At 40.1% G+C, this 144,179-nt stretch overlaps 1 protein-coding gene across 1 annotated transcript; it reads left to right on the forward strand.

Moving 5' to 3' along the window:
* Positions 1–3,742: 3,742 nt before the first annotated feature.
* Positions 3,743–119,011, forward strand: COL12A1 (collagen type XII alpha 1 chain). Its single transcript, XM_079716122.1, has 66 exons — positions 3,743–3,992; positions 6,923–7,030; positions 14,170–14,286; positions 16,103–16,246; positions 16,677–16,736; positions 18,676–18,939; positions 19,114–19,278; positions 20,134–20,307; positions 22,098–22,388; positions 22,803–23,405; positions 24,574–24,846; positions 27,855–28,127; positions 29,781–30,053; positions 38,847–39,119; positions 45,275–45,541; positions 46,004–46,196; positions 47,275–47,396; positions 49,201–49,350; positions 49,432–49,551; positions 49,652–49,816; positions 50,384–50,530; positions 52,785–52,924; positions 53,440–53,569; positions 55,271–55,413; positions 55,726–55,855; positions 57,676–57,812; positions 58,904–59,033; positions 61,566–61,705; positions 61,957–62,089; positions 62,189–62,215; positions 62,906–63,048; positions 65,460–65,589; positions 65,986–66,125; positions 66,553–66,682; positions 67,888–68,030; positions 69,125–69,254; positions 69,884–70,026; positions 71,903–72,032; positions 73,787–73,906; positions 75,228–75,374; positions 76,605–76,721; positions 76,871–77,017; positions 77,549–77,623; positions 82,035–82,174; positions 84,106–84,229; positions 84,395–84,538; positions 86,292–86,456; positions 88,690–88,728; positions 88,824–88,962; positions 92,168–92,310; positions 92,641–92,750; positions 96,550–96,699; positions 98,114–98,191; positions 99,506–99,592; positions 101,112–101,165; positions 102,199–102,294; positions 103,396–103,449; positions 103,816–103,869; positions 108,258–108,311; positions 109,635–109,706; positions 112,876–112,911; positions 113,021–113,087; positions 114,226–114,414; positions 115,367–115,435; positions 116,423–116,593; positions 118,821–119,011. Exons 2-66 carry the CDS (start codon positions 6,958–6,960, stop codon positions 118,994–118,996), a joined length of 9,363 nt encoding a protein of 3,120 aa, XP_079572248.1. The 5' UTR covers positions 3,743–3,992; positions 6,923–6,957; the 3' UTR covers positions 118,997–119,011.
* Positions 119,012–144,179: the final 25,168 nt, after the last annotated feature.

The following is a 144,179-nucleotide window of genomic DNA, read 5'->3' on the forward strand; positions in this document are numbered from 1 at the left end:
ACCTTTATACCCACCGCCCTGAGCTTGGCTCTGTCCAGACACATGGAAGGTTCTGGTAAGTGTGATTTAACTTGCCTAGAGAACGGGGATCTAAAGAACAGGATACCAGATACCTTGTCCCTCGCTCCTGCTGTCACTGCGTCTCTGCCTCCCTCCTTCACACGTTTATCTCAAAGGGATTGTGAGGGCTATCTTCACCAAGACCCTGAAAGCTCACTCTGGGGGCGGCCCGCGCGCAGCCCTAAGAGCTGGACCGTCCGTGCTCGCTGAGCCCAGGTTTCTCTTTCCCACAAAGGAAATCAGCAAGAACTTGCGATGGAAACAATACTATCCTGTCGCCAGGAACGCTGGCTGTCCTAACGCCAAGCAAATCAACGAAGAGGCCGCTTTTGCCCTTTGAGAAGTTAAGGGCGGTGCTGTAAGCTGCACTTCTTCCTGAAATTAGCACCTCTTCCTTTGTCTACCCCTAACCAGAACCTCGCAGCAGCCTTGGGGCAGGCATAGCTACGGGCGGCTCATGGATGGGCACACAGAAAGTTTATGTCACCTCCACACTCGTTCCTCCATCCCGTCGCTTCTCAGCCAATCCTGGGAGTCAGATACATAGATGACACATCTTCCAAAAATGCAACCTAAACCCGTCAACTTCCAGCCTCTACGTTCTGTAACTTTGACCTCCGACGCCAGGGACCGAGCTGACCGCTAGATGGCGCTGTCGGACAAGAAATCCCGAAGCTCCGGACCCGCCGGGAACCCAGGAGTCGGAGGGAGAAGAGGTGGGAGAAGTGGTCCGGGAGAGTGAGGTGAGGGAGATCCCGGGATGGAGCCCGAGGAGTAAAAGCCGCCGAAAAACCCCCCAACTGAGTAAGTCCAACCAGCTCTGCCTCAGTCGATAAATACCATCAATTTGTTGTAAATACTAACGGGTTCCAGGGTCATGAAGAGTTGGACGCTCTACTGAAGGGCACAGATTGGAAGACTGTTTACACTCTTTTTTAAAAAAATCTTTTTAAATGTATTTTTTATACAGCAGGTTCTTATTAGTTATCTATTTTATACATATTAGTGCATTTTTACTCGTTTGTCCGCGTACCAAACTGGGAGCCCAGCGGAAGGGTCCCCGGAGGCCAAACAGTGCAGACCGCACGCTGGGAGGAACCCCGCCCACGCCGGCGCACCTTTGGATACGTTTGAGTTGCACTCGTGTCCCCTGGGATGTGCATGTGTTTGTGGATGTGCGTTTGTGTACTTCCCGACGGCGGTGTCCCCTCCCTTCCCCTCTCGCCATACTCTGGAAGTTTTCCGTATGATCTTTTTTCCGAGTGAGGGAGTGCTTTGGGGACCGGTGGTTTAACGTTACCTACACTTCTTCGCAGCAACTATTTTCAAATGCATTAAATCTAAGCGTGCGGACGAGAATGCTTTGAGCCAAAGAGGCTGGCCACGCGGGTCCCCGGCCGCCGCGCGGGGTTGGAGAGCGGCGCGGTGCGCGTCCTCTGGGGGCGGACGCCTCTCCCACCCAGTCTCTGCGGCCTCCAGCCTCGGGAAGGGGAAGCCCGCCTCTGCCCTCTGCTCCCCGGAGGGTGGCCGACAGCTGGACTCCCGCCCGGACTGACAGATGCATTTGCGGCTCTGAATCAAATCAGCAGGGGAGAACTCTTTTTTAAACCAAGAATATCAACACCCCGAGTTAAGTTGCTTCCTAGTCAACACCGCCATCACAATTTTTTTTTAAGTACATAAAAAGCGCGCGCGCGCACGCACACACACACACACACACACACGCCCACCTGGGCGAAATGCAAACTCCAGCCAGCTTGGGCTGACGTGCAAGCAGTTTTCCTTTTCTAGACGGGAGTGTGGATTTCCCTGGGGAGTCCGTATTTCCCAGGGGAGTCCGTGGCGGTTCCAGGCCGCGGCGCAGCACTGCTGGGTGCCCGGACGGCGGCTGCCGGGACTTGTTTGCTGCACGCTCTGTCCCCGAGGCTGCCACCCGCCTACGTGCGTCTGTGAGAGGGGAGTGGAGTGAGAGTGCAGGTGAAGGGCTGCTACCCCGGTGATCACCGCGCGCTGGGGTGTGCCCGTCGTGTTGTTCACGCCCGGGCGCCGGGCGGTGAGTTTGAAGGGGAAAAGGCCTGTGCATCGTGCGTGTGTGGGCTCTTTGTGTGAGTTCCCAGCTAGACTTCGAGTGGGCCGTGTGTACTCGGGGAATGTGCAGAGGTGGCGATTCCCATTTTCCTCCGTTCTCTCCCCCCAGTCTTCTCCCAGGCTTCCTCCAGCTTTCGCTGGAGCAGCCTGTGCGTGGGGCGGCGTGCAGGGGACCGTCGGGCCTGCAAGTTCTTGTCATCATTCTAAAGGCAAGTTCGTAGGCTATCGCGCCTGGTGCAGGGAAGGCCAGGTTAGCAGATGTCAGACCAAATGGGGAAAAGAAGTTTACACTGGCCACACGACCTCCTCCTGTGCGGCGGGCGGTGAATTCCAGGGACGCCGCTCCTGCGTTCCCCTCCGGCCTCCTCCTCCACCCCCAGCAGCTTAAACTTGTGGGAGTAACCCCTGGGCTCCAAGAGGCCGAAAGGTGCTGGACTGGTGCTGAGCGCACAGACGTGTGTAATCCGACCCTTTCCTAAAGCGCTTTTCTGATGCCACAGTGTAAGATCCCCGCGCTTCCTCCCGTGCAAGTACGATCTGGCAACCCTCAGTGCCAGGCTCCGCTCTCAGGGCCAAGCGGTGGATCAGAGCGAGGAGGGTCGGCAGGACCTCGAGAAGGTGCTGGCGGGACGTCAGCCCCGCGTTCGGCCTCCGGCTCCCAGCTGTGCGGGGCGGGGGGAAACGGACGCCCCTTGTTGCCTTGACCCCGGGGCGTTCTAAGGGCAGAGCTTTCCTTCCGAAGCCTCGACTCGCGACCGAGTTTTGCTCTGGCCCAAGTGAGACATTTCTACGGTGGATGTAACTCCTGAGCGGCTTCCAATTCTGAGGATCCCTAGGTTTCCTAGCGTTCCTTGCCCTCTCTCTTGGCTCCAGTTAGCTTCCCAGCTCCGTCCCGAAGCCCCGGGGGAGAAAGACAGGACTGGGAAAGCCATCCCCTCTCTGAGCCCCGCGCAGGCGACCATCCGGGTTTCCAATCGCCGCAGACTGAAAAAGACAGAAGGCGCCGCGTGCGCAGACAGTTACTTAATGGAAACCCTGTAAATGGGTTTTAAGTGCACCCAGGACGGAAGGGGAGGAAGGTGTAGGTGGTGACGGTGGGGGATGGGGCTACGATGGCGGGGGTGTCCGTCGCATCCCCGCAGTTCTGAAAACGAGAGCCGCGTACTTCCCTCCCGTCGTTCTTAATTTAGAAAAATAAATTTATTGAAGAAAATCGTACGGAGAGGGAAACCCGAGCTCCCCCGCCCGCCCCAAGCGGAGGAGTGAGCGGATTCCCTTGGCAGTGAACCCGGCTGCGGCTGTCCCCCGCCCCGCTTCCTCCTCCCCCTTCCCTGCCCCCCTCCCTCCTCCCCGGCGGGGCACCGCTACTACGGCGATCGCCACCTCACGCAGAAGGAATGCTCGAAGTATGCACACGTTCCCAAAAGTAGACCTCCTTCACCGCCGGAGGAGCATACATCACCCCGTGGCAGCCGTCCACCTTCTCAGGCGTTTCGTAACTGAGTAAACTGAGAGCTGGGAACAGCCCTCTATTAAGTAGCCCGCGGCGCGGAGCCTCTTCCCACTCGACGAAGGCGAGCCGCCCCAGACGCGTCCGCGCGCAGGCAGCTGCGGTCCCAGGCCGTCTCCGCCTGCCCTGCGGCGCCCGCCTCTCCGCCCGGGATCCTCCTTCTCTTCCTCGTCCGCGCCGGTGGCCCTGCCGCTGCCCACCTCCGGGCAGCCGCCGGGTGCGCCCGGAGCGCAGCGCCGATTGCCGGGGCGCGCGGGGGCCACACCGAGGGCCGGCTTCTAACGACGCCGGGAAGCCGCTATCGCCGCCGCTACCTCGGTCACCACCGCCTCAGGTCGGTCAGGCTTCCGGCCCCGTCACCTCGTCCCTTCCAAAGAGAACTAGGGACACTTGCTTCTAGCCTCTTCCCTGCTCGGTTCTAAGCCACTAAGGAGCCCGAGCGGGGACCGTTTGGGCTTGTGCCTGAGATCTGCCGGGTATGCTGAGCTTTTTGTGATTCGTCTGAGTCATTGAGGGGGAACGAGCTGTAGGTTTTCTGAAGAGCTGATGCAGGGAGGCTGTGCGCGCGCAAAGCACCCCGTTCGATGTGCCAGAGCGTGCAGGGATTTCGTCTATAGCTGCTTCGCTGAAGTTGACGCGGGGCGCGCCGGGTCCCGGGGCCGCCAGTCCCTCAGGGCCTCGCGGCTGCCGCGGTGCCGCGCGCGCGCAGGGAAGGTGTTTTGGCGACGCACGGCGCGGAGTTCTTTGCGGGGCCGGCGGAGGGCTCTGCCCCTCGTCGAGGCTGCGTCGGTGTGTGTGGCATCCGGAGACAGACTCCCGGGCGAGTGATCTGGCTCCTTTCTCTGCTTTTCAAAGCATCCCACATGGCGGGTCAGCTCAGCTCTCGGGGACTCAGCTTTGGCCGACTTTATCCAGCTTCTGGAGACAGCTCCCTCCCCCGACCTCTCCCCCTCAGCGCGTAGGTGGACGCCCTACTCAGGGTCGTGGAACCTCTGGGGGAGTTCCCATCCCATATCCAAAGAGGGTAGGGATCAGAGAGTTATTTACGGAGCGGGGACTGTAGCCAGGCAGCAGAAGAGGTACAGCAAAGCAGGCACCCGTAGGGACCCGCCGGTGGTCCTCTCGGGGCTTTCCGGGACCCCTTTCCCCCCAACTCACCCCAGAGTATGTGGCCTTCTGAAGTGTGCTGGAACGCTGGGGAGGGACGGGGCAAGAAAGGAAATGAGCGCTAAACTCGGTCCTTGGGTAACGAGTGTCAAGGTCGCTGTGGGGGACGCGCAGGGGATCTGGAGGCACCCCGCAGGGTAGGGGTGAGGGTGTCATTTCCTTTTTTAACTTGACAAGGGAGTTAAAGGAATTGGCCTTTTCCAGCGGAGAGGGGGGAGGGGACGAGCTGGCAGGAGGAGATGAATCCCGTAAGTCTCCTACCCCTTTCCCCACCCCCGCAATTGACTCGTATTCATTCATGTGGGTGAAGTGAGGGAATCGCTGCCACGTAGGGGCGGCCGCTTTCAGATTTTATGTCTGAGAGTGCTCAGTGAAGTGCTGCTAAACATTCATATAAATATTTTGGCTAAAAGGAGAGAAAACTTTTTTTTTTTTTAACCTAGGTGTGGAATGCCTGGCTGGCTGGCCGAACTGATTCTATGTTCAGATAACCCCGAGACATGATTCCTTGTGCCGCTGAGTCAGGTAGCCGATAGGTGGCGCTCTAGACCCAGGCAATAGCCCTTCCACTACTCAGGTTTTTGTAGCTAGGGCAGAGGTTAAAAAAAAAAAAAAAAAAAAAGCAGCGCACGGTTTTTCGGTGGGTCGACTGTCAGCCTTTAACTTTTCTCGAGCATGACTGCCAACTGAGTTGGAAATTATTATAGCAAAGTTAAGGCCAGATGACGGGACAATGGGCCAGTCTCACCTCTTGCTTTTCACTGTTGTAGAAAAGGGTTAGAAATGTCAAACAGTTGTTCATTAGGAGGAAAGAAATTGCTAGAGTTCTTGGATCCCCAGAGCAGCGACAAAAGTTTAATCTTGGCTTCATAAAAAGGAGCTCCGGGCAATTTGGCAGGCCTGTTCATCAGCCATTTAAAATGCAATTTACACTCAGGCCCAGGAAAGCTGCCCTAATACATTGTGCCAATAATTTGGAAAGACATGGTTGGAGGTTGTCAGTTTCTTTTCTCAAAGAGGGCTCGACCTTTGGCTCATTTTTGGATTCCCAAGCATGACTTCTTTTTTCACGGAGGCCTGGTGTGTTACCTTACAATCATTTATGTACCTCAGAATCAATTCTCTGTTTAGGTTTTGCTTCTGGCAACCCCCCACTTTTAAGTCCGTTGCTAGTAGCTTTTGTCTCTGAATTGGACCTTAGAATATTTTGGAAGATTTTCTTCTACTGACACGGGTTACGCACCTACTGTGTGCTGGGAACCACAAAAGACGAATAAGACTATTTGTCTTTAAAGAATTAATAACCTAGTTACAGAATCAAGAAAAATCACTGTAGAATGTATTCTCCTCCTGAGCATATAAGCCTGTAACCTTCTGGAATAAATGAACAGTTAAATGAGAAGATTAATTATTACTGAGAATTTTATTAAAACATGTCCTGGGAAGACAGGAAAGAGTGCTGTCTCTTGTATTGCCTTTCCCTTTTTATTATGTATTTTAGAGTTGGTTTTTTTCCTCATCTTGAGTAAAAGATTTATCAGCTGTGAAGACAACATAGCTAGCAGGGGGTCAACTTTCTCTTGGTCTGTACATATTTCTGTATAATCCATGTCAGACCTTCAAGAGCTGCATATTTGTAGGCAGAACAAAATGAAGAAAAAAAGAGAGTAAAAGAGGTTTATTATACTCTTCCAAATTACCCTGAGACCACTAAAGTACCGTTACCTAAAGAGTTCGGCAGCTAGGAAAAAACGGCTGGCCAACTAAAACCCCCAGCTGGAAGAGGCATTTGGTTGAGTCAGGGAAAAGATGACCTCTGAATTAGCCATCACCCAGGGGGATGGAGTTATGTGGGGCGTGGACCAGCCTCCAGGAAAACAGGACCCTCTTTAAACTTGAACTCCCTCCCGTGATTAAACTGCTGCAGATGAACTTGACTTACACTGCTTCACAATAGGCGCATTATATGCTGGTCTGGGCCCTATGGTTGTTAAGGCAGATCTGGTCGGGGCCTGGCCCGGGTCCAGGCTCCAGTTCTAACCTGGCTCCCGGCCTGCCCGGACCCGGTTCTGACGCCGTCACTGCTTCCTCCCGCAGATCCCTTCATGCGGCTGTGAGCCCCGAGGCCGAGCATGCGGACCAGGCTTCCCCCAGCGCTCGCCGCCCTGGGCGCGGCCCTGCTCCTGTCTTCCATTGAGGCAGAAGGTAAAAGGCTCTTCCCTCCTTCTCCCCCGTGACCATGCAGAACTCTAGAAAGGAAAGAAGCAGATCTCTCTTGTCTCTGTTGCTTGCTCTGTTTCTCCCTGCGCTTCGTGTGTTCTCCAGGGGTTTCTCTCCTTCGGAGAAACGCCCCCTTCTCTGAGGTCTGTCCGTTTCCCAGCTCTCAGGTCCCGCTCTTTCGCATTCTGCTTAAGCCGTTCCGTACAGTGCTGTGTGCCCTCCTTGCTCTGGTCTCTGCGGTGTGCTGTCCACACTGCCACCGACACGGCCGCCTTCCGAGAGGACCAGCCGTCCGGGAGGGGGCGACGGCTGCACCCAGCTCTGCGGGACGAACACCTCCGGGGGGTACCCAGGAGCCCCGGAGCGCGGGCGCGCTCGCTCGTGCGCGTGGCTGGTTAGCACCTGGCTCGGGACTGCGACCTCGGTGACAGCACGCAATAAAAGACTCCAACAGCGCCGGCTCTGCGCGTCTGTGTGTTTTGTGGGGAGTCCAGTCGGCTAGGCGGGCGGTGCAGGCAAATGGGGTAGCAGCCCAACCGCCCAGGGGGCTGGCGGGCCAGCAGAGATCCGGGACGCGGGGTGTGTTCTCGCGGCCCGAGGTCGCCGCTGTCTCTGTTTGGTTCGCTGGGCTACGAGACCCGTAGCCCAAGCCCAGGCCCAGCCCCACGCGAACAGGTTGGGTCTGGGCCAAGGTTCTCAAGCTAGGAAGCTAGCGGGCGCCTGGCAAGCTGGGCACCACCTAGCCCTCCCTCCTTCCCTCAGCTTCAGACCTGAGTGCGGAGTCGGTCAGAGGCTCGGAGATGGGTCTCAGAGCCTCAGGGTCTGCAAAACGGCTCAGTACGCTCCAGCCCTTGGAAAACGAAGGACTTCTGCTAGAGTTTTAACCTGGTTTTAGGCTTGCTGCGGTGTGCACTTGATGCCTTCCTTTCTCAGCATTCGCGGAACAAGCCCTTTCCGTATATTGACCCAAGAGGGGCTTCTGTGTCCTCTCAGTTATCGTTGGAGACCTGATAAACTAGATTCATTGTTCTGCAAGGTAAATGGGGGTAATACCATAAAAGACATCTTAAAAAATATATACTTTTTTTCCAATGCAGAAATGCCCCCCCCCCATGAAATTAAGGGAGAATAGCAATACTTCTGTGTGGGTCAGTGTGGAAGGGGGGTGGGGAGGTTTGTGTTTCTTAGAGGCTGTGGGGAAGTAGAGTTGTTTCATGACCACACTGAGCTTTTCAAAAACTTTCTATTGTGCTTGATTCTCGAGTTCGAGACTGCAGGTACAAAAGCCTAAGATTGGGCAAAGCAGAGAGTCTTCAAAATGTATGGCTTGTTCAGAAAAGTGAGGGAAACTTGCTGGCTCTTCTTATCTGATTAATACTTGATGAATGTAGAGGCTTTTCAGAGTGGCCTCTGTGGAGTAATATTCAGATGAGATTGACTTTAATGTTCCTTTCTATGTCGTTGTTAGGAAGGAATTTCACTTGAGGAACTTCTGGAAGCCCTACTAAAGATATTTTTAGATAATTCACTAAAGTGGCGTATTTATTGCTCATTAAGAAAATAGTTAGTTGAAAATCAGAAAGGGTTGAGAATTCTTAGGACAAGAATTGGGTTGGAAATGATGCAAATGGAAAAAAATCATTTCTGAATTGGATAATGGCTGGTTAGCAAAGTGCAGTCGAAAAGAACATTTTACTCTACATTACTGATTGTTTCTGTATTTCTCATAATTTATCTTTTAGATTTGTATTTATTTCCACATTATACAGCTCTTTCTTTTGCTTTCTTAAGCTGTTTCTCTTCTTGTCTCTCACCCCCTTAGTCCAGCATTTAACAGTGATCCTTTTGTAAGATTTATTACTTGGAGGGGGCCTTATTCTAGTTTGGCAGTGTCAAATAGAAATAGATTGTGAGCCACAGATGCAAGCCACATATGTAACTTAAAATCTTCTGGTTATGACAGTAAAAAAGGAAAAAGAAACAGGAGAAATTAATCTTTATAACATATTTCACTTAACCTAATATATCCATAATATTACCATTTTAACATGTAATCAATATAAAAGTTATTAGTAAGATATTTTGCATTCTTTGTAACTAAGTCTGAAATTGGGTATGTATGTTATGCTTGTAGCGCATTTTATCTGGACTGACCACATTTCAAGTGCTTGATAGCCACGTGTGGTTCGTGGCTCCAGTACTGGACAGCAAAGCTCGGGTGTTAATTACTAAGTGGCCCCAGGAGCCTGGGAAGGGCTAACAAAGTTTGTGGCCAAGGCCTTTCTGGGGACAATGGGCTGCAAACAGAATTTCTCTGAAGTATTTCTGATGGCACATTTCACAAATTCAACTCGCAGCCCTGCTTCTTGATATGTTATTTTGATCTTAGTTCAAAAGTAGCCATTGTGGAGGGTGGGAGGGAGACGCAAGAGGGAGGAGATACGGGGATGTATGTATATGTGTAGCTGATTCACTGTGTTATACAGCAGAAACTAACACACCATTGTAAAGCAATTATACTCCAATAAAGATGTTTAAAAAAAAAAGGGTACATTAAAAAAAAAGTAGCCATTGCTACTTTTCTTTCCCTTTTGCAACTCATACTTGTACTCTTGCATTCATACTATTTTCCAGTCAATTTCTACTTACTTTTTTTAATATGTTGAAAGCTCAATACCTTTAATTAAAAGGTTTTGGCCTTCACTTTTTGCATTGCTCCTTTTTGATAGGGGTACCACCTTTGTCATGTTGTTTTCTTCTACCTACTTATACAAGGAACTTTATTTTTCATAATACAGTATTTGTTCCATAGAAATAAGAGTGAAAATGATTTTTTTTGCTTTTAGTATTTGTAATTTTTAGCTACAGCATAGACTTTATTAACCTTATAACCTGGCCAGTGGTCTGTAAGATCTAGAATGTGTGACTTATTTTTGGTTCCTGTATCATATAGTATATAAACTGCCATTTAGAAAATTTAACACTTTGCATTTAAAGATTAATGGCCAGTGTTCCCTGAGAATTAGACACCTTTCTAGTTAATCTAGAATTTGAGATGAACATATGTTTTGTAAAAAATAGAGCTGTAATTTTAGTAAGTCTGATTTGTAGTTCATAATATATAATGAACGATTGGATATTTTTAATTCATGAGTGAGTTGAAGTCATAAGCTTTAATTATCTTACGTCTAGGTTAAGAGGCTAATTAATGTATATTTCTATAATCCTGTGTCTAACTTATGTTCTAACAGAAATTTCAAACTCGACGGGAACTTATAGATCATCTATTCTAATTGTCTCATTTTCCAAATGAGAAAATGAGGACCAGAGAAGCTGAATAACTCAGTCAACTAACCTGATTGCCTAGGGACAAGGCATAGACAAGACCCAGGTCTTCTAGTCCCAGTTTTGTGCTAGTTTGCCCACACTGTGCTGCTTTCTTGCTTGAAAATGGGTCAACCCAGTCAGTTTCATGAAAGGATGCATTTTGTAATCTGTACAGAATAATTTATTACTTGTCTAAAAGATTAACTTTTCAACTGCTTATTTTTGGTATCTTATAAACACAGATGAAATGAGTATCTGTATCATGGCAGAGATCATTAAATTTATACTAGCTTTGGGTGGAAAATTTAAACTAATACATACTGAATATAGTAAAACCACACTTTGTGCACTTCTCAATGTTTCTGCCATTAAGGTAGTACCCTTCTCAGTGTTGCTATCACAAAGATTAGACTAAAGGTCTTACTGGTTCATCAAGATGATAGTTTAGTAGTGTGTTCTCAGTTTTCCTTTACCTTTAATACACTTTATACACTTGCCAAATCTTACTAGACTAATCTCCTCCCACCTGTCCGTCCATCCATCCATCCATCCATCCATCCATCCATCCATCTCTGGGTAAACTTTTATGTCTTCCTCTTGGCTGCCAGAATTAAAAACAATGTTTTGTAAATAATTATATTTCAAGGTAGATACTTTGGTTTCAAAATTGCTTGAACAAGTTGTAAAGTTAATATACCAAATTCTATCTGTATCTGAATTGGAGATGTCTGAATAGCACATATTTATTGTTGACCAGGCATCAAATAAAGGTTTTTTATAGAGTAGAGAAATACTTATGTATATTTTAATAGGCAAATACATATCAATATTGGTTTCTAAAGTCAATCTTTCACTCAAATATTTCTTATTTTTTACATTTAAGCCAGTATGGTAGGAAACTGTATGCTCTGGAGTCAGACTATGGGATCAAAGTTTTGCTGCTTATTAGCTGTGTTAACCCTTCCAAAGTTCACTGACTCACCCATTAGTCAGGGATAATTAGGCAACTCTTCTGGGTGACCATGAGAAAAGAAGGAGACAATCTATAATGTGACTAGCTCTCTGCCTGTCACAGAAGAGACACTCAGCAAATGCTAGCTATAATTATTCCTAAAAAGTCCTATATCCTGCCAATTTGTCTAAGGAAGATATCAGCAGAATGCAGCTTTCATAGCATAGCTTTTTGATAACAAAAAGCATTATTCATAAATATGAACTTAAACTGCCAGTGTTATGAATACTTAAAATTTTAGTTTCTTCACTATCAGTATTCAGTTTTATGAATATATATCTGATTGCTATCTTATTTATTTATAATTTTACTTCTATTTGTCTTCATTCAGATTCTTATTGTACACAACTATGACTCTTTACAATCATAATCCCTATGGAGATAGTTCATCTTAGAAATATTCTGGCATCTGCATAGACGCTGCTTGTAACAATGCAAGGGCAGTTGTGAATTATTTTTATATAAAATAAAAGATTTTCAAAGTTAATGAAAATACATTTCACATTGATTCAAGTTGACAGGGGTCCACACTCACACCTGCTTTATTATCTTTTTTCATGAAACAAACAAGCAAAATATATAAACAGAACGGCAAGCCTCAAAGGTTTTACAAGTGATAAAAGTGACAAGAAGAAAAGTGGACAGGGCTCTCTGTTGCACACATGCTGGTCGACCGTGCTCTCCTACTTTTGATCCCCAAGTACCACATCTGAGTTTCTATAAACACCTTAAAATCCTCTGAAATGTTAAAGACTTTTCCCAACAGTCAATCTTTCAGTTTTTCTGGAATCCTGGGCATTTGGAAATCAACAAGGTGGGCTGCTGCAGCCCATCAGCAGTTTTAACCTAATGTCTGCTGCTTCAGGTCAATTTCCTTGCAAGGTTGGTGGTACTGTTTTTCCATGTACTGATTTTTTTAAAAGCATGCTCAGGCCAGTTGTGTCTGCCTTTGCATTAAATTTGTCCTGAGCCATTGCTACTGGAACAATATTTTATAATGATATTCTTAATACCTATTGTCCTATTAACATCTGTTGCATGCTTGTTATACTAAGTGATGACTACCAGTAAACCTCACAAAATGGTTACAGACAGCAGAATGTTGAATAATTAAACTCTGCATGTAGATTAATAGTCTAATCTCACTGCCTGTGTATGGATAGTAAGAAAATAACATTCATTCCATTACTAGCGTATCCAATAAAAATAAAAAAGCCATCTCCTACAGTTGGAAGCAGCAGTTCATTAAAGCAAACATTTGCTTAATTTGTATAATTTCCATTAAAATGTGCTATTAATATTACATAAATACCTAACCCCAGTTAAATTCTATGACTCATGTCTCAAAGCTACTGCTCTAGTTCAATTGACCTTTAGGAAAACCTAAAAGGAGACTGTAATCTCTCAAAACAGAGACAAAAATTCTGACTCACAAGGAATACTTTCAATCTGAAACACTTTAAGAAGAGTATGGCGGAAAGTCATCTTATTGTGTTGACCTGCTTCAAGAGTAATAATTTTTAATGCATCGACCATGCACTGACAGTGAGTCAGTACAATGCTGCATGATGAGGCATGAACACTGCAGAGAGAATATCATTATAAAATATTTTTGGAATGTCTTTGTGTAATGACTATTGTACATGGAGGCTTTCATTCATTGTGGGAAACTAAAAACAAGTCAACATTTCATTGACACATGCATGATGCTGTACAGTTTTGTATGTAAACTATTGCTTTCTGTACTTTTCAATTATTCCTGTCATTGACTTCTCCAAGATTTACACGCAGTCATGTCTTCAGATTGCTGATCCTTCCTCACTATTTTCTTTAAGTTCTGTAAATAAATGTCCATAAATATACATTGATGTTGTCTTTTCATAATTAACCATTGTTTTGTAAAGGACCATACTGGCATTTTAATTTAAAATGCCACTTCTAGTATGGAGTATACCTGCTGCAAAGGAAAATAACAGGGTTGGTTTACACCTTGCAAACGTACAGCAAATTGGTGTAAACAGGCAGAATGTTTGTTAGTTTTATAAACATCTGTATATCACTCTTTATATACTTATAAATGATTGACATCCCTTATTACTATTTTTGAACATTGGTCTATATGAATACAAATATACATTTAAATGTATATTTCCTTGTGAGACATAACAGTGCTAAATTTCCCATGATTCCTCCTTTTTATTAAAATACATTTTTCATCTCTGCCACAGATTGAGAATTATCAAACAAAAATTAATAACAAGGCAATGATGCAGAGAATGAACCAAAATATCATTGATTCTTTTCCACATTATGGAAAAAATGTATTATGTCAGTGTTCTCACTTAACCTCTGTGGTTGTAAGCAGGTTGTGATTTGGCATGCTTATTCAAAATGCACTCAGCATGTATCGAAAGTTCCTTAATTGTTATGTGAATTGTTTGCATATGTGGTTATTATATGTGATTTCATTGTACCTGTATGTACTTGTATCCAAATATGTTTCTATTATGCTTGATTTTGCTGGCCATTCTTGGATGACCAAGCAACTCAAGAATCCAAAGTGTTTTGTGCTGTCTTCTGTAATATGTATACTCTCTGATGTTTTGTCACATCTTGTCAGCTTTTAATTTTATTCTTGTCCAACAAGATATCTTTTATATTTGTTGGAAACAAATTTATGCAAAGACAATTTTAGTAAGCTTTGCTCAACACAATTCTTTATTAATTAAATTGACCGTTTTGTGACATTGGAAAATGTAACTGATATCAACTCTCTCTCTTGCAGTTGACCCACCTTCAGACTTGAATTTTAAAATTATAGATGAAAATACTGTTCATATGTCATGGGCAAGACCACCTGATCCAATTGTGGGTTTCAAAATAACAGTGGACTCCACAACGGGTAAGTTTTGAGATGCTGGGATTTTAGGACAGAGACATCAAAGGTGATATAATCTGATCTTTTCCCCTCCTTCCATTTCATTATGAGGAAGCCAGGATCTAGAAAACCTGAGGGGTTTACCTAACGTCGCAAGATATTTGGTGGACTCAGATCTCCAGATTTCCAGCCCAGGACCCGTTATTATATTTTTATAGTGTTAGCCTTATTAACTTGGTTTCCTGTGCTAAGCTGTTGTTACTAAAAATAGACATTTTTCCCCCCAATCAGAATATTGCTGGTAATCTTTGCTTTTATAAAATAGAATGATCACTTCTTGACATTCTTCTTGAATCACTTAATCTGTCCAGCACTTCAAGTGACAAGTGATGAAGTGAGTTGTTACACCTTGCCCAGTGTCCTGCACACTTCAGTACTCAGGACACAGATTCTGGGATGGTGGTGAGCTGCCATGATGGAAGACAACGATTTACTAGATAGATTCTGTAGATCCTAAGGCTAAGAGTCTTTGAAAGAAGAAAACTTGTTTTGCTTGTTCTCAAAAGTTTTCTTTAGTACTCATGATGTTGCCCAAGTGTGCAGAACCCACCTCTGTTGATTAACTTTTATTTCTAATGTGGAATGGGAAAATAACCATTTTTACTAGCACTGGCCAAGTGGTAGGAAGAGGTCTGTATTGGCTGACAGAAGCAATAGATGATGTCGACATGACTTAGCACCAGAGCTGTGTTTACATACTCGTGGCCTTTAAAAAATACCACTGATTTTAAATGCTGATTTATCAGGGGATTGGGAAGCTGTGTTTTTCTCCCATATGATCTGAGAACTTAAAAAGTGATCAAGAATTTACTTTTTATTCCTTGAATATTTCTTCCCAAATATATTTGCCGTTAACTATTTCATTTATTCCAAAGCAGAAAAACAGTTGAAAAAGAGTTCATCTGGTTTCCAGATGTTGGAAATGACTGACTCCTATACTTTAAAAACTGACACTGAGGCCATTCAACCTAGCAGAGCCCTGGTATCTTATTTTCCCATGGGGGCCCTGGTGGGTTCTGCAATGCTCCACATGTAAACCTGGAGCATTTTCTTTTTTGATTATTTATGTTTTGATGAAAATTTAATATGTTTAAGAATTTTAAAAGTCACTTAGTCCCTAAGAACTACAGTGTTTCCTAATTGAATTGAGCATTATCATAATCTAGAAGGAAGTACATAATTGTCAATATATAAGGAAATGCTCAGTACACTGTACCTTGAAATGTTTGATACCTAGTTAAGTCAATTCAGAGGACCATGGTTACCCATTAGAGTATGCTTCCATCCCCCGCTGGAGTATGGAGGATGCACTTCTGTAGAAGAGGATGCTGTTTCCCAGTAGATGTTCCTTTTAGCCTATGGGGTTTGTTGTCTTTGAGTTGATTTTCAGCCCTTCTTTTTCTTTCAGTGCTCTCCTCAAATGCATCATTTAAAATTAAATTATTTTCTGCTTTATCTCTCATTTATAAAAAAATTTGTTATCTACCATTAATATTCAAAAATAATGAGAGATTTCTGTTTGATATTCTGGTATATCTTTAATCTAGAGGAATACTTGAGTCCTCAAACAAATATGGAATATGACTGTAACAAGTAAAGGCAATGCCAGTCCATTTATTGAATTTCTAGAATTCAAAATGTTTGTCTTGGAAGGCAGTAAAAAATAATGTTTGGGTATTCTAAAAAAATGTATATTTTGAATTTTCAGATTTTGAGTATATGTTATGTTATATGTGAAAAAAGGTTTGTTGCATTGATGTTTTTCTTTCTATATTTTCAGATGGGCCCACTAAAGAATTTACTCTTGCAGCTAGTACCACTGAAACTTTATTAACAGAGCTTATACCTGAAATAGAGTATGTGGTGACAATCACTTCATATGATGAAGTAGAAGAAAGTGTACCAGTTATAGGCCAATTAACAAGTAAGCACACATATAAAGTACTTTTATACCTTATATTTTGCAGAAGATTTCTCCAACTTTCAAATTTAAGTTGTTATTATGCAGAGTTAATTTATATCCATATTAACTATTCTTTCAGTGATCCTAGATGTTAGTAGCTGTGAATAACTCATTCCTGATTTATAATCCTGGTCTCTGGAAACAGCAGGAATATTATGAATGAAAACTGTTAAAAACATTAGGCTTTGCCAGACAACAATGTTAATATCCATTTTCAAATATATCTAAAATCTCCCTAAAAATAATTTATTTGCAAGGGAATGCTTATTTGGCTGTATTCTCTGACCAGCTGGGAATGGACCATACATTTGAAAGACAACGTACTTATTTTCTTCTTAGGAAGTGTTTGTATGGGTCCATTTCTTTTTGTAATAATCAAGTTTTGATTCAGTTCAAACAGGTGGCCCGATAAAGCCAGGCGAGAAGAAACCTGGAAAAACAGAGATACAAAGTAAGCATTTCCCTTAAGATTTGTGCTTGGCTTTGCAGAATTTATAAATGTAATATAAAGGAGATGTTCCAACTAGGTCCATAGTTTGATCTCACTCCTATATTAATTTCTGTAAGCTTTATCTACAAGAAGTACAGGCAATGTAATAGTAATGTATGACTAAGTGGTTATAACACCTACTTTCTGACTTTCTAACCATTCATTCTATGTACTAAATATTCTTTTTACTGGGAGTGTTTTCAATTTGTGTGTGTCCAAGTTCCCCTGCAGGATTTTGGCAGTAGGTGAGAAACAAAGCTCATCACTGGACTTAACTCCTTTCTCAAAGACAAACTATAGAAATAGGTGGTAGCTCAGGGATACATGGGAACTATAAGGCTGGACCACAGGGGAGATGCCCTCACAGTGTTTTCAGCAATTCCATTGCCATGAAAATTTATTTCTAGGTCTCTGTATATGTTATGCTTATTTCTAAAGTGTTTACATGGGCTTAGTTGGTGCAGTTGTAACCGTTTTCAGAGTCTCTGTAAGAACGTCTCTGATAAGTTGATGCATTTGTAATCAAATGAAAGCAATTTTATTGTCTGGTTTTGTGGCTTCTAGCCCCTTTTGGTGTTATACTGCTTTGTGTGACTTGCTGAGATGGAGCCTTGAAGGGTTTCTCGGACTTCTAATTTTGCCACCTTGTAAATTGGACTGGTGACTCAGGATAACAATAAAAAGATTGTGAACATGAAGTTCCCTTTATCCTGAATTTTTCCCGCCAGATCACTGTTTATAATCCTTTTTGATGTCTAATCATCTGAAGCGAAGTTTATAGTATGCAGTTACAATGCAAATATTTTCCCTGAATCATCAATATTTATTCTAAATCAAAGCATTATTCTAAATATTGACTTTCAGTAGGCTTAAGTTGGCCCATCAAATAGTATGCAAAAATTATTTAGGCATGCAAGTTGTACTGGCTTGCAAATTTCTCAGGACCTTTCCTCCTCTTCCTAGCCATATACTTCTCTTATTATCTACCAACTGACGGCAGGGACAAAAATATCTTCAGAAAATTCACTCAGCTTTGCCTTATGAATACAGATTTTCATAAAAACCAACCTGTTCCCCCCTCCCCACCTGACCACAGAGAGAGGGAAAAATGTGTTTGGTTATAAAGGCCAATTGTTGCATTTGTAGTGATTTAAGGGTACTACATATATTTTTACTTTTGAATGAAAATGTTTTCCCCCCGTTTTGTTTAGTACAAGAAGGTTTTAGTTGTCAAATTTAAATACCTTGATAATTAGGACAAGATATTATGGCTATTTTGCATCATATTTATACTTGTTGGTACTTCTGTTAAGACCCCATTAACCCTCTAGACTAACCAGCTGCAAACTTTAGACAATTATATTGTAAAATGCAGGAGAATGTTAAAAAAAGCTTTGCTCTTTTCTTCAACCCTACCGCATTTGCTTAAATGGTACAGCAATTGTTTTGTATTTATTGATCTCAGAATACCACGAATGAAAACACTTTGCTTACATTTCTTTTGTATGTCTCCTAGATATTTTATATAGTTTTTACTTGGAGAAAAGAGTGAGGATATAGTTATAAAAATAGACAAGTCAATAGCAACAATACTTGGGTCACAGGCTCTTGGAGAATGGATCATATATGTATCTGGTCTTGCACAATGTCTTATACAACAGTTTAAAGACATATAGTTGCAGAAATGCATGTTCACGAAGGTACTGAAAATGCTTCTATGTGTGCCAATAAAGTTTTACATTCTTTTGTGCATGTCAGTTGTGGTTAAAGAACAAGGTGAAAAGTTCTAATGAACAAAATGATTTTAGGAGCCAACCTTTTTGCCATGTTAGCTTGTATTCCTTAATGCTAGATAGATTTATTAGTGTGTCATTTAAAAAATATATCACATGTATTTCAGAATGCTCTGTCAGTGCCTGGACTGATTTAGTGTTCCTTGTGGATGGCTCATGGAGTGTGGGAAGAAATAATTTCAAGTACATTTTAGATTTCATTGCTGCTCTTGTGTCTGCTTTTGACATTGGGGAAGAGAAGACAAGGGTTGGAGTTGTTCAGTACAGCTCTGACACCAGGACGGAATTTAACTTAAATCAGTACTATCAACGGGATGAGCTGCTTGCTGCAATTAAAAAAATCCCATACAAAGGTGGCAACACGATGACAGGTATGTTTTTACAAATTGTGGTATCGTTTAAGATAAATGAAATGTCTATTTGGGAAAGAAATGATGGATTGCCCAAATTATCATATGTTAAATAATGTTGAAATTAATCCCATAGCTTTTGATTTTGGTAAAATTGTGTCACGAGGAACTGAACATATTTCTTTTTCATTTCAGGGGAAGCCATTGATTACTTAATCAAAAATACTTTCACGGAATCTGCTGGAGCAAGAGTTGGCTTTCCCAAAGTGGCAATTATTATTACAGATGGCAAATCCCAGGACGAAGTGGAAATTCCAGCAAGAGAGCTTCGAAGTATTGGGGTTGAAGTTTTCTCTTTGGGTAGGTCAAGTTTGGTTAAGTATTTTCATTTTAGAACTACTTTAATACTTAATGGCAGGAAGATGAAGGGTTGATTCCTCAAGGAAGGATTCTTTCTCAAGGAAGGAAAGCAGTTTTTACTGCATTTGATAGTGTAGTGTTAATCCAAACCAATTTTCTTTTTTATTTTTTTTTGCGGTACGCGGGCCTCTCACTGTTGTGGCCCCTCCCGTTGCGGAGCACAGGCTCCGGACGCGCAGGCTCAGCGGCCATGGCTCACGGGCCCAGCCGCTCCGTGGCATGTGGGATCTTCCCAGACCGGGGCACGAACCCGTGTCGCCTGCATCGGCAGGCGGACTCTCAACCACTGTGCCACGAGGGAAGCCCCAAATCATTTTTGAGTAAAAGTTCTGCTTATCTATTTCTCTCACGTAACTCATTTAGCATATGCATTAAGTAAGGCAGTAGTCACATTCTTTGTCAACACTCTGCTTTTCAAAGAATGCTGGGCCAATGATTCTAATAAAGATCCTCCTTGTATTATCATTAAGTGTTTTTTATGTTTCCTCTCTTATGTAACACTTGAAGAATTCAGAGGGTTCCAGCTCATTCAGGACTCTGGAAGAAAAAAGTCTTATCTTTACAGATGGCAGGGACAAATGATGGCATGGTTGGCATGAGAGCCCACTCTGTTTTACCAACCAGTCCTTTGCCTCTTTGGCCATGTTGCGTGAAATGGGAAAATGCTTTTGTCATTTCAACAGTTGCACGTTCATTAGGATGCAAAACAATTCCAGTTTATGACTGAATAGGACTTGAAAATGTCTTTACTTCCCACATTTCCCTTCCCATATCTTTGTCCTATTTTTTTTTAAGGCATTAAAGCTGCAGATGCAAAAGAACTCAAACAAATCGCTTCCACACCTTCACTAAATCACGTTTTCAACGTGGCCAACTTCGATGCGATTGTGGATATTCAGAATGAGATCATCTCCCAGGTGTGCTCAGGTGTGGATGACCAGCTTGGGGAATTGGTCAGTGGAGAAGAAGGTGAGTGAATTGTTGGGTGTTCCCATGTGTCCCCCTCTTCCATTACTTGAGAGAAGTTACGGCTTCACAGGCAGAGGGACATTTAGTTTAGCATTCTGTTTCTATTAAATGGCGGAGGAAAAGAGTTTCCATCACCATACTCGGCATAGTGTTTTCAGGGCTCTTAGGAATATTTCAAAGATCAGTCAGTTTGATCCTCCCACATTTGGAAAATGCTTCCATTTTATCAGTCATTGCTTTTAAATACATGGGAGAGAGAAAAGACATTTCATAAGCATCCTTTGGAGTATTAAAAAGTCACAGTTTCCATAATTGTTCGCCTCTTAGCCTAAGAATTCACAGCTGATTAAAGATAAGTTCTAAAGAGCTACATCTTCAATCATATAAACTCTTTAATCTACAAACCCCAAGTATTTTGGCAATGTTCATTGGCTCTCATTTGTTTCAGAACTCCTTCTTATTATTTCATGGGCTCTGAATCTCTTTCTTTGTTTTACTGACTAATGTCTGATTTTTTGCTCTGCTTTATTACAAAATCCACCCCCGCCCAGCTTTCCCCTGGTCAACCTCTCTTTACTCAGTCTTTTAAAACATTCAAGTTTTTCACCTTCACTAGGGTGTGTGTGCGAGGTTAGGCCAAAGTTTGGTTCTGCCTCCGTTTGAACTCTCCCTGGAAGGGGTGTGGGCTGCGTTGCAGGCGTTCGCGGTCATTTTTGGGGCCTTCTCTCTGTTGCTGGCAATCTCCTGAGACTTCTGCTCCCCAGCACTGTCTCCGCATCACTCCAGAGCTTTGCCTAAACTTCCAGTTGGCACATCCATTGCTTTCCTCCCACTGCTTCTCACTTCTTTAGGCATCATTTTTATGGACTACATCTGACTGCCTTTTTGAGAAGACAGTGAGTAACCTTGTACATATTTTATCATCCACAGTTGCAGCCTGACTTATAAAAACTTAGAACTATATCTTCTGGGAAACTGATTCCACTGGCAAATCTAAAACTTTGAAGATTTGGTCTGAAATAGCTTAAAATACTTTGTTATCTGCCAAGTATTGGATTGGCTGAAAAGTTCGTTCGGAACATCTTAAGGGAAAAACCCGAATGAACTTTTTGGCCAGCCCAATACACGCATATGTTCTACACTGAGTAAGGATAGAACATTTTTAGATTATCAGTATTTGCTTGTCAATATGCATGTTGTAAACCATTGTTTCACCCCTGTTTGGTGGCATTATGAACAAAGCTGAACTTTTTTTCTTATCTTGAATAAGTGGAAATACAATTGCTTAAGATGATAAGAACCTGTCATTTAAGAACTGCTGAACTCTTTATCTTTCTTGGCATATTATAAAGTATCTTAAATATTACATTATTATGCTTATATTACTATTAAAAGAGAAGAACTTTCTAAAGCATTGAGTAAGTCATTGATTTAACAAATATTCATCAAGTGCCTCCTTTGGTACCTGAATAAAGGCAATGAGTGTAATACCAAAACCAGAATGGAAAATCTTGGTCCTAGAGAATGAATTAGGCATCAGATGTCCTATTATTAATTTCTCCAAGGACTTCTTTTTCCCTAAACTTCTCATCTCCCTGATTAAAATTCAGGCACTGAGTCTCTTTCGGTTTGATGGGTACAGGTGGAAGTGGGGGACTGGGATTGGGGAACTTTTCCTGATGCATTCATGATTAATTCAAATAAGGAAAATTGAGGTGCAAACATGAAGACCTCATTAACAGGGCTGCATCTCACTGTTTTTAATCACTCTTCTGCTCGTTATTTTGTAGTTGTTGAACCTCCTTCAAATTTGATTGCCACGGAAGTCTCATCAAAATACATTAAGCTAAGTTGGAATCCATCTCCTAGCCCAGTGACTGGCTATAAAGTTCTCCTTACACCCATGACCACAGGAAGCCGACAGCATGCTCTGAGTGTGGGTCCTCAGACGACCACACTCAATGTTCGTGACCTCTCAGCAGACACAGAATACCAGATCAGCGTTTCTGCCATGAAGGGATTGACATCCAGTGAACCGGTTTCAATAATGGAGAAGACTCAGCCAATGAAAATTCAAGTGGGTGAGTTAATGGGTGTATCACTGAGTTTGGAATACCTGAAGGTCCATTTGATAGTATGCCTTCCTTGTTCAGGTTTAGTTTTAAACAAAATGTTTGCAATAGTTTTCTTTTAAGGAAGGCTGCTTACTAAGAAAACCGGATCCCATAGGCCTTCCATATCTGAGGTTCCGTATCCACAGATTCAACCACTGTGTGGTCTGACGTTGGTTGAATCTGCAGATGCCGAATCCGCGGATCTGGAGGGCTTACTTCCCTGTGCCATTTTATAGAATGGACTTGAGCATCCCTGGAGTTTGGTTTGGGGAAGGAGGTCCTGGAACCAATCCCCCAAGGATGCAGAGGGGCAGCTGTATCTATATTTTATTGATTAATTTGTATTTGTTGAACTTTAATGGTCTTTCTTTCTTTTTACAGAATGCTCACGTGGTGTGGATATAAAAGCCGATATTGTGTTTTTGGTTGATGGTTCCTATAGCATTGGGATTGCAAACTTTGTTAAAGTTAGAGCCTTTTTGGAAGTTCTCGTAAAAAGTTTTGAGATTTCACCAAATAGGGTACAGATAAGTCTTGTCCAGTACAGCCGGGATCCTCATACTGAGTTCACATTGAAAAAATTCACCAAAGTTGAAGATATAATTGAAGCAATAAACACCTTCCCCTACAGAGGAGGATCTACCAACACTGGGAAAGCAATGACTTACGTTAGAGAGAAAATATTCGTGCCGAGCAAGGGTTCAAGAAGCAACGTCCCAAAGGTCATGATTCTAATCACGGATGGAAAATCTTCTGATGCTTTCAGAGACCCAGCTATAAAACTAAGGAATTCAGATGTTGAAATCTTTGCAGTTGGTGTGAAGGATGCTGTTCGCTCAGAATTAGAAGCCATTGCCTCTCCTCCTGCTGAGACCCATGTGTTCACAGTGGAAGATTTTGATGCTTTTCAGAGGATATCTTTTGAACTCACACAGTCTATCTGTCTTAGAATTGAGCAAGAATTGGCAGCTATAAAGAAAAAAGGTCAGTCGACTTTGTAAAGTAAAAGTTATCTCTTCATGAACAAAGCATTTTTGGTTCTAAAATTGTGGATAATATGCTTTGTCAATTCTTTTTATCTATAGGAAAAAGTAACTTTCCTATGTTATTGAAAACTACTGAACTTAGCTCATTTAGCTCTGAGATATGACTTTCTCCTGGGTGTGGGTCAAGTATTTATTGGTGAAAAAGCTGTTTATCCTAAGAGTCATGAGCTGTTTTTGATCTTAGATCCTCAGTCAAGGCGGGGAACCAGCTTTATCAAACCCATTTGTCGCATCCAGTTCAATAACCACGAATTGAATGTGTACCATGTGTTAGATGCTGAGCTAGTTGCTTTGAATCAAAGGTGACTGGAACATTGTCCTGGATCTTTGAACCCTCCTTATGCATTCTCTTTCCTGGACCATTTTTGGGCATCCTTCCTCACATCTGGAATTCCCTATCCTTTTTTCTTCATTTGTCCAAATTCTGTTTTTCAACATTCGATTAAAAGTCCCATCTCTTTCCTCAAGCTTCTTAACTGTTCTAGGGCTATAACACTTATCACTTATAGTCATTTGGCATCCAAATATACTACTTTCTTTTGTTAATAACTTTACACTCTCTTGTCTCTCCAATTTGATTGTATGTCCCCTAAGGATAGTGAGTGTGCCTTAAACATTGTGCCTTCCTATGATTTAGTTTAATAAATATTCTTTTGTTAGGAAAAAAATTTTAAATTATTACTTTGAAATATCTGTCTACCACCAAAGGTTAATATCTGATTGCCCGGGATGAATGGGAACATTTTGATGGTTCATTTTAGGTCTGTTACTGTTTTAAGTATTCCAGTTGTGGGCAGGACAACTCCATTAGTGCTTTGTCTTAAGAAGCTCAAAACTCTAATTCAGTTTTAACTGGTTATTTAAACACATAACTTAGTATTATGAATGGTCAAGACAAATGATCAGGGCCTCTTTGTGGGGCTGTGCATGAGAGGCTTTCTCTCAGTGGTCTTGTGTGCAACGTTTACTCAGTGCATTGGTCTCAATGACCACTCTCCCAAATGAATGTAAGCCATTTGAAAAAGTGTGTAGTCATTAGGTCCATTTTTGCTTTATAGATTTAAAAATTTTAACTATGTCCTTTTTTTGTTTTTTTTCCTTAACAGCTTATGTGCCTCCAAAGGATCTTAGTTTTTCTGAGGTCACTTCCTACAGTTTGAAAACCAGTTGGTCTCCTGCTGGAGAAAATGTGTTTTCATACCACATCACCTACAAGGAGGCTACTGGGGATGGTGAGGTGACAGTGGTGGAGCCAGCCTCGAGCACAAGTGTCATTCTCAGCAACTTGAAGCCAGAGACCCTGTACCTGGTCAACGTGACCGCGGAATACGAGGATGGCTTCAGTACACCCTTAGCTGGAGAGGAGACCACTGCAGAAGGTGTGAGAGGGTTCTCCACTGTTTTCCCCAAACTAACAGTTTATTGTAGAACAAAGTTACCATTTGAAATAACCATCTGCTTTATAGTCCAACACTGTGAATGCCCTTGTAAGATTCAGTACCTTTAAAACACAGCTAATCTTTATTTATTTATTTATTATTTATTTATTATTTATTTTTAGCTGTGTTGGGTCTTCGTTTCTGTGCGAGGGCTTTCTCTAGTTGCGGCGAGCGGGGGCCACTCTTCATCGCGGTGCGCGGGCCTCTCACTGTCGCGGCCTCTCTTGTTGCAGAGCACAGGCTCCAGACGCGCAGTCTCAGTAGTTGTGGCTCACAGGCCTAGTTGCTCCGCGGCATGTGGGATCTTCCCGGATGAGGGCTAGAACCCGAGTCCCCTGCATTGGCAGGCAGATTCTCAACCACTGCGCCACCAGGGAAGCCCTCATAAATCTTTTTAAAAAGAGAAAGACTCTTAAGTAAAAGACCCTAGATTTATTGTGATGAATTTGAGGTTGAGACACAGAGAACTGTTAATAATTATGGAACTAACTCTGGAAATACTGCTTATCTAGCATTTTCTGTCCCATGTACCAACAGTGTCGTGTTCAGATACTTCTGAAATTACCAAACTTCTGATGGCGAATATATATTACCAAAATTTTTTTCTTTTTTAAAATTGTGGTAAAATATACATGTCTATACATAAAACATAAACTTGACCGTTTTAACCATTTCAAGTGTACATTTCAGTGGCAATTAATACATTCAATGGTTGTGGTAACATCACCACATTCATCTCCAGAACTTTTTCATCTTGCAAAACTGAAACTCTCTACCTGTTAAACAATAACTCTCCATTCCTGCTACCCTCTGTCCCCCTGACCATGGCAACAAACATTCTGCTTTCTGTTTCTATGAATTTGATGACTCTAGGTTTCCACGTGAGTGGAATCATACAGTATTTGTCTTTTGGTGACTGGCTTATTTCACTTAGCCTAGTGTCCTCAGGGTTCATCAATGTTTGTAGCATGTGTCAGAATGTTCTTTCTTCTATGGCTGAATGATATTCCATTGTATGTATATACCAACATCGGTGGACACTTGGTCTGCTTCCACCCTTTAGTTATTGTGGATAATGCTGCTAAGAACATGGGTGTACAAAGTTTACCAGATATTTTAAGCAGTATTTGTTTAGATGTGTCCACCTTACTGGATAGATTTGAATACTTTCTGATACATTTCTCTACATTTGTCCTTTAAAGGATTCCAATGAACCTGGTTAGAAGGCCAGCACCAGACAATTACTCTTGATATATACAGTGAATATTATGAGAGATATCAGTCATTCTCCTCCATTTTTATTCGGTACAGAAGAGGCTGAAATAGCAGCGTGAGGAATTTTAGTTACAAAGAAGTACTGGCTGACAGGGAGGGCATATGTTGGTCTACTTGGCGATAAAAGCTGGAGAATCTTTTCTCTGGAAAAATTTTCAAATAAGATTGATTTTTCTTTTGTGCATGGTTTAGGTATATTTCTGCCTGAAGGCTAGTAGATAAACTAAATGGCCTAAGGTGTCTTCTTGTCTTATGATTTTTGTGATAGTATAACCTAGCAGTCCACACTTAGATATTTATGACTTTCTGATGATTTCTCTGTAAAGCCCACACTGTGGCTTCATGAGCCTGGCCCTCTTTCTTCACAACTTTGGGATGGGGATGAAATTATGCCTCAAGAAGAAATTGAAGTCTAAAGGGTTTTTGAATAGAGCCAACTATATTCATTTACACTCTAGTTTTTGGTCATTGGGCTACTACAATAGAATTTGGTAATACCTTTCCAATTCTGCTGTCTGTACTGAAATCTGAGATTTAGATTTTCTTTTGTCAATAAGGAAGTGTCTGATTCAATACCTTTATTAGACTAGCAATTATTGAGCTTCTGCCACGTGTCAGGTACTATGATAATTGTTTCCATGGATTGTCTCATTTAACTGCCTCAGTAACCCTACAAATAATCACATTTTTACTGTTGGGTAATCTGAGACTCAAAATTACACATTAATTAAATTTCAGAGCCAGTATTCAAATCCATCAGTTTTGTTTTGACTAATTTAGTCTTTTTCCTTGCCATATTAAATGAATCATGGATGTAAGTCTGCCACCTGCCATTTCTTTCTTTTCTTGAGATATACAACTCCTTTTTCCCTGGAGTGGTCTATTGATGTGTTGGACATTTAGATAAACTTCTAATTGTATGTGAGGTGCATGCAGATATATTGCACTGTGGTTTTACCCCAGTAGATCTAGTTCATCTCTCCTGACTGTGTTGTCCATATGAACAATTTGCTTCTTAAACAAAAAGGTCATTAAACCACAAAATCAAATGATGTTCTCATGTGGGCTTAACGAAAATTTCATTTAAGGCTGAGTGTGTGGATGTTACTTACATTGCAGTTTAACCTTGGGATTTAGATTCAACTAGCATTCATTAGGTGCCTACAATGTATTTGGTGTAACACATGTATGGTCTAATTATTCTCAAGGCAGATGACTCTGCAGATAAAAAAATGAATTGTGGGACTGATTGGATAAGAGAGTTTGTTCAAGTGGGTAAATGTGGTAGACCTGGATGTTAGGTATTATTTTCCTACTTTTCTGAGAAAATCTAGTAAGAGTGAAAGCCTTGTTACTTATGTTTGAAGAAACAGATTGTTTTTATTTTTGAATTTTATGTCAACATTAATTTACAATTTAATAGAGTATTTATGATATTAAAAGTTTACTGTTACATACCTCTTTATTTGATTAAAAAGTTGACAGTACTTCTTTTCTTTCTGGGTGTTGTGAAAGAATCTAGTTAATATCTGGCTAAATGCATGCAGGAACCAGGATGTTTGTCAAAAAACTGCTCATGGATTTGCTGAGAGAAATGCTATAATTTAGTGATCAAAAACTAGTGTTTTATTTTTCACATAAAATCAGTCAACTTATTATTTTTTAAATTTCAGTAAAAGGAGCACCTCGAAACCTAAAGGTGACGGATGAGACTACAGATAGCTTTAAAATTACCTGGACTCAAGCTCCAGGGAGAGTCTTAAGGTATCGAATTATCTATAGACCAGTTGCTGGTGGAGAAAGCAAAGAGGTTACCAGCCCAGCCAATCAGAGGAGGAGAACGCTGGAGAACCTGACTCCAGACACAAAATATGAAGTATCTGTAATTCCTGAATATTTGTCAGGATCTGGCTCTCCGTTGACTGGAAATGCAGCCACTGAAGAAGGTAGAGGAAATATGCTCATCATTTGGTAACAACTGAAATCTTAGACTGTAGGAGCAGCTTTGGACAACTATCCAGATGCTATGAGCCATGAGACACTTTGTCTCAATTATCTGAGTATCTTCGATGGTAGTCCTATTAGACTTGACTTACTCAAATATTTGACTTACTCATGACAACATTTATTGGTGTCAAAAGAGCCTGAATGCTATGAGATGGTCCAAATATTCTTTTAAAATAATATTATGAAATATTCTCATAAAAACTGAAGGGTGACTAGGGATTAAAAATCAAACCGTTATGTACCATTGAGACAGGTTACATATTGTTTCTTCAGGGAGATTTAAGAATATTAACATGCTTTTATTTAAATGGAATGGTTAGGCTCCTAGGATAGATTCTGATATTAGTTGCAAATTGTTAATATTTAATGTGTGGTTTCATTGAGGAAAATTAAGACACTCTTAATTTTCATTTTATTCCTTATCTTTAACGTTTTTTAAAAATAATAATAGCTACATATTAGCAAGAGTGAAGTTATTAAGCAACTATTTGTATCAGGCTCTGTGCAAAGAGCTTTTCATATATTATCTCATTTAATCCCTGCCTAAAATCTATGAAGTTGTTACTTTTTTATCCCAGTTCTACAAAAAAAATTGAGGCTCAGGGAACTAAATAATAGCTCGGAGTCATGTTGCTCATAAGTGGTGAATCTGAGTTTGTGGACTTTCTTGCCCTTGTGCAGACACTCACGTTCTAGCTGGGCCTGCGTCACTACTTCGCTTCTGGTGCAGCCTAGCTAATTAGCCTCTCCTGCAGAGACACTTTCTCTTCCCACCTGCTCTCTTCCTCCTCTCTTCCTTCTGGGAAGTCACTTCTCTTTCACTCTTTTCAGTTGGGGACCTAGGGCTCTTTGTGCCAGGCACCAGAAAAAGACCCAATGATGCTTCATCTTTCTATTTTATGGAGTTAAAGTGTCTGGCGATGTGTGCCTGGTGGGGAGAGTCATAGACTTGGGTGCCTTGAGACCCTTCAGAGACCACATGGCCACTCTACCAGGAAAGGCGTGAAAAGCCAAACATAGTTGCAAGGGCAGCCCTTGAGTTTTATCCAAGACTTGACCTCGCTTGGGCTGTTTCCTCTCATATATTTTTTTCTAGGGACAGCATTATTTTTATCATTTATCATTTTTATCACATTGGTGTATTTCATGGCCATCACATTTCGACGTTCATAGCATTATGCTAACAAACCTCTTTTATTGATAATTTCTTAGCAGAGTTAAAATCTCCATTGTGATACTAATCAGCACGTATACATTATATAGTGCTTTGTTCCACTTTTAGAGAAAACATTGAAGTTTTTTACATGAAAGATTCTAACATGAAAGACTTTAGCATGTGTAAATACAGAAGAGGAATTAGATGGCTTTTGCTTTGTTTCTACTGACACATAGGGACCAATTTAGAGATGCTTAAACTCTTCTGGCTAGTCAATAGTTACAATAGCCATAATCTCACCTAGGATATAAATTTGATTTCATATATATATATATATATATATATATATATATATATATATATATAGCAACAAAGTGTATTTTAAGTCATTTTATTAAATAATGAGTTTTGATGTTGTTGTTATTTTTTAATGAAGTTAGAGGGAACCCAAGAGATTTAAGAGTTTCTGACCCTACGACATCAACTATGAAATTATCTTGGACTGGGGCACCAGGAAAAGTGAAACAGTATCTCGTCACATACACCCCCGTGGCAGGAGGCGAGACTCAAGAGGTCACTGTGAAGGGAGACACAGCCAATACCGTCCTGAGAGGATTAAGCGAAGGGACACAGTATGCCTTATCTGTGACAGCCTTGTATGCGTCTGGGGCTGGAGATGCCCTTTTTGGAGAAGGGGCAACGCTTGAAGGTAATTACTTTCGTATTTTATAGAAATCCCTGAGCTTGCTTGTGATCGCATTTAGGGAGCTTAAAATGTTTTCAGAGAATGAAATCTGGGAATGTGCGATCCTTTTTCTTAAAAGGAATTTGTATTGAAAAATAAGTAGTCATAAAACTGCCTCTTATTCAGAGACGTAGAATGTAAGTTACTGAAAAAATTAAATTTGATTGGGGAGAAGTGTATTGGAGAGCTGAGTGCAAGGTAAGGCCGTAGAAATGTGTCTGCAATGCCATGGGCTGGTTAAATGGAGAATAGGTGTGTGACACTTGGGTGGAAAGGGGCCTTGGGAAACATTTGCGGAGGAAGAGGGTTTGTATTGCCCAAGGTAACACAGCTGCCGTCATCACCCAGGAGCAGGCAGAAACCTTTTTAGACTCTCAGCCTCTTTTCATGCACCACGCATATAAGCATTCATAATAGCTTGGAAAATGTGAGAATCCAAGTCACTGTTTATTTATTTTCTAAATGATCTCTAAAATTCAGTTCAGTGTTAGGAGTTCAAAGTTAATGCAGTACTTAGTAAGAACCATCAAGACCGGAGCTGTTTCCTTGGTTCTCTGGAGTTCATTGTCAGAGGGCTTCATATTTCTTAGGCTCTTTTGAACTATAATGGCAGCTTAGATTTGACTCACCACAACCACAAAGTAAGTCCTGTGTGAAAGAAAATACAAATTTAACTTAACCACAATGAGAATGGATTGTAGTGTTAAAAAGAATTATCCGTGGTTGGTTACAATGATGACTCAGTTCCATAGTTGGGGGCCTAAATGGGAGATCAGGCATAGCTTTCCTTTTGTTATCACCATCTTTTCTATGACTTATTTAAAATAATTGTAGGAAGAAAATAAATCCGAAGTATCTTTTGTAATGTGAGATCACAGTGATATTAGGCTAAATATCCATCAAATTTAGTGGATCCAAGAGCTTGGAGGACTGTATATGTTATGATTAACAGGGACGAGGCCTACAAGAGGCAGTTTTTTTTTTTTGAATTTTTAAAATTTTTTAAATTTTGCGGTACGTGGGCCTCTCACTGCTGTGGCCTCTCCCGTTGCGGAGCACAGGCTCCGGACGTGCAGGCTCAGCGGCCATGGCTCATGGGCCCAGCCACTCCACGGCATGTGGGATCTTCCCGGACCAGGGCACGAACCCGTGTCGCCTGCATCGGCAGGCGGACTCTCAACCACTGCACCACCAGGGAAGCCCAAGAGGCAGTTTTGATTAAAATGTCAAGACTTAGTCAAGAAATAAACACAAATGGACAAAAACATTCTAATCAAAATTCTATGTCTAATAGCCATCAAGAGTTGAAGTCCAATACTTTGTGAGATTTATTATTAGAAGAGGATTTAAACAAAAGATTAAATATCAGTGCGTAAAGTACTGATTATCAGAAGAGTCCTGGTTTGGCTACCTTGCCATGTGACCTTGAAATAATCCCTTAACCCTGCTGAGCCTCAGTTTACCCACCTATAAGAGGGGATGGCCACTGTTCCCCCTTCCTCCCAGACTTACTGTGGAGATCAAATGGGAGAATGTAAGTGAAACACTTTGGGAACTCTAAAATACTCCACGTATATGAAATTCATCAAGGGGAAACAACATTCCCTTTAGAATTGATATCTAAAAATGCGGCTGTTGTAAGTATTTCAAAGATATTGATTGGTTACTCTAAAGTTTTAAAAATAATGAGAGAGATGGAAATTGCCTTAATTACGGAGACATAATCCAAACAACAAAAGCATGTGATCTTCATATCTGGAGCAACATTCAGAATTTCTGAGAAGATTGTCCTTTTCTTTTGACCTTTGAAGTTCTCTTTCTCATGTGCTTTCTACAGGCTTTCAAGGTAGATTATTCATAGGATTTTTTAAGGATCAACTTTTGAGCTTTTATTTTATAGAATAGTTGGAGATTTTTTATATTTGTGAACATTTCTCCCTTATAAAGGACATCTTAGAAATAATTTAATAGTTTTACTTCTGCTTGCACCTTTTAACCTGCTGATATTCTTCTGCATTTCTTACTTTAAAAATATATTTATATTCAGTCAAAAATCTTGATTCTGAAGATTAAGGCATCTTTACTAAGAATAATGTATTACCAATTTTTAGAAAATAAAAAGCACATTTTAACTTAACAGCAAACATATACTACTGGGTGATGATTTTTCTAGGCCAGGTGTATAGCTAAATTGTTTATAATTTTATGCCTTTGCACATGTGGTATAGAAAATCTACCAACTTGTATGCATATGTGAGTGTGCACACACATGTAATAATCTCGACGGGAGATACACAGGTAGTAAAAATAAATTAAAAAATTACTGTTTCCCATTCCCTGAGAAGGAAGAAAGCTAGATGATTTGCAAGTTCCCTTTAAAAATATAGTTAATTCATAACTAAATTGTAAGAGTAGATTTTTTTCCATTGACACCAAAGCTCTTTACTATAGTGAAGGATTAGAGAAATTGCTGCCAGCCTGATTTTATTAACATATTTATCTCATTGCATGATGTGTGGTAAACTTGAGGACTATGTGAAAGCATAGTTGTGACTAAGTGAAAATAAGAGAAGATTTTTGCCCCTGGTTATTCTATTTCATTTTATTATATTAACCTAGCCAAATCCACATACCATATACAGGAATAGGATATGATGGTAAATGCAGGGAATGGAAAGCCCAGAAACAGAGCCAGGCAACTGCTTTGGAGGGTTGCTGTTTTTCTAATCTGTTTTTCTCTGGGGAGAGGAGGTGGTTAGAGCAGACCTTGAAGGAATGTTTCTTCCATCCAGTGGCATGGCTCATCCAGCAAGGGCATTCTGTGGGTTGAAAACTTTATAGATTCACTGAAGTGCATTCTATTCAATTAACAAAGAATTAAAAAAATAATTAGTGTGGTCCACAACCATCCCTAACTTGAATCTGTTTCCTAGTGCTTTCTTGAAATGTCGCCAATGATCAGAAAATTCCCCTGTCCCTGGAAGAGAGATTTATTAGCATTGGCGTTGGGGAAGTTCATGGTTGGCCCCAGTACTGTATGAAACAGAATCACAAAGGCAGAGTTTCTTACCATTTCAGATCCAAACTTCAGAGGAATCTGAGCACAAACTATTAGGTTTGATTAACATTGTTTCTTTCTCCTGTTGTTGTTAAAGTGGGCTTAATGTAATTACTAAAACAATGCTGTACATGTAAATGAACTTTAAGTCTTGAAAGAACTTTTGGTTGTCACTGTTAGTGTTTACAGAGCGGAAACCTGCTCTTATAAACCTCGAAATGAATAATGCCCATTTTAATTCAGAGATTTACCACAAGTGAATGAAAATTTCAGTTTGGGAATAATGCAGTTCTTTTATTTTTAAGTGTGTTTTTTGGCTATGGAAAAGGTGATTTTTTCAGAATTTCCTTTGTTTCAGTTGCCATAGCAACTCTCCAGTGTCCTACACATGAATAGCTTCCTATACATCAAACCAAGCTAACTCAGCTGACATTCTGTTACAATGAGGTTTTTAGCACATCACAGGAATTCTGCAAGATGTTGAGTGACATGGGGCCCCTCCAAGATGGACTAAATAAGGCCTCTATATTATCCTAGATTTACTGCTGTCTCATAATTTGAAAAATCATACATTCTGGGTATAACAACTCTGATGTTTCCAGGGAACTGTAGCACAATCACCAAACAGTAATTCATAGTTTCTTTTCTGCAAATCAATGGCTTATCAGAGAAAAATCTATATTACATCAGAGAGGTGACACTTACGGAAGAAATCTCACCCGGACTTTGAGGCTGAAGGTCCATTTAATTGTTTAGGCGTTTTATAGAACTATGTGCTGCTTAAAGTAGTTAAGTTAACTGATCAGTAGTGAACTTTGTCCTCTGGAACGGTGACTCCAAGTCGTTGGTTGTAAATCAAGTGTGTTTCCACACGAAGGTTATCCAGAGCAGGTCTCCTGTGTTCTGCTGTGGAAAGTTGGATGACTTTGAGCTGAGCTCTAACGGAAAAGACAAATTGATTCAGAAGAGGGTTTACATTACATTTTCAATTTAACTTCTATTTTTGAAAGTGGTATGTGAAACTCAATGAAAGCCGGCTGGAACAATCTATAAGGTGAAAATAGAGTTTCATTTCATAATGATTAATATTTCAGTTATCATCATTGGCTAATTTGTGTATAATTATATTTGAGTTGGATGACGATTTGCTTTTTAGAAAGCAAATGGAAAAGAGCTAAGGAAATATAGGAAAGTTACTTAAATGAGGCCTTAGTTCTTTGGCCTCATCTGTGGAAAAAGTAGAATCAACCCCTTGTGGATGTTCAGATCATGAGAAATGCACCTGTCTAATTACTTGTCCCAGCAGCACAGAGATGCATGCACGCAGGCACCAGAAATGATGCCTTTTGAATATATGTGTGTTCTGTAATCAGATCAGAAATACTGAGTATCAAAATTTCAAAAACTGATGAATTTTGTTTGTTTAAATTTATGACAGAAAAGCATTGTTATTCCTTGCATCTATCCTGGTACTATACTGGGCAGAACAGAGTAGAAGGGAGAACTATTGAGAAGGAATCAAAGGAATAGAGATGAAGGCATGCCGTCATTGCAGGAGATGACTTGTTTGAAACGATTGCCGGAAACTCTATTCCCAGAGGTAAAAGTAATATGCAAAGTGCAGGCATATGGTTCAGAACAGCAGAAAACAAGTACCATGAGATTAAATTATTGAAAACAATGTCACTTAGGTAAAAAACATGAACAAACCCAAATGTCATAAAACATATATTTGTAAGTCTTGGGGCAAAGGGAAAGGAGGAGCTCTAAACGGGGGAGCCTCTGCTGGTGCAGAAGTGGGTCCCCGTTTGGGGAAAGGTTGAGACAAAGTGGCAAAAAGTCTCCTGGGGTTGGTTTCTGCTCACTGCCACTGTTTCTATGTCTTCCCCTTTTGAAGAATGGTAACCTTTGCTGGACAGAGGCTATATACTGGTCTTCTTACATCTTTCTTATTCCTCTCTCTCTTTCCTCTTCCTTCCCAGGTACACTAAAAAGAGACTCCCTCGCAAACCCAATCCAAGCCAAATAATCTCTTTCTGTAGCTACTGGTGTCTGAAGTTCCATAGTTTGAGGACAAAACCTACAATTCCATATATTAAACCAAAGCGAATGCCTGGCTAGGTAACACTTGGGTCAAACCTCATTCACAGGAAAATGTGATCAACGCTTGAAGAAGAAGCAAGCATTGAGAGCCATTTTCTTTTGACACAGGATAGAGGGGAGGAGACAGCGGTGAACGATCCCACTCACGTTACGGGACGGAAAGGGTGTGATGAGAGGCTTCAGTCAACTTCTCCGTTCTCCGAGGGTCAGCCTTGGGCACGTGCCACTACCTAAAGAGTGACTTGTTGTGTGTGGCCATAGACCCATGCAATATAGAAACCATCACACCATGCCACACAGCGTCCCTGTGTCCGCCAATTTTGACCAGCTTTGCTTTAATCACACTGGCCTTTATTTCACCACACCTGTCTCTCATTTCAGAGTGAAATCGAGTGTGAGGGTTCATTCCCACACTGACCAAACAACTTCCAAATAAATGCCCCCAAATGAGAAAAGAGTAGAGAATTGTGGAGGAATTAGGATCACAGAGGAGATTGAAAAGATTTTTAGAAAGCATCAGGGCTCAGGCACATCTCCAGATACTCCAATTTAATTGATCTGGGTATGGCCGACTCTTTAGCTCTCTGGGTGATTCTGTGTATCTGATCAGATCCAGTCCAATTATTGCGTTGCTGAGGGCCCCAGGGCCCCAGGAGTTGATGGCCTGCTCACCAGGTCCCCAGACCAGCTTGGCCATTTGGCAGCCTGCCAGTCATATCACAGGGTGAATTCAACTGCTGCTTTTTTTGTAAGTTAATATTTGGCCAAGCTAAGTTTCCATATTTTAAAACTTCAAGGGTGGGGCTTCCCTGGTGGCGCAGTGGTTGAGAGTCCGCCTGCCGATGCAGGGGACACGGGTTCGTGCCCCGGTCTGGGAAGATCCCACATGCCGCGGAGCGGCTGGGCCCGTGAGCCATGGCCACTGAGCCTGTGCTCCGGAGCCTGTGCTCCGCAAGGGGAGAGGCCACAACAGTGAGAGGCCCGCCTACCGCAAAAAAAATAAATAAATAAATAAAACTTCAAGGGTTATAGGTCTGATAAAATAGACTTGTCACGAGTACATCATATTCTCAAGATTCTTGGGTGTAATGCAACAGCTTGAAAACCCAACTCCCCCGCTTTTTGGAGAAAAAAGGTTTTTCAGTGCGTTTGACAACAGTATAAACTTAATATTTAGGATTATTTTTATCAAATTGACTGATTGACATAACAAGAAACCCATTGAAGCAGTTTATCTTTTCAATCTTGGCTTCTGATTTGAGGTGTCTTTTTTTCTTTCTTTGGATTCCTTATTTCTTTGTCATGAACATGCAATGTTGCGGTGCCAGTGCCTGCCAGTAATGCCTTTATGCGCGAGGCAGAAACTATAATTTTTTGAGGATTTTTTTCTGTGATTGAGAATTTACTTAGTGTTCACTTGAATTAGTGTTGTCATGCCATTAACTGGAACTCAGGAATATTTTTCAGCTAATATCTTATTTGAATCTAAAAAGTGGTTTTACAGATTCTTTCCAGGATGTTGGCAAACCTTGCAAAGGCCTTTACTGCAGTTTTACTAATATTTTGTCCTAGCGTTCCAGGTCTTGAGAGTGTTAACATAGTTGATTGAAATCCATGGGAATACATGTCTCGTGAGCTAGGCTCCTTTTGTTTGTAGCCCAGAAGTATCTTTGTGAATGTATTTTTGCTTCAAGCACAGTTCCCTTCCTATTATTTTCTCACAGTGAAATCATTAGCCTGTGTTTGTGAGATTGATGTCGTATTGCCATGGAAATAAACAATGTCACAAATTCGGTGCTATAGAAAGTAGGGAGAAAAACAGGCTGAGAAGCATAACCTTTGGGAAAACTAGAAACTAAAATTATTGTTTGTAAATTACTCCAGTGTTAATTTGGAAGATAATTCCCATGTTCTAAGCTAACTTTGTCTTATACTTTTCGGGAATGTTATTAATGCAGCTTGTTAGCTCACTTAATTTCAGAATCCCTTTCAAGTACTTTCAAGTATTATTTCACAACAGTTGTTGCTAACTGCAACTTAGGAAATTTAAGTGAAGAGGCACATATGAAAAAAGGATGTAGTGTATATCAAGCAAAGGAAACATGCTGCAGATTTAAAACTTAGAGACCAGTAGTTGGGCTATTGATGATCAAAACAAAATAAAAATTAAAAGAAAACCAACAACCAAGTCAAACCAAACCAAACCCAACCCAACCAAAGAAACAGTTTGTTTATATTCCTGTAAATAGAGAAGATGTAAAGATGTGTGACCATTTAAGTAGCAAATACAATTAAAGAAGACCTTCAAATAAAGATTAGCCTCAAGTACTGGGGGAAAGAAGTCAGTATGTTCTTGAAAATAAATATTCTAGGTTGCAGTGAAATATGTAACTAATTTCCCTCCAGAGATGAGATGTCCTGTCAGCAGTTGAAGTTATTTATAATGGAGTTAGAATTTTCCATTTTATCTTGGGGTCTGGTAGGATGCCCAGCTCCCATTTTATTTATTTTTCCCTCTGTAATCTACCATATATGATAGGTTTTTGTCCACTAAGATTTCTTTTTCATTTACTGTTATCTTTATGTACTGAAATTTAAATAATTATGAGTATTTTAAAGATATTCATTTTTACTCTGATTCAAGTGAAATAACAGTCTTCAACATTCTTGTAGCAGCATTATATATCATTTTCTTGAATACACAACAATTACTGGTAAAATGTATGCTGTAGAAGCAGATAGTTTTATATTTATGTCATACTGTGGCATAAACCCTAGTAAAGGTAGCCAATATAAAGCGACCTGTATATTTATTGTACATTTAAATTATGGAAAGTTAGGGTTTTATTGGTAGACATCTGTGTCTCCTATTAAGTCAAGGTTGCCGTATTTTTCCATTTGGGTTGTACTTTTTTTTAAAAATGAGAGAGCCAAAATTTAGCAGCAAGCATTTTTGATTGGCTAGAACAAGTGGTGTGTTTTATTTTGATGACTAATTGCTTTTAGATTTTCCAGAAGAACTGGTGGTTTTTAGTTTCCTTAGGGTTAAGCTATAATTGAAATTTTGCATTTCTGCTTTTTTAGCTTTGTGAACAAATAGAATTTCCCCCCCAAAAAAGATTGTTGGAATTAAGATTTGCAAGTGATATGAGATTGTTGGAGTTATTGGAAGTGGTATGTTGAAACTGAGCTTATTTAAATAAGATAAGAGAGGAAAAGATGATGGTGAAGAAATAAAGATTTTTGTGCACAATAAGGAGAACTGAACTGTAAAATTTGAGGATTTAGATGCTTCTTTTCCTTTGGAATTTTTTTTAGGCACGTACTTCATATTTCGATGCCATTCTTGTCCTGAAGGACATTTCAATCTGATTGGATATATGGGGGTCAGGGTGATAGGCAGGAATCAGGTATAATTCTAAAGGTTAATCCCATCTTCTGTTCCACTGACAGAATAGGACAGACAGCTTAGAAGGAAGAAATGGGCAACATTAGGCAAATTGACTCCAGCAAATCAGGATGTCTACTAGGATGAAGGAGTATTTACATGTATAGTAGACATTAAAAAAATGATCCCCCTTTCATTTCTATTCTAGAGCGTGGTTCACCTCAGGATTTGATTACTAAAGATATCACCGACACATCGATTGGCGCTTACTGGACGTCTGCTCCAGGAATGGTTCGCGGCTACAGGGTCTCTTGGAAATCACTGTATGATGATATTGAGACTGGAGAGAAGAGTCTTCCTGGAGATGCAATTCATACTGTGATAGAAAATCTGCAGCCAGAGACCAAATACAGAGTTTCAGTATTTGCAACTTACAGTAGCGGAGAAGGAGAACCTTTGAGTGGAGAAGCCACAACTGAATGTAGGTAACAGTCCGAGGGGGTTTGAGTGTGTTGGTGCTACCTAATAGCTACCAGCTCGTGATGACCACTTGCATTTTTTCCTTATATGACAAATGGGGACTAAAAAAGTAGGACCTTTAATGAATGTGGTTTAAATTCAGGTTTGTTTTATATCTAAAATTATATCAAAGTCTGAAATATTGAATCCCTTCCAAGTACCTACACAGTTGACCCTTGAACAATGTGAGGGTTAATCTGAGTATAATTTATAGTCGGCTCTGCTTATCTGAGCTTCCTCTGCATCTCAGGAAAAAACCAACCTCAGATCATGTAGTCCTGTAGCATTTGCTAGTGAAAAAAATCCATGTATAAGTGGACCCTCGAAGTTCAAACCTTCATTGTTCAAAGGTGAACTGTGTTTGTCTCTCTCTCAGTCTCTCTCTCTCTCTCTCTTTTTTTCTGGTGGAAAGATCAACTAGATAAGAAGCTCAGCTAGTATAAAGATCAGAAGCTATGGAGACAAAGAAAATTCAGGCACATTTATAACTATATTACCTTGGGCAAGTTCTTGAACCTTCTTTGAGCCTCAGTTTCCTAATGTGTAGAATGCAGCCTCAGATTGTCTTGAGGATTAAATGAAATAACAGTGGGCAAAGCACCAAGCATAGTGCCTAGCTACTTAGAGAAGGTTGATGAATGATGTGGCTATTGAGACTATGATTGTTATACACCCAAGACTAATCCTAGATTATTTTTACTATGTTTGGGGAGGCTAAATCAAGTCTACTCAGGTTTCTGGAGGCTAAAATTTACCTTAATCTCATTAATATTCTTTCTTGTGAAAAACTTTGAATCATCCTCTCATCATTTATTATCAGGTGGCTAGTGAAAGGCATGTCGGTATTTCTTAATTGTCTTTCCTAAAAAGTAATTTGTTAAGGATGGGCATTTCTAAGTATTTATAGGAGAGAAGTTTATTCCTATTGTTTGGGAGGATTTTAGGAAAAGGGGAAAGATTGGGGCACTCCTTCATTTCCTTTTATTAGAAAGAATTGGAGGAAAGGGGTGGTTTTTCTGCCAAAGGGAGAGAGAGGGAAACGCCATGAGCAATTTCAATGAAGTCCTGTATCCTGATTTTAGGTTGTCCTTAAATGAAAATCTTTTGGTCTGAGTTCTCTGAGGAATTCATCTTTTTTTTTTTTTAAATCACTGGCAAAATCAGTTGGATATGTTTAAGCTTAAATCTGTGTCAAAATTAACCAGATTAAAAAAAATCAAACTCCTTATAGGAGATTTAAATACAAGAAAAGGCATATTTCTCAGATAATCACATGATTGGTTTCCATGGTAGTGATTGAAATTTTGTGTCTGAATATATGGTCTGATATAGTTTAAGAAGCTGGCCCAAATTCATCTCTATTTCTGGTAAATGTTCACTTGTAAAGAGAAGCCGTGTTGTAAACTTAGGCCACATATGACACCTCTAGCTAAATTTATTTGTAGGAGTGAAGATACAATTCACGTGGCTGAGAAATTATCAAAATTTATATATTTAGAGGGAAACTTTTTCCAAAGATTCTCCTCCATCATTTCTTCTTGTGAAAAGATTGAATCCTCAGATATTTATTTGGGATTTAAAATCTCCCCAAGGATATGTTTTCGTCCAAAGCAAGTATGTCAGCAGAAATCCTAGATAAACCTTTATCTCTAAGAAGCTGAGCATCTAAGAAATTTTCACTATTTCTTGGCTAATTGATTGATTTAAAGGTGAGTGAACAGAAAAGCCTCTTTTGAACTATGAGCAGACTAGGCAGCAATGAAAGTATATTTTCTAGAGGGTATGCCAGCTGCTCAAACAGCTAGGCAAGTAAGATGGAAGACAGGAACCTTTCTTTGTTCTGCTGCCATTTTGTTGTTGTGTTTTGCTTTGCTCTCTTTGTGGAAAGTGAGGTAGTTTAGAAAGTACTTTGAGAAATCTGAGTCAGGCGTAGTATATTCAGGTGGTGGATGAGTCCTAAATGGTGCGGATAACTGGGTCGAGTCACTGGGTCATGCTCTTAGAGTTTCTTATAAACTTCCAAGGAGACATTTTGGAAATATTTTCAGGAAATATTTTCTGTTTTCACCTGACACTCATAGACATGGTATGCAGACTGTTGATACAATGAAAACCGTGAATTGTGGCTAGAAAGCCAGCAGATGGGAAACTTTCTACTGGCCCTGCAATTATGGCAGCTGGTTTAGCAGAGGTACAGTGGGTGTTGGAAAGCATCTTGTGAGAGTTACTAAAACATGAAAAGAACTTAGAGTGAGAGTATTAACAGCATTTTATAGCATGTGGCATACCTATGAACGGAGTGAAAAATCTTGCTTTTTCCTTATGGGAAGCCAACAAAGATTTTTTTCCCTCCTTAAAATCCAAAGTTTCCCATTAAAGCTAAGATGAGAGAAGTTGGACTTTATTTAGCTTCAATTCCTCTATTTTAAAGAATTAATTAAAAATCAGGAATACAATTGAGATCCTTGAAGCATTTCAAGGTAGGAAGTACAATATTTGACTGTTTTAACATATTTAAATTTGGGAATATTTTAAAGTTTGGGATCCCACTCTTTTGGGGACATAGGTTTCTTTTTAGATCAATACTCATAAGATTTAAATGTCCATTTTTCTCAATTCTGAGTTGTATGAAATTGGTTTGAGAAATCTGTGTAAGGGAGAGATGTGCTTTTCCACTGAACAAAAGTTGAAGAGATGGAAACAAGAGGTCAGAAAACATACTTTAGCAGAACTCTTTCTAGAAAAGTGTTAGACACACATTGATTTATTCAACATTTGTAACAAATAGATTGTTCTGTGTCCTATTCTTTCCCATACTCTTTCCAAAATCCTATGTAAGGTCTTTACATTTTTTGTTTGAAAATACATATTTTTTCTTTTAATAGTTCACTTACCTGGAGAATAGTAATGGAGAATTGAGGATTAGCTAAATAAATTTTAATACTTCCAGAAAGTAATGGAATTGGCTGAGAATTCTCTTACTTTCTTTAAACCCTAAAATTAAAAAATTGCAACCAATATACTCTTAGTTGAAATTATACTTGCATCTTTCAGAAAACTAATTTATAACCATATATTGAATTTCTTTACCTATTTTGTCATTCTTACCTTTGCCCTCTGTACATAACATATCTTTTGCTTATATGGCTGCTGTCAAGATTTTCTTTTTATACTGATTTTAAGTAATTTGCTTATGATGTGTCTTGGTGTAGTTTCTTCATGTTTCTTGTGCTTCGGGTTCACTGAGATAGTTGGATCTGTGGGTTTATAGTTTTATAAAATTTGAAAATATTCAGGCCATTATTTCTTCAAATATTTTATTTATTGCCCCCCACTTTCTTCAGATACTCTGGTTCTACATGTACTCGTCTGTTTGAAGTTATCACAAAGCTCACTCCTGTGCTGTTCAGTTTGTCAATCTTTTCTCTTTTCTTGTGTTTCATTTTATTTTTATTTATTTATTTTAAAAAATATTTATTTATTTAATTTACTTATTTGGTTGCACCAGGTCTTAGTTGCAGCACGTGGGCTCCTTAGATGTGGCATGTGAACTCTTAGTTGCGGCATGCATGTGGGATCTAGTTTCCTGACCAGGGATCAAAGCCAGGCCCCCTGCATTGGGAGCGCGGAGTCTTATCCACTGCACCACCAGGGAAGTCCCTTGTGTTTCATTTTAGATAGTTTCTATTATCATGTCATCAAGTTCGCTAATTTTTGCCCTGCAAATTCTAATCTGCTCTTAATACCACCCTGTGCATGTTTCATCTTAGACATTGTATTTTTCACCTCTAGAAGTTTGGTTTGAGTCTTTCTTATTTGTTCTATGTGTTTATGTAACTTGCTTAACATTTCTTCTACCATTATTAGCATATGGAATATAGTTATAATAGCTGTTTTAAGGTCCCTTTTGAATAATTCTGTCATATGCATTATTTGTAGTGCCGTTTCTATGAGCAGAATTTGGTTTCTGGTGAGAGCTCTTTTCCTGGCTTGCAGATGGATATCTTCTATGTCCTCACATGGCCTCAGTCTATGCATATTGCGGGGGAGCGGGGGAGACAGAGAGAGAGAGAGAGAGAGAAGGAAATCGAGCTCTCCGGTGTCTCCTCGTTCTCTTATAAGTATTCCAATTCATCAGGTTAGGGTCCTACCTTTAGAACCTCAGTTAGCCCTAATTACCTCCCTAAAGGTCCACATTGGAGGTTAAGGCTTTAACATATGAATTTTGGGGAGACACAGTGATTCAGTCCATAACATGGGTAATTTATTTTTCTTTCTTTGAATTCCTGGTAATTTTTATTAGAAGCCAGACATTATGAATTTTACTTTGTTTTGTGTCAGATATTTTTATGTTCTTATAAATATCCTTAAGCCTTGCAGCTAACTCACTTGGAAACAGTTTGATATTTTTGAAGCTTTCTTTAAAACTCTGTTAGAGCTAGACCAGAGAAACCTCTAGTTTAGGGCTAATTTTGCTCCACTACTGGGGCAATAACCTCCTTAGTATTCTACATGATGCTCTGAGAATTTTGAGGTTTTTTACTCTGGCGAGGGGGAACATTTCTGGCCCTGCATAAACTTCAGGAATTGTTCCCTCTGCTCTTTTTAGGTGGTTCTTTCTCTGGTTTTGGGTAGTTTCCTCATTCATATGCACTGAGTAGTCCTGGGCTGAAGACTCAAGGAGGAACTTTTGCTGATTTGGGGAGCTTTTTCTCTGTAACACCATTTCTACAGGACTTTGCTCTGCCAGTTCTAAGTGCCTTGGTCTCCCCAGACTCACAAAGCTACCTCCTCAATTAAGGATGCTTCATCTGGGTGCCCCCTTCCTGTACTGGGGCTGGAAAGTCTCTCCAAGCAATTAGTCAGGGCAACGATCGAGCTCCTTCTCATTTGTTTCTCTTCTCTCAGGGACCATGGTCTTGTGCTGCCTGATGTTCAATGTCTGAAAAATGTTGATATATATGTATACATACATATTTTAAAGTTTTTCAGGTTTTTTAAAGTTGTTTCAAGTGGTTCTTGCCTGTTTGAACATGAAAATTTCTTTTGGAATCAAAAACGATTCTTTGCAGTGTTTCCTTCAGCTTAGTCTCTCTCTCTAGAAGATACTTATGACCTTTGAATGCTGAGAATACTGAACTGAATGAAATGATCCTGCTTATAAGCTCAATTATGTAAAGAAGAGGGATGTACCGGCTCTTTGTGGATGTTGGGTGACCTGTTTCTGATACAGTTATTAATAAAATATAATTTAATAAATAACGTTTATTGTATATTAATCAAAACCTTCTTACATACAGTGCTTTCTAAAGCTACTCAGTGTATACTAATTTATCTCCAGAGCCCCTGAGATTTTTTGTTTTGTTTTGTTTTTTGTTTTTTGCAGTATGCGGGCCTCTCACTGTTGTGGCCTCTCCCGTTGCGGAGCACAGGCTCCGGACGCGCAGGCTCAGTGGCCATGGCTCACGGGCCTAGCCGCTCCGTGGCATGTGGGATTCTCCTGGACCGGGGCACGAACCCGTGTCCCCTGCATCGGCAGGTGGACTCTCAACCACTGCGCCACCAGGGAAGCCCCTCTGAGATATTTTTATGTGTCTGTTTCCTGTTCCTTTGTGCTGATAGTCTTACATGTTCACGGCAGTCACAAAGGGTGGTGTTAACTGCAGTCGCTCTGGCTGGTCACTTATGCATTGTTCTTTCTTCTGAAAAGATTCAAGGAATATTTCTGACCCTGTGTTCATGATTTTTAGTATTCTGCACACTGTAATTTCTATCGGAATTCTTTACAGATGGAAATATAATAAACATTCTAAAAGCTCATCTCCAGAAATGGGTGTTTTCTTTACTAAAGTCTCTGGAATGCAAATACGAAATCCTTGCAATATGAATTCCCATTTTTTAGTTATTAGCCAGATAAAGAGAAAACATCTCACTGTGACCTCACTGAGATTAGGCTCACACGCCATCTTGAACTTAGGAGAGCTCACAATGCCTAGTAAAGGAATAGTGTACGTATTTAAGAAACCACACATAGCGTCTTGTCACATAAATGGGGAGGCGGACATAAACATTTTCTTTCAACACAGTATACATTGTAATCTTCCTTTCATCTCACAGTATCCGATGATTCGAAAACCTTGAAAGTGGATGAAGAAACAGAAAACACAATGAGGGTTACCTGGAAACCAGCACCTGGGAAAGTTGTCAACTACCGTGTTGTGTATCGCCCCCGTGTGGGCGGGAGACAGATGGTTGCCAAAGTGTCACCCACTGTCACCTCAACAATGTTAAAGCGACTTCAGCCCCAGACCACGTATGACATCACGGTTCTCCCAGTTTACAAGACAGGAGAAGGAAAGCTTAGGCAAGGTTCAGGAACAACAGGTATAAAACCATAATAATTTTTTTGGGAAAGTGTGTAATATTTTAAAGGGAGATTTTAATACATCTACTTCATTTGTAAATGTCTAAAATGGAGTCTGTAATAAATTATACTATAATAGTTAGGTAGGATGCCTAATTAGCATATGATTTTTACCAGTCTAGTTCCTGGTAAAATGATTCTACATATTAATGTTCTAATGCTAATCTAATCTTCTGAATTGTGAGTACTATTTGTACTTCCACTTGGGTAACACTCGATTATTCTGATTTTTATTGGGTATTATAGCTTGTGCTTTCTAACTTAATCCTTTTTATAAATGTATATTTTGAAGTATTTTGTTTGTGATGATTGTCATGTATATCACTTAGATATTTTGAATTCAACTTATTATTATAGGGGCTAAAAATATCCCCCAAAGCCTGGGCTTATGGATAATATTTTAACATCTATTATCTTTACAGCTTCTCGATTTAAATCACCCAGAAACCTCAAAACATCTGACCCAACCATGTCTAGCTTCCGGGTGACTTGGGAGCCTGCGCCTGGGGAGGTCAAGGGTTACAAGGTTACATTTCACCCCACGGGAGATGACAGAAGACTGGGGGAGTTAGTGGTTGGACCATATGACAACACAGTTGTTTTGGAAGAACTTAGGTAGGAATGAACTCTATTCCATTTTTGTTAACACATTGTGCCTTCCACACATGATAACGTATGTGTCTGTTTGCCGGCAGAGTATTTAAAATCAGCCAAAGTTGCTTTCTCACTCTTGGTGCTGCTGAAGTTGAGGTTAGGGTTCAGAGACTCAAATTTAGGCCTGAGCAGTTGTACTCTTTTAATGACTTGTTATTAAGTGATCAGGGATGGTGTTTTTTCAGTAACACCCTGCTTTTTAAAAATTAACATCCACATGGCACGATTTCACCAAAAGCAGTTTATCACCAGCCAGCCTTATGGAAATGTAGGAGTCCCCATGCCTTCTGGGAAGGCCCAGGTGACTGACACTGAGATGCGAGTGTGCATCCTCTCCCAGGGTGGGCTGCAGGAGTCAGGGGGAAGGGCTTTGCTCTTGGGCTCAGCTGGGAGGATGGGGGAAGGGGGGCTGATGCAAGCTCTTGCTGCAGGCTGTGTGGTGCGAAAGAAGGAGGTTTGAGTTGGAACAGCAGCATTCTTCACAGTAAAAAGAACAGGCTGCTGTGCATTGCCTGGTGGAAAGTTGGTTTGTTTCAAAGATTCATTCAACAATATTGAACTCTGTATAAATGCTTGATATTTACTTTTATCGGGATAGGGAGGATGAAATTTATTGAGCCTCCTATGTGCCAAGCACTGTGCTAGGTGCTTTATGTTCCCTTGCAAGTACAACATTTAAATTGTTTTCTTAAAGCCCATCACTTAGAAGCAATAAGAGTGAAAGCCCGATCCTTCCCTGACTTGCTCAGTGGGAAGGTGGGGATTCTACATCTAATGGAAAGGCGAGGTGGAAACTGGTGCCGTGAACCCCTAGTATTCTCTAGAGTGCTGGTGGGCTAGTTTCCCTTGATACCTTATAGTGTGGGCTTAAACTGGAATGTGATGGAAATTAGTTTCCTTCTTCTGCAATGTTATGTATTATAAGTTCCTCTGAATGAAAGTTTGTAAATCAAGTTGAATGTTTATAACAAAGCAAAAAAAAAAAAATGCTACCACTTGCGGTTATTATGCATACAGACTATATATTTTAACATTTCAGGGCAGGTACCACCTATAAAGTAAATGTTTTTGGAATGTTTGATGGAGGAGAAAGTTCACCACTTGTTGGACAAGAAATGACAACTCTCTCTGACACAACTGTAATGCCAGTTTTATCCTCTGGTAAGAAATTGAGTTACATTCCCCTAGGAAAAGTCAGTATTTTGCAACTTTTTTTCAAATATGAATTGTTAGGTGAATCATACCATGAAAATTGACTATTAAATATTACACTAAAATTTATTTCTGTAACATATACTTAAAAAATTCTTCAAAGATCCAGCTAAGCACACTTTTACCAACATTTTTTTAAGGATTTCTTGTCAGTATTGCATTAGTTACATAGTACTGTATTATTTAAAGTTGAGATTTTACAATGATAATATACATTATCTTTAATATTTAATATACATTATCTTTAATCTCTTTCTAATGATTAAAATGCAGTTTTATTTTGTTAAAGTAATCGTAAAAAATGATTTATCTGGGCTGAGCAAGCAACACTGGGTTCTGTAAATAGGTGGGCAACTAAGACTTGGGAAGCAAAATGGTAACATAAAGCCCTCATACTTTTCTGCTCCTGCCATGACTACAACTTTGATACACATGAAGCTAGTTTTGAACATTCTTCCAGGTGAGGGTGGTGGGTAGAGTTTGCTTCTAAATATTTTAATCATTTGCTAACAAAGAGTAGGTCTTGGCAGATCAGGAGCAGACTTGTAAAGGCTTAGGTGCTTGGAATAGTACTTGGGAATCCTAACTCCTGATGGAGTGTCCAATACACAGTGACGCCTTTGTAGTGTGATGGGCGTCACTGAATCTTTCTCAGTGAGTTTTTTTTTTTGTTTGTTGTTGTTGTTGTTTTGTAATATAAAGATCAGTTGCTAACATGGCAAGAAGTTGAACAATTTGTAGCTGGTAACATAAGCTTCTGGAAAGAAAGCGTTTGAAAACATGGATGTGGATAAAAGAAGTGAAAGGGTCAACTCTTGCTGTTTTGCATTAATGTTCAATTGTTTCTCTTATGATGATGTTAATTAACTGACTTATATTTTTATTTTGTAGCTTGTGCACAGAGGATATTGGGATAATTCTCTCTTTCCAAAGCACCCTAGCTTTGTATCAGTGTTTGTGCCTGTGGTCTCTGTAGCTCTCAATCTGTATACTTGTTTGTATCTTTTTTCTAGATTGTCTTCCTTCTCTCTTGATTTTTTAAATGTGCAGACCTCACCAGCTGTATCTACCTGATTGTTATACATAGTAGATGATTAAGTTAAATAATTAAAAACTAAATAATAGCTATCAGATTTTTAAACACTATATCTTTACTTCAAAACGTTCTAATTTTAAGAGTTATGTGCCTAATCCTTCATAATATATGTAATACTGGGGGCTTTAATTAATTGAAAAGATATTTATGGCTCACTGAAACTTTTTCTAGCTTACACATTTTAACAGCTCATCTCATACTTGTCTGCTAATGACTGTTGAATATTTAGAAAAACGCAACATCCAATCTAGATCACGTTGAAAGTTTTATTAAAATTGTTATTGTCTTATCGTTAGGTGGCTGTACATTCCCACTCATATATTTTACCTTTTGGGTTTGTGAGCTCATTCAAATTTACGATGATGGTTTAAGTCTCCGTGTTCTACGATTGCGGCCAGAAATATAGTCAAAGATGAAGGAAAGATTTTCCACCGAATTAATTATTGGGGGGATGGATGGTCCCTATGACTCTTATTTGAGGTTAATAAATCGTATGGACATGTTTTCAAAGCCTTCAACTCCAAATTACATCAATGAGCCACAGAACTGAGACAGTTAGGCGACCCTGAGCCCCAGGGGGTGGCAGAGGCATGGCTAGGAGGTAACTGACAAAGAATGTGCTCCTTACTCTGTGCTGTCTCACGATTGCCGTGTCAGGGATGGAGTGTCTCACCAGGGCTGAAGCAGACATCGTGCTGCTGGTGGATGGGTCGTGGAGCATCGGCCGGGCGAATTTTAGAACCGTGAGGAGCTTCATCTCCCGCATCGTGGAAGTCTTTGAGATTGGCCCCAAAAGAGTACAGATCGGTAGGTGTGACAACATTGAAGGCATTTAGACGTCTTCGTCATGCTCTTTTATACATGCTAATGCCAATGGTGTCCTTTTAGCCCTTGCTCAGTATAGCGGGGACCCCAGAACAGAGTGGCAGTTAAATGCTCACAAAGACAAGAAGAACTTGTTGCAGGCTGTGGCGAACCTGCCTTACAAAGGAGGCAACACCCTCACAGGTGAGTCAGAGATGCTCCAGCGCGCTGTCAGCTCTTGCTTTCGGTCAAAGCTTGTGGCTGAATAACGATGTGACTGATGCTCTTTTAACAATCCCACTAGGCATGGCTTTGAATTTCATTCGCCAACAGAGCTTCAAGACCCAAGCTGGCATGAGGCCTCGAGCTCGAAAAATCGGCGTTCTCATCACTGACGGAAAATCACAAGATGACGTTGAGGCACCTTCAAAAAAACTCAAGGATGAAGGCGTGGAACTGTTTGCTGTTGGTGAGCATTGACGAGAATTGCCCCGCCCCCAGGGGTGACAAATGTGCCGAGGATATTTTTGTAGTTAAAGATATTTTCTGAAGCATGAAAAAACAAACAGACACATTTGCCCTATCACATTATTTATCAAAATAATGTACCAGGAAGTTCATTCATGTTTTTCTTTTCTCCTCGTAATGGGACGAAACGACGTAATGGAAGAGAGTAATGAATCAAGAAGACAAATGTACTATTAATAGGATTCAGGAAAATTCTTGTTTGGTTTTCCACAGCACCATGTTTATTTTTGATATCCATTATTTCACTTTCCAGAAAAAACACTGAAGAGACCCTTTTTGGTGGGGAATCAGTGCTAGAAGCATTTAGAAGAAGCTAAACAAAATAGCCTTTAGTTTATATTATTTTTGTTTCTATTTTATATATGTAATCATTTTATTATTCAGGAAAATCATATATACATTCTAGTTAACATTGAATATATATCAGTAGCCCATGAAATATTTGCTTTGTTCCATTAATTTTTTTCTGAGACATGCTTTTAATTTGTGTATATCCATTTCTCCCAAGGTATTAAAAATGCTGATGAGGTTGAGTTAAAGACGATTGCAACAGATCCCGATGATACCCATGCATACAATGTGGCGGATTTTGAGTCCCTCTCCAGGATCGTAGATGACCTCATCGTCAACTTGTGTAACAGCGTCAAAGGTCCAGGTAAGGTTAGCCCAGGGTTCCTCACCCTCAGCACTATTTGTATTTTGGTCCAGATAATTCTTTTTAGGATGGAGGAAGTGGATTCTTTTGTGCATTGTGAGATGTTTAGCAGCATCCCTGGACTCTTCCCGCTGGACACCAGTAGCATCCCCTGAGTCATGATGACTAAAATTATCTTCAGAATTTGCCAAATGTGTGCTGGGGAGAATATTGCCTCCAGCTGAGAATCATTGATTTAGTCCCTGATTTTTTTATGATGGCATCAAACTGTACATGACTTCTAGCTTATTTGAGGATACATTTAGTTTATATGTGCCTGCACCACACACACACACACACACACACACACACACACACACACACACACACACACAAGGGAGATCGGGGAAGAAAGAGATGCTTTCTTTCCTGGTGTATATCTATTCTCTGGTAAAGCATCTTCACTCTACATAACTATTAAATGGATGTTCCCAGACTTTTATTTTCTAAAGTTTGCTGCCTTTTGTTTTTGATTAGAAATGGAAGAGGGGTCTTATATATGATTTGCTTTGCCCCAACTACAGATGATCACATTTGATACTTTGCACTTGTAATCTCTAAATATAAAGACAAATTACAATATTAGAATTTGGACTTTTAGAAAGGATATCATCTCTCTTTACCACTGAAGAAACAGATTTAGAGAAGTTCAATTACTTACTCAAGGCGAAATGGGTAAAGACATTTTGAGAGGTCCTTGAAAAAAGGTAGCTATTGATAAGGAATTAAGATTTAGAAATAAAATTATGGAAGTGAGTTTTTAGTGACAGAGAGTGGTATAAAATGATTACTATCTGTGTAAACCATAGGACAAAACATGGTAAGCACCAAATTGAAGGTTTTTGGAAAACTAATGATAAAAACTATGGTTCTTATTATATGAGAAAAATTTCTTTTAAATACATGCAGATTCTGGTAAAGATTGTCTTTCACTAATTTATTCTGGTTTTGGAAATTTGGAATGAGTTTAATAAATAAAGTGGTAGAAATGTTTCACATGCTTTGGATACTGAGGATACATTTATTTGAATGTTCCTTCTTGAATTTCTCTCTCCAAAATTTTGCAGATTTTCTTTTTGGATTTTGAACAATAGACTGCCTTTTCCCAGGAGAAACAGACCAGCCAGGAATCCAGAATTTGTAGGCATCTGGCTCTGGATTAGCTGAGAGAGTTGTGGTTTTATTTAGTTGGAGAGAATTTTGAGTAGGGATGAAAACATCTTTTATCTCTTTTTCTTTATTTTTTTTTACATCAGCTACGTAATAGTTGCATTCATTTAGTTTCCCAGACAGTAAAATTGCTTGATAATTTTGTAGGCTTGATTATGACCCAAGTACAGTAAAGGTTAGGATACTAAGAATGGAAATTCTTTTTCTCAGCTTTGGCTTACAAAGAAAGTAGAAAGAGTTTATATGAGAATGATTTGCCATGCTCACAGAGTCACTGCATTAGTTCTCATATAATTATTATTTGGAACATCTTTCTAACGGTCCTAATGAACCTAATATTTCTATTTTCATTGACATTTATTCCAAATATTTTTCTATGTCAGTCATTTCACCTATACTTATGAACAGAGAAAACAATCACAGGCAGTAGGATATTCCCAAATTTTAGAAGTCTTGGTGGTTTCTCCTGTCTCCTGAGTGAGAAAGCGGTTAGCTTCTCGTACCACTGAATTAGATCTTGTAAAGGAACTAAACATGAATAAGAAGCCAATTCTGTCTTCACAGAGTATAACTTATAGTTATGGAGATAAGACGTGAATATAAATAGTCAACATGATAATGAGGGCAGTGAACTTGGGTGGTGCCAAGAGTGATAAAGGCAGTGGAGCTGTCAGGACTCACGGTGTCATTTACTGGTATATGTACAAGGTTAGAGACCAGAGCAAGTATCCAAGGCTAAGTCAGAGGTTTTGAGTCTAGGTGACTGATAAACTGTGGTGCTTTCAGGAAGAAGGGGAGCAACTTTTCATGAAAAATAATGAGCTCAGGTTTGAATTTCCTGTGGCTGAAGAACCCTTTGGCCATCCATTCAGAGAGGACTTAGGAGTATTGGGCCTCTAAGCTGATTTACCATAACTTTTTAGTATGTGAAAGAATACATGTAAAAGCTTGAAATATGGAGAGGAATACCATTTCAACCAAATTTAAATGTCATCACCTTGCTATAATAATGAAAAAAGTGTATGTACTTCATTTCCACGTGTAGGTGACTTGGAAGCACCTTCCAACCTAGTTATTTCTGAGCAGACCCATCGTTCTATGAGAGTGAGCTGGACGCCTCCTTCTGACAGTGTGGATAGGTATAAGGTGGAATACTACCCAGTTTCTGGAGGGAAACGGCAAGAAGTGAGTAGACAACCCACTCCTTCCTGGTCCTGAGATTGGGTCCTCCTGCTTAGGGCTCTGAGAGGAATGCTGGGGGGATGTAGGGGGCAGAACTGAGTCCAAGATGGCGCTCTCCATTTCTTGCTAGGCAAGCACTTCCATTTGGGCTTAATTAGAGGGAAAGAACTTTGCTTAATTTCTTATGGTTTTTTAATTAAGTGTTTTTAATTAAGGATTAAGAGGATGCTTAATTTATCCATGAGTTTATATTAGAGTCATCGAGTAGGAAGGGAACATTGAAGACCTTCTAGTTTTACCCACTAATTTTACAAATAAGGAAACAACAGCTGGGAGAATAAACTGTATGCATTGTCCAAGATCTCATTGTAATCTGGTGGTTTCCAAAAACAAAAGACAATGGTCTCATTAAAATATAATTTCTAAGCTCATGGTAGTTAACTATTTTACAATTATAGGAGGAAAGAGGGAAGTGATTATAACATAAGTTGTTATTCTTTTTAAAATTTTTCCCCTAGTTTTATGTGAGTCGATTGGAAAGTAGCACAGTACTGAAAGATCTGAAGCCTGAAACTGAGTATGTTGTTAATGTGTATTCTGTGGTAGAAGATGAATACAGTGAGCCTCTGAAGGGCACAGAAAAAACCTGTAAGTCAGATTAAAAAAAAAATCTTATCATTGTTTTATTTTTTAAGATAAAGAGGTGACAGTCCTTGTGGGATTTTTTGTGTGTTCTTTTTTAAAAAATTTTTATCGAAATGTAGTTGATTTACAGTGTTGTGTTAGTTTCAGGTGCACAGCAAAGTGATTCAGTTATGCGTATACATTCTTTTTTAGATTCTTTTCCCTTATAGGTTATTACAAGATATTGAGTAGAGTTCCCTGTGCTATACAGTAGGTCCTTGTTGTTTATCTATATTATATATAGTAGTGTGTATATATGTTAACCCCAAACTCCTAATTTCTCTGTCCCCCCTACCCCGATCCTCTTTGGTAACCATAAGTTTGTTTTCTATGTCTGTGAGTCTATTTGTGTTTCATAAATGAGTTCATTTGTACCGTGTGGGACTTCTTTCAGCCTTCCAAATCATTCCTTTATTCGATATCCATTCAACACATATTTACTGAATGCACACTTTGTGCAGGTCCTCAATAAATACTCTGTGGTTTTCTGCTTTCACTGGCTGCTCCTGCCATCATGGGACCTGGCTGGGTAGGCATGGTCTGAGATATCTTAGAGGGAAAAGTACCTTTAACAGTTATCCACTTCTTAAGGGAAGATACCATGTGGGGAGTGGGACTCAGATTACCTGGAAGAGCAGCTTGCAGGAGTGGCCAGCTCAGTTCTTCCTGCTGGCAGTGAGAGCTCCCCCCCCTTTTTTTTTTTTTTTACTGACTTTTGGGCTCTGGCCTTTACTGACTTTTGGGCTCTGGCCTTTACTGACTTTTGGACTCTGGCCTTTACTGACTTTTGGACTCTGGCCTTTACTGGAGAAGCTCTAATGGCTTTGGCTTTGAGTAGAGCTTTGCGGAACGATGTTCCTCACTCCTATTCCTGGTAGGGTGTCTGAAGCCATATGAAAATACTCTTTCCTTCTCCCATCTTCGTGGCTGGGCTCCAGGAAGAAGGGAGGCCTCTTACAAGAGGCAGGAATGGGCGTCACTGAATCGCCTCTACTTACTGCTCAGTCCCTTAGGTCTTTTCTCTTATTTCCCTTTATTTTAGACCCTCAGAGGTGGGAAATAATGTATTTCATAATGGACAGGATTAATCTGCTAATTCCTTAAAACTTTAAACTCAGTCTTAGGACAAGAAATAGAAAGCTGTGTAGGTGTTAAGTGGAGAGAAGGCAGTAAGCCTTTTACTCTGCCTCATGGGCTAATCTTCTTTCTGAGGAATCCCCTAAGTTCCACTTATTAATAGATGGCACTCTCATTTAAAATGTTTTTTTAAAAAATGAAATGAAATATTATGTTGGCTTTTTATGTATGAAATTTTGTGGTTGAAGAATGAAAATGGTCAACTTACAGATGTTCCGGAAAAAGAGGTTGAAATCTCAGGAAGTTGGTCTCTGTTTTGGCTTCCACATGAACTCACTAGAATGCCATTTTACACTTAAACTTCTTTGCTCTATGAAATAGTTATCACTTGCAGTCCTAGTATGAGGTGGCGATAAACAATGAGATCGGGTTTTCGCGGGGAGAGGAAAGGGTTATATTAACTCTCATTGATTTATCACAGCAACCTGTTTTCTATTTAGCATATACAAATATCAATACGTAGGAAACGATTGAAAAATGAGTAGACTGACAAGAACTAGACTGGTGTCTTCTTTTACATTCCAACAGTGCCGGTGCCCGTGGTCAGCCTGACCATTTACGACATTGGCCCCACCACCATGCACGTGCAGTGGCAGCCAGTGGGGGGCGCTACTGGCTACGCCTTGTCCTACGAAGCCATCAACGCCACAGAGCCGACCAAACCCAAAGAGGTGGGAAGCGTTTGTTTCTTTATTGTTGGGTCTTCCTGGGACTTCACGGTTGCAGAGTCCCCATTAAGGGGCAGTTACTCACGAACTCATTTATAACTTTACACCCAAAACAGAAAAACACAAGATTAGATTTGTGACCTCTGACGAATCTTAAAAAATCATCAGCATGAGAAAGGAAATGCAGGACAGAGAAATGAAAAATCAAAGTTGTGTGAAAATCTAGCAGTCACAGATTGGTGTAATTGTCCATGCCCTGTTAGTGGAAACGTTTAATTGGAATGTGTTGTCTCCCCTCGGCCTGTCCATCGGCAGATGCGCGTGGAGCCGACAGTGACCGATGTGCAGCTGAATGATCTCTTCCCCAACACTGAGTACGCGGTCACCGTCCAGGCCGCCCTTCACGACCTCACCAGCGACCCCTTCACTGCGAGGGAGGTCACCTGTAAGACGTCGCCAGTTCTCCTTCTTCCCTTATTGCTGTGAATACAACACGCTCTTTAGGCTTCTTCTTTCACCCAATCGTGCTAACAATAATTTTGATAATTTGTGTGTCAGTTGCAGGGTTCTTACTTATGGCAATCTAATTTGAGAATTAAGTTTATTTCTGGACTTATGGCAGCATCTTAAATTGATTGTAAGATTCACATTTATTTTCCCATATTTTGAGATGTATCTTACAGTCAATGGTGTCTTACAATTGCTCTTGATGAGGTGTCAATCAGAGAATAGAACATAAAATTACGGTGCATCTTACAATCCATATTGTTGTAGATCCATGAAATATTGTATATGGCATTGGTGAGAAGGGAATATCGGGTGAATGTAGATTCTAGGTTTAAGATCAAGATATTCTAAGTTCTTGTTGAAGTAGAAACTACGGCACACATGAATAAGTCTGTTTCTGTTAAGTAAATTAACTCAGTCCCCAAACATACTGATCATCTATGATACTCCAGTCCTGTGCTTAAGTGCTGGGAATGTGTTGATAAAAATGTAGAGCAGCGTGGAGGACCCGGACTCTTTCGTGGTTTGCACTTCTCTTGTGTGTATTGTTCAGCCCCTTTTGTGTTTCTGGTTTGCTTCACTAGCACTTAGGTGCTTTTTCTTGAAAAGTGACAGTGATGGCTTTTAGGATCCTGGCCTTACCCAGCGGTAGTTTTGTTTCATGCCTCTCCAGGTGGGCATGCTGGGATTCTAAGTATGTCTTGGCTTAAATTTGGTGAGTCTCAGACCACATTTCGGAGGAAATTAAGAAGTTGGAAGAAACGTTCAAGGGGGAACGGTGTTGAGACAGAAGCATGATGAGGCAGAAAAGAGAAACCCCATGAGGTAGAGCAAGATACAGTCACTGACAACAAAGAATCATCTTTCATACGTCGGATCCCGTCTGGAGCTGGTGGTTTGCGGCAGTGGGTTGACGGCAGGTGGAGAGAGAGGGGAGCGACTGAAAGACGAATGTGGCTATGGATTTGGATGTGGGGCTAGACTGCAGCAGGAGGGGAGGAGAGGGCACAGAGAGGGGCTGAGAGATGAAAACATAAAAGGGATGGAGGTGCGGAAACATGGAAGTGGAGACAGAGATTCAGGAAGAGAGATGTACAGACTTGAAAGGAGAGACAAAGGACGTTGGTGAAAGAGGCAGCTCGAGAGTGAGATGCGTCTCATATAACAAGAGAAAATCTCTCCATTAGTTATCCTCCTTGTCCTTTGTAAGGTAAAGCTTTGTTTGACTTGGTGAAAATTTATCATTTGGATTCTCTTCTAACTGTTTGGGCTCCTGTGGGTTTTCTTGTAAGCTTATTGGTTGCTTAATTTCGGCTCATCTTCATGCTTCACTCTTGTAACCATTTGTTTTTCTATCACATTCTTCAGGAAGCGTGACTCATTTTGATTTCTATCTTAACCGATTTAAATGTCTGATAAAGACACATGAGCTGTACATTTACGGTGAATTATGATTTATTATAGCTGAGCAACAAGTAAGAGCTTATTTAAATAGAGTGGGAGAAAGTTAACATATAAACGAGAAGTTAGAGTTGTGATAAAAATTTAAATTTATCCTGTTTTTAAAAAGCCTCCTTAAGAAGAATTCAGCTGTACCTGGTAAAATCAAAGTGCTTTTATCATCGTAGCCAATTTGCTTAGTTACTTTGCTGCACACCTTTAAGTTTTCTCCAAACAACTTCTTGAAAGCTTATGTGGATGCTTTAGAGCTTTTTGGCTGAGAACCACATCTGGCCCTAATTTCTCATGCATTTCCAGTGCCTTTGCCCAGTCCTCGAGATCTGAAACTCAGAGATGTGACTCACAGCACCATGAACGTCTTATGGGAACCTGCACCTGGAAAAGTGCGTAAATACATTGTTCGCTACAAAACACCAGAAGAGGATGCCAAAGAGGTAGGTTGAGATTAGAAGGGGTTTAGAAATATTTGTTTAGTCCTAGTAAGTTTAACAGAAGAATCTAAACAAGTATAACGTGTTTTGAATACTTGTCACTTTATGAACATAGTGTTGGAAACGTTATATATTTATAGAGCCCTATTTGAATATTGATAGTATATTGGACTGTCTTGCATTTAGTTTGGAAATGTTTTGCTGTGTGATATTAATCCTAAAAGCATCATCCCTTTGTAGATAAAGAGTTATAGAGTCTAGATGGCATTTCGCTCTCCTACAGATGCTTAATATGGTGCCTGCATTCTATGAATTACTAAAAAATGTCATAATAATGTTCTTAAAAATGAAAACTAGCAAGGGGATGCAGGACAGAAGAGGGGGAGTTTGTCAGGGAATGGGAAGATAGGACACTTGAGCAGGACAGAGAGAAAGTAGGAATATAATGTCAGAGGATTGTCCCTTTGGCTTTGAGCATTTTTGAGATGATGCTGAGATGGAGAGCTATTTCCATGACAACCTGCTTCAAAGTGGAAGCAAACTGAGGAGCTTCACCAGCGAATGGGTTTAAAACTTATGTTTGCCTGAAGGGGCATTAATGTGAGAATCTCAGAGGCATTTTTGGAAGCTAGAAATGGTTTCTCTAAGCACCCAGTTACAGACTGTGCTGGTCATTTGGATGGTACACAAGCTAATTTATACCTGTGCACACATTCATTTCATTCTGGGTTTCAATGTCAAAAGCAGTACAATGACCAGTGGGTCTAATCAGCTAATGCACAGGAGAATTTTTCTGAAAGAAATCGCACAGTGATATGAGGGGAGACGGGGAAGTGAGGGAAACGATTAGGTTGTTTGAATTCCTAGGCAGTCATCATTTACCAGACACTAGTGCCAGATACCGCTCAGTACATACATTTTTTCCACTTTGGAAACATTTTAAATGATCTCCAATTCCTGGACTCTTATGCAAATTGGAAAATACTGCTTTTTTTTGTACCACAATTCTTATGCTCTTGTGCTGAGAGATATAGCCAACAACAGAGGGATGTCAAAATTAAACTTTGTAAAAATAGTTCACTGCTCTATTGTAGGTAGAGGTGGACAGGTCACGGGCCAGCACACCTCTTAAAGACCTCATCTCACAGACCCAGTACACAGTCAGCGTGTCTGCAGTGTATGATGAGGGGGAGTCTCCCCCAGTGACTGCTCAAGAAACCACCCGTGAGTTGTGCTTACGCTTTATTGATAATTGGAAAACAACACTGCATGCATGTGTCACTGAACTAACTGGATTATTTCATTTCTTAAAAAATTTTTTTTTATTGGTGTATAGTTGATTTGCAATGTTGTGTTAGTTTCAGGTGTACAGCAAAGTGATTCAGTTATACACACACACGCACATGTATATACGTATTCCTTTTCAGATTCTTTTCCCTTATAGGTTATTACAAAATACTGAGTATAGTTCTCTGTGCATTTCTTAATGTTATTTTTGCCAGAATTTAATAATATTTGTGTTCATAGATTGTTTTTCACTTATTTTCTTCCCATCTTCTATCTCTATGTCCATTCCTTTTATGATAATTTCTTTCCTATTATTCTACCAGCCACTGTCACTAATTCATCTTCCAGATACTTAACCAGTGTGTGTGTGTGTGTGTGTGTGCAAGGGGGTGTGGAGAAAGCATATTGGATGTTTTCTCTGGAAAGCATGCATTAGTTATCAATTTTTTTTGAGATCTTACTCTATGTTAAGTGCTATCAGGGCTAACAAAATATAAGCATCTTTGCTCTCAGTAGTATTCCATTGTGAAGATAAAAAGTAACAATACATGGGATCATGAAAGGAAGGTGAGTTACATGGCACTCAGAGGAAGGGGAGATTCCACAGCGGGAAGGCGGAAGAATACAGGGCACCTGCAGGGGCCCCATCTTCCCTGCTCCATTCTGGGCCACCTCAAGGGATGTTGCTTTCTCTCCTTCTCATGCTGCTTCCATAGTATTTAACCCAATTATTATTGCCCGTTGGTCTTTTCCTATCTATTCTACTTCCCCCTGGCCCCTTCCTCATGAAGGCACAAACATATTTATTTTGCTCAATTTTGAATTTCCAGTTTGTCACTCAGTGCTCAGCATATCATTTCCTAATTAAATGGTGGTTAAGAAATTGAGGTCTAGAGCCAGCAGGGTTCCCAAGAAATATAATGGGAGCCACAGAGGTAACTCAAAATTTTCTAGAAAATAGAAAAGGTAAGGAGAAAAATGAATTTTCATAATGTGTTTTATTCAGCCCAGTGTATCTAAAATGTTAGCATTTCAACATTTATCAGTATACTAATTATTTATATTTCACATATGTTTTGGTAGTAATTTTTTGCAATCCGGTGTGTCTTAATTTACACTTTTAGCACATCTCAATTCAGATGCCACATTTCAAATGCCCAATAGCTACATGTGGCTGGTGGCTCCCATGGCGGACAGCACAGGAAGTCTAGAGAATTTAAGTGACTTGCCCAGCCTCGCCCAGGAAGCTAGCGGTGAGGGATCAGTGCTATAGTCCAGAACTTTACTTCCTATACAGCAACTCCCTCACCAGAGGCTCAGAAGCTTCTCCTTCAGTGCCCAGCTGTCTATCCATTATCAAGGCACCTTGTCAAATTTCACAGCCTCCTCCTTAACTTCAGACAGTATCCACTTCTGCTCTTTTCTTACCATGTGAAATCTCTTAGCAACTTTAATAACCTTCTTGGCATCAGTTCTTTCCTGGAAGGGTAGTGGCTAGAGATGAAAATTTGTCCATATGAGCAGGCTGACAGATGTTCATAAATACAGCAGGAATTTAAAGGGAAGTAAAGGAATAGTAAAGGGAAGAAAAAGTCAGGAAGAAGGACTAGTCAAAGCCTGTCATTTAATATACTAAATTAATACTTGTTTTTAATCCTTAAGATTTCCTAAGAACTTTTACATACATCCAAAGTGCACCCTTAATGGTTGGTTTGTTTTGCAGTTGTGCTTGTGAAAGTGGTATTATCTCAATGGGCCTTTTCATTGTAACTATTAGAAACAAATTTTTGCTGGCTCTGGCTTTTGTGTAGTTGGCTTTGGTTACCAGGAGATAGAGAAATAATTGACAATGAAAGCTCAGAACTGGTGTCAGATGTTCCAGATTGCTTGTGCTGCAAACCAGCTGCAGTGCCTGGTCAACAGAAGGGCTCTTAGTTGGGGTTGCAGCCATCAACAGCACTGCAGGGCTAGTCCTGTCTCTGAATAGAGTTGATACAGTCAGTGTCACATTGTGTGTAAGGTTAGTGATCTGCAGGAAAAGCTTATGCGTGGATTACTTAGATCATAAGATTTCATGGACCATGAAGGTCCATGAACTCTCTGATATTATGGGCTAAAGTTTATGCTTCTGTACTGCTGTGCAAAAGAGTCCAGGGTTTTCCTTAGATTCTCCAAAAGTGGGAGGGACAAAACGATGAAGAGCCACTGTGTTAGAACAGTATGACTAAACGGTACCTTTAAAAAAAATCACCATTTTAATAGATGGGAAGTAGTCTGTTATAGCCATAAAATGCTTGCAGTTTTCGGGGCTCTCTCTCATATTTACTTTCAAATGAACTGAATTGGTTAGATACTTGGTTCTAAGCAATGTTGTCAGCCAGTTTTCCCATGTCCATTAAAATAGAGCAAGGGAGTTTTATTAAGTTTGGGGATCACATCGAAAACCAGTCCTGCCTTTTCCCATGACAGGCACCGTGCCAGCGCCAACAAACCTACAGATAACTGAAGTGACTCCAGAAAGTTTCAGGGGGACCTGGGATCACGGAGCTTCTGATGTGTCTCTCTACAGAATCACCTGGGCACCTTCTGGAAGCACAGATAAGATGGAGGTAGTGTTAACTCTTTTTTTCTCTCTCTCTTTTTTTAGATTGCATTTCATTATAGGGACTCTTGCTTGAAATGTGCATTACCTCTGTTGCCTGAAAAGCATCCTTTCCTACTAGTGACTTTAGAGCTCATGGCGTGCCTCAAAGCAGGAGGAATATCTGGCTAAATGATGTCAACCAACTGCCATGGAGTGCATGATGTAGCTGGTGACTTAACCTCGTGTGGGTTTGTTGTTTCTTCCTCTTTCCCTAAGACCATCCTAAATGGAGATGAGAATACTTTGGTGTTTGAAAACCTGAACCCGAACACTCTCTATGAAGTTTCTGTTACGGCCATCTATCCTGATGAGTCAGAAAGCGACGACCTGAGTGGCAGCGAACGCACATGTAGGTGTTCAGCCTTCCGTACGACATTGTTGTCTTAATATGAACAGAATAGAGCTATGCCTATATTCGTAATATTTCCCCATATTCTGTTTTTTGTAGTGCGTTTGATACCCTTAACAACACAAGGTAAGAATTTAATTTGCTGATTGTACGGATGACCAAATAATGAATGAATGAATGAAAAATAACATAAAATCCATTGCAAACAGGCCTTCTGCTTTTAAATCATAAGGTGTTGATTGGGGCCTCTTTTAAACAGGTCTTTCTCGAAAATCTTTGCTCTTTGCTACTATTTGTTGAGGAGTCATTTGAGAGTCAATGACCATCATTTACCATCGGGTCAAATTTAGTTCTAAACCTAGGGGCAAGACGGGAATAAAGACACAGACCTACTAGAGCATGGACTTGAGGATATGGGGAAGGGTAAGGGTAAGCTGTGACAACGTGAGAGAGTGACATGGACATATATACACTACCAAACGTAAAACAGATAGCTAGTGGGAAGCAGCCGCATAGCACAGGGAGATCAGCTCGGTGCTCTGTGACCACCTAGAAGGGTGGGATAGAGAAGGTGGGAGGGAGACGCAAGAGGGAGGAGATATGGGGATATATGTATATGTATAGCTGATTCACTTTGTTATACAGCAGAAACTAACACACCACTGTAAAGCAATTATACTCCAATAAAGATGTTAAAAAAATTTAGTTCTAAGCCTGGAAGTGTACAGCTCTCTTGATTTCCTTGGGAACAGTGCATATTTGTGGGAGAGGCATTCTCCAGTATGTTTACTCTGTTTCTCAACAATCCTTTTTCAGCTCCAAAAAGTGGCCCACGGAACCTTCAGGTGTACAATGCAACTTCTAACAGCTTGACTGTTAAGTGGGATCCTGCTAGCGGTCGTGTGCAGAAGTACAGAATCACCTATCAGCCTTCAGCAGGGGAAGGCAATGAACAAACGGTAATTCATTTTGAAAAAACCGTGACTTGGATGAATTCTACCCTCTCCCCCTCAGACCCCTCTCACTCCCAGTGTTTAGTTAGTCACACTTACTGTTTTGAGAGTTGCAAGATTTACTGTATTGGATGGAATTTTTTGGCTTCATCCCTGATGGAGCCTCACAGCATCAGGCATGTGCCTCAATGCATTCATGTTTTCCTTAAAAACTATTAGGGATGGGTCATCCATGAAAATAGCTAGATTTCTGACTCTATTTGTATTTTCATTTCTTACATCTCTAACTTGATCAACTGTTGAGAGTTTGCTAAACTTCCATTATTCTAATTTTTCTGTTTTTTTGCATGTCATAAGGTATCTTCTAGATCTGATGTTTCTAGATCTGGGTATCTGTTCAACGTAACATACTATTTATCACTTTTATATTTATCCAAATGGAGGTTCCTGAGAAGGACTGTAGGACTGTAAACTCGGCCTTCATCTTCTTTTTCTTCCCAGCCTTCCCGTATTTAACAAGAGCCCTTGTCCATTTACCTTGCTTACTTTAGTTGTCTGTCTTTGAGCCTTCTTCAGCTTTGTTTTATGAAATGTGTGATCAGAACTGCACACATTACCCTGGGTCAGGAAGCAGCATGATTTTTACACAGATAGGGTGATGCTTTCTGATTTATTTCAAATACCTCTTTTGGTGAGGTCTAGCATTCTGTTGACTGTTGGGGGCTGTGATTTTTCCTCATGTTGCCTTAGAGAGAGTGAGTTATTAACTTTTAATTGTCTGACTCTCTGAGCTCCAGCAAATGGGTCATACCCCTTCCCAGTTTAGAGGCGTTAGCAGAGGTAGATGCTGGCAGTGGTTAAAAGTCTCTGAACCTGCGCAGGAAGTGGGTTTAGCTGAACTAGTGCTCTTGTGAGCTGCTCTGTTGAGGTTTCCATAGATCTAGACTTAGTGTGATACATTTGGATTAAGAATTTCTTATAGTTTATCAATAGTAAACTAAATACAAGTGTCATCAACTGGCTTTTATATAAAATAAGACACATTTGATGGACTGATATTTTAATGGCAGAAACAGAACTTTCGTCTGTGCCAGGCCAGATTTAGGCAAAGCTTGTCCTTAGCATTTCTGTTCTTGGTGATACTGACCATCCGACTGCTGCCCTGGGTCTCTCTTTCCTGTCTCTCAGCTGTTTGTTATAATTAGAAGGAGTCTCACAAACTGATCCTCTGTACAGTATTAGCTGATAGTCCCTTAAGGTCTGTTATTCTTAAGGATATTTGCATTTTAACGCTAGTCTATGAAATAAAGTAATGAATCACTGATGCTGGCATATTTTGGAGAGCTGGATGGGAGAAGCAGGCACACACCATTCTGCTTCATCCTGAGGCTAGTTCTGCTAAGTGGATGCTTTCAGATTTGTTAAGTATCAAATACGTTGATACTTGGTTCTCATAACCTCAAATACTAAATTTGTTTGAATTAGCCACTGTGGTTCAATTTGCCCATATTGAGGAAGAATACAGTGCTTCACTGAAGTTTCCTCTGAAAGGCAGACTGCTTGAGTGGATGCGTGCTAAGTGGGAAACATCTGGACCAACCATCCACATGTGGATCCGTGGGCAGCATGCCATTTTCATGAGATTTTAATTAGTATGGCATAAACATCTGAATTTGGTAGACCGTTAACAAATCATACAAATTTCCTTTCAGTAAGATAACTAGATGGCCTTAAGCAATGAATAAAACCCTTCAAACTCTGTAATCAGAGGATATTGAAAAAGCTTCATACCACAAGGCTGGAATCCTGAGTGTGGCCTGGCAGAGTGTCCCGTCACGTAGTTTACACAGCTCATGCTGTTAGAGGGGCAGTTTTTGAGGGGGAAAACCAAAAGCTTTAGATCTTTTGCTGAATCATTTTAATATGTTTCTAAAGCAAATAAAAAACATCTGTATAGAGAATGGACTTGAGGATATGGGGAGGGGGAAGGGTAAGCTGTAAAAAAAAAAAAATCTGTAAAAAGGTAAGAATAATACTTAATGGTGCAGAGCCTCTACTATTGTGCAATTCTTTGCTATCTTAAAGTTCCTTTGCAGCTCACTTATGATAAATGTCTTTTTGGGGAAGAGATCTGTGAAATGTGTCTTGGATGAAATTTCACAGTGCTGGTGGCTAGCAAGTTGAAATAGCTTTTTAAGGTCACCAGTTTAAGGCTTAAAATCCTTTCCTTTTTATGATTGAAAGTGCATATTTTACATTTAACATTGTACCCTAAGATATATTTTCAGCTTTCACTGTGGGACCTGCTTCCAGATCTTGGCAAAGGTCTCAAGCAGCTCCCCTGTAGAAAGAGCTTTTTCTAACTGATTAGTGAGATGGAGAGAGCAAGGCTCACACTTTTCCCTGTTTTACTCAAGACCATGGTAGGAGGCCGGCAAAACAGTGTGCTGCTACAGAAGCTGAAGCCTGACACGCCTTACACAATCACTGTGTCCTCCCTGTATCCAGATGGTGAAGGCGGTCGCATGACAGGAAGGGGCAAGACCAGTAAGTGAACCCAGACTCCTACGGCTTTTTAAATACCGTTCATGGGGATGGAATCACATCTTTCTCTGGAAACCCTGGGGTGACCCAGCCTTTTGCTACTCTTTTAAAATGCATGTTAATAATGATCTTAATTGTTTTGAATATCCTACTTGGAGTCATCTGTCCCTGTTCAAGGAGAAAGACGTCTATTGCTTTCTAGGATAAAACAAACAAAAACCGCTCAGGGGCCAAAATCTCTCTGGAGAGATGAGACATGTGTCAGATGATCACAGACATTCTTTCACTTCTTCAGGACTTCAACAAATATTTGTGGGGTGGGGAGACATCAGTGAGCCTGTGTTTTGTGAGCGCTGGGTTGTCAGGACCACACTGTGAGGTGCTTTCCGTGTATTTCAGAACCTTTGAATACCGTGAGGAACCTCAGAGTGTACGACCCTTCCACCAGCACTTTGAACGTTCGCTGGGACCACGCAGAGGGCAATCCTCGCCAGTACAAGCTCTTCTACGCACCCACAGCAGGCGGTCCGGAGGAACTGGTACTTATTTCCTGTAGGGAAAAAAGCATGTTTGTTTTAGCTGTAGCTGAATGATTGCAAAGTGGAGCTAAAGGGTTAACCAACTTACCTTAGTGCTGAAGAAGTTCATATGCATTTAGTAGGACTTGACAGAGGGTGGTTGGTTGGTGTCTTGTGCCTGGGTGATCAGGGAGTTTTGGCGGGGGATTGGGGCTAGGGTAAATAATCATTCCAGGGAGTTCTGAGAGGGAGCCTGGGGTGAGCATAGAGAAGTCTTCAGAAACTCTTATAACAGTTCGTCTGGGGGCACATCATTACATCCCAATATTATAGAACTTGCTTCTTGACTTGGTCTTGAGTTAATATTTTGAGTATTCTATTATTCAAAGTATTATTTCTTTTACAAGTTTTTCAACTCAGATACTTTACATTTTATTAAAATCTTTAGGTACCAATCCCTGGGAATACCAATTATGCCATTCTTAGGAATCTGCAGCCAGATACCGCATACACTGTTACAGTAGTTCCCGTTTATTCTGAAGGTGATGGAGGACGCACATCAGATACTGGAAGGACATGTAAGTAAGAAGGCAGAAAAATATAGCTTTTTCACCATACCTTTTGCTTTTCCGTGTAAAGGCCATATAGGCCCATTGAAGAACATTTGGAAAATTCATGATAGAACAAAAACATAAAAATTACCCGTAGTTTACCATCCAAACACCACCAGCTGTTAATATTTTAGTGTATGAAATAAAAAGTTATAATGGCATTCTTCTTCTGAAATGATAATTTCAGGATTTATAAATGTGTAGGTAATCACCAGTATTGTTTCACTCACGAAAGTTCATGAGCTTTGCTTTGTGCCTTATACATTTGTGTGAAGCAGTGTTTTGTAATTGGCTTTCGTAGTGTCAATTGTTGAAATCTGTTCGTCACATTACTTGATCGCACATTTCTCTGCTTTGCTGATGAAGTGCTTTTTGGCGCTGAAAATCTGTGTGCTTTCATTTGCCATCAACATCTTGAGAAATCAGCGTATAGTGGTTTTACAATTCTTTCTAGTACTGCTTAAAGGCTTTGGGGCATACCTATAAATATTTCTTTGGCTTTAAAAATACACTTGCTGATGGCTAAAAGAGAGCAAATGCAGATGACTTCTTTTGGCAAAAGATTAGTGGTCTGGAAAGATGATGTTATTGGCTAAACTAGAGTTTGGGGTTAATACATGGATTTAATTTGCATGTTTTCTAAGTCCCTATTGGGGCAGTTAACTGAGAACTGAGTGTATCTTTTCTCCCTCCTTTTGCCTTTTCTTTTAATCACAGAAGACATTCATATCTATTTGTTGAATGGGAAGGAATGAATGGGTGAAAGTAGCTGATGGAATTAGATGGCTTCATCGGTGTTGTCAGTTTTCACCTAGAAGGCAGAGCTATAAAATCCTGTTCTCTATCTCTCCATTACCTGTGTTGGAAAACTGAAGCTTCTTGTCTCTTGCCCCTTGTTCTTTTATGGCCAACCCAGTGCTATTATTGTACTTTTACTAGCTTGTTTTTATTGGCAACAACTTTGCTTCCATATAGACCAAGGACATAGTTGGCTAATTTTGACTACATTTGGATTTGGAGAATTTTAATCTGCTTTTGTGTGTAGATAATTAGAAGTTTAAGGGGGACAGTATTTTATCCTGTTACAGAGTAGAAGTTTTGGAGAAGTGATAGCAAAAGCTTGACATATATAAACAGATGTAAGAAATATGTGTTGGCTTTTCTTTCCTTAGTGGTGAGAGGGCTGGCAAGAAATGTCCAAGTGTACAATCCAACGCCAAACAGCCTGGACGTTCGCTGGGGCTCGGCGCCAGGGCCGGTGCAGCAGTACCGCGTCGTGTATTCGCCCCTGGATGGCTCGAGACCCTCGGAATCTGTAAGTCATGCTGTCGTTGTAGAGCTCGACAGAAGAATGCTGTAGATTTTACTGTGCCTCCTGCTCTAGTTGCTGGCCTGGAGCAATAAGTCAGTTGGTGTGGTACCAGGTCTCCTGGAAACTTCCTTTCCTGATGAGCTTAGTCTCAAGTTTGTGTCCTGTTTGATTGCCTGTGAGGATGCAAGCCACGGGCATGCCCATGTGTAATGCTTAAATGATTGCTTTTGATGAATTAAAGTAGGTGTATTAACTATAGGGTTAGTTAGCAAAAATGAATTTTGGAAAAATGCAAATTAGCTATATAAGTTAAAAGCCCCAGCAGTGAATGCAAATCACTGCTAGACCTTGTCAGTATGGGCTTTTGTTGTAACATACACGTCTTTGTTATGACAATACCTTAAAGTTTGCCTTCATGGGCTCTTAACAAGTTGCCCAATCTATCTTCAATCCATAGGACTATGCAGTTTTCTAAGTAGATTAATAATTTCGAGATCGGAAATTACTAATTTGACAAGGGATAGAACACCTATGGGAAAGTAAATTTATAGACTAATTTAATTTACAAGTCTTTACCAAAATAAACAATGACGATGAACAAAGGTAAACAAATGAGGAGCGATAGATGTGTTCTGTAAGAACATTGATTTGTATGTCCCTGTGTATGGTAGGACACATTCAGACAGTACTGCCCTTATCCATTGCATGGAGTAGCTCTCTATTTTACCAGTGTGTGTGTGTGTGTGTGTGTGTGTGTAGGGTCCCTTTTCTTATGTGTATCTAACATCCGGGATCCTTTTGGGTAACTATCATGAGCCCTGGATGTTGTATTTGAGAACCTTTATCATGAACACAAATGGGAGATTGTTGAAGTTACTAAGGGTCAAGTATGAACTAACTTTTCTGGAGAGGAAATTTCTGAGGATAAACTGCCCTTAACAGTGTGGCTTGGACAGATCTCATGAGGTAGCACAGAAGGTGGTTTCTGCTGTGCTGGGCTCAGCCTTTTACTGTAAACATTATGATGCTGACTAATAAAAGACTCGGTAAGCATTTGGGCTGTGGTCAAGCAGAATCTGGCGTGTCCTCCCCTCCAGATCGTGGTGCCCGGAAATACCCGCACGGTGCACTTGGAGCGGCTGATTCCGGACACACCCTATTCCGTGAACATCGTTGCCCTCTACTCGGATGCAGAGGGGACTCCCAGCCCCGCCCAGGGCCGCACGCGTGAGGCGGAAATCCTTTCTCCACCGGGTTCCCTTGTAACTTGGGGCGGGAGGCCTGGTGGGGGTGGTGGTGAGTGAGGAGTGTGGGGAATCGCCTCTACCTTGCTCAGGTGAGGGCAGTGCTGGGTTGCCCACAGTCACGTTCAGCCTGGAGCCTTGGGCCCATGACTGCCCTCCCAGCTGAGTGATGTTGTTTGGCCGTTTTCTCATCTGGACCCCAGTTAAGGAGGGGTTTCTTCCCTTCTACTGCGGTGGGTCTTCTCATCAACTGGGCACTTTGGAAGTGTTAGGGCGTGGCCTCTCTGTTTCATTAAACAGGAGGTGCTTATAGCAGTTAAAATAATCCCTTTCTCTCCCAGTCTGTACTTTCACGTTCAGACCTAGCTCTCTGTCACTGGAAGTTCAGCATGTAATCGTAGCTCTGAATGCAGCACTTTCTACTGGTTATGGTTTCACATTAGAGCCGTAGATGTGTATTTCATCATAAGGGAGTAAGCAACCCAGAGAGTCGTGAGGTACCGAGGTACAGTTACTCTGCCCTGGGTTCTGTTCTTTCGTGCCCCTCCTTCCACCCCAGTGTCCACTATGGTCACAGACAGGAAACTAACCCTGTTGTATTTATTTATTTAGTACCACGAAGTGGACCAAGAAATCTGAGAGTCTTTGGGGAGACAACCAACAGCCTCTCGGTAGCCTGGGACCACGCTGATGGGCCGGTTCAGCAATACAGGATCATTTATTCTCCCACCGTTGGTGACCCAATTGATGAATATGTGAGTCTGTTACTCATTCATTTGAGCATCTTGTAATCTCTTACCTGGTTGGAGGGTGAAAGGAAGCTTTCTTCTTTAGGAAGTGCTGTGATTACAGTTGAGTCTTTCTCTGATGTGATATTGGGGCCACCTGCACGATCAGTATCTTTGGGCTCATTTCTCTTCTAAACACATGTTGAAAAATTATCTTATCTCATAAAAATGTGTATTTCTAACTATCTAATTTACCATAGGAACTGAGTCGGTGAAACATGATACCTATTATTCTGAGCTACCTAACTTAATGTTGAATTATGTGACTCTCTAAATCTTAACCTTTCTTGAAATCTAATTCCTCTGCAAGGTCTCCCTTCAATACTCCAGGGCTAATCAAGCTCTCTTTTCTCTGAATTTAACATTTTTGGGTACACTTTGGTTTTGGAGTATACATACTCTCACATTAGCTTTAAACTTTTTGAGTGTCATATTTTGTCACTCCAGAACCAGATTCACATTTCTTCTAACTTCCTCCTAGCCCTCAGTATGTATATTCATCCATTATGGATGCAAGAACTCACTACTTTCTTGAAAGTCTAGTGATTAATTGATGTGATAGTTTAGTAGACTCTTACACAGAATGTTGATTGTAAGGCACTGAGGTCTGTGGTTTGCAGCCATCTTGCCACATACATCCTCTCTGATGGTTCTCCCTTCATTATCCCCATGTTATAAAATATGACATCTACTTGAATTTGATATATTAGGCTTTAATTCAAGCTCCTATTTTTATTAATCAGAAACCCATGTAACTGCCATTTAAGAGTTTCTGATCAAGATGGGGTAGCGGTATGACCACACTTAGTTTGCCAAAGCAGAGAAGCTCCTGCTTTAGTGTTTATTCAGCCTTGCCATGGACAACTACGCAATTTCCCATCACTTTCTGAAAACATTAAAGATGTAATTTCCCTCCCAATTCACCATTTGGAATTAGGGGACTCCGTGCTGGAATTCATGGTTTAAGTGATCCCTGCTTTTTGTAGAAGCAAAGCATAGAGTTGGAAGAGAGACTGAGAGGTCTGTCTGGTTCATTTGCGCTTTGTGGGGGCAGCTGAATGTATTTTCCATTTCCTCTTTTTCCCCTAATTAATACTAGCAAAACTGATACTTTTTTAAATATAAATTTATTTATTTTATGTCTGGCTGCTCTGGGTCTTCGTTGCTGCGCGCGGGCTTTCTCTAGTTGCAGTGAGCGGGGACTACTCTTCGTTGCAGTGTGCGGGCTTCTCATTGTGGTGACTTCTCGTTGTGGAGCGCAGGCCCAGTAGTTGTGGCACACGGGCTTAGCTGCTCCGTGGCATGTGGGATCTTCCTGGACCAGGGCTCGAACTTGTGTCCCCTGCATTGGCAGGGGGATTCTTAACCACTGCACCACCAGGGAAGCCAAAACTGATGCTCTTGAGGACAGAAACTGAGTCTGCTTTTGCTCCCCAGTGGACTCCCAGCAGCTGGTACCACACCTGGCCCATGGTGGGCACAGGGTGCATATTTGTGGAAGGAGCACCACGAAACTGACACACATGGAGGAGTGGGGAAGGAGGGGTGCACAGGGGTGCTCAGTCACGTGTGTGGAGGTGCTGTAAGAGATACTGCCTTTCATCCTCTGAGACGCTGAGCCACAAGACTGGGAGGTGGCTGATGCGGGATTTGAGCTGAGACCTGCCCGACTCTAAACCCATTTCCCTTGCTGCACAGTGGTAGACAGTTTGCCTCGCCCTGAGCACTGTGCAAGAAAAAGAAACCATGAAGAAAACACTACTGCTTATGACAATACATACAAAGGTATTGATCTGGAAGTCCTCTAGCTGATGATAACTTCATAATTTAACTTCCCCTGCAGACTACTGTCCCAGGCAGAAGAAACAATGTAATGCTACAGCCCCTGCAATCTGATACCCCATATAAAATTACTGTTATTGCTGTTTATGAAGATGGAGATGGTACCCATTTGACAGGAAATGGAAGAACTGGTAAATGTCTTAAACCTTTTATAATCTTTAAATTTGGTAGTATTTGAGTATATACATCTCAGACACTCCATTAATACTGCATTAATATTTGTATTAGATATTGAATTTTGTCAGAATGCTATGACATTGCTATTAACTTTTTAAAGGTCCACTGAAAGAAGGAAAATGAGACACAAATCTGCATATTTTGCTTTTCTTGAGAGAATTTTATTCTTTGGAAAACCACTGCTTAGTCACTGAATAATGTTTTAGTTTGGATGGTATCAGTTAAGGCTGTAGCTGTTAACGCAGTCAATTAAGTGTCAGCAAAAAAGACCCCATCACCATAGAATCTTAAGTCATGAAAAAGAAGCAAGATGATTGGTAATCATCTTCTGTCTTTACAAATTTAGCTTTTCTAAAAAAATTATTTTTTCTATTGTACTAATGGATTACCAGGGTTCAGGCCCCTTTTCTATCCTGCGTGGGTGGCAGTTTCTTATGGTTTAGATCAAAAGTTCTCTAATTTGGTTGCTGGAATCATCTGAGGACCTTTAAAAAGGCTTACACCTGGACGCCACCCCGAGAGATACTGATGTTAATGGTCTAGAAGTGGTCCAGACCTGCCAAAGTTCTAGTGCGCAGCCGAAGTTGAGAGTCCCTGGCTGAGCGTGAAGGTGGGCTGGGCCATGGGTCCGCTGGGTTCTGTTACTGGGAGACATGGGTAAGACTTTTCCACTTCGTTCAGCAAAAATCCACTTAAGTGACATGATTTCAGGCTCCTTGCTACACTTAGTTGTCCAAACTCTTTTTCTACTTAAATGATCTTGACAACATTACAGGATTTGGGAGAGGTAACATTTGAAAACTCCTGAGAGAAAAGCAGGACCAGAGTGTTTCAGCTCAGTCTTTGGAGGCCAGGAATTTGTATATTTATTGACACCTGTTGTCTACAGGACTGAGTCAACACAGGCTCCATCTAGCGACTCAAGATGATTTTAATTTAACAGCCTCCCATTTTCACTCTTCCCTTAGGTTTCAGAATATATTTTGGTATTTTTCTGGAGGAAATGCTGTATTTCAGAATTCTATGCTTAATCAAGAACATTCAAAAATCTCTACTAGATCTTTAGTTTTCTAGGAAGGGCCAAAGCCACTTCTGGCTTCTCTTGTAAAAAAGTGTTTGAAGTTAAGTCCTTATTTGTGTAATGCTGTGAATAATAACTCAGTGGCTGACTAACAGGCTACCTCACAGCATTGTTCTAACAGGGGATAGAGTTGGGTAGTACTCTGGAGGTGTGAGGATTTACTCTAGGTTATGTTGGTAGAGGTAATAGTGGTGCTGGGGAAGAACCTCGTTTTGGTCACTAGCTAGCTGTGTGGTCTTGGGCAAATCATATCTTATTTTTGTGGTAAGATGGTTGGATTAAATAGTCTGTAAATAATTTTTTTTGGCTCTAACAATCTGTGATCTATAACATTCAAAAAAATGGTATGAGATCTCTTTTACTTTTTATAATTCTGAATCCAGTTCTAGAAATCACCAGTTCCTGAGTCCATTTGATTTGCTGTTTGAATTTGGAAAACTACTAAGCTTTCTGTTGAACATTTTAATACCTTTTAATTGTTCTCTGGAGTGGGACAATATGGGATATTATTAATTTGCTCTCATGAGGCTGCACTGTCAATATTCATGGTCAATACTCATAAAGTTCTGTGCTCTCTCCTCATTTGTCAATAAAAGGTCAGTAATATGTGCCAATATTTGTTTTCAGTGGGATTACTTCCTCCTCAGAACATACACATCTCAGATGAATGGTATACGAGATTCAGAGTGTCCTGGGATCCTTCACCATCTCCCGTTCTTGGATATAAAATTGTGTATAAGCCAGTGGGTAAGGAAGCACCTTTATCATCTTAGAAATGCATTGGAGGGTTATTTGTGCATGAGGGTGTTCTTTGTTGCATCCCCCATGATTAGATTCTCCTGATATCTCAGTTATCACATCAAGTCCTCTCCTACCAGAGGTAACGTTTCTGGAAATAGTATTTAAGCCAATGGTCTAAAGTATCATTGTTGCTATGGGTTTAGATGCAACTCCCATTAATCTGCATGACTAAAATGTCTGATCTGGTTCATAAAATTGCACAAATTGAAGCTGTGTTCAGACAACCTATATGTTATTATGATTGTGAAATAATGAGTACTTAATTAGTATAAACTTGTGTATTTTTCCCATTAGGTCAAGGTATTATTCCATTTGGGGCATGTGCATCTTAGTTTATTCACGACAGGCTTTCTTTTGGCTTCCCACTGACACTTTCACCCAAATGGATATTCCCTCTATTAAAATATTCACCATCTATGTTTCCATCTTCTGTCTATATGTTTAGCAAAATGGAAGCAAAATACTTTTTTTTTTTTTTTTTTGCGGTAGGCGGGCCTCTCACTGTTGTGGCCTCTCCCCTTGCGGAGCACAGGCTCCGGAGCACAGGCTCAGCGGCCATGGCTCACGGGCCCAGCCGCTCCGCGGCATGTGGGATCCTCCCAGACCGGGGCACGAACCCGCGTCCCCTGCATCGGCAGGCGGACTCTCAACCACTGCGCCACCAGGGAAGCCCAGCAAAATACTTTTATAGTAAATTTGCTGGGGTATCTTCCATGCACCCAGGAAGGATGTGAACTAGAAAAAAATAAAGGAGAGAAGGCAAGTGTAAGGATATATGAGCCTGTGTAAGAAATGGAGAGGGAACTTCAAGGTGGAGGACTTTCAGTAACCACACTGCATGGAACGGAGTGGGAGATAGACGTTCTTAAATCATCTCTACAACAGAAAAATGTTAATTGAGCACCCAGTATGTACAAAGCACTATGCTGGCAAACTGGAGCTTAAAGAAGAGGCTTGAGAGTCTAGAGTAGTTGATGGTGTGATGATTTATTCGTTAAAGGAACATTAATTACACACATGCTACATTCATTAGTACACATGCTAGCTACTGTGCTATGCTTTGAGAATCACAAGGAAAAGGATTCGGTCTCTGCTCACAGTTTTGTATTCACCATGTAATTCAGCATGTGTTACGGGGAGCACGTGCATAAGGGCTATGGAATTAATGGTGTTCATACTATCACTTGAGTATAAGTTATTTGATTTTAAGAAAAATTTGAGACTAGGGATGGCATATTTCTATGTATTTTTGTGATTGTTATTAAAGGTTCCAGTGAGCCCATGGAGGTCTTTGTTGGAGAAATGACATCATACACGTTACACAATCTCAACCCCAGCACCACCTATGACGTGAATGTTTATGCTCAGTATGATTCTGGACTCAGTGTCCCTCTGACAGACCAAGGCACTACATGTGAGTCACGTAGCTTTTTGTGGTTGTAAGAAAAAGTGTAGTATAAATGACCAGGTCAGTCTGTTTTAATTTTCTTTCTTTCTTGTTCTTACGCATGTTTCCTCAGCATTGAGTAGGTAACTCTTTTGTGTCCAGCTAAACAAATACTTATGTCATATAATCAAGTATACAAAATGTATAATGATGAGATATGTTTGTTTCATAGAAAATACATTTTGAATTTTAAAAGATAAAAATTATAAAAATTATGATTTTATCCACGTGGGATACTATGTGGTTTTTCCTGACATTCGATGTTAAACATATATTACCTAAATGTATTGATCTAATTGAAAGTGTTCACATAAATGCCATGATGACTGATTCAGCTTGCAGATAGAGTTTGTTGTCATCACGTGCTTTAATGGCCATTTGAGGACTTAGCAGATAGCGTTTCAGAAAACTTTTTTTATTATGTTTCATGAGGTGTCGTTGACATTCATTGTGTTGAGAGGGGCTATAGGCAGACCTCGTTTCATTGCACTTGGCTTTATTGTGCTTGGCAGATGCTGTGTTTTTTTATAAATTGAAGGTTTGAGGCAACCTGGCATGGAGCAAGTCTACTGGTGCCATTTTTCCATCAGTATTTGCTCACTTCATGTCTCTGTGTCACATTTGGTAGTTCTTGCAATATTTCAAACTTTTTCATTGTTATTATGTTTGTTATGGTGATCAGAGATCAGTAATCTTTGATGTTACTATTGCAAAAAGATTACAATTCGTCGGAGGCTCAAATGATGGTTAACATTTTTTAGCAATAAAGTGTTTTTAATGAAGGTATGAACATTATTTTTTTAGACATAACACTATTGCACACTTAGTAAACTATGGTATAGTGTAAACATAACTTTTATGCACTGGGAAATCAAAATATTTGTGTCACTCGCTTTATTGCACCAATATTTGCTTTATTCTGGTGGTCTGAAACTGAACCTGCAGTATCTCAGAGGTACGCCTGAATGTGGATTTTCCTTCCCTTGAAAATCAGTCATAGAAAGGGAGGTCGGTTTTGACAATACCATGTTTTCGTGTTTGTTTCATGTATGTTTCTTATGAAGAAACAATGTGAGACTTTAGACATTATTTTTTTCAGCCACAGTGGAGGTTTTAAAATTGTGTTGTGATTAAAAGTATGCTTTTTTTGCCTTTATTTATGAAGTAAATCTATTTCTTTTTGTCCTTCTTTTGTAGTATATTTGAATGTGACAGATCTGAAAACTTACCAGGTCGGGTGGGATACATTCTGTGTTAGATGGTCAGCTCACCGGGCAGCCACTTCCTACAGGCTAAAACTAAGCCCTGCAGATGGTACGTGTGCAAAAAAATGACCTGGAGCACATAGTAGCCACACTTAAAACTTCAGTAAAGGTGTCATTCTATTTATAAAATGATGTATCAAATGTCTTTAAATAGAGTTACTGGTGACACTGGCATTTTTCCTCTGTTGTCCTAATCAGGAACAAGAGGACAGGAAATTACAGTGCGTGGATCAGAAACCAGTCACTGTTTCACCGGCCTGTCACCAGACAATGATTACGGCGTCACTGTCTTTGTGCAGACACCAAATCTTGAGGGACCAGGTGTCTCTGTCAAAGAACATACTAGTAAGTGTTTGAGTAATCTGGGGAGTCTCTGTAAGGCTTCAGAGTAGGATGCTCTGGGTGTGGGAGACATAAGTGACTCCTGTGTGACACTTCTTCTTATGAGCAGCAGTAGTGACATGATGGCAGGTCCTTGAAGTGGCGTCTACAGCTGGTTCAGCACCTTTATCTGCAGCAGATCCGTGCTGCCCTGTTAGAGTTGGTGTAATTGTAAGGAAAGACCTAAAGGAGGGAGAGCTGACTCTAGCTGACAGTGAGAAGGTGAACACGTATCTGTATTAGTGACCTTTGCTCATCTGACTGTATCTGAAGGTCTTACATTCTCCCTTTGCATCTGGGCTTCGCTTCGTGCTACTGTAGTCAATGTTGAGTGACTACCAATGGTACCAATTTTGGATAAGATAGGATTCCCAGTATGTCGGTGCCCGTGACACTTGATTTGTTATCGAGGACTTAAATGGCTCTTAAAATTTACCTTCTGAGATATGAAATGTACACATGTTATGTTTTTCTAATTATTACTTTTAATTCTAGCTGTAAAACCAACAGAAGCTCCTACAGAGCCGCCTACACCTCCTCCCCCTCCCACAATTCCACCAGCCCGGGAAGGTAAGTACAGCTCTTAGGCAATGCATTCAGCTGATTGGGATTGATGGCCTTCTTACTTATGCAGTTGATATAGAACATTTCTGACCTATTATTCCTGCTAAAGGGTTTGTCAATTTCAGGCAAAGATTACCAGTCATTTGCTCTTCTGCTCCAGGCCCATTTTAGTGTGAATAAAGCCAGTCATAGGGCTTCCCTGGTGGCACAGTGGTTGAGAGTCCGCCTGCCGATTCAGGGGACACAGGTTCGAGCCCTGGTCTGGGAAGATCCCACATGCCGCGGAGCAACTAGGCCCGTGAGCCACAACTACTGAGCCTGCGCGTCTGGAGCCTGTGCTCCACAACAAGAGAGGCCGCCACAGTGAGAGGCCCGCGCGCCGCGATGAAGAGTGGCCCCCGCTTGCCACAACTGGAGAAAGCCCTCGCACAGAAACGAAGACCCAACACAGCCAAAAATAAATAAATAAACAAACCAATGAACCGACATTAAAAAAAAAAAAAAAGAAACAGTAACATCCCTGAAAATCTCAATCTAAAAAAACCAGTCATAAACCACTCTGCCTCTTCAGCTGGCACTCTGTTTCCTCGATTTTGCAGATGAAGGTCCAGGGGTGCCTTAAATAATCCATTGTCACATGGCGGGCATTTCCTTCTTGTGGGTGCTGGCATTAACAGGCACTGGGAGCCTTTTGGGCTAAATTTGCAGTGTAACCCCTTTGGCTTTGGAATTCCTGACTTCTGACCTGAGAAGCGCCCTGGATTACGCAAAGCTAAAAAATTTCCATTCACCAAAGTTGAAGACATAATTGTCCCTTGTAGTGAACTGGTAAAAAGACATAGACTGAACTATTAAGATTGGTCTCTCAGTAATTTGGGGCAATGCTCAGTGCTTCATCAAATTAAATTTTAGCTAATTAGCTACTGATTTATTCTTTTCCCACATTCTGTTTCCAACATTTAATTGAAAGTATTTTTCTTTTCTCTTAGAAGGCTCTAGAATGTTATGGCTTTATTAAGCCTATTAAAGAAGTAAAATTAAAAATTAAAAGTGTATTATTATAGGATAAAATAGTAATGTATTTCTCTAGACTGTTGAAAGGAATTCAGTAAATATTTTTGGCTTAAAGACATGTTAAGCAAGACGAAAAGACAACCCTCAGAATGGGAGAAAATATTTGCAAACGAAGCAACTGACAAAGGATTAATCTCCAAAATATACAAGCAGCTCATGCAGCTCAATATCAAAAAAAACAAACAACCCAATCCAAAAATGGGCAGAAGACCTAAATAGACATTTCTCCAAAGAAGACATGCAGATGGCCAAGAGGCACATGAAAAGATGCTCAACATCACTAATTATTAGAGAAATGCAATTCAAAACTACAATGAGGTATCACCTCACACCGGTCAGAATGGCCATCATCCAAAAATCTACAAACAGTAAATGCTGGAGAGGGTGTGGAGAAAAGGGAACCTTCCTACACTGTTGGTGGGAATGTAAATTGATATAGCCACTATGTAGAACAGTATGGAGGTTCCTTAAAAAACTAAAAATAGAACTACCATATGACCCAGCAATGCCACTCCTGGGCATATACCCAGAGGAAACCATAATTCCAAAAGAGACATGTACCACAATGTTCATTGCAGCATTATTTACAATAGCCAGGACATGGAAGCAACCTAAGTGTCCATCAACAGAGGAATGGATAAAGAAGATGTGGTACGTAAACACAATGGAATGCTACTCAGCCATAAAAAGGAAATTGTGCCATTTGCAGAGGCGTGGATGGACCTAGAGACTCATACAGAGTGAAGGAAGTCAGAAAGAGAAAAACAAATATTATATATTAACGCATCTATGTGGAATCTAGAAAAACAGTACAGATGAACCTATTTACAAAGCAGAAATTGAGACACAGACGTAGAGAACAAACGTGTGGACACCAAGTGGGGGAAAGGGAGTGGGATAAATTGGGAGATTGGGTTTCAACATATATACACTACTATGTATACAATAGATAACTAATTGAGAACCTACTGTATAGCACAGGGGAAAAAAAAAGAAGGTACAATCTGTTTGTAGGGCATATATTAAGTTTACCTTAAAAATGCATTCCACTATACAGTAGGTGCAGACAAAAACTGTTTGATTCCACTTAAATGAAGTACCTAGAACAGTCAAATTCGTAGAGTCAGAAAGTACATTGGTAGATGCCAGGGGCAGGAGGGCATTGGGGGGTGGGGAGGGGGAATGGGGAGTTAGTGTTTAGTGGGGATGGAGTTTCAGTTGAGGAAGGTAAACAATTAGGGAGATGGATGATGGTGAGAGTTGCACAGCAATGTGAAGGTATTTAGTGCCACTGAACTGTATAGGTAAATGTGGTTAAAATAGTATGTTTTATATTATGTGGCTTTTACCACGATAAAAAACATTTTAAAAAATGGATCATAAACCCACATATAATAATTAATCTACAAACCTTTGTGTCTTTGTGACCTGAAATTAGGCCAAGATTTCTTTAATATCACACCAAAAATGTGAGCAAAGAAATCATTGATAAATTGTACTTCATCAAAATTAAGAACTTCTCTTTGAACAACATTGTTAAGAGAATGAGAAGACAAGTCGCAGATGAGCAGAAAATCTTTACAAATCACATAATCTGCTAAAATACTTTTATCCATATTACATAAATAATTCTCAAATCACAGTAATAAAAATACAAACAACCCAATCTTAATAAGTGAGGAAAAAATTTGAAGAGACATTTTACCAAAGAAGATATATGAATGCTCAGTATCAGTCACTAGAGACATGCAAGCCAAAACCACAATGAGATACCACTACACCTATTAGAATGTCTAAAATTAAAATGACCATGTGTTGGCAAAGACGTAGAGTAACTAGAACCGTCATACACTGCTGGTGGGAATGTAAAATGTATAACTACACTGGAAACAGCTTGGCAGTTTCTTAAAGTTGAACATAAACCTATGGTACCACTCAGTCATTTCATTACAAGGTGCTAAACCAAGAGACATGAAAGCATATGTTCACACAAAGACTTCTACATGAATATTCATAGCAGTTTTATTTGTAAGAAAAAAAAACCAGGTAATTGGAAAAAAACAGGAAATGACCCAAATGTTCATCAAAAAGTGAAATAATAAGCAATAATGGAATAAATGGAATTCTTCTCAGCAAGAGAAAGGAGCAAGCTATTGTTAAATGCAACAGCATAGATGAATCTCCAAATGATGATGCTGGGTGCAAGATGCCTGAGGAAAAAAAAAGATACTGTCTGATTCCATTTATATAAAATTCTGGAAAACGCAAATTAATGTATCATGTTAAAAGGAGATCAGTGATTTTCTGGGGATGGGAAGGGGTGTGGAGAGGACTGACAGGGAGAGACTATTATAAAAGGACACCAGTGAACTTTTGGGGGTGATGGATATGTTTGTTACCTTTTCCGTGGTAATGACTTACTTCTCTGGTGTATTTGTATTCCACAACATATAAGATTGTGAATTTTGAAAAAAAAAAGACATGTTAAGGTTTTTTTCTTAATAGGCTTTATTTTTTAGAGCAGTTTTAGGTTCACAGCAAATTTGAGCTGAAAGTACACAGAAGTTCCGACATGCCCTGCCCCCTCACATGCACAGCCTCTCTCCACTCTCAACATCCCCCCTGCCAACCTGGAGTGGGACGTTTGATACATCCTGTGAACCTATATTGGCACATCTTTATCACCCAAAGTCCATATTTACATTAGGGTTCATTCTTGGTGTTATACATTCTACATGGTAAGTTTTTATCACTAAAATGTTAAATTTTTATTTTCAGAATTTTTAGCTTTCAAGTCTGAAGATTCTGATTAAAGGTGTTTATTTTATTCCATCCCTTCCCTCCCTCCATATGATTCTAGTGGCCTAATTTAAAATGAAAAGACACCTTATCTACACCAAGTCTTTGATAATTATATACAAAAATCTCCAAACCCACTGAGGGCTCTTCTTAAGTTCTGAGCATGGTTGTTTTTTCACTTGATTTCCTCCTTAATTATTGTTTGAAGCTCCTTGAAGAATCCCATGAGGAGGGAGCATATGTTTGCAGAAGGACCAGATGGAGTAACTCCAGAGCAGAAATTGAGGGCCAGTTAGACTAGCGCTTTTCAGACTTCACTGTGCACGTGAATCATCCGGCACCTTGCTACAGTTGATTCGGATGCAGGAAGTCTGGGGGTGGGCCCCAGGACTCTGCATTTCTATCAGGCTCCCAGGCGAGGCCGTTGCTGCTGAACCACACTTGGAGGAGTAGCAGGGTGTTAGATTACATTTCTCAGTTGTGTAACTTCACTTAAATGAAAGAATTCATGAGATTTGGGGCTTCTTCTGTGTTTTTCCCCCAGTGTGCAAAGGGGCCAAGGCAGATATTGTATTCTTGACTGATGCCTCCTGGAGTATCGGGGATGATAATTTTAACAAAGTTGTAAAATTCATCTTCAATACTGTGGGAGCCTTTGATGAAGTCAACCCTGCTGGAATTCAGGTGGGTGTTGTTTCAAAGGTTATTCATCTGTAATGTCTTGCTATTTCCTTCAAACTTTTAAGTAGAAAGGCTTTTCAGTATAAACTCCAGTTTGACTTTGTTATTGTCTCTTTCCTTTACACATAGACTTTTGGGAAGGACTTGGGTGCAAATGATAAATAAATAGAAGAATAAATATTCCTCTAGGTATTCTCTTGGCTAGATGATATCCCTGTTGCAGAATTTAGGGGAGTCTAACTCTAACTTGCTGCTTACATCTTTTGACAATGATACATTTTCCTAAAAGGTCATTTTATGTTCTGGAAGTTAAATGCATTGTGATTGTTGTACCCCATTAAGTCAGGAGATTCCATGATGGATAGTAACTGGAGGGTGTGTGTGGAACCCTCCTGCCCCCTCTATCATGACATTGCAGATATTACCTGAACCAGAAGAAGAAAGGCCATTGTTAACTCAAAGGGAAATTAATTTGTTTTCCTACAGTGATAACTACCAATTATCTTGCTTTGGAATCACTCCAAATTTATTGCTTTTACTAGAGTGGGAACTTAGAAAAATTAATCCTTCCATGACACACCTCGAAGAATAATTCCTCACTTAGCTCTGACCTACCAGTAAAACTGAGAATCTGCTCCACTCCCAACATACCCCTGGACTCAGGGCCAGTGGCTCTGTTACTTACTACCTGAATTCTGCAACCTTGAAGACCCACTTCAATTCCACCCTTTCTGGAGAGGCTTCCTTGATAGTTTTAGGCATTTCAGACTCCTGAAGGGTTTTGTCTATGTTGCTGTTATGGCACGTATCTCTTTATATTGTCATAATTTGTGTGATTCTCTTCTGTCTAAATCATTGACTCCTTAAGGCAAGAGACTGTATTGTATGATTATTTTTCTGAATTCTCTTTCCCTTCCCATTTCTCTTGGTGAATTTTCTTCTTTATTTAGGCAGGTACATCTTAGAGATGTGATGAAAATAAGAGATTTTTACATAAACCACAAATAATTTGATAAACAAATCATGTCTTCTTTTATGCAGTGCTTTTTGGAATTTCATAAACAAATCATGTCTTCTTTTATAATGCTTTGTGGAATATATTAAATTTTAAATCCCCAAATAATTCTGTGGATGTTATTCCAACCCAAGAAGAATAACATGTCAGGCTAGTTACAGTCTTAATTTAAAGGGTGAGCAAGTAAGCCTTTTTTGAATTTTAGAAATTAAGATTTCTGATAAAAAATAAGAAAAAAGCTTCCATATTTTATTAACTTCTATGTGCCAGCTACTTTGTATACATGATTCTCATTCCTTAAACTGGCCATAGAAGTAAGTATAATTATCTCCATTTTACTGATAAAAAACGAAGGCCCAGAGATGTTGGGGACCTACCCAAAGTCACAAAGCTATTAACTGGCAGCGCTAGGATTTGAGCCCATTGAATCCTGACTATAAAGCTTTTATTCTTTCCACTAAATCACACTGTCACTGAATTTGTGATGAGTGCTGATTATTATCACACACGTGCCATTTTTATATTACCATGAAGAATAGACGTGGTCAGTGCGAAGGGTCAGTTGTCTGAGAAGCAATTGCTTAGCCAATATTTGAGCTCAAGATGGTATGTTCTCATTTTTAATCTTGGAATCTCACTGCTCTCCAGTTTTACCCATCCCTTCTTACATCCTAGAGAATAAATACAGTGCATGTACATTGTTAATATCAACTACTGACCCTTTCACTGAAGATCAGAAATTAGAGAATTTAGTGAGACAATAGTAGTCAGTGTTATAATATTAGCTATAAAGAGCATAACATATTCCGTCAGGTCCAATACACTTCTTTTTCCCATTATGCAGCTAGAAGAATCACTTGACAATTGAAACATTAAAAGAGGTGACTTACCCTCACCACCAAACCGCCTTTCCTTTCAGGTCTCATTTGTGCAGTACAGCGATGAGGTCAAGTCTGAGTTTAAGCTGAACACATACAACGACAAGGCCCTGGCCCTCGGGGCCCTCCAGAATATCCGGTACAGAGGAGGAAACACAAGAACAGGTATAGTTCATCAGCGTGTACATAGACCTTTACCATCCAAAGCCTTTGGAGTGATAGGCGGAGTGTAACTCTAACATTCAATTGCTTCTCAGTTGGGCGTGGCTAAGGGCACTTGGATAGTTTTCACTGAGATGACACTAAAGTGTTCCGTGCCACATTCTATAGGCAAAGCTCTCACGTTTATCAAGGAGAAGGTCTTGACCTGGGAGAGTGGTATGAGGAAGAATGTCCCCAAGGTGCTGGTTGTGGTCACAGACGGTCGGTCACAGGATGAGGTCAAGAAGGCGGCTTTGGTCATCCAGCAGTCAGGTAAGAAAAAACATACATTAAAAAAAAATTTTTTATTAGAGTATAGTTGATTTACAATGTTGTGTTAGTTTCAGGTGTACAGCAAAGTGATTCAGTTGTACATATACATATATCCACTCTTTTTTAGACTCTTTTCCCATATAGGCCATTACTGAGTATTGAGTAGAGTTCCCTGTGCTATACAGCAGGTTCTTATTAGTTATCTGTTTTATATATAGTTGTGTGTATATGTCAATCCCAATCTCTCAGTTTGTCCAACCCCTCCTTACCCCCTGGTAACCGTAAGTTAGTTTTCCACATAGCGCAAGCATAAGTTTGATGCCTAGTGATTGCACTCATTATTTTCACAGTTTCAAACATCCAGGAATGATTGCAAAAGACCCAAATTAGTGATTTTACTTTAGTTTCTGTTTTACTCTGCATTCTGTACCCTTCTAATGTTAGTTTACATTTCATCATGGAATGGTTTGATAATTGCTCAGAAATGACATGGTGTGTTCTTTGTATAAGACGTGCCTCAAGGTCTGTCCCCTATGGTGGCTGGAAGCCTACACAACAGCAGCAATGGGATGATCCTCAAGCAGGCTTCCTGCCATAGCATAAATGAATCTTGATACTGGTTCAGTCCTATGCAAGGAGAGACATAGGTTTAGCATGTCCTGGCAGATGCAGACCCTAAACAGATTGCTGGAAGGTTCACCACAAAGGAGCAGAGAGACCTCAGGGAGATATTGCTGGTGTAGATCTTGTCAATCAAACATGCTGAAAGCCTCCTTGTTACACTGCCCTTTGGATTAGTTATTCAGGATGATTAGAGATGAAACTAAGTCTTTATAGTTGCATTAACACCCCAATCCTTCAGGCAGCGTCCAAGGTGGATATATTTTAGAGAGAATTCTACTCTATGCATGATTTATTGTGGTGTAAATTGTAAAGTACTTCGTTACATGGAATTTGTCATCTGCACATACATGGGTCTTTGGCTAAAAGTATGAGTCGTGATTAGTGCTAAATCATACTGTCTTCTTACAACAGAGATTGTTCTATGTACTGATTTTTTTATAAGTTGTTGCCATTATGTTATGTACTTTGAGCAGATTCCTGTATATTTTAGGCTCCTTTGTGATTTAACTTTGGGGTTATGAATGTTTGCTTCTCAAGTTACCTTATTTATATCTAATTATGTAACTAATTCTACTGTTGAATTAAGCTTTTGGAGGGAAAACTTTGTTTATTTGTATTAGCCTAAATAAGTGAAAGCTTATTGCTAGTGGGAGTTGCAGATTCCATTTTAAAAGTGGTCAAAGTGCTGACTTTGAGCCTGAGTTTATTGAGTATATCAGTTTCAGGAATTCAGAGTTTAAAATGAGCCCATTGTTGGTTTCTGAGGCACATGAGCTTGAAATGTTAATGTTGCCTAAGACAGCTGCAGAATTAATGGGTGTATTAGGACTGTGGATGTGTGGAAGGAAATGAGTACCACGTTAAGTCATTCTGCTATTAAAATGTTCATCTTTTAATTGTTAAGACTTTATTTTAGGAAATCCACTTAATTGAATTTTATAAGCCAGAAAATAGGAAGACCTGGGAAAAGGACATATTCATTAAAGAGAGTTTATGTCAATTAAAAGAACTTGTTGCATTAGCTGAGAAAATATGGCATCATTTCTGAGAAGATTTTATTTTGAATTGTTTAAACCATAAAGGATGGAAAAATGGATATGTAATTCTCTCTGTAAACACTGCTCTGCAGGGTTCAGTGTCTTTGTAGTTGGCGTGGCTGACGTCGACTACAATGAACTTGCCAACATAGCCAGCAAACCAAGCGAACGGCACGTGTTCATTGTGGATGACTTTGAATCTTTTGAGAAGATAGAGGACAACCTCATCACATTTGTCTGTGAAACTGCCACTTCAAGTAAGTCATGGTCCACATGGATCCATAGTCTCAGTTGTTTTGAAAAAGTAACTACTGAGTAGACCAGGGGTCCCCAACCCCTGGGCCGTGGACTGGTACTGGTCCGCAGCCTGTTAGGAACCGGACCACACAGCAGGAGGTGAGTGGCGGGTGAGGGAGCGAAGCTTCGTCTGTATTTACAGCCACTCCGCATCGCTTGCATCACCACGTGAACCGCCACCGCCCGCCTTCTGTGGAAAAATTGTCTTTCACGAAACCGATCCCTGGTACCAAAAAGGTTGGGGACCACTGGAGTAGACCATTCCCTATCCTATACGAGATCAAGTCCATGCATAAACAGATCCTGGGAAACCACTTGAGAACCTGATGAATCACTGTTCCTACTGAGATCATGCTAACTGTTTGCTTGTCAGAGGTCCATTTTTAGCCTTGAAGATGTAATGTTCCTTGTATGGAAATAAAGTGTTTGAATATATCCTTTTCCCACCATCCCAATGCCTGTGACATTTGAGAAAATTAATCTTCAACTTAGAAATGCATTTATAGAAGCATTCCGTGGGATGAAGGTTTTTCCCTGTTAGTAATCAATTGGTATTTGTTCCGTCAACATCCGTGCTTCAAGAGAGCCACGAGAAAACTGACCTGTGTGAGTGTGCACTGTAGAAAGTCACTTGGTTCCCACTTGTTTACTTGGGTGCAGATTTTTCATATTATACTGAGACCTCAAGCTCAACTCTTAAAATACAGTGAAGGACAAAAATTGATGATTTAAGTTGGTTTTTTCCTCTTCTCCATCCACGAACTCTGATTCTTGGGGTCTTAGATTATGGAGACAGTTGCGTGGCTGGTCTAGACCCCTGATCCCAGGCAGGGCTATGCTTTTTAAGTGTTACGTTTTCCCTTAGTAAACATTATATTGAGATCTCAGAGCTCGGGTTAGAGGCGGCAGTAGTAAACAAACGTCAGTGGCTTACTGTAAAACTTACGCTGAAGCTCAGAATGGAGTCGCAGTAGCGCAAGTGAGCAGGGAGCACCAGCTGCCCCTTCCATTCCACGAGGTCCTGGATGCAGCCCTGTGCTGCCCCAGCTCCAGGGCCCAGGGTGAGACCCCCTGCACACCTGCCACTGTGAGGTTTGGTGGCCAGCGTGAGCCTCCATGGCTTGGCAGGGAAGAGGACTGGGTGGCAACAAACTCCTCCTGCCCTTGCACAAATCTGAAGTTTCCTGGGAGAAAAGTTCTTTTTTTTTTTTAGATTTCTTTTTTTTTTTCACAACTCACATACACACTGTATTTTATTTTTACAAGAGATAAATAAACTGACACTAAGCATTGTAAATGGATGACCACAACAAAAGCAACAATGATTGCAATTACCAAACACGAAACACACTCATACTATGTCGTAATATTGACATTCGGTCCAGGAATCCTCCACTGTAACAGCTCCTTTACTTTGCAGTGAAAATTGATTTGTATATTTTTTGCCTCTGAGTCCTTGTGGGATTTTTTTTTTTTATTCAAACAGAAAGTCACAAAAATTATAATCATCCTCATCCGTAAAAGTTCTTTAATCTATTGAAAAACATCTATAAATTTCCCCCCTTTAATTCAATCTTATCATTCTTTTTTTTTTTTTTAATTTATTTCTAGCTGTGGTGGGTCTTTGTTGCTGCGCGCAGGCTTTCTCTAGTTGCGGCGAGCCGGGGCCACTCCTCTTTGCGGTGTGCGGCTTCTCATTGCGGTGGCTTCTCTGGTTGTGGAGCACGGGCTCTAGGGCGCATGGGCTTCGGTAGTTGTAGCACACGAGCTCAGTAGGTGTGGCTCGCATTCTGCAGAGCGCAGGCTCAGCAGTTGTGGCACATGGGCCCAGTTGCTCCGCAGCATGTGGGATCCTCCTGGACCAGGGCTCGAACCTGTGTCCCCCGCATTGGCAGGTGGATTCTTAACCACTGTGCCACCAGGGAAGCCCCAATCTTACCATTCTTAAGAACATTGTAAAATTCCAGCTGGACTGGAGAATGTCCAGAAAACATGGTCACACTGGTCAGTAGTATAATTTCACATACACGTGGAAAGTCTACACAAAATAATTTAGAAAGGTTAGATTGATATGTTTTATAAATGAATGAACAGGTTTGTTACTTGATGTATGTACGCAGGTGCTTTCTGTGCGTGTATAATGTTTGTATACCTTGTTGGTGAATCGTACTTAAAGAACACTGTACTTTGCAGGTTGTCCTCTAATTTATTTGGATGGCTACACCTCACCAGGTAAGCATTCATACTCGGGCTAATTTATTTCAGGATTTAAGCAATAAGATAATTAAAATGACCTCATTTCAATATATTTTTTTTCTGATATAAAGGTTTTAAGATGCTTGAAGCGTACAACCTGACAGAAAAGAATTTTGCTTTTGTGCAAGGAGTCTCTTTGGAGTCAGGGTCTTTTCCCAGCTACTCATCTTACAGGCTTCAGAAGAACGCCTTTGTGAATCAGCCTACAGCGTGAGTGTGACAACAGGATTTCTCTTTCTTACCACCGGCCAGATGCTTTTTTGAGGCTTGGAATCTTTGCTGATGTCTTAGAACCCTGGTATTTTAGAATTGAGTCCTATGGATGACCTGGTTTAGTTTTCTTAAGTACAGTTGGGTTAACTGTGTTCCATTGGGTCACACGGGAGACTAGGACTCAAGCTTGCTACTCTGAGACCCAAGAATCTCATCCTGTGTCTGCCATACGATGGATTACTGATCCTTTTGAATTTAAGTCTAGGATTATAGTTATGCTTCTAAGAGAGGTCGTTTAAACAGGGAGGCAACTTCTTCTTTTGAACATTTCTCCCTTGGTGCAGAGGGACTGCATGGAATCAATGCAGAATGAGAAGAGGAATTCTCCCCAGTGTTTCCGACTCCACAAGATGAAAGACTGCAGTGGCCTTGCTTGTCCATGATCTGTGATCTGACAGGCAGCAATTAGTTTTTTTTTTAATTATTTTCTTTTCTTTTTGCGGTACACGGGCCTCACACTGCTGTGGCCTCTCCCGTTGCGGAGCACAGGCTCCGGACGCGCAGGCTCAGCGGCCATGGCTCACGGGCCCAGCCGCTCCGTGGCATGTGGGATCTTCCCGGACCGGGGCACGAACCCGTGTCCCCTGCATTGGCAGGCGGACTCTCAACCACTGCGCCACCAGGGAAGCCCTTGACAGATCTCTTTTTTAAAAGGCTGAGCAAAAGAAGCTAAACGCAAAATAGTATATTCCGTGGTTCCTACTATATAGAGTTCAAAATCAGGCAAACTAACCTACGGTATTGGAAGTCAGGATAGTATAGTTACCCTTTGCAGGGAATGGGGGAAGCTGGACAAGGGTACATGGGAAGCTACTAGGCTAATACAACGGGTTATGTCCTATTTCTTAATCTGGATGCTGGTTAGATGGGTGTTTTTGTTGTTTTTTTTTTTTTTTGTGGTACGCGGGCCTCTCACTGCTGTGGCCTCTCCCGCTGCGGAGCACAGGCTCCGGACGCGCAGGCTCAGCGGCCATGGCTCACGGGCCCAGCCGCCCCGCGGCATGTGGGATCTTCCCGGACCGGGGCACGAACCCACGTCCCCTGCATCGGCCGGCAGACTCTCTACCACTGAGCCACCAGGGAAGCCCAACAGTTAGTTTTTATTGGCTCGTGCTCTGGCAATCTGTTGGGTAGCTCTAGATGTTGGTTATTTTACTTGATGAAAGTTTGTACCTGGGTCCAATAACCAAAATATGTACTTTTTATTTATTAGAATGAAAACACTTGAATGTCAAAAAATATGTGTTTGGCATCTTATGGAGGAAAAGAACAAGAAGAAGTAAAGTTTTCCGAAACTTAGGACAGGGTCAGACAGTGAGGCCTGAAATTTGAAATGCTCTGAGAAAGCTGACGGAAAATTCAGAGTAAAACCGAAGCTCAATTCTTTTAAGGAAGCACAGATTGTATTGTTGTAGTGTGGCCACACTGTGAGTTTCTAACTCTTTTATGGTTGACCACACTGGTTCGCAGTTTTAGGTTTATCAGTGAACCTAAGTACCCAGCATTTAACTCTGTCACCTCAAGATATGATTCCTACATTTTAACTTAGGACATCCCACTGTCCTCTTAAGATTCAGAACTTGTGGCTGAAAGAGGCATAAATGCAATTAAAGAATTTTTTTCCTAATCACTCATTAACTAAAAAAGGAGAAAAATGGGCTAGGTGAGAAATGAATTAATATGGAGAAATTATTTTTAATGTGGAATATTATGAAGATGGTCAGTTTATGGACATACAAATGACATCGTGTCAGCTTGCCCAGCACATATGCTTTAAGAAATAGGGCATTACAGAGTATTGAGTAGAGTTTCCTGTGCTATACATATGGGAAAAGGATCTAAAAAAGAGTGGATATGTATATGTATAACTGATTCACTTTGCTGTACAGCAGAAAGTAGCACAACATTGTAAATCAACTACAATAAAAATTAAAAAAAAAAAAAAAGTAGGGCAGCATTATATTCCAGAAGTACTAGCAGTGTGGTACTAGGACACGAAACCTCAAGAGACAGTCTGTGCCCTCTGTCAAAATCCACGGAGGAGTTTCTTCTCTTCTGTCCAAGAGCTGATTTTTTTTTAAAACATCTTTATTGGAGTATAATTGCTTTACAATGGTGTGTTAGTTTCTGCTGTATAACAAAGTGAATCAGCTATATGTATGCATATATCCCCATATCCCCTCCCTCTTGTGTCTCCCTCCCACCCTCCCTATCCCACCCCTCTAGGTGGTCACAAAGCACTGAGCTGATCTCCCCATGCAATGTGGCTGCTTCCCACTAGCTATCTATTTTACATTTGGTAGTATATATAAGTCCACTCTCTCACTTCATGCCAGCTTACCCTTCCCCCTCCCTGTGTCCTCTAGTCCATTCCAAGAGCTGATTATTAAACCCCTTTTCCTACCTTCAGGAAGATAGTGCTATTAAATGGTCTCAGACAGAAAACCATTAATTCTGCTTTAGAGATTCCCCCAGAACAATGACTGACTCAATTCTAGAAGGACACATGGGGCCATATTTTACTTGTAACAGCCTTAGAGCCAAGAAACATTTCCTTTTAATTGAATCACAATGTACGTGGCCATAAAATCTATTATTGGTTTTGTTTCGGGGAACATGTGACCTTCTGGAGATTATCTGATTTACTTGATTTTAAGGGAGGACTAGGGAAGTGTAAAAACTATTAGATCTAGGGAGGGCGCAATTAAAGCCTTAAGCCATCTTGCTTATGGTCTCATACCCCTGCTGTTGGAAATTAAATATATTTAGTAAGATTTACTCTCTTTAAATTACATCCCTAGATACAAGTTTTATCACCCTAAAATCATTATATAGTTTTATAATTATCTATGTGCTTAGAAAAAATGATTTATTAACAGTAGGATGAAAGACCATTTGGCAATTTCCCAGACTTTTGTAACTTTATCGGATTATAAATCATCTATTACTGCTTACATAATGGGTCTTTAGTGTTTGCTATTTTGAGGTCATTCTTAAATGTTTCCCCTTCTAATATGTAGCCACATTATTATAAATGGCTTCTAATACTACTCATGATGAGATTCTAGCCCAAAGATTTAAAATATCCTCTATTTCTGGTGAGAAATCCTTATTAATGAATTAATTTTGTTTCATCCAACAGAGATCTACATCCCAATGGCCTCCCCACTTCGTATACGATTATATTACTATTCAGACTTCTCCCAGAAACTCCCAGTGACCCTTTTGCAATTTGGCAGATCACAGACAGAGACTTCAAACCGCAAGTTGGGGTGATTGCAGATCGTAAGGATAATAATTTATCTTATTTTAAGGCACATGCATGCATATTTTTGATTATGGTTTTCCTTTTCTCTTTCTTTAATTACTTTCTGGAGATATATATATATATATATATATATATATATATATATATATATATATATATTTATTTACTTGATTATGCTTTTATGTTTAATGTTTAAAAAATATATCAGTAAATATTTGAATTATATTTTATCTTAACTGAAATTATTAATTTATTTTAGAGAATTCTCCAACAAGAATTATTTGTTAATACTTTCAATACAGAGTGTCCATGCATTTGATTTAATAACAATTATGTGTTGATTACAGCTTCCAGCAAGACATTATCATTCTTTAACAAGGATACAGGGGGTGAGGTGCAAACTATTACATTTGACACAGATGAAGTGAAGACATTATTCTATGGAAGTTTTCATAAGGTAAAAATGTAAGATTCTAGAAAAATAAATAGTTATAGAAAAAAGTTATTTGTAGAAAAAAGTACATGACTTAAAATTTAAACTAATTTATTATTATGTCATGTTAAACTGGTAGAAACATAGCCGTGTCTTTTAAAAACAATACCTTATTTCAAAGAATTTGATTAATTCAAAGAAGGAAATTTAAAACAATAATTCTACTAACCATGAGATAGCTACTATTAACATTTCAATGTATTTTCAATGCTAATGTCTTTTCAGAATATGAGCCATGTAGTATATACAATATTGTATGCCCATTTTTCTACCTACCATTTCATTTTGAACCTTTATGTCATTTTGTTTCAAAAGCTTAATTTTTGTGGATTGTATTTAATTGATCAAATTATTTATTCTTTGATAGAGAATAGTAAGCTGCTTCTGCCTGCTTGTTTATTGAAAAGTTACAAACATGCCAGTCCAAAAGTTATCATTAACTATCAAAATAATTAAGATAACTGTTTACTAAATTAACTTCTGCATGAACACACTTACAACTTCTCTAAAAAAATCTTATTAAAAGTTCTAAGATAAATTCTTAGGGGATTATCTATTCTTGATGATCTTAATTTTTTTTATCTCAACATCGAGGATAAATAGAAACTTGCTGTCAGGACAATTAACTTACAGATAAGAGTGCTGAAGTTGGCAGCATTAGAAATGAAAAGAACCGTCTAGGTTAGGAGTGGACTTTTTAATGGAATTTCTTCATCCACTGGATCAAGTTAACAGGAGGAAGGCTACTTGTCATGCAAGTGGTCTAAAATTTCCCCAGCATAGCGCTCAGAAAGTTAGTCCCCATACTCAGAAGACAAATATTTCTAGTTCAATGTGATTCTCAAGTGAAAATTGAAGAACTACCCTGTACTTGGGTAGATTTAGCTGAATTTCTTGCTGATTCTATTCCTGAGAATCTTGGCTTCTTTCTAGAATGTTTTTCTTATTCATGAATCAGATTCTTGGTGAGGATGGCAAGGGACTGTCTTCATGAGGCTTGGAGAGGCCTCAGCGTGCACATTAGTGAGAAGCAAAAATAATGATGGAAAAACAGAGATCTCTGAGAATGAACGCATATTTGCTTAACAGTTTACAGACTTTCCTGGTAAAGTGCAGCAAAATAAATGCCTTATTGGGAAAGCAGATTCTAGACAAATATTACTGGCTTCAACTTCTCCTTGTCTGATAATAGATGTTGAATCTGGCAAAGTTCTTATGAACTTTTTTTTGGGCTCATTTATACACCTATTAAACTTACACTTGAGTAACTTGCCCAAAAAGACTATTTTATTTTTCTTCCATACCCACTGAAGATATTAGAAATTCAGCCCTCTATTAACCAACTGATAACCATTTAGGAACTATTATTAATAATATAACTATTATTAATTTCCAACTTTCATTGAATGCTTCAGTTTACTGAGCAAAATAAGACAATATTTGAAGAGGTCAAGAGTGACAGTCATTAATTTTTGCAAATCAAGATAATTATTTTTTGACATTCCCTTCTTAATTTGGCTTTATAGAGAGAGGTATTTGTATTCTTAGGTTTTACATAATGCCTCTTCTTTCCTGTTCTCACAAGCGTTCTTTTCTCCTCAAATTCTCTACCTTCTTTTTTCATAATGTCTTTCTTTGTTTTTAGTTCCTCCTCTACTTTTTCATTATGCTGTTTTCCCTCCTTCATTCCCCCACACCGTTCTTCTAACCTACTCTCATTTATCCTATCTATTCAAGTACCAAGTGCGATCACTATTGGCTACTTACGTTCCACTGATCCATGGATTCGAACACTCTTCTCTCATTTTCCATGTAATCCGGGAACTGAAGTTCTTCAGTCCTTGAGATAAGAACAAGTAGTTCCCTGATAGCAGCAAATTAGTGAGAATAACATACAGGGGGCTCTTGGGAGAGAGGGGATAGCTTAAGTAAGGAATGGCAGACAACTACTGCTTCTGGAGAATTCTCTTGAAGCGTTTTCTATGTCTTCATCCTGTTGTAACAGATGACATAAATTCAAGAGAGAGATTTCTAATGAGACAAAGAAGTGGAATAGATGACAAATAAGGCTTTAGGGAATGGGAGACCTTGGGGAGGGTGATGAGTTTACAAGGGTGTTCCTATTTCTTTCTACTGGTCTGTGACTAACAATGCTTCCCAGTTGGGAAAGAGTCCCTAAATACTTGGACAATGGTCTCCAGATAAAAGCCGCTATGAAATGTAATTATGCATGTGTTTAAAATGCAATGAAACACACTGAAGAGATTGTAGCAAAATATATTTTTAGCACGTGTTTCTTTCTGGTTAGCACTAAATAACACTGAATGAAGTGTATTTGCAATCATTTTGTTTCAAAAATTGAAAGTTTTGATTTTGAAATAATTTTTCTGGATACTATGATTTTTCAAATAGTTTGTGAATGTTTGCTTCTGAGATTGTTCATATAAGAGCCAACAAATAAGTTTTAGTTCTTATTAGATAATAAATATCTTGGGAATGTTTGTATGGTGTTCTTCTTGAATTCAGTATTAGATGATTGCCCTAGGGGTATTTAAAATTATTTTTAGTAAGCCATATATCACTTTTATATAAAAGCAATATATAATTCATACTTAACACTTATAGATGCACTAAATTAGTGTTTTGGTGGTGATTCTATGTGGCAAAAATATTTACTGCTTAAAAAAATCTCTAGAGATTGTCCTTATTCTTATTTACTCAAAACATTTAAGGGAATTTCTGTTCCTTAACTTGGAGCCAAACTTTTCAAAGTAATCATCATGGGCTTACTTGAGTATTTGGGCTGTGATAAGTGGAAACTATGAGCATAACTATAAAGTCAAAGATTACCCACAGCCATTCTTTACATGACTGAAATACAGATGTTTTCTTAATTATCTGTACTAATAGATTTTTTTTAAAGATTCTGAGCGTCTTCAATATCTGATAAAAAGTAAATCAACAAGATTATTTTCTTATAAGGAAATTGAATCTTGAATCTATTGATTTCCAGAGCTGAATCTCTATAAAAGACACATGCTAGCTCTTTCCTATGTTAGGTATCTACATGGTGTGTAAGATCTTTTTGGCAGGGATTAGGGACTAACAAATTAAAATTTGAATTTAGCAAAATCAGTGGAAGACATTTGAGGCTCCTTTGTCCTGAGTAAAATAATATATTAATGATTTATTAACTTATATTTGAATAGTTCATTTTTTGTAATTTATTCTTAAATGCTTACTATAAAATATTGGCTCTGTTCCCTGTGTTGTACAATATATCCTTGTAGCTTATTTTAAACATAATAGTTTATACCTCTTAGTCCCCCTACCTCTATTTTGCTGTATCCCTCCCTGCCCCTCTTCTTCCCTCTCCCCACTGGTAACCACTAGTTTGTTCTCTATATCTGTGAGTCTGCTTCTTTTCTGAATAGCTCTTTATAGTTTACAGAAGCATCTCATCTACTACAATATCTCTGGCCATCTCAGGAAGAGTACAGAGTGGGGAAAATAAGAAATTATGCAAGTGTATAATAGCTGAAGGAAACTGAGACCCAGAAAGGTTAAGTGGTTCATTTAATTTGATGCTGTTAATAAGTGACATTGACACGGCAACCCGGTGCTTGGATTTTTAGTCCAAGCCTCTTGATTTGGGACGAGAATAGCTTTAAGAACACATTTTTTAAAAACTGTGATCTGAAATATGTAGGAGCCAGATTGTTCTGGGTAGAAATTTTGTAATGGAAACAAATGATCTTTTTAGGTTCATATCGTAGTGACCTCAAAAAGTGTTAAGATTTACATTGACTGCTATGAAATTATAGAGAAGGACATCAAGGAAGCTGGAAATATCACAACTGATGGTTATGAAATTCTTGGAAAACTACTTAAAGGGGAGAGGAAATCAGCCACAGTAAGTAACACATTTTTATTTTTCTTGGTATCTTGTATTAAGATTGAAATGACATTTTTAAAAGTAATCAGTGAGGTTTTTTTCCTCAGTGAGTTTTAAATTGTTTCATTTCTTGGTTAGATTGAAACGCTGGAAAAGTTACACTGAGAAAATATGCTACTGACAAAACATGATAATGTGCTTTACTGCTAGAAACAAATTAAGTTGTCAAGGCACCAGAGAACATCATGTAGTCGACTTGAAACTGAATCAAACTGGAGAGTACAACACAAATAGTTGCCAGGATAATCAGTGAAATCTAAACTAATTCATTTTTTATTCTTCAAAGGTAGTAACTGTTAATAAAAATTTGTGCACTCAGGACACTACGCGTTTGTGGACACTGGCTGTGACCGTCACAGACTTGCTCTCCCCTCACTGGGGGGTCACATCCGCCTCAGAAGGAAGATGAGTGTAGTCGGTCAGCCACCCCTCACTCACAAGTGTCACTGGCTCAAGTTGGAGGTGGGGGCTTGCCAACCCTTTTACAACACTGTTTAGTAGTAAAATTTTAAACCTAAGGATTTCACTGTACCAGGCTAATTAAGTTCATATTAAATGTTGACCGATAATAACATTGTTCTAAAAGCAAGACTAATATCCTTGGCTTCTATTATTTTTAAAATTGCATTTACTGAATGTAGCTTTCTTCCACGGACAGGATTTTCTTCTTCTTGATTCAAAAGTGAAATTTTTATTCCACAATATAGAACCAAAGAGTGCAAATTTAATATAATTGCGATTAAAATCATTTATTGAATGTTGGATTTGATATTTAAATAGAACAATTACATTAGGTTTATAAAAGAATGGCTGTAGCTAAACAATCTTTATCAAAAGAGCTCTTTTTCTTTAAATATAGAAAGATAGAAAATATATATTATATTGAAATAGTTAAGCTGAAGGTAATCATAAAATTATCAGTTAGCCCCTAGGTAAGAATTTATGAAAAGAGGGGTATCAATTTTAGAATAAGTGAGGAATATTTTTTTAATGTTACTTTTCTGCAAGGGTGGACTTTTAAAAGTTGATTTAAATGTGTGTAGTCTTCAAATTCAGAATTAAATACATTCTTAATTTTTAAGTAAATAAAGAAATTAATGTTTTCTTAAAAAAACCCGAAACTCAATCAAACATTTCATTTTAGCCAAGGAAGTGGATCAGAAGTGGGAATATCACGTATGCATTTTGCTTTACTATCGCTTTCTCTCAGGCATAGGTTTTTCTGTTCTTATGAAGTAAGGATCACATTGCTTTCATTGCCTGTTCCCTCAAGAGAGTCTCTGTGAGAAGTTGGCAGAGGTTGAAATGTGGAAATGTTAATATGAAATGTTTTCACGCATCTTTAGCTCATGGTGCTGTTGGTTGTTTGCAGTTCCAAATCCAGAATTTTGATATTGTCTGCAGTCCAGTGTGGACCAGTAGAGACAGATGCTGTGATATTCCTTCCAGGGTAAGTAAAACAGAATGGAATTCTGTGGCGGTGTTAATAGTCCCCGAGGAAGAAGGGATGTGGGCGTGGATGGCTGGGGAGAGGAAGTAGCCCTCTGCAGCTGCATCTCCGGGATGGAGCCAGGGACACGCAAGGTGTGCGTGCTCATCAGCGACCACAGCTCAGGCTGGGGACCCCTCCCTCGAAAGTCAAGGATGTAGAGAATCACATCTGGAAATCCTCCCTGCCAGCCAAGGTGGTTATGCATAGTCAGAAAAGTCCAGCTTAATCAGTGTGTTTGATAAACCCACTTATTGCAGAGTCCTTCTTATTGCTTGTAAAATACCAGCATTTTACAGGATAAGCCATCACCTCTCTGGATATCTAAGTAGAAATCACCATATTTCTTTTCAAGATGATGGTTTTCACCCATAGTATCTGTGTAGGTTGTAATAATTACAAAGGTGAATGCTGATGATGGATTTGAAGCTTTAGGCGAACAGTGAGCTACACGTACCCACGGGATGAGTATGCGTTATTTATTCAACAGATACTTACTGAGCACCTGTTGTAAGCCAGGCACTATCCTATGTGCCGGGGTTACAGCAGTGAAAGGGAATATTTTAGTGAAAGGCAGGGGGAGAGGAGGAATGAACAAGTAGGTATACACTACGTTATAGAGTGAAAAGTCCTTGCGTGAAAACACACCAGGGTACAGGGAGAGATAGCCAGGTGAGTACCCTCAGCCGTCAGTGATAAAGGGAGATTTAAGCAGAGACCTGAGTGAAGTGAGAGGACAAACAATGTGGATAACGGAGAGAGAGACTTCCAGCCAGAGGGGACTGTAAGTGCAAAGGCCCTGAGGCGGCAAGGTGCCCTAAACATCTGAGAAGCATGAAGTGGATGAGGGGGCGCGGGGGCAGAGTGGAGGGCAGGGGGAGGGGCAAGGTGGTGTGCTGCTGCTCGGCAGCACATGTAAGCCCCTGGAGGCCTGGAAAGGATTTCAGATTTTGTTCTGAAGGAAGTGGGCCTCCATATCTGAGATACTCAGCCTTTCTCTAACACCAGACTAGAGAAAATTGGATTAAATTACCAATGGTCTTGATGATAGTTTTGTAAACATATTTTTGTTGTGTGAGGTTTCCTAAAGCAAAACATAAAATAAAGACGGGATCAAAGCAAGATTCCACATAAGACTGTTTGTAATCATAGCTAAAGATTATTTCTTCAAGTTGGGAAATAGATTCCCTTGTGTATATAAGATTAGTGGGCATGGGGGATGGGAAGCTCTTTTTACCATCAATTCATAGATAAATATTCTTTTCAAAATTTCAGAGAGATGAAGCAAAATGCCCCACTCTTCCAAATGCTTGCACATGTACGCAGGACAGCATTGGAGCTCCAGGACCACCAGGCCCTGCGGTAAGGAAACAAATAGTTTCTCTAGTTTTTCCTGTTAAATCTGGGGCATGATCACCCTTTGGCCGGTGTGTCATGCATAAGAAGCTTCCAGCCACTGGTGTGTTCTAGAACAGAACAAGCTGCATTGCACACCATTTTTGTAGCATGTTTTGAGATCTGAAGCGGAGTAAATCAAGAAGAAAATTTGAACGCATTTGAACACATTTCTCTAGCCACACAAGAATGAATGATATCGGCTAGCATTCAAGAGCTTTTCTCTTAAAGATATGAATTTGGGTTTCTCTCTGTAATCACTTGATTTTGAAAATTCCTTTGTTTCCTGACACTTCTCGTACATATGTTATGGAGCCATGGTTGAGAGGCTGGCCCAACAGCAACTTGTTTAGAACCTAGGATATGTGTGTGTTATTAGCAAACATATCATAGAATAACATAGAGGCTAAGTTACATATGTGATGATATCATAAAGTCTGGGTGAAAGTGTTGGTGTTAGGAATAACTTGAGTGAGAAGACTGACCAGGTCTATTCACGGGTGGAGGGGAGACCAAGAAAATGCCATGCAAAACACTGAAGACTACACTGATATGTACATTAATCAATGTGGACTCCCCGATTTAGTCAATCTAACATCTGACTTGGGCTGGTTTTTCAGAATGGAAGTGATACCTTTAAGCTCTATTGAACTCTTTTAAGAAAATGGTTAATTAACATATGAACAGTTCAGAGAGCCTCAGAACACCAGATTTTACTATACATGGGTCATGGCAAATAATGTAAATTGATTTTAAGTTAATTACAAACTAGCTCCTCATATACGGAATCAAAATGTCTCTGGAATTACCAGTGGTCCTGATGATTTTGTAAACATATTTTTGTGATGTGGGTTTTCCTAAAGCAAAACATAAAATAAAGATATTAAAAAGCAAAGCAAGATTCAACATAAGACTATTTACCTGATTTATATTTGTAATCATAAAATTATATGCTGGATGTGACTCAGATGTTCTTGAGAAGTAGGGATTTTTTTCCCTCTAATTGTATGATAACATTGTTGGATATCACTATCATGTTTATTTCGTCTTTGTTCAGTGGTCTCTGAATTCCTCTTACTAAACTACATGTTCTGAGCTTTTGAGAGATTCTTCTTTTTGCATATTATTTTCCCTGAAGAATGCATTCATATAATTCCAAAACAGATTTTTCTCCTTAAAAATACTTAACTATAGTATTTAAGTAATGCTTGTTTTTTTCCCAGTAAACCTCAAATTTTCAAATAAACTTCAAAATTTGCTAACAATTAAGAAAAGTTCAGAATGTAAAACTGAGTTCCTTAGAATGTACAAAGTTTTGAACTTCTCTTTCCCCACACATTTGTAGGATATAAAGTATTTACTTCCATATTTTATAAATAACTGTATTGTCTGGAGAATGCACTGCTTCTTGAAGCAATTTTTATATATCAACTTCTTCCTACTTTCCTGTGTTCACTCTAAAATGTCCTCTTACTATGTTTTTTAGGGAGGACCTGGTTCTAAAGGTCCCAGAGGTGAAAGAGGTATCAGTGGGGCAATTGTAAGTATATTTTAGAGTGTATTTTTATTTTCACCTGTATGTTAAAGTCTGGTTATTCAAATTTCCACTAACGGGGTATGTGACCTTGAGCAAGTTGGTTCAAGTTTAGTGTGCCTTAGGCAATATAATTATCTCTGCCTTATCTCTGGGTGTCAGAATGATGGATTAGGTTAGCCAGATAAAGAATGTACCGGGCATCTTACTGATGTAGGAATCGCACATGGGAAATCTGCAGAAGCACCTAAGGGCTCTGCTGTCACATGGGGAAGCAGAGGGGGTGACCTGGCCATCAGTTGGAAGACCCCACAGGGAGCAGAGTCCTGCTGGGGACGGTTCACCTGTCTCAGAGAAATAGCTGAGCAGCCACATGTGTGTTCATGGCAGGTCACCAGCCCCTTCTACCGGTTCCATACTGGTGTCCATAAGACAACTGAAGCTTCTTAGGGGAATATATTATGAAGATGATGTGTGGTTTTTGTCACACTATCACTAATGATAAGCTAACCCAGTTAGGAAAGTGAGGCTGGGGTGCTGACCCAGGTCTGTCTGACTCCAAGTTTGTGCCTTTTTCACCGAGACACACTGCAAAGAAGTTCCAGCTTAGAGTGAACCTATCTGCTCTTTCCTTGCTTGATTTATACATACGTTAGTCCCGGAAATAAGCCCAAGTCTAAGAGAAATCAGGACGAGCTTAAAAGAAATCAAATCCAGTGAATTTTGAGCTTTGATCTCTGAATGAATCTAGGACTATAAATATATGAATATATTATATTCAATGTATTTTACTTCTTTTAGAAACCTACTTTTAATAGGAATTTTGGAAATATAAGTGCTCTTGTGAATTTATTGTACCTTCCAGTTGTTCTTTTAATGAGTAGCAAAGGGAAGAAAGGAATGGCATTAAGTGTTTTTATAGATGGATAGATTTGTAAAATGTTTGCAAAGATTATATGATTGGTGTCTTAGAGTTATGTAGACAGGCACTGGAAGGGCATTCCATGACTCTGTGCTTGTTTCTCTCCTGTGTATTTAGGGTCCCCCTGGTCCTCGTGGAGATACAGGTCCTCCTGGCCCCCAGGGTCCTCCAGGCCCCCAGGGACCCAACGGCCTCTCTATTCCAGGAGAACAAGTAAGCACAAAGGCTTTCTGTATGAAATGAGGATGGTGGATTAACGTTGAGTTTACCTGGAACATTTTTTTTTTTTTGTGGTATGTGGGCCTCTCACTGTTGTGGCCTCTCCCGTTGCGGAGCACAGGCTCCGGACGCGCAGGCTCAGCGGCCATGGCTCACGGGCCCAGCTGCTCTGCGGCATGTGGGATCTTTCCGCATCGGGGCACGAACCCGCGTCCCCTGCATCGGCAGGCGGACTCTCAATCACTGAGCCACCAGGGAAGCCCTAAAAAGTTTTTAATAAAATGTTTACCTTTTGTTCCAAATGCTAATCTGAACTTATAAAGAGGTGTTTTATCTTCAAAGGCTCATATTTTATTTAACTACTTTTTTCTATACTTTAAAACATACAGTAAATGAATAAGAATACAGATAATTTCATAGTTTTAAGTTTAGTTCTAAACTCCTTTTTAAAGATGCCATAATAGAAGACACATACACTTTTTTGGCATTTAGAGGAAAAACAATCTGTATCAGATATCACTAGAAATGAAACATTTGAAGGACTAGGACTTTTTCACTCAGAAGGGTTGAATGCATCTACTTTTAGCTTCTTATGTCCGAAAGGGAGATTTAGGGGCTTTTACCTTTTCTTATTATTACTACTAAATGAAGTTTATCAGCTTTAATTAATTCAGATTTGCCTGTGTAACAGGTGTCTTCTAGCATGTAGTTATAAAGACCAAAATTATGTTACAATGTTTCACTGAATATCTATTAAAATTAGCACCAAATTAAATATATTAAATAAAAAACAGTTTTCCCTTCAACTTTTATTTCTATGAAAATCCCTATGTTAAATTCGGTTCTTTCAAAAGAGACATATTATCCCATGATTATATAAAATTATCCCATAACGTGCTAAGTGGAAATTATAACAGCATTTGTAGTTTAAAAAGTGAACATCGGTCCCCAAAATGATTTATTCACCTCCCTTTACAAATATGCTTCACTGGATTTATGAAGTGACAGAGATTTCAGGAATGACTCACGTCTTTCCTTTTCACTTAATTTCTGTAAAACACCTGAGACCTGTTTTCCCGCTGCTTTTTGCTCCAGGGTCGCCAGGGCATGAAGGGTGATGCTGGAGAGCCGGGACTTCCAGGCCGGACGGTGAGTTGTTCTTCACGCTGTCTTTTCTTTTCTGGTCAAGTGTTATTTGCATAGTTGCCCTTGTAGTGCCTCAAAAGGTGAACCAAGGTTAAGCAGCAAGGCAGAAGCCTGGCCGTGTGCTGTACATCCTTTCCATTCCATTGCCTGGTCTTAGTCTTCAAGCCTGTGCTGTTCAGTCAGGTCTGGGCTTGATGCCTGAGCGAGCATCTTCCTCTTGGGCTGGCACTGGGCTTGCTTCTGAGTGTCTGTTTCCTTTCAGAGCCCCCTGCATTTTTTTCCCCAAACGTCTTAGAGAATAACACAAATTCCTTTTCTCACACAAGAAGTTAATTACAGTGTTTCACTTGTTTGTTTCCTTTTGTGTAGGGAACCCCAGGATTACCTGGCCCACCAGGACCAATGGGCCCTCCAGGAGATAGAGTAAGTTTTCTTGGGCAGGTTGTAATGATGTTGGAAATGATATCACATTGTTGCCTATTAATTAAGAACCCCCCATAATTCAATTTGTATGGCTGGAAATGCAGAGTTCACACATCTCATGGGAGGCAGAAAAGCTAGTATCAGTGGACCAACCAATACCAGGTCAATCTCAAGTTCTATGAAACAAAATGGTGAGACTTCAAATGAGTTGTCAGAATTTTAATTTTGGAAAAATTTTTTATTTTCTCATATTTGGAAAAAGAAGTCCCTAAAAGGAATTTTGGTTCATTGGAAAGGGATTCAAGAATCCTAGCAAATTGCTTTGAATCCTAAAATTAAAATCTTTGTTATGAGGCATCTTTTACGTAACTCTAAGAATAATAGTCTTGATTTCCGTGGCACTTTCTATTGCAGTCAGGGACATCTTTTTTACACCTTTAGAACTCAGATACCCCCTGTAGGCCTCTGTGATGGAAAGCCGACTGGAATTTAGTAGGGATTTTGCTCATTTGTGGCAGATTTCAGTTTTGCTCTTGACTTATGATGAAATCAGTGCAGGAGACCCAATTTTTTCTAGGACAAGTAAATGAGAAGCACAGTGAACATGGCTTCTGTGCTCTAATCCAATGTTATAGAAAATTTGCTTTCATAGGAGACGACGAATGCTTTAATAAAATATTTTAGAGTTGCTCAGAACCAAGGCACTGATGACTTTTCAGCATCCTCTGGTTCAGACAACAGTCTGAGAGTTGTCTGGATTCTGACTAATCAAGTTAAAACATAGGACTAACAGCAGGGTCTCAGAGGGCCAGGGCTATAATAGCTGTCACTAAAGGCATTGATTTGTTACCCTTAACACCCCCAAGACATCATGGGGCAGGAGAGTTGGGTCAGTCAGATGGAGCAAAGATGTGATGTGCCCAGATAATACCAAATTTGGATGATTTGCCAGTGAAAGTTATTTGCTCCAATGCCTACTCTTGAGTTTATGAGAGAGTGAGGTCAAAGAGAAAACTGTATTCTCTGGGAGTCTGGGACCCAGTGGTACTTATATATACTTATTCTTCTGACTCTTTTGAGACTGGCACTTTAGTTTTTTGGAATTCTTATTTTACAATAAAGGACAATAGTGAGATTGCAAAGGTGACAAGTCAGTCTATTCAGTTAAGTCAACAAAACCAAAAATACCGCAATCAGGAAGTAATGATGCATATTGAATATAGTTCAATATCCTGTGATAAACCATAATGGGAAAGAATATGAAAAAGAATATATATATGTGTGTGTGTGTGTGTGTGTGTGTGTATATGTATAACTGAGTCACTGTGCTATACAGCAGAAATTAAACACAATGTTGTAAATCAACGATAGTCCAATAAAAAAAAAATGATGGGCCGCCTCTCTTGCTGCCGCTGCTACTGAAGCTCTGTTGGACCCATCACACTCATGCAGTGCAGGCTTTGTGCAGACTCGCTGGGTGGCCAGTGCCATCCCATCAACACGTTCCTCCTGAACTGGCAGCCAGGCAGCCACTGCTGCCATCGCTGTGTCCCTGAAAAGTGAGAGAGTGGAAAGGACTGCGTTCTTCTAGCTCTAACCTGTGAATCCAGTCCTGGTGAGGCCACCCAGGACTCTCGTGTTGAGGCTGAGGAAAGTGTTCAGGAAATCATTTGTCTTTTTCCATCACAGTCTTGTACACTGACCTACCACTTAGTTTCCTACTGCTAGTGCTGAGAGTAGAAGGCACAGCTGAGGGAACATAAACAGTTTTGGAAAGTTAGACTTTGGGTGCAGCCATCTCCGCTGAAAAATAAAAGAAAGAAAGGAAGTTGAACCCTGTGGTAGAAGAGAAGAGAAGACAGCTCAGGAGAGCAAGCCCAAGGACCATGGTGAGGAAGACGTGTTACCAAGGTGGAGGTGGTAGGAACAGCAGGCATGGGTTGCCTTCAGCACAGATGATTTTCAAATGAGGCACAGCTCTGGGGACTGTCAGAAGGTAGCAAGAGAGCCACAGGTGCAGGCATGACATGCAGTGTATCTGTGAAAGCAGCCATAGGTCCTCTCAGCCACCCTCCCATGGAGGGAAGCAGCAATAACTGCTACAGTTTTGAAAATGGAGAATAAAAAAAAATTACAGTACAAAGTGCTACAGATGGCTCAGTGGTAGCCCTTCTGAGGCCATCAGAATAAAATCCGCTTCACCCCAACTTAGATATGTATTTCTTCTAAAAGAAGATGGTTGGTTACACCAAAGTGTCCATCCATGGATGAATGGATTAAAAAATGTGAGATATATATATATATGTATATAATGGAATATTACTCTGTCTTAAAGAAGAGGGAAATCCTGTCATTTGCAATGAACTTGGAGGACATGCCAGCTGAAATAAGCCAAGCACAGAAAGATAAATACTGCATGATCTCACTTAATGTATGGAATCCTTAAAAAGTTGAGCTCATGGAAACAGAGTACAGTGGTGGTTGCCAGGGGCAGGGGAAGAGGGAGAGATGGAGAGATATTAGACAAAGGATACAAAGTTTCATGGAGATCAGACATATATACACTATTGATACTATGTATAAAATAGAAAACTAATGAGAACCTACTGTATAGCACAGGGAACTCTACTCAGTACTCTGCAGTGACCTAAATGGGAAGGAAATCCAAAAACGAGGGGATATATGTATGTGTATAGCAGATACATTTTGCTGTACGGTAGAAACTAACACAACATTGTAAAGCAACTACACCCCAATAAAAAATTTTTTAAAAAGGATACAAAGTTTCAGTTATGCAAGATAAGTTCTGGAGATCTAATGTACAGTGTGATGACTATAGTTAATACCATATTGTGTATTTGAAATTTGCTAATAGAGTACATCTTAAATACTCTCCTACATAAGAAAATGAGAACTATGTGAGGTGATACATGTGTTAATTATCTTGATTGTGGTAATCATTTCACGACATATACATATATCAAAACACCACATGTACGCCATAATTACATACAACTTTTATTTGTCAATTATACCCCAATAAAGCTAGAAAAAAAAAAGGGAAAATGGTTGATCAGGAAGTTCTTAGGATGACTGAAGGAGGATTATTCAGAGATATGATACTTACCTAAAAAAAGTGGAAAAAAAATGTATCTTCTACAGCAGCTGGAGGAAATTTAGATGGTAGAAATGTCATTTGAACTGTCCAAGCAATCCTCCGAGCATTTCTGCTTCTTAAGTGGCTCTCAGAAGCAGTGTTGATGTTACATGAAATGAACTTGTAGTCTGTTTTTTGTTAAGCAGACCTAGATATTCCAGAAAACAGTCTGAAATGTTTATAAGTTTCTGAAAAAAAATTTTTTTTTGCAGGGGGTGGAATATTTCTAACACAATTTTAAAGAAATAATTTAAACTTCCTCTTTTGTAAAATCAATGGGAGTGTGGATACTTAATGGAGGTATTGATCCAAATATTCTTGATTTGTGCTAGAATCCAAGTATATGCATAAAATTAACACTTATTCTCAAAGGAGACAAAAATCTCCTTTGACAGAGGAATGCAGCAACAGAAAAAACGACCTGACTCAGAAATCCTTGGCTGGATTTCAGAGGTCTGTACTTGGGATGAATGCTAACTGGGCAGCGAGTGACTCATTCCAGGCAGAGGTCACTTGGCACCATGCAAGCTGCGCAGAGATGCCCGGTGCTTCTGTACAGATCTCTTCTCCCAGTGCAACCCTGACTGGGTCTGGCCTTTCTGTGAGATGAGGAGAGACGGACCGATAAAAAAATTGAGTGAGGATTGAGGATTTCCTTTCTTTTGAGTGGAGGAGTTAAGGTAGTTTTGCCTCTTTCTTGGAGGAGAGGAGAGAAATCCCTGAGGAGTGAAGCATCAGTGGCCCTGCCCTGGCTGTCTGGTGTTGCTTAGGAAACAAGGAAGGGAGTTTTCTAACCAGGTGGTTGGCCCCTCCTGCATCTTCTGTGATGCAACACCCCCCTTCATCTTACTTTGATCCTTCCTGGGCCAGTTAGTCGACATTGACTTTTTGGTAGAAAGGGCTAGTCTTCCTTTAGACTTCTTTACACTCTTATAAAAGTAAAAGTGAGTATCTTCATAAAAGGAATCTGCTTTCTTCGGAGAAGACTGGATTGATTCTTAAAATGATTTTATTTATAACTATATAAGTGACTGAGTATAGAAATGAATTATTCAATAAAAAGCATAACTTAAATGGAAAACATTTTTTGGCATATTTGTCTTTATATTGAAAGGTTACCTGCAGTTGGGTTAAATCCCTCACCTGTCACTCTTATCAACCTATCTAGTGTCTTTCCATTTTACTTGGTCATTATTTCACTAATCTATAATTAATTTCGTTTTTACAATAGGGCTTTACTGGAAAAGATGGAGCAATGGGACCTAGGGGCCCCCCTGGGCCACCGGTAAGAATGGAATAGGTGACACTCTTATCTCCCCAGCCTAAACCCCTAGCCCCACTTGCTAGGGAAGAGCCTGGTAACCTGACCTTTGAGGCATGTTCCATCTGTGCTGGGGGGCACACAGTCGAGGGAGCTACTTGTTTTTATTCTCCTAAATCAAAATGGGCTAGAGAAAACAGAGGTGTTAAAATAGAGAGTCTTTCTGTTTAATCAAGTTATAGTTGAAAAACAACAACAACAAAAATATCCCTAACCAACCAGTTCCTTCCATGCCCACATTAAGTGGTAGGTTTTATGATCTTACTGGTTACTTCCTGTTCTAGAATTTTAAGAGTCTGTAGCCTATGATATTTGAATTTTAAGGATGTTAATTACTGAACAGCTTTAAGTCATTCAGAGGAAGTAAGTTTTACCCGAGTAGGTTTTCTAATTAAGATCTTTGGGGAAAATACTGAAGCCAATGATTTTGAAAGAAGCATCTGTATACCTGCATCCAGGTGAGATCACAGTTACATTGTTTGAGGTGATGGATGCTCTTCATGGCTTCTGGCTGTATATGAAGACAGGAGAGCATATGTTAAAATAATTTTATTATTTATGTTTAATATATATGTTCTCAAGTAGAGTTGAAAATGTATAATAAACTTTGATTTAAAGTATTTACTCCAGAGATTAAAATTTACATAATTGATGAATAAAGGATTGTTTTACAAAAATCTGATGATTCTATTTTAAGGATATTTTAGCTTTAGACATAATGTATTGACTAGCGATATTATAAATATTTTACTAAAAATGTTGCTAAAATGTCTTAAAGCTGTGCTAGAAGGAACGGGGAGAAATTCTTATGGTTTTGATGGGATAGAGGGTGCTGATACGATAGAAGAGGAGGCACCCTTTATTTGAATGCACCAAAGAAAAAGTGAGTTTCTAGGCTGAGATACAACTCCCAAGAGATAAGGGGAAACTCCACCATGTGGTGCCCAGTTACCTTCTCAATATTTTCCCCAGCCAGAGTTCACTCCTGTCTTTTGATGAGTTTTCTGGTTTGGTAATAGAAACAAACTAATAGGAATTGCTTTCTGCAAATTCACTTAGCAGCCAATTTACTAGGATCACAGTCTGTGAATAGTGAAGCTGATTAAATATAGTCCATAAAGACTGAATGGGAATTTTCAAGATGTTTTTCCTCCATGTTACCTTAAAATTTGATTTTGCTCTTCCTTAGTATGTGATTATGTGCTAAAAGCTTTTAAAACCAGCCATGCTCTGTTAGTTTACTTTAGATGACATTCTTCTTTGACGGTAAGCTTCCCTGTGTTGTAGGGAAGCCCAGGCTCTCCAGGAGTCACAGGACCGAGTGGGAAACCAGGAAAACCCGGAGACCACGGCAGACCAGTAAGTGGACAGCTTGCATGCCTAGTCATTCCACTGTGGCCATGAATGAGGAGACTGCAAGGCTGTGGCATATTTACGTTATCTCTGCTGTAATGTGTGTGAAGCATTTGCTGAAGCTCTGCTAAATCCATGGATTTCACTTGGTACTAGTCCTAAAAATTTTCTAAGTTATAACACTCTGGGATGAAAACTGTGGTCATAGGGTTTCTTTAAAAGGAGAATGGGATTATCAGCCAAGACACATATTTCGGCACTGAATAAACACTCAGAGCTGGGTCAGCAAAATCATCCTTTTTATTTAGGAGCGGTATGCAGCTTAAGATAGAAAAATACATGACGGTGCGTGGCGCCTCCGTGGCTGCTCTGCAGAAGTTAACCCTTTGTCACTATCTTGTAGCCACACTGCCGGCTCTTTGCTCTTGCGCTGAGGTTGCTAGAGCATTAGTCCCAGAATTAAAAGGATTTATCTCACCCACCATTATACTTTTGTATACTGCCCTGATCCAATTTACATGCAGTTTAATTTTCTTTTCATCAGATGTTTTGATTAAAATAATAGCTGAGATGGTATAAGGCATATCTTCTATTTTCAAATCAGTCTCTCCAAAACTGAATTCATACCTTCTAAAATATCCAGAAGTATCTGTAATGACTGTTGGGCTCCATATTCTTCGTTACAAGCTCTTCCTTCTTTGTATGTATGAGGAATGAATTTAGTTTAAGCAGTTTTTTTTTTGTCTGAATAGAATTCTGAAATATAAAAATGTATCTCAAAGATCAACAAGTCCAATTACTAGTAATGACACATCTATCAGGGATGTTCTCTGAACAGAACTTCTCTCTTCTGAAGTATTGTCCAAAGTTATATAAGCCCAAGCTTAAAATTTTTTTTAATGTCAAACTAACTTAGAATCTTTATGTGATATGGCCTGCCTTCTATGTTTACATAAAATTAAGCAAGCAGCATAAAGATGAAAGGACTCCTGGTGTACTTCTTACTCTGTGTGTACTCTAGCATATGACTTTATTACTTTCTTTTCCTCAATGAATCATGACAGAAACTTCACAAGAGCACTAAAAAGTACATGGAACTTGTTAACCCTTTCAGAATTCTATTTCATTTTACTATGACTGAAAGAGAGTCTAACGTAAGAACATCACTGATGTAATTGATGGCCGAAGTTAGAAACCTGAAAGAAACTTCTACTTCCTTTACTTGAAATGAGAGCTCTAGATACTGACAATAAAGATGAGTTCTAAATCATATATCCTAGAACAATCTAGGGAGTAAACGAAAAAATAACACATGGGAACAAAGTAGCAGTAAATGTAACAAATAATTTCCTGAAATTTACAAAAGGCTCCAAACGAAATAATGTTTCCTTAAGAGTCCAGTACTTTTAGCAAAGGGCAGTCAAACTCCAGTTTTTCTTATGACTATAATTTGGTACCATTTATTTGGACCTTATCTACCCCCTTTCCGCCTTTATCTTTCTCATCCTTCTAAGGTAGCAAATTACCTCTCCTTTTCTTCTCTCTTCTCTCTTACCTTTAGTTTCTAAAACCAAAACTAGCAGATGGGAGTATAAAGGTCTTAGGAGAGACCTTAGCCAAGTCACTGTTAGCTTATGTCATTAGCTCTTGGAACCAGTGGTGTCTTCTTGCTAACGTGTAACACCTGATGTTGTGTAGTGGCTGTTTCCAGGAGCTGCTGATGGAATATTTTTATTCATTTACTCAACACCCATTTGTTTGGTGCCTAAATGTGCTTGTCGGTGTTCTAAGGTCTGGGGATATAAACGTACACAAGTCAAAGTCCTTGCCCTCATGGAGATTCTAGTGGAGGATATAGACCCCAAAATGTAAATAAACAATATGGTTTCTGGTGATGATGAGTGATAACAAAGCAAAGAAACACAGAGTAAGGGGTTAGGGGGTAATTGTGGTGGCGGAAGGGGGCTATTTCAGATCCAGCAGTCAGGGAGTCTGTCTGAGGAGGTGGAATGAAGCAAGGGAGCAGGCGGTGGGAACAGCATTCCAGGCAGTGGGGACAGCATGAACAAAGGCCGAGGGAGGATGAAGGTGGCACGTGGAAGGAAGAGCAGAGAGGCCCAGGCACCGGAAGGAAAGGGAGTGAGGGGAGAGGGATGAGAGATGAGGCCAGCTGGCTGGGCGCAGTGAGCATGCGGACCACCCAGCCCACGGTGAGGATCTCTTATCTTATTCTTAGTGTGATGGGAAGCCCTTGGAGCCAAAGAGTGACGTGGGCCAATTTTCTTTTTAAAAATATCAGTCTGGCTTCTCTGTGGAGAACAGACTCAAAAGGGGCCAAATGGGATGCAGGAGGAGCAGTTAGGAGGATATTGGAGCCGTTCAGGCAAGAGTCTTGGAGACCGTAAGGGGCAGTTTGGTTTGGGATGTTATCTGATCATCAGATTTGTCAATGGTTTGGGCGTTCCTTTCAGCTGGCAGCCTGCAGATATATTGAAAGACAAAAACTTCTTGCACTAGAAGGAAGACTTTTTCCAAGATCCTCTCATGGCCAGTGAGAGGGCTGACAGAACAGGGACGAATGTTCTGTGGTTGTGTTTGGATGTGGGAACCACCATTTGGATCGAGCCCCTTAATAAGGGAGGCACGTGGTTCCTTTCAGGCCCAGTGCACAAAAAATCACTGGAAGAAGTTACAGATATATATTTAGTTAGGGAATTGACAGAAAGCTCTTACTAGAACAGGTTCTTATGGGTTCTAACTGAACCAAGATTAACCTCATGCACAACCTAAAATAACCACCTGAGCTCCCCAGCCATGGTGATGTAAAGGAAAGTAGAATGGTAGCAAGGGCAATTTTACATGTGTTTCAGTTCCAGACCTATATTGTGAATGGCACCATAAAATGTACGCACAGTACATAACTTCTAAATTGGTGATCATAAAATTCACATCTCAGCACTATATTGGAGGACACGTGCTTCTGAGAGAGGGAGAGAGAGAGACAGGGAGACAGATTAGATTCCTTTTGACAGACAAGCAAAATGCGAGTAACATGGATGTAAATGTGATGCGTCATTTTGCTAATTTGTTAGAAAGCAGACCTCATCCTGTCCATTCATGAGTCATTTTAGACCATGTCTGTCAGTTTCTAATATCTGAAATTCCTATATTTCAGGGCCCATCGGGATTGAAAGGAGAGAAAGGTGATAGAGTATGTATTTCTTAAAATTTGACTTACAAATTTATACCGTGTGTTAAACATTGAACTCTGAAACTATGGAAATAATATGCTGATCCTACTTATTGATTTAATTAACTAGGGAGACATTGCTTCCCAGAACATGATGCGAGCAGTTGCAAGACAAGTCTGTGAACAACTGATAAGTGGTAAAATTTCTTTTCCTTTTAATGTATGAGTGTGTGTGTTGTTTTTAGTTAATTGCAGGAAAATGCAGTTTGTGTCATAAACTTTCAAAGATATATGTTTCTATTCCATTTTCATGAACTCTTATTTTTGTACAGTGTCAGTCCTGTATCCTGTTAGATAAAGCCAATGATATTTTAATGACTATCATTAAGGTAAAACAATAAACCAAGGTAAAATAATAAACCAAGGTAAAATAATAGCTTGTTATCCTTACAGTCAGTCTGATACAAAATTGTATTTTAAAAGGGCCTTTCAGTTTCAGTATTAGGATTTTTAGTGATCTTCACTCATTGTACACTGAAGCAGCAAACATTGGCTCTTTTAAGTTATGACTTTTGAGTTTTTCTGGACTCTAAGGAAGGAGGACCACTGAGATTAATTTGATCCTACAAAGTCCCTGTTGATGGGGAACTTTTTCTTGCCTCGTTATTTTCCACAGACTCTTTCTCCTTATTCCATGAGACCTATTAAGCGATAAGGCTCAGTGCCTGCAAACTGAGTGTGGCCTCCAAATCAGGGCCCCCCTTTTTGGAAATCTTAGTCCAGGTGTCTCCCAGTGTGGTCCTGAGGATCACCTGCGTTAGACTCACCTATGCTGCGTGTGAGAAATGATACTCTTGGGCCACACCCTAAACCTGGTGACTCGCTGTCTTTGGGGATGAGGCCCAGAAATTTGCAGCTTTCAATGTATCCCACAGGTGATTCCAGTTTACACTAAAGCCTCATAATCACTGCCATAGGCACACACGCGAATATGCTATAATTTATTAATTTAAAAAAGGTTCTCTTTCGAGTGGCATCATTGGGTAAACCTCGGGGCTTTATATCAGAGCCCTGTTAAACTTTCACAACTCCTTTATGTTTATAGTAATGCTGATGGCTTACTGGTCAGTATTTTGTGGAGACGGTTGTTTATCAGGGATCATTTTGTCCAGGATGACTGGAGTGTTTTATTTCAGTTTTAGGTTTCCAATTAGAATGTTTGCTGGAGGGTGCAGGACAGAGATGGATTTCGCCAGACACTAAGAGAAAACCATTTCATCCTCTCATCCCTCCCTTAGTGGGTTTCTTACTAATAAGTCTTATTTATTTTTTTAGGTCAGATGAGCAGATTCAATCAGATGCTGAATCAGATTCCAAACGACTACCACTCTAATCGCAACCAACCAGGCCCGCCGGGTCCTCCAGGGCCCCCTGGCAGTGCGGGAGCCAGAGGAGAACCAGGACCTGGGGGGCGGCCAGGCTTCCCGGGCACACCAGGGATGCAGGGACCCCCAGGTGAACGAGGTAGGCATTCCTGACTGCTGCACAGGGATAAAGGAAGGAATCTACAAGTGTAGGAGCTGGGTCCGGTTGAAAAGCATGTAGAAGACTGGACTTAGCAAACTACACTGGTCTTGTTTGGACAGCCCCAGAAGAGCCATGCATCCATGAACCTGTCTTTCTTTTTAGGCAGCGGCAGGCTGTAGAGATCCCTGTCTTAGAAAACAGGAAAATTTTGTCATGAGAGCTCAGTAAAGACAATGCTATTTTCTGATTGCTGTTGTTGTTAATGGGAAAAACTGTATCCTGGCAAACTGAATCAGGCATAAAATCTTATTAATTGTTTTGACTGGCAAGAGCTGGGCAGCAACTGAATGCAAGCAGCCCTAAGATTTTAGATCTAAATTCTTCTGGTTCCTTTATTCAGGGCCTGGAGATGGGTCTTATGTGTTTCTTTGGCTTTAATTTCATGGTAGATAAGTGTAACTGAAGGAAAAGAAGAAAAACAGGATTATCTGATTCCAGATGTTTCAGGATGCTGGGTACTCACTTTTGTCAAAGTGATGGCTAACATTCTGTGGAAAACTTAGATATGTCTGTAATTCTGATTATTTAGATGTGGTACTGATAGGGCTACTAAAGATAAGATACCTTTAAGACGTCTTCAGTGAGTTGTAACTATTTATTCAAGATTTCTGTTCTTAATTACTGTTTCTAAAATAATATATTAGATGTGTTTGTTTTCTTCAAGTAATTTTCCCCCTGACTTGTAGCCAGATTTGTTTCTTGGCCATGAATCTGGAATTACACAAATGTCTAGAAGGATTTGGCTTAAAGCGTGGACTTCTGTGAAAAATTGGGTTCTGCTTTCACTAAGGGAAATGAATTACTTGAATCAAGTACTATCAGTTCCGATGAAGACTACATATTTCCGGATAATTTTCCCTCTGTGTTTTCCCATTTTGTGCTTGCTTAGGTTTGCCGGGAGAGAAAGGCGAAAGGGGTATTGGATCTCCAGGACCTCGAGGGCTGCCTGGCCCCTCAGGTAGGTTTGCTAGTACATCAAATAAGTGAAAATACCATTACTGAGAGAGCATACGACCCCACGAGATGCACAAACTCATCCTGTTAGCTTCAGGCATACTGGCCGTCACGGAATATATTTTAGCAAGAAGTCCCACTTGTATAACCTCCTCATTTTTATGTTCTCTTGTTCAAAAATGTTTCAGTGAGTTCTATTTAAGCATTTACTCTAACTTTAATATATGAGGGTTTGAGTTTTAGTGACACAGAGGGTTGCTGGTTTCTTTTTATGGGATTCCTATTTGTTTTGTTTGGCCTCATAGCCTTTAAGGATGGTGTCATTTCCTGTTCCTTCTGGTATTCTTTAAGATGTCGCTAGTAGACTGAGGAAATATACTCTCATCAGAAATCCTGACACGTTGCAAGATTTCATTCACAGTTTCTTTACTGATGTTTTGGAAGGAAATAATAGTTGTTCTGTGCATTTTGTTTACTGGATTGAAAATGAATTTTTTTCTTCGTTAAAAGGTCCGTGAGACCCTTGCAACCATGGTCAGTCCTGGAGGTTAAATCTTTACATTTATGTTAACCATGAGTAAGTGTCACTTGATCCAGAAATAACACTGCTTCACATAGTCTGGAGGCGTGGAGCAGGCAACCCGACTGTCTGCCTTGGCTACCACAGCCATTTCCTGCAGCGAGTCTTATCTCTAAGACAGTGGGAGCAAACCAGAGAACTCACTGATATCTTTAGTTTGGCTCAATTCTTGCTAAGTCAGTTTTCTTTGAATAAAATCATTAACATAGTTGGATTTTTGGCATTAATTCTTGAATCACTGGTAAGAAAGTTCTACACTGGGTCATACTGGTGATTTCTTAAGGAAATATTTTCTTACCATACACTAGTGAATTGTCTAGTCTTGAAGTAGTGGAGGTGCCAAAGTATTGTTGACTGCCTCAGGAGATGTGTTTGACAAGAGGGGAAATATTTCTTTTAAACCCATAATAGGTCCACAGGGAGAATCCAGAACAGGTCCACCAGGGTCCACAGGTTCAAGAGGTCCTCCAGGTCCCCCTGGTCGTCCTGGAAACTCAGGTATCCGAGGCCCCCCAGGTCCTCCTGGATACTGTGACTCTTCCCAGTGTGCCAGCATCCCATACAATGGACAAGGCTATCCAGGTATGTTGTTGCCATTATAGGGGCCCAAATTCACCTGAATTAAAAAACCTTAATGGAAATGAAGGTCCCTAGGATTGAAGGAAAGTTGATTTGAGGATTTCTTGAAGATACCAACTCTTTCAGTTGTATGCTTTGTTATTCTCTCTCAAAAGAATTACTGTTAATTTTATAACATTATTTCACATTATAACATTATTTCACAAATTTATTTCACATAAATTTCATTTAATTATTTTCTCCTCCTTTCTATACTTCTGCACTTACCAAATCACATCATAAACCTCTCTTTATTTCTCTTGGGAGTTCAAAGAATGCTACCAATTGACTGTTTTTTTTTTTTTAACCCTAAAGGCTGGGAAGAGGGATTTGTTGAATACAAGAATATATCTAAAAAATTGTTTTGAGACTCTAATGTGTAGGCAGACTATTTGATAACATGGTGCAGACAACTGAAAATATTTCACTATTTCACATTGTCCATGGAATTAATATTTATAAACTCTGGGACTTAATGTTTTTAGAGTCAGTCATGAAATTCTAGTACTTGAAAATTACAGGAGGCAGAAGTCTCTTAAGCCTGATTTTGGGGACTGTGGGGATAAAGGCGATATGCTGATCTGAAAATAAATATATTAATGCTGTGGGCAGCGGTCAGTGGTGACCTTTTCATCAGCACACCCTCAAGCATCTTGCAAGTTTTAAAAATGATACTGCTGTTTGATATGGTTGGCTACTAGCAAGTAGTGCATGAGTAGTTGAATATCTAAATATCTATATATCTATATATTTATGTGCATACTTACGTATGACCAAAAGTAATCACGAATCGTAAATTTCTCAAGCAACCCATTCGCAAAATTACAATTTCACTCTTTATAAAAGAAATTTAAATTACCTCTGCCTTCTGGTATGTGTGAATAACTTGAAATATATGGATATATACATATATACTTTAACCATTACATACTTAGATGAATGTGTATAGATGTTTTTTTTGCATAGTAATTCAACTTTTAAAAACTATCATCTTTGACCTGTTTCAGGTTCCGGCTAACAAATTTTCTAAGTCGCCAGTGCTGCTTACAGTTTGAATACATGAAAATCCTGTTTCTGAGATGTTTGCGCACGTGCTTATTAGGAAATGCGTCTGTATGGAAATCTCACCACAGATATGGTTAATGAACTGGGTCATAATGGAGGGTGGAGACTCTTTATACTAACTTGAATGAGACAAAAGCAGTGGTGTTAGTTTATAAGCCTGATGCATTTCAGTAATAATGTAGAAAAATATTATTTAAAAAAAAAAGTTCAAACACACAGCTCATGAGGAGCCTCAGCTTTGAAAGAGGCGCATAATAAAACTACTAACCGCAGAGATGATGCCATTTTGAGAAAAACAATTAACCTGGTTAAAGAGAAATATCTTATGTAAATAATAAACTAATTATGGCTTGTAAATGATTTGTATGTGATCCTGTCCACTAAAATCACTTAACAGTCCTGTACAATCAGCTTCTGCCTGCTGCTTGCTCTCTGCCGGAATAACACCAAGTAGAATCTCCTCATCTCTCGCTTGTTAGCGATGTGTCTGATTCAGGGCATGTGTCTTACTATGATTACCTTTTGTACATGTACTTTCATTTGGATTTTGTAATCGCAATTTTCAAACCAAAGTTTTAGAGTCACTTCTCTTCCTGTTTCGCTGTAGTCCCTGGTGGTCCTCAGCCACCAGCTGTAACTCAGGCCGTGGGAGAGACAGCCACAGAAAATGTCATGTACTGTATGTTACCTGGTGATAGTTGATTTTCACCTCCAGAGCTCAGTTTCTAGGAGCCGATGTAACTTCCCCTCACCTCCTCATCTTTCCAAATGGTTCTTTGAATTGAGGAGTGTGAAGTCATGAACAGTTACTTGGGGATTTGCAAATACCCTACCTAGGTTGGTTGACAGTTCTCCTTGGCCCAGTCTCTGACCCTTCCCAGGTATTTGTGCAATGATTGTACTTACTGCTGGATCTTTGAAGGTTAAAAACAAGTGCCATTTCATTATTGATCACCAAATTCTCTCTGCAAATGGAAGCAATCAGAGCATTGTAATTTATCTGTTTATAGTTATGAGATTAAGACTGGAGTGCCATCCCCTCGGGTGATGATTTAGCTTTTGCTGTGTGTGTGTGTGTGTGTGTGCCTTCCAAATCATGCCATAACTGTAATGTTGAATCGGACAGAGCCCTACGTGCCCGAGGGCGGGGCCTACCTGCCTGAGCGCGAGCCCTTCATCGTGCCGGTGGAGCCCGAGCGGACGGCGGACGAGTACGAGGACTATGGCGCCGACGAGCCCGCCGAGGAGCGTCCTCCGCATGCGCGCTGGCGGCGCGCCCTGCTCCGCGGCCCCCGGCAGTGAACCTGACACCGCGCACGCGCGCAGCTCGGCCAGGCTGGGGGGAGGTGTTGGGATTCTCATTTACAGGTCAGACGGAGCAGTGCACGTGTTATCTGTCACGTTTCCTCCGGCGTTGCTTCATCCGAGAGTACCCTTTCTGGCTGCAGAGAACCTTGTTCCTGCAGGAAGCCTAGCTCGCGGCACGCAGTCTGTAGAAGTCTTTGCCTTTGCCCTTGAAGTGCTTGCAAAATACTTTGTTCCCAAAAGCTGCAGGGAGAGAACGCGCCTTGTGCCTTTAGGTAGCACAGCGGGAAGCCTCAGTGAAACTCTTAGGTTAAGCAGTTAAGTCCTGGACCCCAGAACGACTGTGTATTTCGAGAGGGCAGTTTATCTTTTCCAACGCTTATTTGCAGTTCAATGACATCCCGATCCAAGCAGTTCCCCTCCTAAAACCAAAAAAGAGGGAAAAGTCAACTCTGTTGCAACTATTTATCTTCCGCTTCTATCTTCTGTTATACATTAGGGCATAGTATGCTCTCATACATCTCCTTTAACAACCACAAACCTTAAGCCATGTAGCTGAAATTATTGTATCAACTGGATACAGTTCCATATTGCCTTAAACCTCCTTGTTTTAGACACGCTAACATTTATACCAAATTGCAGATTATTCTGCAGAGATGGAATTGCATGTTTGTGTTGTACATTTAGTATGAACTTTTTTTTCCCCAGAACATAATGTTTCTTAGTTATCAAAAGCAGTTGGAAAATGTTTGCAAGACTATGAACATAGAATTGCTGCTTTTATATTTTAACTGCAGATTGTGAATTTCACTGCCTTATATTATTTATTTCTGAAACAAAAGAGGCATTTTTCAATAAAACTACTGAAAATTTGACATGGTATGTTTTTTCTTTAATGGCCTTTTGGACTGTCCAGGCGGTTGTTAAAACAAACAAGTTCATTTCCTTGGATACAGTTACAAATCTTGCTAATACTATTAAATTATGCTAAATAACTTTAGATTTTTAATGATGTGGTGAAGTCATAGAAGGAGAGTCGTGAGAGAGCCTTAAAAAGCTCAGCAGATTCCAAAGGCTTTATTAGGAATGTAGAGGAAGTGTGGGTTGGTGGAAAAACAACTAAGTATCCTAGGAGACCCCAAACAACCAAACAACCTTTAACAAGCCACAAGATTTCGTATGCATTCAGTCACTTTCCTATACCATACTTTTTACCCAATAGCATGTTTAACTGCAAAAAGGATAATCCTTAATGGAAATGTTTACATTTAGTGATACCTTCTTTTTTTTTATTTTTATGAATGCAATAACATCATTTTAAATATCAAAGAAAACAATGTAAACGTTTGTTTGAAAGAACTGACATCAGTTGAAGAGAGAAGTACTGAAAGAACATTTTCCACAGAGCAAAACATCTTGAGTTAAATGCTTCCTGGAGACCACGATCAAAAGGACTAGATAATAAATGTATTGTGATCAAGAGGTTTCAAGCAGATTGCCGAATTCATAGCATTCATCTGTAATTTCTGTAATTTCAACTAACAGTGGTTTAAACGAGCAGAAATTTATTTTTCATGTTTACGAAGTCAAAGCCCAGGCCCCTTCTGTTTTTCTGCTCTGCTTTTTGTGGCTTCTGTGGCCAAGTTACACTTCTAGACCAAGACGGTTAGTAGCCCTCTAGTTATTATGTCCATAGTCCCCTGCAGGAAAGAGGAAGGAGTGAAGAAAAACTCACCCCTCCTTTTAAGGATGCTTCCTGGAAGTTGCAAACACAGATTACAGCACCAAACTTATATTACATGCCAATTGCCAGAACTTTGTTACGTGGCTACATGCAGCTATCGGTGTGAAATGCTGTCACTATTTTGGGTGGCCATGTACCAAACTAAAATCAGCTACCTATAACGATATGAGGGGAAATGAATACTGGGCATCAACTCAAGACTTTAATCTTTGACATAGTGTCCAAATCTGAACATATCTCCTCATAAATCTGCTTTTCCTCCATTGTCCCCACCAACCACCAGTTCCTGAGGCTAGAAATTTGAGAGTCATTGTAAACTCTTTGTTCTTTCACTTCTCACATCCAATTCATCAAGTCTAGCTGATTGAGCTCCTACATACATATCTTAATCACCCTGTTGTTACTACTCGATTTTAGACCCTTGGGATTTCTTATCAGGAGTATAATCACAGTCTCTTTGTGTGTGTGTGTGTGTGTGTGTGTGTTTGATTCATTGACAGTTTATACAAATCAACCATTTATTCAATTTCCTTTTAAATGAAACGGGGAGTCGCTGTGCAGACCCAAAGTAATGCCTAGATAATGTCATACAGGTGATTCCTCCTCCCCTTCTCTGGATTATGACTATTAAGAAGAGCTCAAGGGCTTCCTTGGTGGCGCAGTGGTTGGGAGTCCGCCTGCCGATGCAGGGGACACGGGTTCGTGCCCCGGTCCGGGAAGATCCCACATGCCGTGGAGCGGCTGGGCCCGTGAGCCATGGCCGCTGGGCCTGTGTGTCCGGAGCCTGTGCTCCACAACGAGAGAGGCCACAGCAGTGAGAGGCCCGCGTACCGCAAAAACAAACAAACAAACAAACAAGAAACAGAAGAGCTCAAGTTAGTAAAGAGGAGAAATGCAAGAAATTTACCCTCATTTTTCCTACATTTTGACACAAAAACCTTATACGTTGCTACAAGATAAAGGACTTTGGTTCTGTTACATTTATGGTCACATCCAGTCCAAACAAAAGAAGTTGTTTGGGGCACAAACTAGTGTTTGAGAAGGAGATACTGAGCATCTAACAAGTTCGAGGCAGTTTCTAGCCACAAATCACAGTCTCTCAAGTGGTCCTTTTCCCTATAGCCTTGGAGCCCTCAAAGAAGTCTTTCACACATGCCGGTGTGATTTATCTAAAATGCAAACCTGACCCTGTCATGTCTTCTGCTCAACATTCTTCAAGAGGTTTACAGATTTCTCTACAAATCTCTGCCAACTCCCTATTCCTCCTTTACCATCAGCCTTTCCAATGGAACATCTGGAATTCCCATTCCATTCTCAACAAACTCCCCCAAAACCTTAGCCTCTTCAGTGAGCAATCCCAGCACCTCCTGGCTTGACCCTGAAGACATCGCAGAGATGGTAGATACCTCCCAGAGTTTGTGGGTGGGGATGTGTCCTCCTGACTCCTCAGCACTGTTTCCAGACCAACAATCCTTCCTTCTGTAAAACACCTTCATCATTTGAGGCTCATACCCAGCTCCCCATAACTGTCATCTATGTACTTCATGGTCACTCCACCCCATTCAGTAGGGGCTTGTACAGGGCCATCAGTGCTTTTATCCACCCCAATATCTTCTGGGTGTCTTAAGCATCCTTGTTGGATGACAAATACATAATTATCTCAGTTATCTTCTTCTCTTCAAAATCATTCTCTTTTACTTAATCTCAGCTACTCAGTCTCTTGAAGTTCTTGGACTTGTATCAAACTACAACTACTTTTTTTGTTTTTTAATTAGTTAATTAATTAATAATTAATTTATATTTGGCCACGTTGGGTCCTCATTGCTGCACGCAGGCTTTCTCTAGTTGTGGCGAGCGGGGGCTACTCTTCGTTGCGGTGCGAAGGCTCTCATTGCAGTGGCTTCTCTTACTGCGGGGCATGGGCTCTAGGCACATGGGCTTCAGTAGTTGTGGCACATGGGCTCAGTAGTTGTGGCTCGCGGGTTCTAGAGCGCAGGCTCAGTAGTTGTGGCGCACGGGCTTAGTTGCTCTGAGGCATGTGGGATCTTCCCAGACCAGGGCTCGAACCGTGTCCACTGCATTGGCAGGTGGACTCCTAACCACTGCGCCACCAGGGAAGTCCCGTAATCACTGATTTAGACAGACCAATCTTCTTGGGTTTCCAGCTCACCTACTCAAGTACCCCCACTGCAGCTCTTCAGCTTCATCATGACACTCAATGTGATGAAGCTTCTATGATCTTCCTATCCATCACCTCCTCCTCATCTTCACTCCTTTCCTTATCCACCTTGGATTTCATGTCTTGGTAACATACCCAGTTTAATGAACCACCTGAACTCCAAGGAGTACAAAGCTAGTTTTATTTTTCTTTAGGCACTGCCTTCAGTTATGCTGTGTTGGATAATCTTTTTCTGTCCCTTTGCATACCTCAGACAGAGCCCATTGCTTTTACATTATTTCAAGTGTGAATACTCCAGTCCAGTCCAGTGCAATTTAATCCACTTGAAAATGTTAATCTCAAATCTAATTTAGTATTCCCTTTCCTTTCTACCTTAAAGTCAAAATTTAGGACTTGGGCTGTAGAGATGGTATGTCAGCTCTTTCACTCCAGCTTCTTCAGAATTCAGCTAGGGGATGAGGACTAGAGAAAAAGGAGGTTGAGGTTTTCTCTACTTAATGTGGGCTACTAGAATCCTCTCCTGAATGTCAATGCTCACAGCATGTTGTGTACCCAAGTACTGCTCCTCTTGTTGGGTACCTGTGTATGTTCTTCAGAGGAGCCTTCAGGGGCCCTGTCCACTACCCAGTTATGTCCAGAATGACCTCTCCCAACCCCCAGTCAGCTTTTGTCCCCATGGAATACCTCACAGCTACTTGCTACTCAGGTCCTCTCCCCGAACCTAAAGTCCTGTTAGGAGGGATTCCAGTAAGATGGCCCAAGTCTGGTGACTCTCTAAGTGCCCATTTGACCACAGGAGACTGAAGCATCCTTGTCAAGCCAAATGAAAAATGCAAGTCTGCTCCCACAAATGCGACCTCTCTTTGCCTTGCTGCCTCCCACTCATTTTTCCCCATTCAAGCACGTAGGCATGTAAGTTAGGTCAGCAAGTCTACTGTGTAATACATACCCATCCATGGAATAATATGCTCTTCTTGAAGACAATGCTCAATCTCTGTAAATGGTTTTCCTTAGAACTTCTCTCATGTGGCTCACTGGGTGAAGGTTTGAAGCACTCTTTTTTTTTTTTTTAACATCTTTATTGGAGTATAATTGCTTTACAATGGTGTGTTAGTTTCTGCTTTATAACAAAGTGAATCAGCTATACATATACATATACATATATCCCCATATCTCCTCGCTCTTTTGTCTCCCTCCCACCCTCCCTATCCCACCCCTCTAGGTGGTCACCTAGAGGTGACCGAGCTGATCTCCCTGTGAAGCACTCTATCTATAATAGAAAGTAAAAACCACAACTCTCTGCCCTACACCAATGATCACCTGCTTCCAAGGATTCTTCTTGATTCTTTCTCTTGAAAATATAGGCTGCTTTGGTGTGATGGAGTCAGTTTGGATGGCAGAGCCAGTTCTACCAATTCTTGGAAGTTCCAGTGGAATGTGCTTTATGGCTCTCTTTAGAATGTGTGTGGTACTTAATGGTTTTCTTTTATCTTTATGGCCATTTGTCAACTTCTGAGTCAAAAGGAAAAGCCCCATTTAATAGCTCAATTATCCAGATCAGCCAAACTCCCTTGCTCCTTTATTCTTCTGTCACACTTATGTACTAAAACCTTAACTCCAGGTTATCCCAACTGCTTATAATATCCATGACTATACCCAGGGTACTTCCGCACAGTAGGAGAAAATCAACCATTGGGGCAGAGGGTTAAGTCTATAAATCCATTATGATCAACCTCAGCGATCAACACAGTAATTTGACTAGCCACATTCTCAACTCTTTACAAAAATTTCCAAACTCCAAACCTATACCTCATCCTGATCATGAGATTTCTCGTTACTTCTCATAGAAGTTATTTCATATTGAAATGAGAAGCCAAACTGGAACCTCACCTTTCTATCACCAGGGCTACAAAACCAGCTGCATCTGGACCCACCCTTTCCTCCTGTGTCAACCAAAGGAGCATCTCTACTCCTTGAATTCTGCACCCTTTTTTTATTCCTTCCACAAATATTGGACTAAGCACATATTCAGTGGTAGGTGCTGTTAGAAATGGTGCTAGGATTCTACAATGAACATAGGAAAACATAGACAAAGTCTTTTCCTTCATGGAGCTTACATTTTTGGAGTGAGAACAGATACTAATAAGTAAACAGGTAAAGCATATATAGTCAGAGGGTGTTAGATACTATGAAGGAAGATATAGCAGGCCTAAAGGATAGACAGTGCTGGGCATGCGTTCTAGTTTAGGTAGGGTGGTAGGAAATGCCTGTTTGAACAGAGACCTGAATGAAGGGTGACTGAAAGCATAAGCTGGAATCTGGCCAATAGTTGTATAATCGGATGCTTTTGTAATTATGTAGATTACCAGCCATATCCCTAGAGCGGTAGTTCTTGACTTTTGCCTACACACCTGGGGAACTTAAAAAAAAGTCCTCATGTCTGCATCCCACCCTCATAAATTCTGGTTAATTGGGTTAGGGTGAAGTCTGATGATAAGGATTTTTAAAAGTTCCCAGGTAATTAAAAAGTACAGCTAAGGAGTTAAGCTATGACCTAGAGATTCAGCATGTTGATTCAGCATGATTCAGCATGTTGGAGACGGAGGCTCAAGAATCTGTATAATTTAAATATATTCTTCAGGTGAGTCATATGATCAGCAAGGATGGGAAATTTTACACTCCCTCTCTTTGGCTTTGGATATTATTTTTATGCCCAAACTGTATGTTTAGCCCAGTCTTTTCTTCTGATCCTTGAGTCATGTATCTCCAACTGCCTTGGTATGTCTCTAGTTGGACGTGTTAGAGGCATTTCGAATTTAATATGAACAAAGTGAAATCCCTTGCCCGCCTTTCCACACCAGCTTCTTTCTACAAGTTTCTTGCCTTGGTGAGTGGTTCCACCACCCTCTCAATTGCTTCATCCAGAACCCGGGAATTGACATGATTTCTCTTTCTCTCACCTCCTACGTCATATCCATCAGTAAATCCTTTGGCTTCTGTTTTCTAAGCATCTTTCAGTTGCTCACCTCCCTGTATCCCCACTGCCATTCTCTTCCTCTAGGCCCCAGTGTCTTGTCTGGATTCCTCTGAAGTCTTCCATCTGATCTTTTTCCAGCCACTCTTACCTCTCTCCAATCCATTTTTCTCACAGCTTAGCAGCCAAAATGATTGTGAAGAATGCAAATCTGGTCATATCATGGCAGTTCCTAAATTTTGGGGTGGTATCAAGTTCAGAAACCTCATCAGGACTCAGGTGTCCTCAAGGACCTGGGCTCTTCCTACTTTTGTCATCATGATACCTCACTTATCTCAATTGATTTTCCCAACCGCACTGGAATTCCTGCTCCACCCCTTCTGAATCCTGAGCCTTCCTGGGTGCTATTTCCTTTATCTGGAACATGCTCTCTTCATTTGGTCACATCCTGTTCATCCTTTAATTTGATGCTCAAATAATCACTTCCTTTGGGACACCCGTTTGTCACAAGATCCCTGCAGTGTGCATGAATAACACTTATGTTCCCTTTGATAACTTCTATCATACCAGCAATTTCTTACCCAATTTGCCTTCCGCACTGGGTAGCAAGTTTATATAAGGGCAGGAATCATATTTATTTCGTTTATTTTTATGTTTCCAGCAGCCACCAGAGTACCGGTGTTTAGGTGGTGTTTAATAAATATTTGTCATTCAGTGGAACAAACTCTCTTCCTTGATACACGAAATTTTATTTGAAACATCCAAATACTGTATGAAGATTGAATCATGCACATGTAATTGAACTTCTTCATGTCCACTTTGTTGCAGAGCAGGGGAGGATGCCACCGTTTTTTTTAAAAAATATTTATTTATTTATTTCCCTCCGTAAGAGCCACTAGTGACAGGAAGGCTTGTTTATTCTTTACTCTGGGCTATTATACAGTTGTGCTTCTTCTCATGGTGCCGTTCTACCGTTGGAGGAGATCATCGAGAGAACATGACTGCCTGTTGACCCTCCAGCTAGATCTGGGCAACTGGAGGCTTCTCACCCCTCTCCTCTAACTGTGGGTTATACGTTCCACCCACCGTTCTTACATGAGGAGCTGTTTTCAAGGATGCAGCCGTGAGGGAGTAATGTGGTCTTGAACCATCTGGACTGAATATATGTCTGCACCCAGTTAAGGCCTCCGTATAAACTCATGACTCTGGTAGGTGGATGTGGAGATCTTCTGGTCTTGGGGCTGCCCAAGCCAAGCCCCCTAAGTCAGTCCCCTTGCTTATTAAACCTGCTGCCTACCTATCCGGTGTGCTCGGCCTCTTTCTTTGGTCTCTCCTTGCCCTCTGTGTACAGGGGCTGCTGTCAGCTTTCACCCAGGAAGCTCCTGAGCTTTCGAACCAACACCTATACCTTTGAATTCAAGGCAATGTGAGCAATGAAGGGAAGATAATTGGCTGGATTATAGGAAACACTTCATGTTCTTTTCTTTTTCAGGGTTCATAACTGGAAAGTAAGACAAAGAGGTTGCCCCAAAGTCCCATTGAATTATTACTGAAAAAAAGCCTAAGGTGTTCAAGAAATGACACAGAGAAGAAAGAATGCCTTATTCCATTAGAAAGAACTATTTTGCCCAAGCCATGCCCCCAAGAGTCAGCGTATGACAGGATGGTTAGACAATGGAATTTGTTATAAAATTAATGTTTGTTATAACAATTAATTTGTTATAAAATTAATTGTTGAGAGAGGTCCTGGTGAGAAGTGTTATCAATCACTGGAGCTTTTGATTGTAGTTCAAGTTACCCCAAATGGGATAGGCCAAGTGTGTCAAATGGGAAATACCTTTAATCAGAACATCTCCCACGGTTGCCAAATCAAAGCAGATGTGAGATATTTATCAGTTTAAATTTCTGCTTTTTAGATCCCTTAAAGCAAATGCCACTGGAATACATTGTTTAAGGTCAATTTATTATAGTTGAACTATGCTAACAGACAATTTACACATTTTTTTCTTCTATATATACCGTTTAACTTCAGATTTTCTTATAATAATATATATATATCTTTCTTGACCTCTCAATTTCTTAGTTTCTCATTTAGCAATATTAATTTCAGAACAGAATGCAAAATGTAATTGATGCAAAGACATTAAGTTAGGTATTAGGAGAACTTCTAATGAAGTTATAAAATATTTTTCATACATATTTTAAAGACATGAAATAAAACTCACATGTAAGTTATCTTGTGCCTGACATGGTGCTAAGTGCCTTTACTTCGCTATTCTTTTTTTTTTTTTTTTTTTTTTTTAAATTAATTAATTTATTTATTTTTGGCTGTGTTGGGTCTTCATTTCTGTGCGAGGGCTTTCTCTAGTTGTGGCAAGTGGGGGCCACTCTTCATCGCAGTGCGCGGGCCTCTCACTGTTGCGGCCTCTCTTGTTGTGGAGCACAGGCTCCGGACGCACAGGCTCCGGACGCACAGGCTCAGCGGCCATGGCTTACTAGGCCCAGCCGCTCCGTGGCATGTGGGATCCTCCCAGGCCAGGGCTCGAACCCGTGTCCCCTGCATTAGCAGGCAGATTCTCAACCACTGCGCCACCAGGGAAGCCCCCGCTATTCTTATAGGCATATTATCTTCATTGTACAGATTAGAAAAAAATTTCAAAAAATTAAACTATTATTGAAGCTCATACAGTTAAGAGAGGTTTTCAGTCTGTGCCTTTCTCCTACACTCTGCTGTCCTTACTGTTTACCTGTGGTGATGAAGGCATAATCCTGTGTATAAATCATGATGGCATTAAGAGTGAGAACTTTGCTCTCAGATAAACCTGGGTTTGAACCCTGACTCAGGTGCTTTCTGTGTTATGAAGAATTTTCTTAACCTCTTTGATTCCAAGGTTCTGAGAAGTTGGGCCTCATACCTACCTCTAGAGTTGTGGGAACATTCATGCCAATATTTGTAGTAATTTTGACCATATTAAAAAATTAAGCTGGGGCTTCCCTAGTGGCGCAGTGGTTGAGAGCCGATGCAGGGGACACGGGTTCGTGCCCCTGTCCGGGAAGATCCCACATGCCGCGGAGCGGCTGGGCCCATGAGCCATGGCCGCTGAACCTGCGCGTACAGAGCCTGTGCTCCGCAACGGGAGAGGCCACAACAGTGAGAGGCCCGCCTACCGCAAAAAAAAAAAAAAAAAATTAAGCTGGATACAAATCCTGCGAAGAGGCATTAGAAACGTCTCCAGTAGCTATTCAAGCTTATGCTAGGGTTTTTCCCGTTCACTTTCCAGCTGAAGCTTTCTTACTTTCTCTTCAGTTTTCATTCCATCACTTTAAGTTCTAACATCTGTTTCTCCTTCCACATTTTGATAGCAGATCATCCTTAGCTTCTTCCCTCTTATCAATAGAATCAGAGAAGATAATGATGTGATGCCGAGCACTGGTCCCTGAATAGATGCTCCCTCTCCACTTTAGCCATCCAGTAGATCCAGTAAATTTGTCTTGACATGTGACTGGATTTCTCAGTGCTTCTTGGGGATTATGGTGAAGACTTTGCACAAGGTTTTAGTAAGGATCTTATACCACAGGAATTTAACATTCCTTGCCTTGATTTAACCAGATGGAAGAATGTGGAGGAGGAAAGTGGAAAAGATGTATGAAACAGGAACATTCTGGGAGTATGTAAACCTTTATCAGAATTTGTTAATGAGAATAGCTTCACAATTTTTGAAGGCATTAGTATTATGCCTTTCTTAAATAACATTGTGTTCTTAGGTTGTGGAGTAGGGTTACATTTTTAAGAACAAAATACCAAGAGAAAGCAGCCCATCTGGGGACTGGCAGTGCAGTAGGGGAAAAAGAAAGGCTCTGGAGCCAGAAAAACCTGGATGTAAGTCTCGACTTTGCCACTTACTAGCTGCTTTGGGAAAGTAATGCAACTTCTCTGAGATTTACTTTTCTGATCTATAAAATGGGTATAATATCTCTTTTGCAATGTTGTATTAGAGGTAATTAGAGTTAATACATGTATAAACACTTGATATATAGTAATTGATTTTTAATTTAGTGGAAATTTCTAAATGAGTAGAACTGGGTTTTTTTCTATATTTGATATAGGGATTATTTCCATGTTGATGTTCTGTGATTCATTATAATGAGTAGGATACGAGCAAGCTGTTATGAGAGAGAAAGTGCCAGAGAAAAAATGTAGCTTTCCTCAAAAACATTCTACATCTAAGTTACGGCTGATTGGAAATTCCTCCTCAGTCCTCAAGTTAATTGGCTGTTTATCAGGATTATATTTGTCATGGCATATTTTTTAGCAGAGATCTATCTAGAATTTGGAGGACTCTTAGTGAAGCTAATAACCAGCTTTAGAATTGATGTAAGGATTAGATGCTGTCATGTTAGTAAAACATGTTCAAGAAATTATAGGTATTGTTACTAGTGGAAATATCTTACGAGACCTATGAATCAGGTAAAGGCACCAAGATGTTAATTACATGTACTATCCAAACTGGATGCAATCCAATTTTTACTATGACTTTATCTTGGGTATTTTGAGAGCTTCCTCAAATTGGGCTAGCCAATAAGATAATTATTGACTGAGTTATTCCTTGAATTTCTAGCATGTCCATTCCGCAAATATTCTGACCTGCAGGTGAATAAAAAATATATATCTAGAAAATCACTTCCACAAATTTAGAGCTCAATAATCTATTTATGAACAAAATGAACGAGTCTGGGCCATTTCCTCAACCACTCTACCCTTTCAGAATTGAATAAAAATAATAACACATGTCAACGAGGAGTCAAAACACCCTTTGATATATATACTGTGGTATGTGGTTTGGTAAGGGGAGGTGGGGACTCCACTGTCTTGGGACGCAAGAACCTCAAATGGATTTTGTTTGGGGTTTTGATTTTGTAGGCAGGCAGCCATAACCACTCAGTACTTTCCATGTGAAATCCAAAGTCTCTTCCTGGAACTTGTGGGTAGGGAGAAACTTCCTAAAAAATCTGCCTCAAATTCTCACTAGACCTTTGGTCACTAGTGCACTGAAAGTGGACATTCATATGCTGAGTCTTCAGTAAATTCCTATTAAAGAGATTATTAAAATCGAATGTGATACTATGAGAAGAAAAGATATATGAACCTCTGTGTCCATCATTAGATGAATGGATAAAAAGATTACATATATCTTGTATATATATAATTATATATATTCCATATATATAATGGAATATTACTCAGCCATAAAAAAGAATGAAATCTTGCCATTTGCAACAACACGGATGGACCTACTGGGTATTATGCTAAGTGAAATAAATCAGACAGAGAAAGATAAATACTGTATACTTTCACTTATATGTAAATCTAAAAATCAAAACAAATGAACAAACAAAACAAAACAGAAACAGAGTCATAGATATAGAGAACAAACTGGTGGTTGCCAGAGGGGAGGATGGTAGCTGGTCGGGTGAAATAGGTGAAGGGGATTTAGAGGTACAAACTTCCAGTTTTGAAATAAATCATAGATGTAATGAACAACAAAGGGAATATAGTCAATAATATTATAATAACTCTGGTGTGGTGACAGATGGTTACTGGACTTAACATGGTGATCAACTTGTAACATATATAAATGTTAAACTACTATGTTATACACCTGAAACTAATATAATATTGTATTCAGTTATACTTCAAAAAGAGATGCACAATTTAAAAAAATTAAAAATAAGAAAAAGGAGATCCACATCTGGGTCAGATAAAGGCACAGAGACATCCCAGAATTCTAAAATAGGGCAGTAAAAGTTGGGTTAGAACTGAGTCAGAAATTCAGGGAATTCGATGTTAAAGACATTTTTCTTTTGAAGATCTTATCAGTCTCCACTGGTGTTTGGCTTGCTCCTTTCTTGTCTGACTTTGATAATTGCTTATAATCAAGTCAATTGTGTGTGTGTATGTGGTGGAGTGTGCAGTGGATAACACTTTAAGATATTTTTGGTCTATATTCCAGGGCCAATGAATTTTGGGAAAAGGTTTGATTAGGGGAAAGGGGAGGAACCTATGAAGACACCAGATGTCATGTAAAGATATCTGGTGAATGGAATTTGAAAGGCTAAGGAAAGGAAGAACCAGAAGCCTGCCTTGTTAAGATCTCAGCTCAACCTAGAGCTCTCCTTTGGTTGTCACAGTGTGTAGACATGAATTCTACAGTTAAAGGTCCCACACCATATGGGTCAGACTGGCCAAGAAGGTCTTTGTCCCATTTTTATGTGGACTCTTGGGGCCAATAGCTGTACCAGATATACGTGTGTGTGACAAGCCCAGTCTAGACCAAATCATGGAAAGCCAGGGGGAAACTTCTTCTGTCTGGGATGTTGGGAATACTTCCAGGAGAAAATTGGGCTATCAAAATGTAATCTAGATAACTTCATTATGAATGCTCTCCAACTGCATGGCCCAAGGACTCTAGGTTAGTGATTCTCAATTATTGTGGGAAACATTTTCCCTGGGGAGGGGTAAGGATGATATCAGAATTTGAAGGATGAGAGTATGTGTGTATTTGAAGATGCATGTTCACTATGCTTATTTGGTTAGTAATACAAATTGCAGAGAATGAAGTTCCGTAGTCCTTTTGGTTGGTGGAAATACGTAGAAAATAAAATGAGAAAGCACAGTTAGAGACATGGAATAGAAAGTGTTGATAGTGTTGTAGACCAGTGGGATATATGGGAACAAAGGACATTTCTCTTTGATGAGATGCAAGGGCACTTTCCATTTTTGGAGCAGTGGAGCTAGGGCTGAATTTGACTCAGTGACTGTGAGTATTGAGGAAGTGTTAGTTCACCAATTGCGATGTTTTATCTTGATCACATGTTCAGACCTCTCTCCAGCTTTTTCCATGGAGCCTCTCATGAGAAAGAGCATTAAACAGTCTCATGTGGTCTACGTAGACTCTCCTAGGGAGGCTCATCGTGCACTCCAGAAAGCTCGTGGCCTGGTAACATGAGTTTTCTGATGCTGGATGATTGGTTGACCAGAAAACAAGAGTCTTATAGTTTTTAGGAGTATTTGAGGTCACAAGCTCTTTTTATATGTAAGATTACACAAGGATGAAATGTCAGTTAAGTACTAAGCAGACTCTTTCAAATGGGAATGATTCATATCTCTAGTGATATGAATGATACCTTGTAAAATAGAATCATCAATTCACAAATATGGCCTAAATAAAGTGTGCCGGTTATTGGTTATCTTCCTCACCCTCTAGCCCTAACCTCTAAATCTATCCTGCACCCTTGGCCTGTGGAAGCTGACTCCTTGGGAAGAAATCACTTGGGATCTTTTCTTGTCTGGCTTTGGGTGGGGCTCAGGCAACAGGGAGCCCCAGCAGGAGGCGAGAGGGAGAAGGGGGCAAGTCTTTGCTGTCCCATCTCCGTCAGCAGCCACGTCCCACCACGCTCCGCCTCTCGCTGGGTGTCCATTTCTTCTCACCCCCACCTTCCACTGAACTCTGACAACAACAGCATAGATGTTTCGACCTGCATGCCTCCAGCACTGGGAATGGTAAGGCCTTCCCATTAGCAAGTTCCTATTGCTAGTTTCTGAATGCTTTACCGTTCTTAGTTTATGTTCTGCACTTGCTCACACCTATGTGAATCATCTTTTTACTAAAGCCTTATAGCATTTGCACCCTTTGGGAGAAATTTCTTTCCTTCTGTAACTCTGACTGATATACAAGGGGTCAAGACTTAAGAGAAGAACATTAGATTGGAATTAGAAACAGACTGGCCACTAATTGATTCAGGGATCTCTGGAGAAAATGCTTCAGCTTTTCTGAACCTCTGTTTCACCTCATGTAGAAAGGGCAAGACATTATCTTCTGACTCCAAACCATACATGGCGTACGTGATTGAAAGAGAAAGTGGCAGTTTGGATTGGATGACAAGCCTTGTCATTTTTAGGTAGTGGAAGCAGATACAAGTACAAACAGGGTGAACTGGAAACTATCTCAGGCACTGTAAAGAAATGTTTATCTTTGTAAGAGAAAAATACTAAGAAAATTCTCAAGCCACATATAGTCTCAGGCTGGATTTCCTCTAGATAAGGAAAACTGATGCAAGGGCACAGGAAGCTGGGCAGAAGTGGATTATAAGGGCTTCCTGTGGGAGAAGGCAGCTGTTTCCTTGATTCCCACATGCTGTAGTTAAGGAGGATTAAGTCACTGCGGAGATACGGGTGGGTTGCCATCATTGCCTAGCAGCACGTGTGGGGAACTGCAGCCTGCAGATGTGGGCATCCCCTGGACTCTAGTTTGAGATCCTTCTAGGTGCACTTCTAGGGCCAGTGTCTTCATTCATTCAGTTCTTAGACTTTGTCAGGTTCTGCTTGCCACTCCCAATTGGTTTTTTTTTTTTTAACCTACTTTTCCATTCCCAGGTCTTAGAAAGCACAAAATTGGAGGGTTTAAATTTATATTTTATTGTGATGTGAAATGTATGTGAAATGTATGTGAAAACCACATACATTTTAAAGAAAACCAGAGTTATTCATTCAGCTTACAGAGTTCTTCTTTCCTGGAGGGTGCTAATGTGCTGTTGAACTGTAGCAGAAGGTGAGCTACTGAAATGTTGAATGTGGGGATGAGTAAGGGATTATGGAGGAAAAGTAAGCAGAGAAAAACAAATGATGAAATTGATGGAGAGAAGAAATATATTTGTAAAGAGACAGAGAGCGAGAGGGACCGAGAGCTAAATTTTGCTCAACAAATGAGCAAATGAAGAGGAATGGCTTCATTATGTTAGCTTCTTGAAGAGGATGGCTACAGTATGTTAGCTTATTGACTAAATGTAGAAGAAAAGAAAACGACCTCAGTGATATTCTGAGGATTTTTCATTGAATATTTAATTTGGAAGTAATTTTTCCAGAAGAAATGCTGAAGGTGATGACCCACAAAAATACTATATTCATATGATATTGGAATGAATGAATTTTTGAAAAGGCTCAAGGATAGCTGTTTAACATAATTTAATAAATTTTGAAAATAAGAACAAATGGAATAACATCCACCACTTGATTTTGCTCATAGACATTCTTGTTAAAAGTGAGAGCAATCATTTAGTTGATGTCTGTGATGGGAATAGCTTTTCTAGGTGTAAGAATCAGCTTCTGAAGCCAAGGAACACTCCCTATTACATTAATGCTATATGGATTCCTTCTGGAAGTTCTTCCAGCTTTTATCAGTTTTGTTTGATTTTATTTTGGGGTATTTTTTACCCAGCCAGCATCATTTGCACATTAAGGTTCCAAGGAATCCTTATTCCAAGAGCAGCTTGAATCAATTCAGCTTTGGCACATCAGAGCAAGACCTAAATGTCTCATTCTAATAGTATATCATCTTTTTGGCACGTACACTGTCATTATTCACGGCACTTCATTCTGTGGTCATCATCTTTTTCCTCGTTGCCTTATCCATAGCTCATGTTCCTCAGATCCAAAAACACCAAGAAATTATCTTGGGTAAAGCAATAGAAGGCCTAATTTTTAGTGTAGAAGCCATCAAAACCTGGGGCTGTAAGGAAGAAAAGTATACGGGAGAAACACCAAAGAGGAGACTGGTGACCAATTCTCTAAATTCTGATGAATATTATTAAGATATTCCCTCTTGATATTTATCACGGATGATAAGAAACTCCTAGTGACTCTTTATCTCCATAAAACACTAGAATACATAGCTCTATGAAATTGTAGACTGTAATTTCCAGTTATTCTGGTACTATAGCTTTTATAGACATGATACAGCATGGTCATGAGAGTTAATCTGAAATTAACTTCTTGAATCCCCAAGGCCCTTGGAATCTTAAATTATTGTTTCCAAAGACCTTTTAAATGATGAGCTTTAATTATGATTTTCAAATGATTTTTTACTTAAAAATTATTGTTGATACCCTTAAGTCCTTCAGCATTTCAGCTGTGAGCAAAGGTAGCCAGCAATAGTGGCTGCAAATATAATACACAATAGAGTCCAATCCATACCGTTAAGGTGAAAGTCAAATTGCACCTATCATATATATGATGGTGAGTATTTCTCTTGAGCTTTCATTGGTGTTATTCTTGTTTCCATTAGAATTCTAATGATTTATCAATTCAAAGTGGATTATCCAAAACAGAGTTTAGGCTTCCCTAGAAAAGACCAAAAGTAAAACTTTAGACTGAAACATAGGCTCATTTTGTAGGTGGCAAGAGGTACCAGTGAGGCACTACCTTTGAGATTTTACTATTTTCTCAGACAAGAACATTGCAATATAACCAAGCAATTTTTGTTTCCTAGAGGAAAGGCATTTCTGGCAGATGAAGCCACTTTTAAAAAGGTGTGAAGGAACGCGGAGGGGGAAGGGAGAACGGGTGGGCACAGGAATATGTCGGGAGAGGGAAATGGGAACCAGATGGTGGAGAAAGGGCCTTGCAATCAAGCTGAGAAGGCTAACTTTTATCTTGAGGATGAGTGTGGAGGTGATGGAGAGACGGGGAGGGAGATATTCACTCCGAGTGTGACATGATCAGAACTGCCTGGATTTGTTTAATTTATTTAATCCAGGCTTTCCCCTGGCATGGCTGGGTCTCAGAGTCACTCTGGAATCTTCCCCTCCAGTCACTGGCTGAGAAACAGAGAGGCAGCCGTGAGCCACAGAGGGGAGAACCAGACCCCTGGGGCACCGTGTTACTTAAGAGTTCCTTTCTTTGGTAGTGTGTATATGTCAATACCACTCTCTCATCTATACACTACCAAACGTAAAATAGATAGCTAGTGGGAAGCAGCCACATGGCACAGGAAGATCAGCTCGGTGCTTTGTGACCACCTAGAGGGGTGGGATGGGGAGGGTGGGAGGGAGGGAGACACAAGAGGGAGGAGATATGGGAACATATGTATACGTATAGCTGATTCACTGTGTTATAAAGCAGAAACTAACACACCATTGTAAAGCAATTATACTCCAATAAAGATGTTATAAAAAAAAAAAGAGTTCATTTCTTGCCTAGGGTATGACTACTTTGCTTAATTCCGAGGGAAACTGAACTTGTTTATAAAATTACTGTTAGATGACCTGTTAACATATTTGTTTGAATAGAGTCAGAGAACCAGAAGAGCAATAACTGCTTCTCATCATGCATCTGTTTTGTGTCCTTTGCTGCGCTGAAGACACATTTGAATTTCCTAGCCAATTCTGACTGAATGGAAACTCAAATCCTACAAATATGGACAGAGGTATTATGTCGTTATTAAGGGACTTTTCTTCACTCATTCCTCATTCTCATTTTTCATTAGGATTATGCAGATGTGGACTTAAGAACTCTCTCAAGCAGGCAGCTATGTTCACTGTTCAAATGGGCAGATTATTCTTGTAAACCAGGCTTACTCTCAAGGAAGGAGAAAAGAGCAGACAAAGAGATTCAGTTCCTGCCCAAGGCACAGTGTGTTCTCATTTGAGAATGCATCAAGATTTCCAAACTGGAGGGCTGTCCCCGTGACTGATATTTTTAGATTATACTGAAAAAAATCAGAGAAGTTATCTGGAAAACAGTCAAACAAAAGAGCTTCTCAATCTACACTAATGGAAACCCACATTATAGACGTGTGTTATTATTAAACACATAGTAGGCAATCAAATATTTTAAAAATAAATACTGAGCAAATATTCTCTGGGGAATTGAATGACTTATAGATGTATGATATTCCAGTGTAAGGCTAAACTACTTGGACATGTCTCCCTCTGTGGGAATTTCGCAGCTTTGGGCAGGTTTTTGTTTTGTTTTGCCTACTTCTGTTTGCTTGGTATCGAAGATTTGAAATCTGAGGCTTTCCAAGTGCAATTTGTTCATTTTGAGCCCTCTAATTCAACAGAGCACACTTAAAATATGTTTTATACTGTGAATTTATTTATTCAGAGGCACTGTGTCAGCCTTTTTTTGGTAAACTGAAGAAGTAAGATACCTCCTGGTCTTCACACATTTTTAGTTTATAGCAAAGGATCATTTCTTAGTATGAAAGTGACATCATTTGGAGCACAGCTCAAATAGTAGCCCCCTAGCTACCTACTCCTTTATCTCAATACATTTCCAGTATTCTCAAACGTGGCGCAATTTATGCATTTCTTCCTGTCTGCCCCTAAATGTATTCAGGTCATGTTAGGGTTAGGGTTAGGGTTAGATGGTTGGGGTTAGGGTCACACACTGAATCTCATTGTGTCCTTTGTCAGGGAAACTTCTGGAAAGACGAGTCTCTGCCTTTTGCTTCCACCTCCTCACCATCCACTTAAGCTGTCATTCTGTGAACTGTTGAACTATGACTAACACCTCCTCCTCAACTCTGGTCCAGTAGCCCTCGCAGTGTTACTAACGATTGCTGGATACAAAGACTTTTTTCTTTTTATACTGTTTTTGGATGTTTGCTGAATAAAACACTTTTGCGTCCTCCCGCCTTTATGACTCTCTTGCCTGTTTCCCACGAAATTCCTGCCTTCTAGTGACCTGAAGGGCTGCTCTCTCCCTTGCCCGATGGGTCCACCCACCTTTGTTTCCCGTAGATGTGGGCACCTGCAGGGTTGTCTTGCCGGCTCTGCTTCTATTCTTTCTTCTGGTTCCGGCTCTCAGTTTTCCTTCAGAGAATCAACCTCCCCGTCGTCCGCAGCCCACGTGGTCCCCCCCACAGAGGGGTTGGCCCAGCTCCTTGGTTCCAGGTCCAGGCACCTGCACCTGGCCTCTACAGTCAGCGTATTCCATCCAGGTCCTCAGCGCCTCCTCTACCACAGGGACTGATCGAGGAGTGGCTGTGTGACCCGAATCAAGCCAGTCCGTGGCAGCCTGGAACATTTGCTAGAACTATTGGGAAGGAAAGCTTCTTGTCTCTGGCGACGCTGACCTGTTAATATAGAAGTCTAGACCTGCAGGTGACAATTTTGCTTCTGCCAAAGGAAGTGAGGAGAGAGGGAGGCAGGACAGGACGGTGTAGCCTGAGTCAGATGAAGGGGCCTCCATGCAGCAGGCACGGCCGAAGCACATGAGCTTGTCCTCAGGGCTGCCGTGGCCTGGGGAGAGGTCTTTGCGCCTAAGGGGTGAGGTTTGAGTGTTTGCTACCTTTATTTATACGTAACTGCACATTTATACGTAACTGCACATTCAAATAATTTACATTTTAATAATTTTAACAACGGATTCACAAAGTTCCTGAAGATTTAACCATTGACTCCAACACGCCAGTGCCTCTGGTTTGAATATCCATGAGTATTTCTTGGCTGAATTAATTATTACTATGATGGCTGCCAAAAGGTTAAATTTTTATAATTCAGCAGTTCCTTGCACACTTATTAGTTGGCCTTCTAACCCTAAAAGACAGCTTCTTTACTTATTTATAAGTATGAACTCATCCATACCTATTTTTATTCAATAAATTATATAATCCATTAATATCATAATTGTCCACAGTTGGGCCAGTAGGAGGCCTTTTAAACTGGCATCTTTTACCTTCTGACATACCCTCATGATTCTTTTAGGGCTTTCGGGATTTTTAGTTCTGGTGCAGGAAGATTGTTCTCTGCATGCTTCCATATTGTCTACATTCCCTGTGTAGGTAACTATTTTCCTACTGCCATTGCTGCCTGCAGCATGGATGCCTTCTCATTTTACTTGGGTCCCTGAGCTCACTTTGCAGACACTCTCTGTCTGCTTGGGCTGCTGGCCCTGTGCCCATGCGTAGACGCCCTCCTCACCCGACTTCGGCTCTGAGATCTACCCCACCCTGCCTTGCCCTCTGTGGACTTGGTCACTAGGTATTTTATGCCTTTACATATTGCTCAACTCAACTTTGCTGCTATTTTTTGTTTGTTTTGTTTTTTTGCGGTACGCGGGCCTCTCATTGTTGTGGCCTCTCCCGTTGCGGAGCACAGGCTCCGGACGCGCAGGCTCAGCGGCCATGGCTCACGGGCCCAGCTGCTCCGCGGCATGTGGGGCAAGAACCCGTGCCCCCTGCATCGGCAGGTGGACTCTCAACCACTGCGCCACCAGGGAAGCCCTTTACTGCTATTTTGTTGAGGAATATTGCGTCAGGGGTTGGCAAACTTTGTAAATGGTCATATAGTAAACATTGTTGACTTTCGGACCACATATTTTCTGTTGCATCTGCAACCGTTCAGCTCTGTCATAGCAAATGAATGGATGTGGCTGTGTTCCAATAAAGCTTTATTTACAGCCTGCCAGCCCACAGACTGCAGTTTGCTGACCCTTAGTCTGTGTTCATGAGAGTTTATAGTTTTGGTTCCTGGTTTTCTTGTAATGTCTCTGTCTATTTTGGTATCAGGGCAAGGCTGGCTTCACAATATGAGTTGAGAAGTGTTCCCTCCTCTTATGTTCTGGAAGAGATTTTGTCAAATTGTTATTACTTCTTCCTTAAATGTTTAGTAGAATTCACTATGAAACCCTCTGGGCCTGGAGTTCTCCATCAGCCCACTCTCTTTCATAAACTGGGCCCTAGAGACTAGGAGTCCATCTCACAACAAGCAGGAGGGATGCTTGGAGAGACCTTGGGAGCGAATCCTTCTCTGACCAACACTTTTCTTTTTTTAAACCAAAGTAATTGACTACTGAAAGAGAACTTTTCTCTGAAATTCCTAGATGGAAGTTTGATCCATTTTGCATAAGAAATGAGCCAAGTTTTATTTTTCTAAATTGAAAAAAAATATAGAAAAGGAGAGTAAAGAATCTATTATCTACCTATCACCTATCTATCTATCCATCTATCTAAATGTTGCAAACCCAACAAGCAGACAAAATAAAATATATTCTGGCATACTTTTCATTATAGAGGTGTTAACGGATGTGACACTTTTAGGTTAACATCTGAATTTGCCATATGTTAAAATCTTATAGTGACATATCATCTTATGGTCATGAATCCTGGATGTCAGCTGAAATTACTCTTGAAATATTCCAGTGAGAGAGAAGGAAGTCCAAGCCCTTCATACAATTCTGATAATTTGCCAATAGCATACACTGAAAAATGAACTTTCCTGGACACATAGAATGATTATTGGCTCAATTGGAGACCATCACAATTCCTACAGGTAGCTTTGATCTTTGACCTGCTGGAAACAAGTAATGTTTAAAATATGTGCATGTGGCCTGTAATAAACTTAAGAACATTCATCTTCCTTACTTTCTGTCTCTTCCCAGTTAATTTTCTCTCTATGTCAGGTGCTGTAATGAAAGCAGCTAAGGAAATGTGGTTCCAGTTTGATACTGCATTGATACAGATATTGATACTGTGGATATGTATGCTTGTAGTATATTTTGGTTCTACAAATGGAATAGGAGAAGCCAAGTCTAAAATTAATGATCTTTTTGTTCTTGCAGTGAATGAACCCCTGTCCTCTGACCAAACTGCCTAAGGTATGTTTGTGCCATTCAGTTTGTGCTCTGAATGAGATGTTTCTGTTCCATGGACTATGCCAAAAGATACTGTGTTCTTCTTAGTTTTAAGCTATCAGCAGCCTAGCCTGCTACAGGCGTTGAGTGGAAAGACAGATGCTGTCCTGGGTATCTTCCTTTTGTCGCTTCAGTCACTCTTTCTTATTCTCCACCCTGCTCTGTGGCAAGCAGGCTGACCTTTGGGGATTACATCTATAATGTCTCTTGCTCTCTGGTTATGAGTTGGATTTGGCCCATGGGGAGGCACGCCTTCTTGTGGGCTCTCAACTGGCTGATTTTGTGCCTCAGCGGAGGGTCACAGCTCTTCTAAGATGGTCTTCTCCACACAGCTCTCCTGGTAACTTGCTTCCCCTTCCCTCTTCAGGCACAGGAGTGGTAACTAGAACGACTACTCCTGAGGCCCCTGGGGTTTCCCTAGACCCTACCCACACCTCTGTCAACGATCCTTTCTTAAAGTTTTCATATTTTCTTTATTTGAGCATACTATCTGTCTCTTGTTGGTATCTAGACTGACACAGAGGATCACTACAGCAAACCTCTTCAATCTTTTAATCTCTCTGATACCATGCCATAATATTTTTTAGCTTGTCTTCCTTAGATGGAAATTAATTCATCAGAAAATTCCTGTGGGCAATAAAAAACTGGAAAGTCAACCTCGTATTTCCAGTAGGCACCTAGTTTTGTGTATCTGCAAAGTTAAGTGAATACAAGCTGGTTAAATCTTGTTGCCCTACGATTCTGTTCTGTAAGTTTATGGAGTTCACTTTACCTATGGCTCTATATACATTAATGTCATGTTTGACCCTCACATTCTGAATAGAATGAGCTCTCCTTAAAGGCTATTCCCCCCAACACTAAAAGATGAGGTAGAGTTCTCCAAAGTTCTTTGTGTGGGAAAATATAGGTCAGATCTAGGGAAGTTTCTGCAAGGATGGTGCATGTTTTTAAAAACAGGGTAAATATAGCAGTTACAATGAAACATTTCTCTGTATCTTCCCCATCGGATGGGAGTTCTTGTCCAACTCACAGGCCTGCGGCATGTTGGTCTGCTCAGAGCCGCATGGTGCTGGCTCTTTCCCCATCCTGTTGTGCTGGTATGTAGGGTAATATCTCTCACCACTGCACACAGCCTCTAAATGTGTCTGTTGCTGGTTTGTTCCTGGGGAGTGGATGCAAAGTGAGGGGCACTGCTGTGCAGATCCAAGGTCTGTTGATGCCTCACAGTCCCAGTGTCCTATGGGATTATTACTGTTTCTATTCTTAGAGTGTTTACCTACTCACTTATCACAGCCCTGTTGCTGTAGGATTTAGATAATGAAGTCAAAGCTCATTGGCTGACAGCTCATTGTCCTTGAACCACCCTAAGAATGAACGGATCTTTTGGAACACCTATGGTCCTGTCTATGAGGGGACCCCTGGCTGACCTGTTTCACCAGCCCTAAGAACATTCTGAGGGAAACCTCTTTTACTCTGTAGGAGCTTCTGATATTCTATACGGAGGCAAAGTGGCTTTCCTAATGGCCAAGCCAATTCCTGGCTGTGTACCTTTGTGTAGATTACATACAGTCCCTAACCTCAGCTTCTTCATTTGTAAAACAGAGTGTATAATAATATCTACCTAATGGAATTGTTGTCATAGTGGGATAAAATATGTATATGAAGCACTTAGCACAGTGCCTGATACAATGTAAGCTTTCCAAAAATGTTAGTAACTCTTTTATTATTGCAAAAGTGCTTAAAAATTTGAAAATTGTTCCCATTCTTTAGAAAGTAAAACTTTTTGAGTATTTGAGTACAAAAATACTCATGTGTCAATGGATATGCTTTCAGAGAATAATTGGATAAATAACTGAGCTGGTTTGAGATACGTTCCTCCTAGGCCCAAATTTTTATAAAAATGAAAGCTCAGACCACAGATTGTTTTACACAGTTTCTAAGAGGTAAGATATCAGAGGTCTGGCTTACTTTTCTTCCTCTCTTTGTTGACTATTCACAGGGAAAATTAGTTTGAAATTTCCTTTTCACTATAATTATTGGAGAGACTCTGTTAGGTCATTTTGGGCAATGTTTTAGTAAATAAAATGCTTTTGACTCACATGAATTCTTAGATCAGTCAGTTTATCCGTGAGCTACCTGTTTTGAAGGCCAGATAACAGCAGTGGGAACATGCGTAGACCAAAGGAGCAGGTGGAGTTTAGGTGAAAAAAGTATCCGTGAACAATGGCAACATATTGCCTTACAATGTATTTGTATCTTTAAATTCCTCAGGTAATAAGATAGCAAATGAAATATTAGCCTTCTCCTTTCTCTTTCTGATCTACAGAGTCTCTCTTCCTACTCTTTGAATTTAATGTTAGCCATTTGGTATGTCATTCCATGCTTTCTTTTTTTCTGTTTGTCTACAAATATTCCCAGACACAAAGAGTTTTTAAAATTTCACAATTATACTATACACATTATTTGGTAAATTTTTTTTTTACGTGAAGAATATATGATGAATATCTTTTCAGGTAACTACATATCGATAAACTTACTCTTTTCAATAGCAATATGCTATAGATTCTCTAAGTGTGATTTTATATTAGTTTATACAGCTCTTCCTGTACTGATGGGGATGGAGGTTAACAGTTTTTCCTACTACAAACAGTGCTGCAGAAAGCATTCATCAACATTCATCTTTAGGTACTGGTGGTCTTATTTCTGTGAATGTAACATTAGATACAGAATTGCTGGATCAAAGGTTACACACATTTGTAGTTTTAATAGATATGCCAAATCACTTGCTGGAAATATATTTACTCATTTTCT

Source organism: Hyperoodon ampullatus, assembly GCF_949752795.1.
Source record: "Hyperoodon ampullatus genome assembly, chromosome: 12".
In the NCBI taxonomy this organism is placed as follows: Eukaryota; Metazoa; Chordata; class Mammalia; order Artiodactyla; family Ziphiidae; genus Hyperoodon; species Hyperoodon ampullatus.

Excerpts from the sequence above, each read along its gene's own strand:
- COL12A1 (XM_079716122.1), top strand. The coding sequence starts at position 6,958 with ATGCGGACCAGGCTTCCCCCAGCGCTCGCCGCCCTGGGCGCGGCCCTG. Across the intron at positions 39,120-45,274 it reads TGGAGAAGCCACAACTGAAT|TATCCGATGATTCGAAAACC; the intron begins GTAGGTAACAGT and ends TTCATCTCACAG. Across the intron at positions 61,706-61,956 it reads GAAGCACAGATAAGATGGAG|ACCATCCTAAATGGAGATGA; the intron begins GTAGTGTTAACT and ends TCTTTCCCTAAG.